Here is a 144179-nt window from a genome sequence, read left to right as displayed (position 1 = left end):
TGTTTTCTTTTCTGAAGTTTCGGCCAATAGTAATAATCTTGTGGATAAGATCTTCACTAAAGATTACTCCATATTTACCTAAAACCTATACAAGAAACAAGGTAGAAACAATAAGCACTCGAAAGGCATACTAACTAACACAAAAAGGGATCATGAACACAAGTACCTTTTCAATGACAGAGTTGTTAGTCAAAGGGATCCATTTCTTATCAACCATTCCATAACCTCTCTTGCAAATCAGCCCTCTTATGGTTTTTAAATTTGGATATGTACAAAGAATTAAGCAAGAGAATTTAAATAACAGTAGACACACATATATATGAAGTAAGAAAAATTGATCTGCATAATGCTTATAACTAACAAAGAACATACCCAAAGGTCACATATGGCTCAACCCAATGCAACATGTTCATTGTTCATTTGTTCACTTTTAGAAACATGTCATTGAAGTTCTAAAATTAAGTGTCATAGCAAGTCAATATCACTGGAATATTGTATATACATCCAAAATTGATCAGTAACCACTATTTTAGAAACAAAAAGTGAAAAAGAGAAAGATCAAGTTGAAAAAGGACCAACTTGCCTCAAACACAAAAGTCTCAAAATTCAAGAAAATTAAGAAACTCAATAAAAGAAAAAGAAAAACTACTTAAAAGCTATATTAGAAATTGAGGAAGACTAATAATTTTATGTTCCTCTTTATTTAGAATAGAAGAGATGTGAATATATTATAATAAAATCTAGAAAAGAAACACATTTGCTCTTTTTAATGAAAAATAGAATAAAGAGCTAATAGTCCTCCAAATATATCACTATACAGAGACCAAGAAAGTACAAGGTATATAAATACTACAAACTAGCTACTTACCTATAGATACAAATAATGAACAAGAGCTTAGCTTCTGGCTCAGCATAAAATTCTCCTTTCATTTTTGCTCTCTCTCTCTCTCTCTCTCTCTCTCTCTCTCTCTCTCTCTCTCTCTCTCTCTCTCTCTCTCTCTCTCTCTCTCTCTCTCTCTCTCTCTCTCTCTCTCTCTTCAATCTAATAACCTCATGTTCCTGATTTTTATCACAAAGTACATAGGAAACTTACTAAGGTACATTATTCAACCCTATATGGCATAATGACACATCAATAAAAAACTCGATAATTTATTAAAGGATCCACATACTCCTTGGCAACTCATAGATTGATATAAAATTTGACAAAAAGAAACTAAGGTACACACTTAACGCTAGATGTTATGGTGACACATCACTCAGAAATCAAGCAATTTATTACCTACTCTATATACTCCTTTGAATATTCCTCAGCTTTCTTAAATACCAATTTATGGTTTGTGACATTTTTATTGCAACTTCAAACTGTCACTTCTTGTCATTCTCCCATTCTTCATTTCTTTTATTCTTCTTGAGAATTGACTTAGGCACAAGCTTTGCCTCCTCCAAACTCATATATGAAATAATAGAAAAAATTAAATGATTTGAAAAAATTAAACATTGAACAAGAAAATTCTTTCTAGAAGCAGTAAGCAGTTCAAAATTTCTATGACAAATTACCATAGTATGTTATATAATTTTTTTTAAAAAAGACAATTATAGTTGTTAATTATACACTAGATTTGTTGATATGGGTCTTTATGGGAGTTGGATATTTCTTTAAAATGACAATTAACTCTCATAAATCTAACAAGTGAAATAATCTCTTTGGTCTCTCTATGGAAAACACTACTACAAAAAAAGCGCTTCTTACCATAAATATTTATTAAAGAGTTTTAACTGTTCTAGATTTTGAATGCAGAAATAAGTGCTTGGGTGTGTGTGAGGGGAAGCAAAGGCATTTTCATTTTAATTTTAAAAATATTTTCAAATTACTTAACTATTTTATAGCTTCCTTTAGAGACAATTCATCCTGAGGATTGATTTATTTGAAGAGAGTTATATAATTTTGTGATTTGAACAAGTAGGGGTGAAAGTAGGGCAATTACATTTTCACTTCATTGTGAAGAGGCCTTGTTCTCACTAAACATAATTGTCACACTCCATCATGTACAACTTCACACATACAATCTTCTCCTAAACTAGACTGTAGTCCAAGTAGATTGGAAGGCTTTTTATTAACTGAAACTGACTGACTTAATTGCAACTAATTAGAGAGCTCAAAGCCTCTTTAGCAGTAGAAGTAGCCTAGGTGTTACAAGCAACATTTTTTTTAATAATTCGATTAGCTGTCGCAATTTCTAACAACTAGTCATGACTTGCATAACACAACTATTGAAAGAGCATCACAATTATAATGGCTAGTCCTGACAAATATATGTCACTTGAACTACAATATAGTTATCAGATGGACATCGCATTTGCGATGGTGGACTGGATGCTTAAGACGTCATTATTATGATGGTATTTTTTCACAATTGCAACATCGCCAATATGAACTCTTGCCCCTTCCTTCTTCCAAGTTACAAAATTTTTATCCATCACAATTGTAACTGATGCGCTTACTATCACAATTTGCAATAGAAAAATTATGACACTTGTCCAATGGGAGCCAATTCATGGTTCCAATTCGAATTCAAATGTAGTAGTATGAAATTGTATGATTTTGGAAATGCCTATGAATTGGAGTTGCTTGCTAAATTAAATATTTCACTAGTATTCAACATTTTAGATTTGATAGATTATTATGAAGGAGGTAATGGGGATGAAGTGGTAGAAGCACAATGGAGTATTCTAGCAACTAGTTTAGATACAAAGGAGATTGAGGAGATACTAGATAGTCATGTTCAAAAAAGTACAAGGAAAAAAACTTATAAAGAATACTTGGTCAAATGAAAATAGAGGCCAGTAGAGGATTCATCATGGATAACAAGGGAGGAGGTTAATCATCTTGGGTTGCCTCTAAACACCTGAGACATGACAGGGTGACTTCTCAAATTACCTTGGATGTCTGATGCAAGAGCATCTTGGTTATAAGAGAAACCTTGCATTAACCAAAAATATTTCATTTTATTTGTTTGAATAAAGGTTGTCTTAATGAAGAGTTATTATCTATAGAGGCTAGCTACTAGTAGGTCAGTTATATGAGCTCAATGTATCCTAATTTTAGAGGTGGATATTCATCTTAGAGATATCAGCCTACCAGTTAAGGCTAAGTGACATATCATGAGTATTCATGGATTTATCGTAGATTTTTTGTTTGTAATTGGTATAAAATCTTTAGGCTCATCATTGGAGGCCTAAATCTTCCTAGATGAGGATCAAAAACTGAATGGATGGGAATTTGCACAAATTCTAGCCTATAGATCAGGAGTTGATGATTCCAAAAAGTGGTTATAATAGCCAATCGGAGCAACGATTCAAGAGTTATGGCCTTTCTAAGTTGGGCTGACCAAAACTTTCAAAATAAATGTTTAAAATATATTTGGTCAACTCTATATATATTTTTAGGGTTTTTCGGCCCTAGGTATTAAGTTTGAGTTAATAGAACCTTCTTGGGTGGCATAAAATTGCCTATTTAAGAATTGCCCAAACATTGTCTAGGATAGCTCTGGGTGATACTTCACAGCTTTGTCTTGCAGATTACTATAATGAAGGTGCCCATGTGGGTTAGCATATTGTAATCTTGATTTTTTAATTCTGCATTTGTGGTGATAATAAGAAGACCATTTTTTTTCTTGCAAAATTGATCTATTATTTCTTTATTTCTATTATGTGTTTAAGGTATTAAGGAGAGAACTCATCACCATAGTCATTTTGATAATTCAGCCTGAAAGGTGACACAACTTTGTACTTTTACCTATTAATATAACTTTAATTGGCTTTAATAATTCTAAAACATATAATCACAATATATAGCTACCATACCATAATAACCATACAATGTGACACACAATATGTTAACTAGGGAAACCCTTGATAAGAGAGAAAACCCCAATAGGAATGATGCCTAAAAGATGATGTACTAATTTAATAATTCCTTCTAAAATGATGTGACCTTGTTAGGAGATAAATGAATACAAGTAGTATATATGAGTCTTTATTAGGAGACTTTGAATCACTGTAAGAAGATTCCAACCCTACTAGGAGTTGTGCCAACCCTACTAGGAGTTGAAAGGAAGACAACTAAACCCACTATTCAAATTGATTCAGAATGGGATTGAGACAAATAAACCCACTATCTAGATTTCCTCAAATAAATATCCATAAAAATCAAACAAATAAAATAACCAAACAATAAGTTCTTCACTAATACAATTCCTTTGAAGATCACAACTTATCCTTAGCATCAAAATCTATCTTTCACAAGTTCACATACAAAGCTCACAAAACATAACATCAATAACATATGATCTTACTGATGATTACAACCAAAGAAATCAAGTCCTTATAACTAATTAAGTTAGCCTTAAGGCTTTCCTAATGTCTAATGAATAATATAGGACCATCATAATATTTTACAATTAGGTTTCACACACTCAAATACAAATTATGTCAATTACAAAACTCAGTCAACCTCCAAAGAATATTCTACATAATATACTTGACAATTCTGGACGTAATAATCATCTCAATCCACCATGTTAAACATAGCATCATGAACATGTCTTCAACCAACATTGAAACCTATTGACCAAAGTTTAACCTCTCCAAAAATATTCAAGCCAATTACTAGTGCTAAATGTTTCCTACGACCACCTCTAAAAGTTGTCACCATAAAACTTTGCATAACTCTATTTATTCTTCATAACACTTTCTATGGTATTAGCCACATCATTACAACACATTCCTAAATTGTAATATAACTCTACATAACACAAATGTCAATCCTCTAACCATACAAAGAAAATATTCCTCTACAACTTTGACACTACTCATGAGAAGGTTGATGTGTTGACATTAATGAAAAACTAAGTCATCAATGAAACACATAAGGACTCAATCATCTCCAAAACATTACATACAATATACCATAAGTATTCATGCCAATAGTGTGTATATTTTAAAATTTTATATGAAAAAATATTTTATTAGGAGGGGGTTGACCCCCCACTTCTTTGTGCATGTCGTGGGTGCATGCAACTACCTAAAGGAAAGACACAACTACCAAGGCAACATGTGACCATGTAAGGGAAGTGCATGACTACAAAGGCAACATGTGGATACATTTCACAATGCATGGCTTCCTCGGGAAATGCTCCATAAAATGGGTACACAATTTTTTTTCTAGAATTTATTTATTAAAATTTGGGCTTCTAAAAGTTTTTCAAAATAAATTTTATTTGTTTAAATTTTAAATATTTAAATTTTATCTTAGGTTTAATATATTTTTTAAAATTAATCACTATAGTTTAAATTTTATTAAATTCTAGTTCATTTAAAATTTAAAGATGTGTTTAAAATTAGTTTATAATCACTATTAAATTAATAATTATGGTTGAATAATTACTATGGGTGTGTGTACCAAGATGGTGTGCAAAAATGGGGGTCTAAGTAGACGCCATTTTTTTGAAATTAGGTAAACCTTAGTTTGGAAGACCCATTTGAGGGTCACTCAAAATTAGAGACTACTTAAAACATAAATAAATTATAGTACTCTAAATCTAGTTTCTAAACAACTAAGGTTTTTTTTTAAATGGACAAGATAAAGAGGGTCAAACTCCATGCACACAAAAAGTTGTTCCTAGTTTTTTGCTGAAAAGCATAACATATTTGTTTCTATGCGCTCAACAAAACATATAGTTATATTTACTATTTTGAAAAACTTTTTGGTACAATGATAGGTAAGAGAGAGATCTAGATTTGTAGTTTTCCATAGTTTTCTTATGACTAGTTTCTTCTCTATGATTTTTTGAAGTGATTCCAACCTCAAATTTTGGTAACTCTTTATCCATTAAGCATAACTTGTATCAAAATAATCTAAAATCAAGTGTAAAAAAATAATATATAATTGATTTTCTATTTGGTTAAGTAGATAAAAAGTTATTAAAAAATAGTAGACATATGTCTAAGAGGACTATCAAAACACTGGTATAGAAAAATTAACTTCACAATACTAATCTTGTCCAAAAATTTAAAAACATTATATGGTTAGAAAAGTAAGAAAATGTGTGAGATTACATGGTGGTAATTCTGGAGATACCCACTTCACCATTTCCAAACCTAATGAAGTCAAAGTCAAGAATTGATCTTAGAAGATGAAAAAATGTCTAAAGAAATGAAAAATGGGGGAAATACATCAACCCAAGCCTTTGGGTACAGTTTATCAGGCATGCGATCAAGCCTAAATGCAATCATGTATTTTTGTTAACAAAACACAAACACATTATGCTTCGTATGACTCAACTGTCATACTAGACATAACACAATCATGTTATGTCTAGTATGAATATAATAGCAATAAACAAATTGTGTTATGTCTATGTAAAAGTATAGTCAATTGTTTAGAGGCCTAGTGGGCCTAAATAGGCTCAGTAAATGAAGCAACTACCCAAAAATGGATTGATTTCATCAAATATATGATTGGGTCAACTAGGGCACTACAAAAAAAAAATCTAAATGCTGAATTTCACACTTTGAATGAGCCATGCATGGGACACATCAAAGCTATCACATTTTTCAATAGCTTCATTGTCTGGTCCTAAATATTATGAGGCAAATAAAAAAACATTGTAAGGAAAACATGTGTATTACCAAAGATTGCCCCAATCCCACCACATAAAGAGTTTGTTGGAGGGATAGTGCAGGTGTCATGTCCCCTATTCAAATAATTAAAAATAAAAAATAAACTTTGTTAAGGCAGGCAGGCTCCAAAAAGGTGAAATTTTGGAAAAAGGGGCTAATCTTTGAAAACCAATGGACTAATAAATAAAAATTATTATTAAATTATATTTTATTAACCCCTCTTGGACGTGAGTTAGGGTTATGCCCTCTTTAAAAGGGGTTTGGAGGCATTTTGGGCTCATTCTACATCTTGATTCTTGCTAATTTTCTTGTTGTTCTTCAGAGGCTGCCAAACCTGTGGAGAAGGAGACCCAAGAACGGGAGTTTGCAAGTTTTCAGGAAGGCTAAAGATGGGAGTTTGAAGCCATTCTATGTGCATGCTCATACAGAGTTTGCCTTTGTGCTGAATTGTGCCGGTTTGGGTGTTTTCGGGGTTGTTTTTGGTTTGAGTTTGGATTTTCAGTTGAGTGTTTCATATCAGTTTGTTTTGCTGCTGTATTTCAGACTTTATGATGCTAAAATAGAGCTGAATATATGTATTGGGTCGTGATTAAACTTCTGAGATAGTTTATGAGTGTTTTGTGGTGTTTTCGGGCATTTTTGTGTTAATTTCGGGAGCCCAATTGAGCATAGTTTTGCCCTACATTTGTGAGTTGTTGTGTAAAGGCTATACAAATCTAAAAATGTCATTTTTTAGGCTTTTATGCTGCTGAAATTTCTGTAAAAATGTCCATTTTCAGATTTATTAATAATTTGTGAAGTTGTGAAGTTTTTGGCACTAATTTGGACATACCCGATTTGGGTTTAATTGGGAAATTGGCAGATCTTTGTAATATTGGTTGTTTGATTTTAAAGTTCTAATTTGAGGCTGGAAATATCATAAAAAATCAGTAAAGGGACATTACAGTGGTATTAGAGCCGTGATCTTGCCAGCCTGAGGGTTTGTAGAAGTTGCATTTCAGTTTTAACAACTACCCAGATCTTGCATGTCAAGTTTTGATAACTACCCAGATCTTGCATGTCATATTTTATGATTGCATGCAACTAAGTGAAAGAGAAAAAAAATATTTGCAGCGAGAAAAGAATAAAGAAATTTTGATCAAACCCCCAGTTGAAAGCAAAAGTACAAAATCCAAGGAAGAAAAAAGTATGGCTGATCCAGATGAGATGGCAAAGAAATTCTTCCAAGACATCCAAAATACTCAGAAGCAAACAGTGGATGGTTTGGCGGAAACTAGAGAGGCTTTACGAATATTGACAGAAAAATTACAAGGAATTGCATCTATTAATGAGAAAGGGAGCACTTCAGAGGAGCCAAGAAATGGGAGATCCACACCATCTAAATCAACCAAATCTATTTTCTTGCCTGCAGATGAGCCACCAGTACCAAATCCAGCCATTAATCCAGTGGAAGAGGTTACAGGTAATTTGATTACATTAAGAGCTACTTACAATGGCTTAGATGATGACTTTCGTAGTTCAGTTCCTTTTAGAGAATATGTGGATATGATGAATGCTTTGATGCCCAAGAAAGAGAACAGGAGGGAGCATGACACAAGTGGAAGAGAGCTCAAAAATAAAATAAGAAAGTTTACAGCACCTACTTTTGATGGAACAAATAAAATTTCAGCTAGAGCATGGCTACAAAAATTACAAACTTTCTTCACACTTAACCCCATGAAAGAGAGTGATGCTATTCAATTTTCAAGTCTACACTTGGAAGATGCAGCCTATGATTGGTGGTATCATGGAATGACTACTCAAGGTCACGATCAGGTAACTACATTTGAAGATTTCAGTCAAAGGGTGATAGATAGATTTGACCTCAAGGATGATGAAGAGTACTTTAAAGAATTGTCAAAGTTGAAGCAAACCAAATCAGTTAATGAGTATATAGAAGAATTTCAAAAGGTGGCTGTTATGGTACCTGATATGAGTGAAAAGAGGACCGTTTATCTTTTTCTTGATGGTTTAGAAAATTCTGTTAAGGGTTTGGTTAAGGCTTTCTCACCCTCAACCTTACAGGAAGCTATCAAAAGAAGCTTGCAACTTGAAACTTGCGTGCCTATGAAATCAATCACTAATCAAAAACCCCCAAATCTTTGGCAACATAAGGGAAATTTTCAGAAAAAGACTTTCCCAACACTACCACCAAAAGATGTGACAAATGTGGCAAAAAAGAAGGTAGATGAAGAGACTAGGAGTGAATTACGAAGGAAAAAGCTTTGTTTTACTTGTAGAGAACCATGGGTTCCAGGACACAGATGTTTGGGGAAAGGTCAAGTGCACTATATTGAAGTTGTTTCAGAATCTAATTCAGATGAGCATGAGGAATTTCATGATACTAAGGAGGAGGTAGAAGAAGAGAAAGTAAAAGAAATCAGCTAGGATGGCACTTTAGTAGCATTATCAGGAGTCCCAAGATACCATCCCTTTCGAATTCGAGGGGTACTAGTAGGGCAAAGGTTGACTATTCTTCTTGATAGTGGGGCAACTCACAATTTTATTGATGAGGGATTTGTCATGAAAAGAGGGCTTAAAGCAGAAGATTTTGAGGGATTCAATGTTACTGTAGCTGATGGATTCACTATTCCTTGCACACGGGTGGTGAAACAACTCAAGATGACCTTAGGAGATTATGAGTTATGTGATGGCTTCTATGTGGTTGGTATTGGGGAGATAGATCTTGTATTGGGTGTTCAATGGTTGCACTCTATCGGAGGCTATTATATGAACCATCAAACTATGGAGTTTAAATTTCATTCCAATGGGAAAGAAGTCATATTGAGAGGGTTATCGAATGGAGCACCTAAGGCGGTCTCTGCAAAGAGGATGGAGAGGACTTTTCGAAGAGGACAAGTAACATGGGCAGCAGAAGTCATAATCCAACCAACAAGCTCTCCAAAGAATCAAGGTAATTTCCATTTTGAAATTCAAAATATTCTTGATAAGCATAGTATAGTTTTCAATGATTTGCCTCCAGGATTATCACCAGATAGAGGTTTTGAGCATGTTATAGAGTTAGAACAGGGTGCCAAACCAGTTATAACAACCCCATACCGCCATCCAAGAGGTTATAAGGAAGAAATTGAACAAACTATTAAAGAACTCCTGGACATGGGATTCATAAGGCCTAGCTCTAGTCCATTTGCATCATCTGTGGTACTTGTCAAGAAAAAGGATGGTACAATGAGAATGTGTATAGACTACAGGGCTCTAAACAAGAAGACCATAAAAAATAGGTATCCCATACCACGCATAGATGAACTCATTGATGAGTTACATGGTGCTGTATACTTCTCAAAAATTGACTTAAGATCAGGCTACCATCAAATCCGAATGAGGAGTGAAGATGTGGAAAAGATTGCTTTCAGATGTCACTATGGGCACTTTGAATTTCTTGTTATGCCATTTGGACTCATTAATGCACCTGCAACATTCCAATCTTGTATGAATAAGGTATTCAGTCAGCATCTTCGAAAATTTGTTTTGGTATTTTTTGATGATATCTTGATATACAGTAAAACATGGGAAGAGCATCTAAAGCACATAGACACTGTTTTGGGAATCTTGGAGCAGCAATCCTTCTATGCTAAGCTATCTAAATGTGAGTTTGGTTTGACAGAGATCCTATATTTGGGACATATTATAAGCTCTAAAGGAGTACAGGTTGATCAACAAAAAATCCAGGCAATTTTGGATTGGCCTCCACCCACTAATCTTACACAGTTGAGAGGTTTCTTCGGGTTGTGTAGCTACTATAGGAGATTTTCCAAGGGATTTTCTCAGCTTGCTGCCCCCTTGACTGATTTGACAAAGAAAGGAGCTTTTGTTTGGACAGAAGAGGCACAAAAAACATTTGATAAGCTTAAGGAGGTAATGAGTTCATGCCCTGTGCTTGCAATTCCAGATTTCTCTTTACCTTTTGTTGTTGAATGTGATGCTTCGGGAGAAGGTATAGGGGCTGTCCTAACTCAAAGGGGACATCCAATAGCATTTGAGAGTCAAAAATTAAATCAATCAGAGAAAGGGTACTCCGTCTATGATAAGGAAATGTTGGCAATCATGCATGCACTTCATAAGTTTAGACAATATTTGGTATGTGGGAGATTCATTGTAAAGACAGACCATAATAGCCTCAGGTTCTTCTTGAACCAAAGGGATTTGAATGATCGTCAACAAAAATGGGTAAGCGAATTGCAAGCTTATGATTTTGATATTGAATACATGAAAGGAAAGAATAATGTGGTTGTTGATGCTCTCTCAAGAAAGCCCACTTTGTGTTCCTTATCATCTATCTCTGCTGATTGGAAGGTCTCCATAATTTTAGAGTATGCTAAAGATTCATTTGCCACCAAGATTTTGGATAAGTTAGTGGATGATAACAGGTACAAGGTTATTGATGAATTGATTTATTACAAGAACAGGATCTTCTTAGTGCCAGGGTCAAAATCTAAGGAGAGGATATTGAGGGCCTTTCATGACACACCTTTGGCTAGTCACCAGGGATACTTCAAGACATACAAGAAAATTCGAGAGTGGTTTTCATGGAAGGGTATGAAGGAGGATGTCCTTAAACACATTAAGGAATGTATGGTATGCCAACAAAGCAAGAGTGAGCAAAAAAATTTTGCAGGGTTGTTGCAGCCACTTCCTATTCCCGAACAAAAATGGGAAAGTATTTCCATGGATTTCATCACTGGGTTGCCCAAGGTTCAAGGTAAGGATTGCATATATGTGGTGGTAGATAGACTAACTAAGTATGCACATTTCTTTCCTATCACATCTGATTTCAAGGCATCACAAGTGGCCGAATTGTTCTTCAAGGAAATTTTTAGATTACATGGTTTGCCTAGAAACATTGTTAGTGACCGAGACAGTAGATTCCTCAGCTCCTTTTGGAAGGAGCTCTTTCATTTGGCAGGAACTGAACTCACTCTCAGTACTAGCTATCACCCTCAAACAGATGGACAAATAGAGATAGTTAATAAATGGATAGAAGGATATTTGAGGAACTATGTTTTAAATCAACAACATGCTTGGGTGAAATGGTTACACCTAGGGGAGTATTGTTACAATACATCTCATCACATGTCTATTGGTATGCCTCCTTTTCGTGCTCTTTATGGTTATGATGCCCTTTCCTTTGTTGATCTAATACTTTCTGATAGCAGAGCACCCGCAGCAAGTGATTTCATCAAGCAAAGCCAAGACATAATAAGGTCCCTCAAGGATAATCTACAACATGCACAAAACCAAAAAAAGATATATGCTGACAGGAAAAGGATTGAAAGATCTTTTGAGGTGGGAGATTTGGTATTTGTTAGGTTGCAGCCATATAAGCAAAGCACCTTGAAGAGAAGCGGGGTAGAGAAACTCAAGCCAAGGTTCTATGGGCCTTATAAAATCATCAAGAAGGTAGGAGAGGTAGCTTATGAATTGGAGCTCCCACCAAACAGCAAAATACATAATATTTTTCATGTATCTTGCTTAAAGAAGGTTCTAGGCCAGCAAACCATAGTATCTACAGAATTACCACCTCTTGATGATGAAGGGAAATTAGTTTTGATACCAGAAGAGATTTTGGATACAAGAGAGAAAAGGTTGAGAAATAGGAGCATCATAGAGCATTTGGTCAAATGGAAATGATTACCACTAGAGGATGCAACTTGGGAAGGAGCACATATTCTTGAGAATTCCAACCTTCATTGCTTGAGGATAAGCAATATTTGGGAGGGGAGGACTTGTCATGTCCCCTATTCAAATAATTTTAAAAAAAAATAAACTTTGTTAAGGCAGGTAGGCTCCAAAAAGGTGAAATTTCGAAAAAAGGGGCTAATCTTTGGAAACCAATGGACTAATAAATAAAAATTATTATTAAATTATATTTTATTAACCCCTCTTGGACGTGAGTTAGGGTTATGTCCTCTTTAAAAGGGGTTTGGAGGCATTTTGGGCTCATTCTACATCTTGATTCTTGCTAATTTTCTTGTTGTTCTTCAAAGGCTGCCAAACCTGTGGAGAAGGAGACCCAAGAATGGGAGTTTGCAGGTTTCCAGGAAGGCTAAGGATGGGAGTTTGAAGCCATTCCATGTGCATGCTCATACAGAGTTTTCTTTTGTGCTGAATTGTGCCGGTTTGGGTGTTTTCGGGGTTGTTTTTGGTTTGAGTTTGGATTTTCAGTTGAGTGTTTCATATCAGTTTGGTTTGCTGCTGTATTTTAGACTTTATGATGTTAAAATAGAGCTGAATATATGTATTGGGTCGTGATTAAACTTCTGAGATAGTTTATGAGTGTTTTGTGGTGTTTTCGGGCATTTTTGTGTTAATTTTGGGAGCCCGATTGAGCATAGTTTTGCCCTACATTTGTGAGTTGTTGTGTAAAGGCTATACAAATCTGGAAATGTCATTTTTTAGGCTGTTATGCTACTGAAATTTCTGTAAAAATATCCATTTTCAGATTTATTAATAATTTGTGAAGTTGTGAAGTTTTTGGCACTAATTTGGACATACCCGATTTGGGTTTAATTGGGAAATTGGCAGATCTTTGTAATATTGGTTGTTTGATTTTAAAGTTCTAATTTGAGGCTGGAAATATCATAAAAAATCAGTAAAGGGACATTACAGTAGGAGCACCTAGTCATAAAGATATTTGAGATGATCCCAAGAAATATTTTAATTATTTAATGTAATTTTATATATTTTTATGTTTTGTTTCATGTAATGGAATCAATGGTAATCCCTAAAGGCAATAAATGTAAAGGTGTCAAGAAAGTGCAAAAAATATTGCAAAAAGTGCAAAAAGGGTTAAAAACATGTAATAGGGCGGTTAAGAAGTTATAAACCACCAAAAAATACTATAAAAGCATTGTAATGATCATTCCAAATCAATTAATTAGAAGAAGGAGAATAAGAAAACACTTTGGATTTATTTTGGAGGTTTTTCTGTATCGATGTTTTGATTGGGTTTTTCAATTTTTGTGTTGGTTCTAGGTCTTGTATAGAAATTTATGGCTTGGAAACCATATAAACTCTATATATTTGGATAGTAGGATGAATAAACTTCCTTTTGGTTATGGTTTGAAATGATCATGTGGAGAAATGAATAAGTTATGAGTATTTCCATAAAAAGTGGTTGTTTGTAGATATTTGATTCCCTGACAGTAGTCATGTTGCAACACTTGGTATTGACACATATGAAAGAGTTATAATCTCTAAATGGATTAATTTGAAAGATATGTAAATCTAATATCATTTCCTTTTTTTCTTTAGTCATTTTTAATCAGATTTATGGAAGTTGTGGATGTCTTAGTGAAAACTGGTTTTTAAATATCTTCAAAGGAGTTATAGCCATAGATTTGCATGCATGTAATGATTTATGGATTGGAATAATGAATGGATTACATATTTGGAAACTAGACTCAAGAAAACTTAATGTGGAATTAGTTTGGGATCATTTGGTTTTGTATTGTGAAAGATATTGGATGCCCTAAGAAGATTTACAGATTTTGTTTCTAGTTTCTGATAGACAAAATGGGTCTTGGTAGAGAGACCATAACTTGTAATTTGTTTATTTTATTCGGCTCAGATTTGGATATGTTTGAGAAAGACTGATTTTAAAGAATTCTTTTAAAGGGTTTGGAAATTAAATGTCAGAAACAAAAGTTATGTTTTATATTCTACTTAATATAAATCAGACAATGTAAATGGTGAATTACTAGTAAACTTGTGTTGAAAAGTGTTATGTTTTGCATCATGAGATGCCTCTAAGAATGGAATTTATTTCATAGATTTTGAAGCAATCAATATGTATCTCACTTATTGGTTGATTTGTAAGATTCTCTCCATCAGATTGGTATCAAAGCTCAGAGGATTTTGAGTGTGTATATAGAAGGAAATCTACACCAAGTAGTGGTTGGGTTTGTTTTTATTCTTGTTATGCAAGTTTGCGATTTCAGATTGGTGTTGGTTCATTTAGCTGTAGTAGGTGGATAGGAAGATCTACCAAAGACCATAGGAAATGGTCATGTGTGTTGCCAATAGTCTTGGGGAGAGAGGCATGAACAGACTCCCGAGTGAGGGACAAAAGTTGTGTAGCAACATGGACAAGTCTATTGGGCAATGGTGGAAGCACCATTGAAAGAAACCAATATAAACTCCATTAATATGAAGCATTTGAAAGAAATAAAGGAAGCAGCAGAGGCATCAATCAAGTGATGAAGACAACGAGGCAAAATATTTGTTTTTAGATTCTCACCTGAGCATTTCCATGGGACATGAAAAATTTCCAACCTCAGGAGTATGGTGCAGGAGTACCTAGTCATAAAGATATTGGAGATGATCCCAAGAAATATTTTAATTATTTAATGTAATTCCATATGTTTTTATGTTATATTCCATGTAATGGAATCAATGGTAATGCCTAAAGGTAATAAATGTAAAGTTGTCAAGAAAGTACAAAACTATAAGTTGTAATATTACAAAGAGTGCAAAAAGGGTTAAAACCATGTAATAGGGTGGTTGAGAAGTTATAAACCACCAAAAACCATTAAATAATAATTGTAATGGTCATTCCAAATCAATTAATTAGAAGGAGAATAAGAAAACACTTTGGATCTATTTTGTCGGCTTTTCTATATTGTTTTGATTGGCTTTTTAGTTTTTGTATTGGTTCCAGGTCTTGTATGGAAATGTATGACCTAGAAACCATATAAAATCTATATATTTGGATATTAGGATGTATAAAATTCCTTTTAGTTTTGGTTTGGAATGATTATGTGGAGAAATAAATAAGTTATGAGCATTTCTATAAAAGTGGTTGTTTGCATATTTCAGTTTCCCTGACACCATTCATGTTATAGCACTTGGTACTAATACATATGGAAGAATTACAATATTTAAATGGATTCATTCGAAAGATATGTAAATATAATCTCATTTACTTTTTGTTTAAATCATTATCAATTAGACTTATGGAAGTTGTGGATGTTTTAGTGAAAACTTATTTTTAAATATCTTCAAAGGAGTTGTAGGCATAGATTTGCATGCATGTAATGGATTGGAATAATTAATGGAGTACCTATTTGAAACTAGACTCAAGAAAACTTATTATGAAATTAGTTTGGGATAATTTGGTTTTATATTGTGAAAGATATTGGATGCCCTAAGCAGGTTTACAATTTTTGTTTCTAGTTTATTGCAGAGAAAATGGATCTTGGTAAAGAGACCATAACTTGTAATTTGTTTATTTTATTGGGCTCATATTTGGATGTGTTTGAGAAAGACTAATTTTAAATTATTTTCTTATTTGAAAATTAAATGCGAGAACAAAAGTTATTTATTATATTCTATGGAATATAAATCAAACAATGTAAATGGTGAATTACTCATAAACTTATGTTGAAAAGTGTTATGTTTTGCCTCATGAGATGCCTCTAAGAATGGAATTTATTTCATAGATTTTGAAGGGATCATCATGTATCCCAATTTTTGGTTGATTTGTAAGATACTATGCATCAAGGAACAGTGCACAATGAGTTTTATAAAAAGATTCAAATACCAATTCTATCAAGGAAAGTTTAGCTTGTGAAATTTAGACTATTGATCTTGGAATCATTCATTTTGTTGTTCATCCAAATGGCAACCCTTACAGGGAAGACTTAATTGAAATGCAACAATACAATGTAAGGACAGGATATAAGAGAGATTCTTGTGGTTGAACCCGAAGATAAATCATCTTTTGAAGAAATGACAAAGACTTCCTATGAAGACTCTTGGGTGCATCAATTCATTTTAGTTAACTTTCTCCTTTATTTTTATCATGTAGGAAAATTTAGTGATGGGTTTTTGTATGTATGTGAAGAATGGGGGAAGAAGGGTTTGAAAGTGAGCCAAGGGTGCATTACCATGACAAACAAGGAAATCTACAACAATATTCTTCTTGAATGGCCAAAAAAATTATTGGAGCTCTTGTGGAGATGAAAAAAAATTGATGCTCGACATTGATAGCCAATTTAGTGTAGATCTTGAAACTAATTCGATGATGTGGCATTGTTAAAAATTGATCGAAATGATGAAATTTTATAAAATGGAGCGGAACACACTAAGACTAAGGAATTATTAAGCCATTTTTCATAGTTCTTCATAACTTGTGTCATGGGTTATGAAGAACTTTCAATATTTTCACCATGTCATTTGATTTCAAAATTTAAATAACACTAAGGAGTTTTGTTAAAATTAATGTTTTTTTCATTATGTGACCACTTTTTGTGTTGGCAACTTGGTGCACTTGCCCCCTTGCAAAGTTGAATTGAAAGGAACTCGACTTAGCAGAATGTTGTTTGGTATAAAAGACAAAGAATAAATTGGGATGTTGTTTGGGGAAGAGGTGGGACAAAATCTTTTGATCTCTGTAAGTGCCCAAACCCTATAATTTAAACCATGAGCTCTAGTAGATTTTCTCTAAAACCTTCTTTTGAATATTGAAATCCAATTATTGTACAATTTCTTTTAGATGCAAAAGCTCAATACCATTATCACTTGCTTCCTCTATATATGAAAACTTCTTAGATGAACATCTTATTAAATGTAAATAAGAAAATTTTATAGAATTATAATCTTTGGTATATAAAAAAAAATATTATTTCAATTATTAATCAATACATTTACTCTTCTTCCATACAAGTTTTACAAATTCCTATGTATTTAAAGAGGGGTCTATTTGGATCTGATAGAATAAATAGGTGGAAAAGCTGAATAATATAACACTCCCTACAACTACTGACCATTTGTGTCTTAGTATCTTGTCATTAGGTATATCAAGCCTTGATGCACCTTTAAGTGGTATTTCCTGTATTCGTATTTGTATACCGATAAACCGTATAAGTGATCTATGTGGTAATTCCTCTTCCTCTTCAATTCCCTTTTCTTCGATTTGCAAGTCTTTATGAGCGTTAGCAAACTCCCGCCTTAATTCTGGACAGTCCTGGATATTCAAATATCTGAGTGCTGTGAGCTTCTTAAATCCGGGTATCTCTTCTAAGTGAACACATTTCTTCATATTCAGACCCTCCAGAGACCTAAGTTCCCCAAAAGTTGAAGGCAACTTCTTCAAAGAAGTACACCTCTTCAGATTTAAATACTCGAGAGCTTTCAGATTTCCCAAGCTGGAAGGCAGTTCTTCCAATTTGTCACAACATTCTAGTGACAAATTCACTAAACCTGTAAGGTTGCCAAACGAATGTGGAAGATCTTTGAAGCTACATTTCACCAGACTGAGTGTACTCAACCAATGTAGTCCACATATCACCTCTGGCAACTCCTCCATTTCATACCAATTCTCTAATCTCAAAGTTCTCAATGCACTGAAACCATGGAGTCCCTTTGGTAACGTCTTCATTGAAAATGAGGTTAACGTTAGGTATTGTAGAGAAGAATTCGGAGTGACCTGCGTTGGCTTTGATTCATCCCAATCTCTGCATTTCCCTTCGGACTGGAATGTGCTGATATGGATTAAACTTTGGGGTAACTGCATGTGCATTTTCAGTCAATGACAAACCAAATTCTAGTGAGTAGATAAAACAGGACACGGCTATCCTTCTACAAAATGTATTGTTATCAAATTGTAAAAAATCGAAAAAGCAATGAGCATTTTCAGTCAATGACAAATTAAATTTTAGTAAGTAGATTTCTATAATTCATTGAATGCTCCCATATTTTTTTAATCAATGTTTCAGATTATATTTAGTAATTTACTCTCACTATAAAGAGAGAAAGCATCATTCTGTAAATGGTATTTTTCTTTCTTGTATTTTCTCTCTTCATCCTGATAATAGATCATAGAATGTAATTAAAAATATTTATAAAACAATACCCACGCAATCGGATTCAGATTAGAAAGATAAGCAAAATTCTACATTGCTCCTTCTAAGTGCAAAGTGATAGAAAATAAAAATGGCTTACCTTATAAATGCTAAGACCACCTCTGAAGAGAGGACCAACGTATACAGCCAATTTGGGTAGGGCCTTTGAATGGAATGGTACAAAAGGAATATTGTGATCTAAATAAACATATCTCAGTTCTGGAAATGTCATTTTGCTCTCATTGCTGACGCTGATGTTCGGTCCCAACTTCAAAACTCGTAATGATTTGCTCATTGAATTTAAGTGCTGCCTTTTCAACACGTAAGAAGAATGGCCTTTGTCGCACCAGAGTTCAATCCCTCTGATACTCTCGAGACGCTGCAAAACTTATTAACCATTAAAAATTCGTTGGAGCAAAGACGATAGTGTGAATGTATCAAAGAGAAATGGATGTAGCCAAGTTTCAGATAAAATGTATCGTTAATCAAAATTTAAAAAATCGAAAATATCATGAATTTTTCTGAAATTTTTAGCATTTGATGTTGTTCACGATTAGCATAGTTCATAATCGAAAAGAACAAAAATTTTGAGAGAAACATCATTCTGTTTTTGTGAATCTGAAAACAAATTAAGTTTATCCTCTCTTTTTCATTTTTGTCTTTAGTACGTTTTGTAATATTGCTATCAGAATTTAACTGTGTGATTTTGGTAAGTTTTGTCTAGAACTTAGCCAGCGCCAAGAGAAATAGACATACCTTTTCTTCTACGGCTGTTTGAAAAGACTCAATATCTCTAATTCTGGTGGATTGTGTCATGTTCTGCCCTTTTGCTTTGATCACATCATGAACAACCACTATCTCCTCATTCTCCTGCATTGGGGCATAGTACTCTGGTTCCAGTTTAACTGTGATCAAGGCTGCATCTTGAAGTGCTCTAAGCGCCCCGGATCCAACCGAGGACTCCACAAGTGTACGATTAATACCATTAAAGAAGCAACATATGTCTAGAAATGCTTCTTGGATAAATTCTTCAAACTCCCTGAATACAAAATCCACCATGCGTTCACTGAGACGTTCTCCTTTGATTTCCTTTCCTGTCTGCAGAGCATTGAGTATCTCACTACACTTGTCCGCCTTGTATTCCTGGTTTTCCAATTCAGCGCCAACAATCTTGAGGACAAGTGGTATACCATTGCAAATATCCAGGATGCTGTCCACATCTTTGATATGAATATGATTATCTGTTTCGTTGCAAAGAAATCTTATGGCATCGCTGTTCGGGAGGGATTCGACGAGATATCCATGGCGGAACCTTTTCTTAAACATATTTGCAGCTTTCAAGTTTCTTGCTGTTAAAAGAAGTCTATTATGCTTGCCAAGGCGTTCCAAGTCTTGTGGCAAAAGTTCTTTGAGGTCTTCTGCCCGAAGAACATTGTCAATAAACAGAAACACTGGCTTACTTGCTTCCTGAAAAGCTCTTCTTAAATGGTCCCTGCCTTCTTCTTTGTCTCTTAAATCTATTCCTCTTCCACAGTTGTAGTTGGGGAAGGCATCCTTCAAAATCTGCTCCTGTTGCTTTTTTATTTCATTTTTTAGAGGATCACTATCCATCACAACTCTGCAGCAGTTGTAGCCGCTCAAATTTAATTTTGAATATACGGCGTTGGCAAGATATGTTTTCCCAATCCCACCAATGCCATAAATGACCACAGCTCTAAATTGATCGTCCTGCTTGCTCATCTCCAGCATGTCCTCTACTTCTCCTTCTCGAACTTCAAGACCAACTAAATACAAACAATACCATTTGTAAGACGGTATAAAGCGATGGTGAAACAGAGAATTTTGAGAGTTAACTAAATTTTGGTCACTTCTATTCTTATATTTGGCTATTTTTAAAAATCAATACTTGTATTTGTTAGTAGGCTATTTATAAAAATCATACATTAAAGAAATACTTAAGTTTGAATGAAGCAAGTTAATTTTAACTGTTTAAGTGTGATCTTTAAAACCTCCGTTTTATGTATAATATCTAGACTCTTATATCATTAGAGTCTAATTTTTTTTTTACAAGTTCATACTTTCCTTTCACAATGGTTTTAGTCTTCTTGATTATATAACTGTAATGTTAAAACTCTTCACAAAATTGATTTTTCCACCATAAGAACCATGATTTCACTTATAAATATTCTCATTTAGATTGTGTAAAGGTTCTTTATTATAAAAATTCTTACACAACAATTATTAAACAAAATTTCAATATGAATTGTAATAATCTAATAGCATTACTCATAATTTATTCATGAATTAAAGGTAACTTGAAAACTTGATTATATCACATTAGAACAAGTATATTTAACAATTATTTATCACTTGAAATAATACAATTGAAATAAATCATATTAAAACCAAAGGAATCAATAAACAAATAATTAAACATGATAGTTTCAACCAAAGGATAACGAACAAAGAGTTTTAGAAAGAAAGAAGATGATTGGAAAGTTCACAAGATATAATTTTAGAAACTAAATTATCATGATTTATAATTGTGGAAAAGGGAGAGATAAAATGATTAATATGTTTAGAAATGAAACATATAAGAACAACTATGTTATCTTCTTCTAGATTTGGGTCTTTTCATGTACTTTAGGTATTTTGGAGCCATAATTATGAGTATTAATAGTATTAAACACTAAAAATTAATAAAAATTTGATATTATAATTTTTTTCATAGTTACACGATAAATAATTTTTTTGTCCAAAAAAATGCATGATAATTTAAAAGAGATTTAAACCTAAGTTAATTCTATGTGATCAAAAGATGCTTACTTAGAGTCTAAAAGGATGTTCTTAACATGAAATGTTTGTGAATCATATCACTTGAACTTGTTGCATCCAACCTTAGGTTCAAAATGATTCCATAATTATACAAAAGAAATTAAAATATCATATAGGAATTAAAATAATAATAAATATTTTATAATACAAAATTAGAAATAATATAAATAATAAAACATACTAGTTGATAGAATAAAATATGTTTTATAGAATAATGTATGAAGAGATGCAAGAAAAAATAGATTTAGAAGAGAAAAATTGAATTTCTTAAGATTTATTACTAATAATCATCAAAGAAAGGTTGTAAAAGTTTCAAAATCTATATTATCTCTAGATCACTTTAATAAAGAAATAGATAGCTCATGGACTCTATTTTTTAGATAATGACTTGAACAAATCACAATCTATATGCATTTCCATAACCACAATGGTTTTTAAAATAATTATAAGTAAATAAATAAATATGTTAAGAATTTTTCAACTTGGTGTAATGCCTTGAATAAGTATGCATAACTCAAATTTGTTAGAATTTTAGAAAGTGGGATGAGTGGGAATGAAAGCAATGCACATCTAGATAGGGCTTGAGGGAATACAAAGCAAGATGTTGAATTGGATGATGATGAGAATTATCTATCGTGTTTTTCAAAGGCTTTCGTGATTTGGGATTCTAGGATTGATGTTGAATGCTTCCAAATGGCTACAAAGAAGTTGGTACTTTCACATGGGGAACACTTCTTGATTTTTTGTTAGTAGGGAAAATGACCTAGTAGCTACTCAGGCTAACTTCGCGCACTTATAGTTCCTAATATGTATATCAAAATTTTCTATTTTTCGGGTGAACCTTCATAGGTGAGTGAAGATTTTAAGGCTAACCTTTCATCTTTCCCACATTTAAGAAGCTCTTTTTAGAACTCATAGAGTGCAAGGTGGTCAAAAAGTGTCATTTTAAAATGTTCACCCAATAGCCACTATAGTACTTTTTGCACAAATGGACCAATCGGCAACAAAAAAAACTAAAAAAATAATCAACTATTAGTACATGTGTGATCAGCTATTAGTACCTTCTTATGGGGGTGAGGGGGGAAGGGTAGCGGTAATTGGGGGTTTGGGGTTTGGATGTGGTGGCAATGAGTAGATGGGCATCAACTAGCTCATTTCTCCTAGTTTGTTGAGCTTGTTTTGTTGTATGTGAAACTTAAAAGTCACTTATGTGATCCTTTTAAATCTTATGTTTCGTCACATTCTACATAGTGTGATGTAATTACTTATAAAATGAGATATTTTTAGTGTATGTAGCCATTTTGGTGAAATATGATAAATATGTATTGTCTTGAATATTAATCTCTATTTTTTTATTTGGTTGTATTAATCTAATGTTTATTATTTTCCCATATCTTTGGTGCAATTGTTTATATTATATTTAGTTACATGGACTTTTATATCCTCCTCCTCTTATTTTTTTGACACTCTAACACTCTCAATTCAAACTCTATTTTATTATTTGTTTTTAGTAATCTAATGTTCATTATTTTCACATATCTATGGTGCAAGTGTTTAAATTAGATTTAGTTACATGAACTTTTCTATTCTTCAATTCTTTTCTCTTGACAATCTTCTTGTGCTATTGATGATTTTTATGGGAGCTTGTTGTCACTTTTGTACCAAATGTATATCTGGGTAATCTACACATTTTTGGTCTTTTTGTTCTGGTTATCACTAGGACGGGTGCAAATATTTCTGCAATCTTCTAGTTTGGATCTAGAGGTTCATAACTACTACATTTTGGGCATATTATCTAGTTTGTGGGTATTTTAAAATCCATAGGTAGATTGAAACATAAAAATAGTCTCACACAAATCTTGTATTAGGTTAAAAAAAGAGCATTGATAAAACACACACAAACCTTGTATTAATTGAGCTACAATTGCATTATACCTCTGATAAGAGTTCTTTTACTTCTACTCTTATAAATTTCTATTCTATCTTACTTGCAAATTAGTGACCACCCATTATATAGAATTGTCATCTAAAAATAGATTGCCATGCAAATCCTTGAACTACTATTTGACATGGATAGACTCTATTTTTGAATGACGATTAAACTTTAGTTAACCATATCTTGACAATTTATGAGTGTTCTACATGAAAAAATTTATTGACTAAACAGTGCTTGCCAAACCCAACTATATAAAGGAATTTTAATGGCAAGTCTTGGTCAGCAAGAATTAAATTATGCAAAAGACAAATATTAGTTTTCTTAAGTGTATGTTATTGTTGATACTCACAATTTGATCTCAAACCAGTAAATAATTAGATTTTTGCAACTTACTCTTATGGACTCACATAGTATATGTCTAGTAGAAGTCAACTATTTGTTTACGTATTTCTCTCTTTCATGAGAGATCACGAGGCTCAAATTTTTCCTCTTTTCTCCAGATATAGAGAAGACTCATAACACTTCCATGTGCCAATCTAAACTAGTAGTCCTTCACTACTTCACTCAAGTATCTAAACCTTGGCCCACAACTATTGCTTTTCAACATGCAAACTTCTAGGTTTGTACAACATTTTCAATATCTCCGTCACCTTTTTCCAACAAGACAAAATAATCTAGGTGTAGAGTGGCTAACACTTTATCTATTGCAATGTGACTTTTGATGCTAATTCTTCAACCCACAAATTCTACAAGGGTGAGGACCCCAACATTTATTATCTTTATGTCCTTCCCTATGGCAATGATAACATTGCACTCTTTTATCTTATTTCTCTTAACTTCTCATACTAACAACATTAGATTAATCTCTCTTACCAAATCTTAGGCCTTCAAAGTTTAGCCTCTAAAAGGGCTCAATGTGATTTCTTATCTATTTTCCATGTTTTCTTTGTTTTTTTCTTTTAATTCTTATTTTTCACATAATCTTCAAACCAATATTATTTTTAAGACAACCTTTCTTATCATTATGATAAGTTGTATCCATAGCTACAAACATGTGCTTGTTTTCGTCTTCAATCTCTTTCTCTAAAGAAACATTAGCTGCATCATCTATATCAAATGGATACAAATAATGTGTATCATACGCAACATCAAAGACTAATTTTTTAGTCTTCAAAAGTAAATTTTACTTTTCAAAGAGTTTCCTTGTAATTCTTGATTATTTTCACAAATTTTCTCATATATGCATCCTTTCTCAACTCTTAATAGTTTCTTCAATTTTAAATTTACTCTTTCAATTTCATAAATTTATCTTTCAAAGAGTTCTAAAAATAATAAAATGTCATTTTCTTGCTTCACCTTTTTACCTATTTTTCTATTATTAAAAAAATTCTCAACTTCATAAGTATACCTTCACAATTTGTTAATAAGAAAAAAAAATAGCAGATATCTTGTTTGGGAAGACTCGACAACCATGCAACAACTTATCTCAAACTAGGAAATCTCTTTCAGCAGACAACAATTCTTCACATTTAGAGTTGGTGATTTATATCCAACCAAACAGGTGTGACTTAACAACTTGATTTCTTTCTTTGGCTAGAACAATTAAGTATTTGATTTCAGTTATTAACAAAGATCTTCTAGTTAGGCAAGTACCTATAACAGAACAGCAAATTGTGAGCCTCTAATCTAAGAGATTGTGTTTTCTAATTTGCTTAAAGTTAACATGTAATAATAATTAATTTAAAAAATAAATAGCAAAGATCTCCTGATTAAACAAGAGTATATAACACAAAAGTAAGTTGTGTAGCTCTCATCTAGACTCTAATGGCATCAACTTTCAGCCTAGGCTTCTTCGATTTTGCCTTCAAAATAATTTGCACTTCAAAAATGTGGTTCCGAAACAAGTGGAAACACAGAATAAATTACCTTCCCTAGATGGTGGTGATTTATCTATTATAAATCAGAGATGTTGGACTCAAGACAGTTTTTCTTTTTCCCCGATCAACCTGAACCAATTTGTCCTGATCTTCTTCTCTAACAATCTAATGTTCAGCATCTTTTCCTCACTCCTCTGCTGCCATTTGTAGATTTCAAAAAACACAGGCAGACTGACAAGAACAGAGTCTCTCAACACATTTGGAAACAGGGCAGAAACAAAGCACGGATAAAACACACCCAAAAGTAAATCTTCATTGATTCAGCTCCAATTACATTATGCCACTGATAAGAGGTCTTTTCCTTGCGCCCTTACGAACGTTGCAAGTACAAATCAGTGACTAACAATTATACAGAATTGACATCGAAAAATAGATCGTCAGTGACATTCAGATCCTTGTACTACTACTCGAGATGAAAACACTCTGTTTTGAACAATGCTTGAACTTCAGTTAAACATATCTAGAGATTATGTAGCTCTTCCACACGGCAAAATTAATTGTCTAAACGCTGTATGAGAAACTAAACTGGTGGATGAAAATTTGCACGCCAAGACTTTGCCAGTGAGAACTGAACGATGCATACATGTCAGCTTTATTCTTTCTGAAACTCGTAATTTGATGTCAAAGTATTGAGGGTTGGTATGGGAGAGTGTGTTTTAGGTCATTGTCTACTAAGAAAAATATTAAGATTGCACAAAATAAGTTAATTTTAACTATTTAACACTTTTTAACTTAAGGATCAAACATTAGTATGTTATTTTTGAGTCATTCTACTTTTTACTTTTTAGTTATTGTTCTATTCGTGAAAACTGTCTCCCACTCCGTCAAAGATGATTTGAGTCGTTATTACCTTCCCTGTTGTGTGGAGCGAGGTTTAGAGTGAGCCTTTTCATGGTTTGTTCCTTGAAAGCTTAACTTTTTCTTTAGAATGATTCAACTGGGCTCCCATAAAACATGCAATAAAATTACTAATTTTTAAAAAGAACGTACAGTAAGATAAAAAAACATAATGGAAAGAACAGTCTGAGAGTGAGCCTTTTCATGGTTTGTTCCTTGAAAGCTTAACTTATTCTTTAGAATGATTCAACTGGGCTCCCATAAAACAGGCAATAAAATTACTAATTTTTAAAAAGAACGTACAGTAAGATAAAAAAACATAATGGAAAGAACAGTCTGAAAGTGGACGCTTAAACATCACACTCTAAGGCTTGATTCCTAGACTAAAAGTATTAAATAGTCAAAATTGACTTATTTATCAAGCTTAACTTCATTCTTAGTATGTGATATTTAAGATTGGAGTACTGAAAGCCAAAAGTTGTAAGATAGTGTAATATAAATACAAATCTTGAGAAGCAAATATAAGTAAACAAAGTTAGACTTATAAATACCTGCTTGAGTCGGACGATCTGGCTGCCTTACAGGTAGTCTTTGGGGCTGCTGCTGCAATGTTGCTCTTACAGCTGTCAATGTAAGGTCTGGATAGAGAACGTTTATTTCTGCGCGGAGGCTGCTCAAATTATTCGCGTCCAGTGAACTCTTCAGGAACCTGCAGTCCAAACTTCTCACATGAGACCAAACATATTTTAACGATAAAGACCACCGTATGAAATTCAACCATGACAAATAGGTGAATATTATCTGAATGAATGAATGAGAAGAGATTTTTCTGAATTTGATTGTGTTTAGTTTTTTTTAATGCTCTTTTGTACATTATTTCATATATCACAGATTTCAATGATAGATCACAGTATGATTGAAAATCTTGAAATAAAAATTAAACATAATGAAATTTAAAAATTCTAGCAAATAAATAAACAGTGTGATAGATGTGGACTTGTTGTGGAAATATCTCTTATTTATCACTTGATGAGCTTAAGGGACTTTCTAATGAATGGTTCATAAGGCACAACATGAAGGTTTTGCAAATGGGGTTGCAAGCAGAGTGAGTTTAACCATCCCAGGTTAAGTGTGCTCAAGCTGGAGTGGGTAACCTCCGGAGATGTGCGGGTGCTTCACCTCTGCAAATATCACCTAGATCCAATGAGTGCTAAGTGTTCCATTTATTTATATGAGAGATACTCATGAAACATGGATCAATGAGTTTGACTCAAGAACTACACAGTTAAATCCTGATAACAATATCACAAATTTTATTTTAACCTGAAGAGCTTTTTATCAGAACAGAGCTGTTTAGCGCAGAGCATGGATCCCTTAACAATTATTGCTAGTGCATTTGCTAGCTTCTCCTTTTCCTTTTCGTGTAGGAGTAGGCGTTCTAAATTGTTGATGTGGCTGGCAAGGTCAAGCATATATTGCAATAGCTGCAAACATTCTTCCCGATTGTCTGACATTTCGCTCACTTTCGTGAGCAAATGCCCTATTATGCATAGCCCTGCCAGTGCCCAGTGAGCTTTTCCCACTTGATCAAGTATACCCGATGTAACGCCTAGCACTTGGCCATCAGATCTGATCAGATCTACCTGTAAACAAGACGAAAAAACTACATTGAAAATCGGTATTTCTAAAATATCAGATCTGAGTATTCTGTGAACAGGGTATAAAACTTAACATTTAGTTTACCGTTTTGCCAAATTTCTCTTCCTGTTGATTGACATAACACAAAAATTTGTCACCGCTCTCGATGAAAGAAATCCACTCGGGCGGCATCTTTGTGTTGGATGGCAATTCAGAACAATAAATGAAATAGAAAGTTGTATCAGTGCCCATGAAGCAGAGAAGGAGATCTCTAAGAAATTCTTAGAATTTAAAATCCCTCCATTAATAACCCCAATTTTTGGACTGAAATTGTTATATAGCCCATCTTTGCGAATCAAAATTTCTCATTGTTGACCACTAAGTAAAAGAGAGAGTATACACATCCGTTGCAAGATTGAAACAGGCGAAATAAATATACAGTATACAAAAATACAAGAGACAGTACTGAAATGGAATCGAAATACCTTTCCAGGCTTGTCTCTTTTCAAGAGGGTTTTAATGGTTCTGATTAACTCATCAACGTTTGCAGTGTTCACAGCTTCAAAGCAGATCTTTAAATCCTTCAGAAATGCCATCATGAGTGGAGAGATACAATCCTTACAATTCTTTCCTCACAAGACTTTAATCCTTCCTTACAGGGCCTTAGCTGCGCACAAAATATTCTCAATGGAAACCTAGTTTCACACGATTCTCAGACACGTTCTCCCCTGTTTCCTTCAGATTCCGCCATTGTCCATTTTAATGTCTACGACTGTTTCATGGCGGTCTTCCGCTGACCGAGCTAATTAATTAGGTAACTAAAACCAATAAAATATAGAGGATTGAGAAAAACAATAACTGTACCCCTTGGTAAGATGAGCAAAGCTCATCTTCTCACTCAAAACACTCTTCAATTTGAGCTGTGAAGATGCAGTCCAAGCTGTCCGGATTATATCTGCACCCTCCACGCTTGCTATTGTCCACATTCCATGAAAGGCCGAGAAGACGATATAATAATAGTCCCAGTCAGTGTTATCTCAGGAGTCGCAATCAGTATGGCTGTAATTACATCGTTTCTCTGTAACTACAACAGAAACAATTGATTTTCTTATTTTGTTGAAAATATTTAAAAATTGATTTTGTGATTTTGTTGAAAATATTGCAAGTGGGTCTGTTCGATGAAGACCACAGAATATGTGTGGGTCTATATTATTGGAGCGCCTTCAGCGAAGGAAGACCACAGAATATGTGTTAGTCATGGTCCCACAAATTTATTACGGGTTTAACTGTAGGTAGTAGGCGGTACCTGTCGAAAACTCTTATAAATAAAAATAATAATAGTGGGGTTCTAATTTGTTGCACTATTTTCCTATCTCTTTTCTATTTTTTTATTTTCTCTGTCTTTGAAACTAGACTAGCTTATATATATATATATATATATATATATATAAAAGATAAGTCGAGAGATATCCTTTTCAGGTATTGTTATACAGTGATAATTTATGACAATAGGTGCCTTGAGGAGAATACCTTTGTACAAAATACACAATGAAATCTGTTGCAGAGTTGAATAATACTCTTCAGTCATCTTTTTCAGAGGCAGTGGTTATGAATAAACTTAATCTACTACTCCATCCACTCTCCTCCATTCTCATTAAATATTAGTAAAAATTCTTAAAGCACGAGGGATTATTGTTTGCAGTAGGTGACTTTAATCCTTGCTATTACATTTTGATTGCATGCATTATAATGAGTTACATTTGCAACAAACAAATGTAAAAATAATTATAAAATATATGACTCTTAAATAAACATCAATTTTTTTTTAAAGTAGCAAAAGTTTACATTGATGAATGCTTCTACTGTAAAAAGCCTCTCCGCTTAATTATATCCACTAACATACATTAATATTTATCAAATTGATAGGTTTGTGAAGGTTAAGGTTCATAAAATTAAGTGTCTTGAGAAGGATTACTCTTAGTCTCATCATAATAGTTGGACACAATATGAAAGACATTTTTTTTCAAAAAGTAGATGACATAAGATTTACAAGTATGGTTAGTTCCGCTATTGTGCTAAAGTTAGTGATAGGGTGGTAAGGGTTAGTTCTTGGTAACAATTAAACTCGTCAATGAAAATAAGGTTAGTGTTAACAATTAGTGTTATAATTATGGTTAGAATTGGGGTTAATGTAAGCATTAATTGTAGCATTAAACCTAAGGTCAATGGTACGGTTATGGTTACGATATGTTGATTGGTTTAAACTTAGGAGTAGTGATAGGGTTAGGATCAAGGTTAGAGTTACAATATCAATTATGTCCAATCATGTATGTTAGCCCCAATTGATGTTGTAATTGATAGTAAGAGATTGTTTGTTGATGATGCTACATGAATGTTTGTCATAGAGTCATATCAATTACATTGTCATTGATGTCAAGACATTATGCTAAATTAGTTAAGTACCATATATTAGATTGATAAAAAGGATTTGATTGATGAAGATGATTTGAAGAAATTATGATGAAGAAAAAGTTGATATGTAAGATAATCAATGGCTACTTGAATGAGTTGGACAATGATAATATATTATTGTTTTGGTTGTTTTACAATCATGTATTTTTGTAATGTATTGAAGAACACAAGGTTAACTGAGTTACAAGGTTAATGAAGGGAGATTATATTCACCGAGTGACTGTAGTATTGCCCGAGCAAGTCACTATTAACTGAGTGTTATGTTTCCTAAGTAAATGTTATGTTTATTGAGTGACAACTGGATGAACAAGTTTAGAAAATTGGAGTTTAAGGTTGACTTTTAATGGAGATTTGGATAGTTTGAGAAGGTCTAAGGTATGAGTCAAAGTTTTTTACAAGATTTATGGTTGAGGAAATTCAAGAAGGCTCTGATGAAGGAAATTGAATGAAGGATAACGATTGACAAAAAGTTAAATGCAAGTTATATTTTCTAAGTGTCTAAATTCATTGTATGAAGGAATTATGTTATGAACCTAAGATTGGCGATGGTGATTAAGTGTCAAAAGATGGAACGGTCTGGAAGCATTGAGAAAACTATTTAAGGAGGAGACTGAGACAATTTTAGGTTGTTGGCTCAGACCTAATGTTAGTTGATGTTATTGTTGACCATATTGCTGAGAAGTGATCATAGTGTGAAGTTGAAGAAGGTGAAAAAAGGTTGTTGAGCTATATAAACTAAGTAAAGAAGAGAAAAGATAAGAAGCATAATTGAAATAAGAGAGAATCAACCAAGTGAATGAAAGATAGAGAAAGAGAAAGAACAAAGATCTAAACAAGAGAATGAAATTTCTATTCTAATAGATAATTTGTACATATTGTTATTATTTAACCATTGCAGTAGAAAATCTTGAAAGAAGCGAGTGGACCTGACACTTGTTTCTAAAATACTATATGGCAACATCGATTAGTGATGTTTGTAAGTCCTTTAAATCAGGCCACACCTTTTTGTCAAGAAAAAGGAGTGATAAGGTCTAGATGATCTTTTAGTATAATCCTCTAACAAGGTCACATTAACAATGTGTATGCCACCTTTAACAAAGTTTGGTCTTAACAGAGATCACTTTAGAATAGTGAAAGTTTTGGGTTGCCGGTCCCAAGTGTTTTTTATTACCTTCACAAGGTTTCCACATTAAAATCAAGGTTTTAATTGTGTGAATGTTATTTGTGTTGTGAGTTGTCTTACATATTTTTACAATTTACTGTAACTAGGTAACAACTAAAATATCACTAGATAATAACTAAAAGTTTACTGATGCTCAATAATGCAAAGAACAATTTCTTAATAGTTTGCATCAAAGTATTTGAAAGAGTTGATTAATGTTTACACAAAGTGACTTATGTCAATGTTTATGATGTTTGTTTGGTATTGAAATGTTGGAAAGGGATTGCATAATTACTAGACATAACTGATTCACCCCTCTCTCAGTTATCTAACAATGTAATAAGGGTTTGTATTATGGTTAGTATTATAATTATGGTTACATTCATGGTGAGTATTAACAGTTATATTGTTGGTGTTTGAAAGTGTTACCCATTTCTAATTACCCTGATGAGAACAAAACACATCTAGGGGCAGCTAAATCCCATTTTCAACATTCCCATTCAGACAATAGGCCAACTATAAGGCTAGACCCTTCTTCTTCTTCAGGCTCTACAAAAACCTAGGCGGGTGGACCTGAGATTCAAATGATATCATACCAGTGCAAAAACATATCCCTGAATCTATTAAGCAGATTTAACCCTTCTTTCTCCTAAAGACTTATGAAATAACATGGACCTACAGTAGCTAGGTGCAGATCTATGAGGGTTCAATTTTTATAGCTCTTTCAACATGAAAGGGAAAAGCATTTAATTAATAATGTTGATATCAACAAGACCCAAATATAAGCAACAAAATATAGTGATCCTATCTCTGATCAGTGCCTTATCTATTGGGCAATTAAATGAATTATAACCATACATCTTCTGGAAATCTTAGACATATTACTACATCTAGATCCCTGATCTATCCTTCACCTTATGAACAGACATTTGCTTCAGATTTGAATCTCATACTCAAATTATCCCATCATGAAATCTACAAACCCTGTGATAAACACCAAGCAATTACATGGCACTTTGTTCCATCTGCAAGACATTTTAACTACATTCCAAAATGAAATGCAACCTAATTCATGCTCTTGGTTCACAAATTAGGAGAAATTACATATCCATGAATAGGAGGGAGACAAGATTCAGACTGAATTTGAAACCCTTTGCTGCACTTTATTTGTTTTTTTTGAAATCAAATACATGAAAGACGTATAGAAAATAACTCATAGATCACCTAACAGAATAGAACTATCTGCATAAAATATACATGCTGCTCAATACAACAGAAAAATGCTGAAGAATGGTGTTTCAGTAGTGAGTCCTTTTTTCTCAAAACTGGAACCAATTGGTTTCTCAGTAACAAAAATTGGAACCCTTATAGATTTGCACCTAGCTACTATAGGTCCATGTTATTTCATAAGTCTTTAGGAGAAAGAAGGGTTAAATCTGCTTAATAGATTTAGGGATATGTTTTTGCACTTGTATGATATCATTTGAATCTCAAGTCCACCCACCTAGGTTTTGCAGAGCCTGAAGAAGAAGAAGGGTCTAGCCTTATAGTTAGCCTGGTGTCTGAATGGGCATGTTGAAAATGGGAGTTAGCTGTCCCTAGATGTGTTTTGTTCTCATCAGGGTAATTGGAAATGGGTAATGCTTTCAAACACCAACAAAATGGTGACTCTACTGGGGACTGTATTGAATCAGATGTAAGACAAACCTTGAGAATTTAAAAGAGGAGATTCAATACAGCAAAAGAAGTGCATAAAAAAGTTGCAGCAGTAGGTTATCTGATGTGTTTTCCAGGTCTCTTACTCAAATATCATGCACCTTAGTTGAGCTTTATTCATGGAAAATAGTATGTTGTAAAACTGGATGCAAATTATGTGCTATGACTGTTATAGGTCTATCTTCAAATAATATCAGTTTGCAAGTGTTGTTGAGAAAGTCCAGAGTCAAGAATTGATTTATAAAGTGTATTTTCTTTTTAAGATGTTAGTGATCTGCAAGTATCTCCTACATTGAAGGTCTGGTTCAAATTTTTCAAGCAACAAATTATGTTTTATTTCTCACATAAGTGAGTGGCGACTCTATCTAAAGGATCTCTGAACCATTGTAGATCGGTGATGTATAAATTATTTTCAAGAGTTTTCAATTGAATCAGACAGATCTAAAAGTTGTGTTGAAAATTTTAAATAGAAGAGAGAGTATATAAGTTTCTAACTAGTAAGTTTTGAAGTGTTGTTTGATTTGCTGTTATAAGAATTTGTAATGATAAAGATGAATCACAGCAGTGATGTCATTTAATTCTCCTCAAGGAGATGGCGACTCTATAAGGTTATGATCAATGGTGTAAAGAATTCAGATTAGCACTAGACCAATCAGTAGATCAGTGGTTTCATGTAGCAACACTTGAGGTATTTTATGCTTTCATATGTTTTTTTTATAATGAAAGTGAAGTTCGACATATGTGTTCTCTGTCAAGTGAAGTTTTAGCACTAAGAAGAGGAGAGTGATTTGATAAGTTGTATGCACTTCATTAGAATGATTTTCAATTGGTTATATTTAAAGTTTGTGAAGTGTGTTTGAAGTGTTCATTTGGTAGAGGGTTGTAAAGATATGCTGCAAGTTATAAATTTAAAAGTTATTATAGGTGAATGAGGTTAAATTTTTTAAATAATGTCAAGATTCAATTCACCTAGGATGCAACCAGTTAATGAAATGCCTAGATCCATTTCTACCAAGCGATATATGTCATTGAATTTTAATGACATTCATGGTTTCCCGAATAATGTGCCTTATGATCTCAAAAAGTATTTGCCTAAGTTTGGTGGAAAAGAAAACCATGAAAATTCAGCCAGTCATCATGTTCAGTTGTTTAGTGACTTGGTTGGCGATTTTGAAATTGCTCATGAAGATGTTTGTATGAAGTTGTTTGTTCAGACTTTGGAAAGGGATGCTAGGGATTGGTTTTCATTTTTACCTACATGTTCAATTTCATCTTGGGATGAATTACTGTCAACCTTCATGATGCAGTTTGGGGAAAGAGTAAGCATCTCTGATTATTTTGATAAAGTTTTGAATATCCAAGTCACGAATGGTGAGTTAGTTCCTGAATTTAATATCAGATTTGCAAAGGTTTTAAATGAAATTCCTGAAAGTTACAAGCCAGATGATCAAATGTGTTTAGTGGTTTATCTCGGTGCATTTGACAAGAAGATGAGCTATCTATTGAGAGATAACGAACCTAAGACTTCGCATCAAGCATTCATGACAATGATAGAGATTGAGAATAACATAAAATATGGCTTAACCAAGAATCACTTCTCTAGAAATATTTGCCAACAAGAAGGTGCAAAGCACAAGTCAATGTCATAAGGAGTGTTTGATTTTAGATCAGCAAATAGGCACCCCTACTGTTGTAAATAGTTTTGTTGAAGATTCAGAAATAAAAACATGTGAACATGAAATCTCTTTGTTGCAAAAAAGAAATGGTTCCATTCGTGCTGAATTGAATGCACATGTTTATGGTATTACAATAGTGAATGATAGAGTTGATTCACTTGATGAGTTATGCATGCAAGATATAAATCTGGTCATTCATTTTCCCATTGATGATTTGCATTGTGTTGAAAACATAATGAATTAGGAAGAGGAAAGGTATTTATCTTAGTATGAGGATGAAGAACCTAGAAGTGATGTATCAAGTGATAAAGATGAAAATGTTGATCTGACATATTGTTAAGAAGCATCATGTGAAGACAATGGCGGGACTTGTTGCTCAAGTCAAGAAGAGGATTGTGATAGTACATATGCATCTTCATGTGAATCAGATGCTGATTGGGAAGAAGAAAGTAATGACGGAAGTAGTTTCTCTTTTTCTAGTAAAGGTATGAGTACTATTTCTAAATCTAAAAGTGAGCTTCCATTTCAAAATTGTGTAAATTGGTTTGAGATTGAAAGTTATGAAAAAAAATGTGTCTACACAATATGAAGACAAAGAGGTTATCCATAGAGACGTATTACCTAATTGTGTAGAAGAGTGTCTTGAGGATGAGTGCAATAATGATCAGTACATGATTGATCCTGAGATTAATGCATCAACACCTATTGGTAAGATAAATGATGATTTTCTTGCAAGACATTTGAATCACCTATATGGAGACAATGAAAGTAACTTTGATTTGTATTCTACATGCTTCGTTGACGGAGTGGATGTTGAGTCTTCATATGATTCTATTTTTTCTTCTTCATATGTTGAAAGTGTCCATGACAGTGATGTTAGAAATGATTTTAAAGTTTTCACTAATCTGTTATATGGTGAGGAGTTTGGTGTTGATCAGCACATCACTTGGTCTATGAAGACGCTTTGCATGGAATTGTCAATCCTCTTTTTGAAGAGCACATGGACAGTTCAGATTTAGCAAAGAATAAGTTTAATGATGATACTTTGTCTTACTTCTGTAAGAGGTCAGACTATTCTTCTTCCAAATATGACAGTGAATATGATCATGATATTGCATTTGATTATGATAACAAGGTATTTGATGAGACGGTGATTGAAAATCTGCCTATACCTTGCAATGATTTTTATGATGAATATTTTAATGTGATGACTAATCCACTTGTTGATTTCAGAGAATCATTTGAAGATCCTAGATTAGTTTCAGATTCTGATGCGGATGACATATGTGAGTATCAGTCAGATTGTTCATTTGATTCCTATCTGGTTATACAAAAGGATACACATTTTGAAGGTATGAGTGGTTTTTTTCCCCAAGTTGAATATGAAGCCTTCATATTCGAGAATGGTAGCATGCTGAAGAGAGTTTTCAATTTCAGTCTGATATGTTTAAGCATGCCGATCAGTATTGTCATAATGAGCTAACGGTTGAAGATGAAGCAAATTTTTATATGCATTATGAAAGTAAGAGTGATGATTTTGTTTTGCCAAGTGATTTGTTATATGATGATAATATGATTGGTGAAACTGATAGGAGAAGAAATTTTAGTTTACCTCATGAAAGTTCATATGAAAATCACGTTTATGATAGAGGTAAAAAATTTTGTTGAAGTTCGATGGCCCAGGGCCATCGTGTGTACATAATCTTGGTAGTTGTAGTTGTTTCCCTATTTTTAGTAAAGCTTTTCGAGGGGAATTTTTTGCTGTCAGGTGTGTGGTTTGCTTCTCCCAGAGATTTGAAATCTTGCCATGCCCACAAGGGGCATGCATCCCCAGACAAAGCCACTATTGGGACTGAAAATTGCATGGTCTATTTTCAATCACATTTTGAAAATTTTGAGTCAAACCAAGCCCTATGAATGCCCTTTTGATGAGATTGTACCTGGCTATCAGTATGAGGCCTAAAAGGTGTTCAATGTTTCTAACACCTTCCATTCAGCCCGTCTACCTATTCCATTAAGATAAATTGACATTCCGAGTCATTTGGCAAAGTCTTGTTTTGAGCTAGTTCCAAATTTGCATTTTAACCCAAGTGTCAAACAGTGACAGGAGGTTGTGTTTGCCAATGAATATCTCATACCCAGAAATGTTTTAGGAATCACCTCTTTGAGAGTATCTAATGTCCATACCCGAGAACCTATGTTTTAGATTTCGAGTCATTTTGAGTTCGTTTGACTATGTTTTGAATCCCTCAAAGTTGGTCAGTTACTATTCTTATGGTTGACACACTTTGCACCTAATTTTGGGAGGCCCTGTTTGATGTGCTATAACTTTGACCCAGTTGACCAAAATCTTGAATTTCTTTTTATGTTGCACTGTACACGTCAAAGACTTATTAAGTTTCAAGTTTCAGCTCATGACAAACTCATTTGATATGTTTTCAAATGCGATTCCAAACAAGATTTCTAAAGTCTTACTGGTGTCAGCACTTGCAAATTTGTCAGTACCCTTGTTCATGGCGTTATAACTTGAAATTCATGATTGGAAAGATCGAATGGATTGTACCATTGTGTTGTCCATTGAAAATACTTTAAGTGCGCCCGTTTTTAAGTCATGACGAATCCGTATGCACACTTTTCTAGGTCAATTTCGTTTGCCAAAATCACTTTTCTGCCATTGTTCCAATCTGCAAAATCTGAGTGGCCTACTTTGAGCATCTACCATTTGCGTCTAGTTACTCGTCATGAGCCCAAATCATAGATTCATAATGTCCTCATGACAAAGAATCAATGCTCCAGCTTTCATTTCCACATGTGCTCATTTGCCCAGTTTTCAAAACCAAATCCGAACCTAGTTTATATTTTTCTAACATGTTTTCTTGCAGGTAATTCTGAGAGGTCAACTTTAACAATGAATATCTTTTGACCCTGAATTCGTCATGAGACGAGATTCGATGGGGTAGAAGTCTGCGGAATAGAAAATCAATTCCTCAGTTTTTAGAGCTTGGTTAGAGGTCTGGATCGATTTTTAAGGCCAGTGAACAGACCTCCTGGCACAAATTTGACAGTTTGCAGATAAGTGGTAAAATGAACTCTAATTGATCAATCAACGGTCAAAATTTGTTTTCAGTCAATATCAGGTAGTGAATTGACCAACTTGTCAGTTCAGTCGTTTGGAAATGAAATTTTTTTTAGCTGAGCCCACTTTGGGGCCTGACTAATTATACTAAATTGATAAAATTGTTGAGATGTGAAGTTGAATATATTCAGAGATTAACATGATACTCCAAAATATTCATTACAATCTGTTGTTGATTCTGGGGATGGGATCAAATCAGATAATGTCAATGGTAACATTATTAATGTGTCGAATCCAACCATTGTTGATCTTGACTGTCCTACAAATTTGCAAATGGAGAAAATTAATTATGCAACTATGATTGAAGAAATATGTGTTGCCAATGCTAGGAATATTAATGAAAATTCAAAAGAAGCCCTGAAGTTGGAGAGTGTTCTAAATATCAAAGCTAAGGAAACCAACTGTACAAATGCGATTGAAGAAGATTGTACTACAAATAATGATAATGGATTTAGGGTAGATAATTTTGACCATGATTTGAAAAATGTGTTGAAACTAGATAACATTGGTTTTGAAATGCTTTGAATATTAAAACAAGATATGTTGACTTCCTCGATGTTGTTGAAGTAAAGAGTAGTGTCAATGCTGAGAATGATTTGCAAGATGTTACTAATCATCTAGAAAAGGTGTTGAAGTTGGATACTATTTTTGATAGTGGTGTATTTATGAGAGCAAGGGGTTCTGAGTTGTAGGATTATGATAGGAACAGGCGAGTGAAAAAATCCTCAAGGGAGAAAATTCATAGGAATGCTTCTCATGACAAGAATTTCAAAGAGAGTTCCATGGGCAAGAAGGGCACTAAGAGGGATAGGAAATTTTTTGAGGAAACATTTAAGCGTAGAGTGAGCACTGATGAATTGGATGTCTCTAAGCAACCTAGAGATGCTGGAAAGGAGAGAAAAGATTCTTATGGAAGGCATGCTAGTCATGAGAAATTTGACTAGATAAGGATTGCGATCAAAATGTAAGGAGGGTCACGCCAAACAAAAGGAAAGGCACCAGTTTTAAACAAAGCAAGAAAGCCACCTTGCAAGGTGAGGATGCAAGGATGCCAATGGAGTGAGAGCAGGAAAAGGCAATGTTGGGGAGCCAATGATACAAATAGAAAAAGAAGCCAGTCCACGTCCATCAGTAAGAAAGCTTCCATCAAAAGAAAACTCTGTCCACACAAATCACACACAACAACAAATAAAAGCTGTAGGCAAAGAAGTTAGAAGGTAGATGCCTTGCAAAGATGAAACTGCAGTGATAAAGAGGAAACCTGAGCAGATCACGCATAACAAAGAAGATGCAGTTAGTAAAAGGAAATTTGCAACCTTATGAGAGAGCCACCTAACGTGACATGGCCTGTATATGTGAAAGTGAAGGCAGCTGATAGTAAACATGGAGTTCTCCACATACATCCAACAGTTAGAAAAAAAATATGAAAAGTGCAACCAGCTACAAGGAATGCGCCATGTAGAGATTAGTAGTCAACATCCAATCAAGAAGCATCCCACATTTAGAGCAGAGTGCGACATCAATGGTAGCATCCACAACGTCCATGATGGAAAGAAAAAGTAGCAGGGGTGGTGTAGAACAAAGGAACTGAAGGAGTTTACAGTCCACATGATAAATGAAGCCCACACACAGGATGGAGTTGTGGCTAAGAGAGAAACACCATGAGAGGAGTCAGCTAAGCCTTTAGAAGGCAGCAATAGGACATGGACCCCACATGTATAAGAAAAGACATATCCTATTCATTGAAGCCCACAGTAAAAGGGGAGTTACAGATCAGTAACATAATAACTAAAATGAGCATCCACATCTATAGGAAACACGATGAGCCAGGTTCAGAGATCCCCATGCAATGGAGAATCCACCAAATGTCAAATTTCAATGTGCTGGGGTAGTTGAGCACAAAGAGATCACGCCAAAACATTGAAAGCAGCGTTATAGGAGCAACATGTTTAAAAGGGGGAGATGCTACTGATGAGGAAGTTTGAAAGCCGCAGGCATGAAAATGAGCAAAAACCCAGAGCATCCAAAATACAGAAAGGAAGCATTTCGCAGTCAAAGTGCAAGGGCAAGAGTGGTATTAAAACCATTATCCCACATTGATGGGAAAATGGGAGTTATAAGTGTTTTAATACAACTCTTCACATGCTGCAATATGAATTGAAGCAAGCATCTTCTATGGAGGTCGTGAGCAATGAGGTGGGCCCCTTGCGTGCTACATTTTGTAGTCTGTTGTATGATGACATCACCTAGTGTGACAAGATCAAAATTTTAAACGAATTAACGAGCACGCTAATGTGGTGATGGAGGCTATGATGTCGACACGTGGCTTGATCCAATGAATGACGCTTCCTCGTAATATGAAGTTGTGGGGTAGATAAAAAATGCGGGAATGTGCCTAGGTGCAACATGGCAGTGGGCCCAGGTCACAGTTGAATAGTGGCAGCTCAAGAATGGGACCGTCATATTTTGCCACATGGCGAGATTTGACGGTTAGCGCTAAACCGCAAAAGGAAGTTGCAAGGTCGATAAAAAATATGAGAAAGTAGATAAATGACATGTGGCGATGAGTCCCATAGATGATGACATGGCATCTAAGAGAAATGGTTGGCCAATCAAATGTGGACACGTGGCAAAAGGACAGTCAAAGCTTGTTGACCCAGATTGGAAGGATAAGGAAAGAATGAGAGTAATAAAAGATAATAATATTTTATTATTTCCTAAAAAGCATGGGGCCACGTTAATTTTAGTTTTAAAAGGTTTTAATGCTAAAGTTAAACTTTAGAACCTTTAATTTTTTCAAAATTTAAAATCTTAGAAATGCAGACATGAGTTTCTATCAAAGGGGGCATTTTTCAAATTAAGATTTTGGGGGCTTTCGATGTCGAAAATGGGCACTTCAATATACTACCAGAACCAGAACGAGACGAACTTTCTGATTCCATAGTCAAATTTTCCACAGAGTGCCATTGGTTCTTGCTTTAGGGGGTTTTGTCCCAAGTTTCCAGATTGTAACCGATTTCAGGTATCAGAGTTCAAAATTGATTTCTAACATGGAAATGACCTAGATATGCATCTAAGATAGTAAAATGCAGTTGGGGTCGAATGGAACTAATTTAAAATCAATTAAAGTTTGATTCCTTCAGCATTTCATGAAGATATCAGATATTTTGGTGATTCAAAGAATTTCATCATTAAATAGAGATATTTTCCAATTAGTTACAATGTAATGATGAAACAAAAAATCAGATTAGATGGGTAAAAGGATGAAAGAGGTTTTCAGTTCCACAAGATGGGATTCCAAATGGACACTTGTCATCTTCACTTTTAATTTGGGAATTCATCTCCTTGCTATATTATTCTTTCTTTCTTCCATTTGAAGGGTTCTAGTTTTTGTTACTGAGAAACCAGTTGGTTCCAGTTTTGAGAAAAAAGGACTCACTACTAAGACACCATTCTTTAGCATTTCTTTGTTGTATTGAGTAGCATGTATCTTTTATGCAGATAGTTCTATTCTATTAGGTGATCTATGAGTTATTTTCTGTACGTCTTTCATGTATTTGATTTCAAAGAAAACAAATAAAGTGCAGCAAATGGTTTCAAATTCAGTCTGAATCTTGTCTCCTATTCATGGATATGTAATTTCTTCTAATTTGTGAACCAAGAGCATGAATTAGGTTGCATTTCATTTTGGAATGTATGTGGTTAAAATGTCTTGCAGATGGAACAAAGAGCCATGTAATTGCTTGGTGTTTATCACAGGGTTTGCAGATTTCATGATGGGATAATTTGAGAATGAGATTCAAATCTGAAGCAAATGTCTATGCATAAGGTGAAGGATAGATCAGGGATCTGGATGTAGTAATATGTCTAAGATTTCCAGAAGATGTATTGTTATAATTCATTTAATTGCCCAATAGATAAGGCACTGATAAGAGATAGGATCACTATATTTTGTTGCTTATATTTGGGTCTTGTTGATATCAACATTATTAATTAAATGCTTTTCCCTTTCATGATGAAAGAGCTATAAAAGTTGAACCCTCATAGATCTGCACCTAGCTACTGTAGGTCCATGTTATTTCATAATTCTTTAGGAGAAAAAAGGGTTAAATCTGCTTAATAGATTTAGGGATATGTTTTTGCACTGGTATGATATCATTTGAATCTCAGGTCCACCCGCCTAGGTTTTTGTAGAGCCTGAAGAAGAAGAAGGGTCTAGCCTTATAGTTGGCCTAGTGTCTGAATGGGCATGTTGAAAATGGGAGTTAGCTACCCCTAGATGTGTTTTGTTTTCATTAGGGTAATTGGAAATGGGTAACACTTTCAAACATATATGATCAACATTTAACTTAGAAGAAATGGTATAGTTATGGTTAAGATTAGGGTTAGTTTTTAACCTTGGTAGTATTATTATGTGAATAATTGCAATTATAGTTACATTAGATTATTGTTAAGGTTAGTTCTACTATTATGGGTTAAGGTAAGTATGAAAAATATGTGAAGTGGTCAGATTAGGCTTGGTGTCTTGGTGTAATATTTAGAGTTACAAATTGTAATATGCTAAGATCTTTAATGGGAGACAAATTGTGAGGGAATGGTTAGGGACAAGATTAGAGAGAATGTTGTGTTAAGGTGTTTGGTGTGGTTATGGGTATTTTGTAGCTTTTAATTGTTAGCCCCAACTAATATTATAATTGATAGTGGGAGATTGTTAGGTGATGATGTCATGAATGTACATGTAATTTGAGTCATATTAGTTGTTATATTTTCATTAATGTCAAATTCTTAGTTCACTAGACAATATGCTAACTCGGGAAAGTACCCTATCATTTAGATTAAAGAAGAGGATTTGATTGCTGAAGAGGATTTGAAGAAAGTGTGATGAAGGTAGAGGTTATATTTAAGGTATTCAATGGGTACTTGAATGAGATGGCCAATGATTATGTAATATTAGTTTGATTATTTTACAATCATGTATTATTGCAATGTATTGAAGAACACAAACTTAACTGAGTCGCAAGGTTAATGAAGGTAGATTGTATTGACTAAGTGACTACACTAGTGCTCAAGTGATTGAAAAGGAAGAAGAACACAATGTTGCCTAAGCGAGTCATTATTAAGCAAGTTATATTTTCCTGAGTAAATGTTATGTTATGTTTACTGAGTGACAGCTGGATGAACAAGTTTGGAAAATTTGAATCTGAGGCCAACTTTAATGGAAATATGGAAAGTTTGAGAAGGTATAAGTCAAGAGATAAAGTTTTTTACGAGATTTATGACTAGGAAAATTCAAGAAGAATCTGATGATGGATATTAAAAGAAGATAAGTATGAATACAAAATTCGATGCAAGATGTATTCTCTATGTCTCCAAGTTTATTGTATGAAGGAGTTCTATTATAAACCTAAGATTGATGATGTTGATTAAGCTACAAAAGATAGAAGATTCTTGAAATTTTGAGAAAACTATTTAAGGAGGAGAATGATATAGTTTCAAGTTGCTAGTTCAAAAGTTTGTTATTTTTGTTGCCATTGTTGCCTGATGTTATTGAATTTTCTACTTAGTATATTGCAAAGAGGAGATAAAAGTGTGAAGAAGAAGGTAAAAGGAGACTATTGAGCTAGGTGAACTAAGTAGAGGAAGTAGAAAGAGGATTTATATAGCCAATTCAAGTACATAGTGAAAGAAGATCCAAGAGAGAGATCAAATGAATGAGCAAGAATATAGATCTGAACAAGAAAAGATAGTTTCTAATATTAACAAATAACTTGATATTATTACTCTTTAACCATTGTAGTTAAAAATCTCATAAGCACCGAGTAGATCTAATAAGTTTATGAAATCATATATGGAAACTTTAATTAGTGGTGTTGTAAGTCCTCAAAATTAGGCCACTCTTTCTAGTTAAGGAGATGGAGTGATAAGGTCTTGATGGTCTTTTGGTGAAATCCTCTAATAAGGCCACTTTAACAAAGTGTATGTAACCTTTAACAAGGTTGTCTCTTAGCAAAGATCACTTTAGATGACTGAAATTTTTGGGTTATCGGTCCTAGGTGATTTTTCCCTTAACAAGGTTTCTATATTAAAATAGTAGTGTCAATTTGTGTGGTTTTTATTTGTGTTTCAAGTTGTTTTACATGTTTTATAGTTTATTACAACTTGGAAATAACTAAAATATCACTACGTAATTACTAGAAATTTATTTTTAGTTGATAATGCAAGGAACCATTTGATAACAATTTGCGAAGAAGTGGATGAATGGATTAAGTATTGAGTTGGATCACTACAACATTTGGGGTCAAATTGCAATGACAATTTGTGATGACAATGTAATTTGCAGTGATTTTCATATTTTTTTCTTTTTTGCAATTGTCCCCAATGTCATTGCAATACTAACATTGGCATCATAATTGCAACACCATCATGATTATAAACAAAAAAACAAAAACTCAACATCATTCCCCATTTTTTTGATCGATTATGAAGTTGTGCATGAAAGAGGTGGAGAGTTCTGAATAAGGGTGGAGAGCTATGAATGTTGACATGCCCTTGTGATAAGTAATTTTGTTGTCGTGCCCTTGTGATCTTGTTGTCATACCCTTGTGATCTTCATACCCTTGCACCTCTGTGATTTTCTTCAAGGCCAGAAGAGGTATGTAAATGTTCTTTCCTTTTCCTTCTAAAAGAGTTAATCTTTGGTCCATTCAAAGCAATGCCCAATGGTGTATTTTCTTTGAGTGTTGAAATTTCTAGAATGGTGTTAGCATTTGATATGTTACTTGGTGTTGCCTATGAAATGAAGCAAAGTTGAAACCATCCACTTATTTCTTTGTGCTTGTGCGTAAACTAAAAATGATGGCCTACAACTTTAGAATTAAAAAACACTTATTGGAGTATTAGATGGCACTCCCTCCTACAATTAATCCCCTCCACCTTCATTTGACTAGTCTAGCAATAAGATTCACCCACATTTTATTTGATATATGCATCTCTATGAATGCCACTTCTTATAGGCATTGATTTCCATATTAATAATCTATAGGTCACACTAGAATCATTCCAAAATAATTTCAAGTAGTGACCAACTTGGCATTTCATATCAGGTGAAAGATATACCATAATATGCAATCACTCTTTACAAGAAGAGGTACCGACCAAGTCAAAACAAACATATGCCCAATTTGATCAATTAGTGATAACCCTCTTCATTTAGTGTGTACCAATGTAGACTGGTAATAAGATTTAAAGCATACTTAACAAGTTCCATTTATGGACATCTTACAATCTTTGATTCATTAGCTAAAATCTATTTGAGACATTCTACTAGGAAAAAATAGGGCTCTTTATGTTTAAATGTGTAAAAGTGAACTCTATGAGGGCTGATCAAGTGTAAAACTAGCCATTTAGCGCAATACTAGTATTGAAAGGCTTCTTTCCACTTCTTAGTTGTTTGAGGGCTTCTCTTTATATATATAGAGAGAGATCTTTTTTAAGGTGCTTATTACATATTATCACAATAGAAAAATTGATCGACTTCCATACATATTTTAGAATCCAAATAATAAAACAAAAAAACTCATTAAACCTATCCTAAGTGACTTACCTCAAGATGCCACACAAAAATAATGCAGGCCGAAAAAAATGGGTAGAGTTCGCAAGAAATTTTACAAAAACATATCATAGCATATATTTTTAGAAAGAAACAAGCCATAATCTATGTAAACTATTCTAGTTGCTGATTAGCTGGGTTGATTACAAATTCCTATAGAATTGTCATCAGAATAGGTAACAATAAAATGAATAATTAGTTGTTCCTAGCTACCAGGATCAAATACAGTTTTCCAAGGTGACAAAGTTGCATATGCAGATGCATCACTTGCATGCTATGCATGAATTGCATTACCCAACTTATAATGAATGGTTGGATATAAAGGCTTTATAAGCTAGCCTAATAATGGAAGCCAAGGATTAACTATTCATGTATTGACATAGTCTCCCTACAAGGATCTTAAGTATCTATTGTTGTTGTTAATTTAGGCATCACTATATGATCCAAAAATTCATGAAGTATTGAAGCATGTAGTAACTTCTCCCATGTCTCTAGAAAATGTAGCATAGGCTTAGGTCCCTCAGCTCCCAGGAATTTGTCGCAGCTATTCTCACTATTGGAAGAATAACTTTAGTGAAGAGTTGAGTGTAAGGAGTTGAAGAAGCAAGTTTTTCTTTTACGTAAATGCCATAATCACGAGGCTCATTCCCTTGCAAAAGCCTCTACCACAATGACATTACCTCTAAACCATGCAAAAGATGTTGAAGTGATTCTCAACCTTGAAACACTCTTATAAGCAATCACAAAGCTGAACATTGTACATAATAGAGAACATCTTATCTAGTGTAGTACAAGATTCAGTAATTGTACCTACAAATTTTTATCTTCTATGAGGTACAACATTGGCCAATTGTGCATATAAGGCAATATATGCATTAGAATACATGTGAATTCCCATTACAATTGATTTTCTATTATGGTATATCTAACATATGGTAGATCTCTCTCTTGATATGCTTCAATCTTTTCTCCATTAATGTTTCATTCATCTAGTCCTATAATTTATGTTGCTCAAGCGAGTGAGTTTTTTTTTTTTTTCATATTATTTAATATTTTCTTTATCAATATTTCATATTCCTTAATCTTCACTTCATGGATATTTTTTTGCACACATTATCTGGGGTCTGATTTGGTTTCAGAGCAAGCTAGAATGTTATTTGGGGTCCCAAAACCCTTCTTAACAAGGGTTTGGATGAAGTTTGATTGATATCTCATTTTGTCACCATCCAAAAATTATGAATCTTTAAAGTCTAGTAGTGTTTTGAATATTTTTTCAAATGGACTAATTCTCATACCTAGGAGTTGTGTCCATGAATAATAAATGGAGGCTCTAGCATGATTGTCATATCAATTTTTATTAAATACAATAGTAAATTGCACTCTGTTGTTAATTGCAAATATATGGGAAAAGTTCCAATAAAATTTGAAGTTAATAAAGGTTTTAGAGGATGTGATTCTTTATTTCCTAGTGCATGAAAAAGATTTTATTTCGTTTTAAACCTCTTATTCTGAGAATATTGTCTAATTGTGATTAAAGAGTGATTGTTATAGCTAGAAAGTTTTCATTTGCTATTGAAGACATCTCTCAAATTGTAATCATTTTAAAAGACATGTAATTTATGTCTGAAATGTTCATTTCTACCCTTTAATGGATATGGATTCTTCAAATATTTTAATAATTATCAGTAAAATAGATCTTACAAAACTGATTTTTTATAGTAAATCATGAAAATCCAATTTATCTTTAACAAATTCTTGTTCAAAACTTATTCTTTTCAATGTTTTGGGTGTCTATTACTTGTAAGGGATTTTGTAACTATTATCTATAATATATATTTTCATCCAATAAGATTCTTAAGAGTCCTATTGTAATCAATGTTGTAGACAACCAAAGAAAAGTTAACCTATAAGTATTTGCAAGTTCAATCATTATAGTGACTTGAAATTTGATTTTGTAGGGTGTTGTTACCAAATAGAAGTCTAATAAAGAAATATGCAATTAAGAATCAATTCAAAGGATTGGATATCTTTTTACTTGTTTTGGTTCCCATGATAAAATTGGTCACCCAGGCCAAGGAACATGAAGCTTTTTTATGCCCATGTGTTAGCCATGTCATATGTATGTGTTAGATTGCTAATTTAAAAAATAGTTGGAATATTCCCTACTGATCCAAAGTAGATTGACCTTTTGAGATTGTCACTTCCTTGGTCAAGCCTTTTGAACAATAATGCAAACATGAAACTGGCTAGTACGATGTATTAAGCCTTGATAAAACATTGTGCCTATAAGGTCAATTGAGTGGATTGTTTATTTGATCTTCAAAGCTCTACATCACAGTTAAACCTTTAAAATTCTATTACAGACACTCTATTTTGCAAAGTGCTAAGATCAACATAAGTGCAATTTTGGGGTGGAAGTTGGGGAATCTTATGAGAGAATGTTTGTCGAATTCTCATCAAAATTTGTGATGTCATCTTTTCCACTCACATTAAGCCTAAAGTTGGGTTGTATTTAGCATAGGCAAAATACCAAGATAATCTAGATTCAAATAACCAGTAACTAGTTGCATCATAATTGTCTCAACAAGATGCCATAAAAGTTCTTCTCCTCCTTAACTACCACAAGTCTGAGTCCATAACTTATTATGGGATGGATCATATTGTTGTCTCTAGGATAATATTTTGATATGCCCAAATGTAATGAATCAATGATAATAGCTCTTTGTGTTTAGATAGGAAATTAGTAGTTGAATTTCTCTACCTTGTCTTTAAGTAGTTTGAAATTGATTTCATTTATTTCTATTTATTTTGCAACACATCTAAACTATGATTAACTTTTTTAAAGGTGAGTATTACCCTTTGGAAAACTATTGATGACTATACCTACAATGCTTCAAAAAATGATGGACAACTATTGATGACTAGACCTACCATATAAATTTTATATATTAGTTTGTTAACAATAGGGAAATATTTTCTTTAATGTTTCAGCCTAAGAAGTTTTAGAAACCACATACTATTGAATTGCTTGCTTTATTATTTTTTTTAGTGGCAATAATGTACAAAAGTTAGTAGTAGTACTAAATAGCATGAAATAAATCAAATACTTGGGTATAATTTCAATCATTTTATTATCATAAGAAGGTATTAGGTACTTATATATATTTAGTTGGTCAAATTCATTTGGATTGGTTAATAGATTCATGTCGAGCTTCCAACTGCTAACAAACAACCATTAGATGAGACCTGGCTAGTTTAAAGTTTGTTGGGATACTTTTGGAGGATTAAATTATGACATTCTTGACACTCCCATATCCAACTTATAAATGAGGAAAAATATGGAAAACAGGACATGTTGTTAGGTTGAAGTAAAATCTCAAGGAATGATGCACTTAATGAGTGTAGTACATAAGAAACCTACATGTACTACTAGCATGCCAGACAGCCACATTAGCATGAAAAGTTGAATCTAGATCCATTTCCATGTCAAACATACAAATAATATAAACTTCTATTTTCAAGAGTTTGCATATACAAGCATTTCATATCAAATGACTATCAACCAACTATAGTTGGTTGGGTTTAGTAGAAACAATATTAAGATGGGTCAATCATTTGGTGAGAAATGTGATCAACCTACATGTACTGCTAGCATACCAGACTGCCACATTGGCATGTAAAGTTGAATCTAGATCCATTTCCATGTCAAACATACAAATAATATAAACTTATATTTTCTAGAGTTTGCATATACAATCATTTCATATCAAATGATGATCAACCAACTACAACTAGCTAGGTTTGGTAGAAACAATATTAAGATGGTTCAATCATTTGGTGAGAAATGTGATGAGTAGGAATGAAATGCAAAGGTGGGATGTTGAAAAGGAATCATAGCAAATTTGAGTGAGATAACTAAATTTTTCTTTCAAAACCATATCTGTAGTTATAAACATTAAGTACAACATGTCCAATATTTTTGCATATATACACATTAATTAGACCTTATTTTTCTTTCAAAACCATCTATGCAGATATATTAAGTACAACATGTCTAATATTTTTGCAAATATACACATTAATTAGATAAAAAAAATTCTTTCAAAACCACGTGTGCATATATAAACATTAAGTACAAAATGTCCAATATTTTTGTAGATATATGCATTAATTACACAAAAAATTTCTTTCAAAACCATATGTGTAGATATAAACATTAAGTACAACATGTCCAAAATTTTTATAGATATACACGTTAATTACACCAAACTTATCTTTACAACCAACTCAATAAGGGTACAATAATAAGTTATTCCCATGAAGAAGGATCATGTTAGATAATACAAGGGAATTTGATCAAAATAGGGAGACAATCACTAGATTGTTGTCTAACTTTCAAAGAGAAGGCGATGATAAATATTATTGTCCTTGCAAGAATTGTAATGGCTTAAAGACAAGAAGAATCAAAATCAAAATAACTAAGAGACATTGTAGGCAGAATGGTTACACTGAAGGGGGGTTTGATTATCATCCATTGGTAAGTTATTTTTTATATTGTTCTCACAATAATATACATATGAATCATAGAATGGGGATTTGATTATCATAATTTTAATATAGGTCAATCTCCCTAGGGTAGTATGTGATATAGACCACCACATCTTGGAGGAACATGGAGGTGTGAATATGGAGGAACATGGAGGTGTGAGTATTGAAGGAGAAGATCATGATCCCATGGAAGATGATGATCATGTGCCAAAAAACACATTTGAAGATGATGGTAGGAATCTATTGATGCATGTCACATTTGGTACTGGTGGTGTTGGTGGTAGTGTTGCTGATGATGATTATGATGATGATGAAATTGAGGTCATCTGACATATATCTCTACTTGAGAAGGCAAATATGACCCTTTACAAAGGATCCCGATCAACTTTTCTCTCTATTGTATTATTGTTGGTGAATTTGAAGGTTATGAGTGGTTTATCCAACATAACAATGTCACGTATGCTAACATTTTTCATAACCCTCATTATAGTCTATAAAAGGTGAAACATGTACCATTAAGATTATTTATACTAATTAATTATATTTTTTGTTGTAGATTGATAGGTGACTATTTGTTACCACCATCAAATGGTCTCCATCACTCGTACGAAGAATTGCGTGCCACTATGAAACATATTGGAATGGAGTATCAAGCAATATATTCTTGTCTTGAAGATCATGTTATTTATCACAAAGAACAAAAAAATGAAACATAATGCCATATGAGAAGATATTGAAATGATCAAGTGACAAAAAAGGTGGTGCACAAGGTTATTCATCACATCTCCATTATTTTATGTCTTAAATGATTATTTATGTACAATAACTTGGCATAATTTATGGATTACCATACTTGCAATAGAAATTGAGATGACATTATTTGAATACCTATGAATGGTTCAATATTTATGGACATAGAGGAAAAGTGACCACACTTTAAAGAAGAACCTTGAAATCTCAGGCTTTCTCTAGCAACTGATGGTATCAATCCATTTGGAGAGATGAGATCTGTTTACTCAGTGTGGCCTATTTTTGTTATCAACAAAAGCTTTTCTTCATGGATTTCAATAAAGAGAGGACACATTATGTTGGTAATGATTATTCTAGATATTTTATTATTTTATTGTTATCTACATGTAATTATAAGTATTGGAGACATGAAATGACCACAATAATTATCTAATCTTGTTCATTCAACTAGGTAAGTATGAAGTGAAAGATATGAATATATATATTGCACCTCTTATCAACGAGTTGCTAGTGTTATAGAATGGTTTCACTATGTATGATATCTCTAGACCAAATGAATAAAAAAAAGTTCAATTCCATGCAATGCTTATGTGGTAAATTCATGATGCCCCAAGGTGGACACATTTTTGTAGTATGTTGTGCTGAAATCTAGTTGTACGTGATAATATTGATTCAAAAAATGAACATATTTCATCCAATTGTATTGTTATCTCATAGATATTCAAACAAAGGGAAAATTTGCATGTCCAATGTGTTGTCCAAAGATAAAATCTCATCATTCCAAAAATTTAAGAAAGTAGGTGTTTGATGAGAATAAACACTTCCTCCACAAAAATCATAAGTTTCAAATTGCCAAAAAATATATTTTCAATGGAAAAGAAGAGATTACATCAAAGCCACAAAGAATGAAACCTCACATATGGCAGTTAAAATATAATGGAATTCAAGGTAGTATCATTCAACCTAATAGTATATATTTGGAAATTATATATTTTGATTGTATTTTTTTGGCTAATTTTGTAATTGATGATTGCAAAGGTTGTCAAGGCATCATTCATCACCTTCCAAAGGGACTAAAATGTTATCCCAGAGAATTTAATAGGCTGCCCTACTACGACAGCTACAAATTGTGCATTTGTTTGATACTATGCATATTGAAAAGAATGTAACAGAGATACTATGGAAAATATTAGCTGGAAGGCGTGACAGTGAAAAACTTTCAAAAATTTATAGTGACATTCATGATTCCAATCATGTAATGGAAAATATCATTGAATCAATAGCAATGGAGACCATGTTAATGCAAGTGCCCTTCCTTGGTTATTGATAGAGTAACAAAGTAATGTCATAAAAGAAGTCAACAAAAAATTCAATTTGATGCAAAAATAAACAATCTTGAATCAAATAAAAGTGAATTTGGGTCAGGCCTAAAAATGCATGATTGACATACCTTCATCAAGGTAAGTCATGGTATTTTGTATTTACAATATATTTGTGAAACTAGATTCACATTTCATTGCATTATGTTAGAAAAGAAAGAAATGATCAGTTCATAATTATTGCAGTATGTGCTATGCCTATCACTCCCAAACAACTTTGACAATAATATCAAACAAGTGATATATGATCTTGGAAAATACATGACTTAAGAAGTGATATTTTTTCAATATATCAAACAAGTAATATATTGTAAAGTCTTGTATTTATATGTTTTTGTGTCTTGAATCCCTTGTAGGTGGTTGTCATTTAAATAAATCCATAAAGAAGATATAAAATGTTTGAAGAAAAGAATTCGTCTGCTAATGTGTGAAATGCAAAAGTGTTTACCTTAAAAAAAAATTCAATGCACAAGAACACTACCTCATACACCAACTTGAGGAGATTGAATTGTGTGGACCTATACAACCTAGGTCAATGTGGATGGTTGAGAGACACTTGAAATTTTTGAAGGGTTTGGTTCAACAAAGAGCATGTCCTAAGGGCTCTATGATTGAAGGATATATATATATATATATAGTATACTAGATGATGGTGTACGCTACTCAATATCTTCCTAATCTCATAGCAAAGACCCATACAGATTGCATTTGGGATCTCAATTTCATTAAAAAAATTTAAGGGGAGTACTTGGTGGGGAATGGTAGATTGAGGAAAGTGAAAGGTAATACATTATGATATGTTATTGTAGTTAATTCATTCTTAATCTTCAAAATAAATATGTTCTAAGTCATCTATTTACTTTTATATAGTTGCTAAAGAGTGGGATGCAATACATTTATTATTGCAAATAATCAAGATTGGATGATGTTATGGATTGAATGATGTCAACATTTTGGTCATAGATTAAAATGAGAATATGTGTCTTCATTGGTTAAACAAGCTCATTGTAATAGAGATTCCAATGTTACACAAAAAGGAAATAGATTTAGCATATGGTTTAAGAGATCTCCAAGTACTTATAAGTTTGTTAATCAATCATATATTTTTGAACTTGTGATGCAATAACTTATACATGTTTGACATTTTTGTAGGTGAAACATGACAAGGCTATGTTATACAATTGCTATAAATTTTACATCAAATATTTTGATGACATAAAGTGGCGAATGCACCAAGTTGTGGTGCCAAAAAGATAACACACAACTCAAATTTCTAAATTTCTAAAAGCACACAAGCACTTTGTCTTGGGCTCCCAACCCAAAGTGTGTACACACTTTTTAAGAACTCTATGAATGGGCTGAAAACCTATAACCCACTCCATTTTCGTTTTTTTCTTTGTGCTAGTTTTTCCCTCAATAGCACGCACAAAGTTTATGGAATTTGAAGAAATTTCTCATTCTCGTTCTCAAAATGGCTCCTTGTTGCTAGAGATCAAGATCGAGATCGTCAAGTATGTTTTCTATTCTTCTTTTTGCATTGTTTTGTATGCTTTTGCAATTTTACTATAGATTTGTTTATTTATTTAAAATGTAATTGGTTTCTTATCAAGAAATGTGAATAATCAACAACCAAATCCCTAGCCTGATCAACAAAATGAAACTAAAAAACCTCCACAAGATGAAAATCAAAATCCTCCACAAGAAGAGCAAGAAATTCCACAACCTTCACCAATTGAAAGACTTTCTCTTGGTATCCAAGACAATATAATGAATGAAATAGAAAGAGGGAAAAATGAATTATATGAAATCATTGGTAGGTTGAAAGCTTGTGGGAAAACTAATCCTATGAGAGCACAATTTGCATCCTCCCTTGAGTCTATTATGAGAAATATAGCTTATGTTAGTGGTTAGTTGGATATTTGGTGTGTTAAGAGAGAAGAACAAAGAACATATTATGCAAATAAATTATCCTATAAAGATGTAAGAAAAAAAAATACAGAAAAAGGTAGCATATGTCTTTTTCGTAAAAAGAGTGGAGAACAATACACTGTTAAACATAAAACTAAAAGGTTCCCCATCCATTGGTGCATACATGATCATATTAGAAATAAATTTTGGAATAGATGGTGGATGGTATTTGATGCCCCTCCCTGCAACAATCATGAGGTTCCAATGTATTTCTTAAATAAATTGTATTGTAAATTTGTCCTTGGGGAGATCCCAAATTATTTTGATATGTTAGATTTTTAAGGTAGTGGTGGCGGGGTGTTGATCTCAAATTGGTTTTGACAATTGAGTGTCAACACATTTAAGCTATTTGCTAAGTTCATGTCAAGCTAGCAACATATGCCAAGTATAATATATACAAGTGCCAAGTTGCAATATGTGTCGAGCTAGAAATTCAATAAGTGCCAAATCACTCAGGTGCTGAGCAAATAGACAATATCAAGTTAGTATATGCATTGAGTGAACAATAGAGGAAAAGCATGTTTAGGTGTTGTGTAAGATAGAATTTTAGTAAGTGTCAATAATTAGTAATCAATAAGTGTCGAGTAACACAGAATTGATCTAGTTTTTTGTAATGGCACAAAAAACTATGTAGACCATTTTTAACCTAACACATAGATAGATCTCAAAGCTTTGAAGATGAGATCAAATCTATTTGTATTCTCTATGCGATCAACATGCAACCAATCAGAAAATGGAAGGAATTGAGTTGCAAAATTGGATGAATCTCAATTTGTAGATTCATACCTAACCCTAAGCCACCAAAGTCTTTTTAAAGAGAGACGAAGACCCATATTCCATAGAGTGTGAGAAAGAATGCATGCAAGAAGGTAATGCTAGAAAAGTTTTGAAGAAAGTAAAAGGGGTGAATTGATCAAGTTGAAGGTGACTTAGAAGAAGGATAGAATTGGATAATCAATTAGCAGAATAGATGATCAAGGTTACAATAATTCCATATCATACTAGAGAGGATCAAGATGAACTAAATTGGGATATGAAATTAGCAATATTAGATTGGTAGGATCTAAAAATCCTTTATAAGCCTTTAATAAGGCGGGCCTTTCATAGGCCAAATCATGAGAATGGTCAAAACATGTAACCTTAACAAGTGACCTTTATTGCAGTAGTAGTGAAAAATTGTGGGTGTCATCCCCACCCTAGTTTTACCTTCTCATTGGAGGGTTTCTAGGTAATCATATCTGGTGTCAAGTGTTTATGTGGACTCACTTGCTTTACATGTTATTTCTATATGTTTATGCATGAAATGTTTTAAAGTTGAAAGTGTTATTGGTTAGAGTTTACTACTTCTAATTCACTCCCCCTCAAAAGTATACATTTCCATTTTTATTTCCAACAATTGGTATCAGAGTTGATTTATCATTAGGAGAAACCTTACATCTTCGAGAAAAGATCTTTAGATGGAAGTCTACAAGCTGGGAGAGACCATTGAGAATCATGAGATTGAGATACATCTCTTACTACAACAACTAGATGAAGCCAAAAATTCCTTGAGAAGTTTGCTAAAGAGAAGGAAAGAGATTGCCATAGTTGGAAATGACACTCAATACAAGGAGATTGACACCAAAAAATTATTTATAGATGGAAAATCTTGTGAATTTGATGTAGCAATTGTAGATCTCATGGACAAGGATAGAGAACAAGCTGAAGAGAACAAAAATCTCAAGTTGGACCAAGAATCAAAAGCAATACTACTATGTGAGGTAACTGAAAAAAAAGAAGAAAGCTATAAAGGATAAGGCCATGATTGAAGAAGATAAAAAGAATCTTTTCAAACAAATTGGAAGAAAAATCTATAGAGTTGTTTAGAATCTCAAACATGCAACTAGATACCCTAAGTCAACTGATGAATGTGGCCCATCATGAGTTGAATGTCAAGGACATTGAGATAACTACTTGAAGTTACAGAATGAGCAACTACAAAATGAACTAAAAAGAGGGAATTTAGAGTTTTCTAAAAGTTTCTACAAGCCAAATGAAGCTATCAAGTACTTTGGGCAACTACTGAAATCCCCTAGATCCAATAAAGACACATCAAGTTTGGGCTACACAAGCACTGAAGAAGGAGAATCATCCAAAGCTACTAAGGAAAGAAGTAATAAAGGTAATAATTCTAAACCTATTTGTCATCATTGTGGAAAGAAAGGACATAAAACTAGTGTTTTTAGGAGCAAGAATGCTAGTCAGAATGCCAAGCTAAAGAAAATGATCCATTGTAACAAGTGCAACAAACAAAGTCATCATACACATGAATGCAGAACAAGGACCATGCATGCACCAAGATTTGAAGGATGCTACTACAATTGTCAAAATTTTGGATGCAAAGCCTTTGGTTGCAGATCCAAGACCACATGGTCATCAAACAAGGGAAGAAGACATGAAAATTCCTACAATTGGGACTACAATACAAGACATAGCTCTCACCACTAGCAAGAATATGGACACATTCTAAAGAACTACATAAGAACACATTTCAATGTAAGCTACAACAGATGATTGAGTCAAACCACAAGCTTTAGTTGTTTGAATGTTGGTCATATTAGCAATCACTACCCAACAAGGACAAAGGCACCCAACTCAGAGTCAAACAAGGGAAAAGGAAAGGTAGATGTTGAGCACATTAGAGGAGAAATGAATAAGATATGGAAGAAGAAAGATGGATGCAACACATCATATGAAGGGATCACTTCACTTGAATGGTCAAGTGGTCACACTTCATCAAACTAAGCAAGAAGGTATGTGGGACAGATATTTAAATGCTTCATTACACATTACTTCCAAGATGAGTTAGTACTATAAAGGATAAAAATTAGCATGAATAAAGATGCAAGTTTATGAGAAAAATCCAAAGTTAAATCTCTAAGTTTTTTCACATTACTGTCGAGTAAGGAAAGTTTCCTTTAGATGCTGAGTAAAATCCTAGTGTGTGTCAAGTTGTTAGCCAAGACTAGTTGTAGCGAAGTAAGGGAAATTCCTATAGTTGTCGAGTGAAGTGGAATTTGCATTGATGCCAAGTAAAGTAGAAAAGGCATAAGGAGTTGAGTGTATAGTTGTATATACACTAAGCATTAATTGCTATGCATTGAAGGGTATAAGATCAATTTTTTGATCATTATTCATCATTACAAACACAGAGCAAGGACGAGGAAGAGCACAAAAGTGATTGGTTACTAGAGATTGAAGCTTTTGCATAGATTCCAACAGAGATCAAGCACTGTTTCATCAATTTAAATGTATTTCTCATGAGTCAAGCTAAACTGTTACACAATTTTATATTTTGAAACCCTAGCTTGCAAAATAGCCTCTAATTCTAGGAATCCTAAGGACAAGGAACCCTTTGAAGTTTAGCTAGTTAGCAATGAAGTTAAGCAACCAGATTATAGGCCAATACTTGAAGCTGCATATAAAAACAACCCTACTGGTGCACTATCCATTATTCCTCCAAAATTTGTAATGGTACAAGATGTTAGAAAGTTCTACAATTGTAAGGTTGGAGGGATTGGTGACATGGAGATTTGCCAAGCCTATGCCAAACTATGTGAGAATGGGTTATTGAAAGAAGAATTCAACATTATTGAGAGAAAGGGCTCAACCCATGCCCTATATTTCCCCACTGTCTTTAAGAATAAATGGATTACAATAGTTTTGAGTACAATTCATGATGGATGTTTATGGTTAGAAGGAAGACCCATCAAGTTGCCAAACGAGAATCATACATAGGTTATAAGATATCCAACCCTAGAACAACCAAAGACCCTTAGGAGTGACTCAGAAGAAGCCATTGAGAAGAACACTGGGCCAAAGTGGAATAAAAGAGGTATGACTATTGAAAAAATTAAAGATTTACTTCTAGAATTTGTAGTGAGGGTCATATCACACAAATTTTACTAGTCAAGCTGACTAAACAATGTGCCATGCATTGTAGTGGATGTGTACAAAATTGTTAAGAAAGATAATACATATGATTTGGTAAAACTACAACTGCAACAAATTATGGAGAATTTGGGAGCGATAAGGAGATCCAAAAGTGCTTAGTGTAAGTTTGGCTCAATTTTGATATGTATCTTCTTCTATGTTAAGATTGAATTTCCCTCTTTTGGTAAGATACGTTGGAAGACCAATAGGTCTATAGCTATAGAAATAAATGAATACATAGAGTAGATGGGAGCCAATTTTGAAACCATCATGACAAGCTATTTTGAGGACTTCAAGAAGTCCATGAAGCAAAGACTAAGGATTCCAATCTCTCTAGTAGAGCAACACATCAATGATATTTGTTTCTTAGTTGATATTGATTATACTTATTGTAGAAACCCAAAAATTGGAAAAAGTATTAAATCACACAATCTTGATCAATTAGGTCCAAATTAAAGAGAAAATTAGAAGAAACACAACAGACTTTTAAATCAAAAATTGCATCAGGTCATTAATCACCTTTTAAATCGACAAGACCTAAATCAACTTTAAAAGAGGAAGAAAACAATTCAAATTCATAAAATAAGATGCAAAAAGGGAGAAAGAAAAAGACAAGGTGTTGAAAAGAAATCATTTAGTAAATCAATAAAATTACTTTATCCTCACAAGATGAAAATATCTCTTTTACCATTTAAAAGAATTTGAAAAATCCTCATATTATCCCCAAAACCAAGTCTGTTGGACTCTTCCTCCTAGCCTTTTATGAGATATTTTGAGTTTCACTTTCACCCCCAATCAAAAGTGAAAATCCTAGTTATTACCCCAACCCCTTTTGAAATCCTATAAATAGGAGGGAAATCTAAGAGACAACGGACCCAAATTTTTATGCATCTACACTATAGGCACATTTAGACTCATTGTTTTAACATTGTCATTATAGTGATTTCATAGCATTGTTAGTATCATTTTATGTCATTTAGCTTCATTTATTGCATATTTAGCTCATGGCATGATCATTTCAAAAGTATTTCTAAGAGTTGCATTTCACACATATTCTGCATTATAGTCATAGATCTTGCATTTTTCATCATAGATTTGCATTTTTAGCAATATCCCATTCTAGAACTATCACTAAAAGGCTAGTCTAAGAGTTGTTTTAGTGGTTGTAGTTAGGGAGACATGAGACATTTGTAGAGGTTACTTGTTGTTGATTATTTCTTGGGTCTACAATAGTTTGTCATTAGTTCATTTTCTTTTTTTGTTAAAGTGTCATGAATACACATTTTTTTACCGTGTACAAAATGGTGCCCACCATGGGGTTGAACTAAAAGCCTCTCTACTTTCAAGTTTTTCAATCTAATCCTTCTTTTTTAGTATAGATCTATGTTTTTCTTGCTGTCTTTTGTGTAGATCTAATCAAATATAGGTTCTACTACATTTGGGAGGCCACATATCAGTAAGAACAACATTCCAAAGTCTTTCCCATACATAGAAGAGCTGGATCCAGATTTTTTGATGATTCTACACATTGTTTCAACACTTTCAAGCAATATTCTAATGCTTATGAACTCTATTTCTGCACATTTAGTCTCATTATAGTGCTTATACATCATTCTATAATGCATTTACCCTATACTATAACACATCTACATATTATTATAGTGCTCTTAAGAGGACTATGACACATTTAATCATTTTTTCAAAGCATTTGAAGCATCTCATACTGCATTTTAATAGCACATCTACACAATAGAATAGCACATTTGAGGTGTCATGTGATGCATTTAACCATTTCTGCATAGCATCTGAAGTATCCCATAGCACTTTTGACTTTCTTTTAGCGCATTTGCATGATAAAATAGGGCATCTATGGTTTCCTACGATGCATATGAGCATTTCTATAGCACATTTGATGGAAGTTGCAATTTTATAAATCTAACTCCTAGATCTGAACATTTTTTGCGTATAGGTCCCTTTTGCATCAACAAATAAGCCTTCAAACTGTGGATAGTGTGCAACAAGAATGAAGACCCTCATAAATGTGCCTAGCCCTTGCTAGCTTCAAATTAGGTAGGTGGACCACTACTCTTGTCAATTAAAAGTGTAGCATTTCTGGGCTTTCAAACATAGTTTAATTAGATCATTCAAGCTTGCTGATCTAATAAAGAAGTAGGCCTATTCTCTTAACTCTTTTGAGTTGATCAAAATTCCTAAGCTTCTATAAAGATCGGTCATAGTTGAATGAGGAAAAATAACCCACACATAGTCTAATTAGGAGCCCCCCTATTTTCCATAGTATAAGGGCTAGAAATAAATCCTTTGTGTTTGACATGTTTGGGGAGCCAAAGCAACAAGGATATGCTCTCACTCTCTTGAGTGGTCAGATTCCTAGACCTATCTATTGACTTCCACTTCTCACTTTTCACTACGTAGAATAATCTTGCCATAGAAGGGCTACCTGTTGAGTTGCCCTAGTAGGGCCAGTGAGAGGGATTGCCCCCAATCTTGCATTCTTAATCAAATACAAGCCACTTTTGTTTGGTGCATAGCCTTCCTCTATTAGTCTCACAAGCGATTGTTCCAAACCTCTTAGGTGTTGGTGGGAAGCTCTCTGTTACAGGAGAGTTAAATCCAAACAAAGTTGGAACACTAGGACCTACTAGTCACTGACCTTACATAACCTTGCTAGGAAGCCTTTTCTTTTTGTTTTCTAGGTACGTGTGATTTTTCATTTTGTTTTTATCTCACTACCATTGTGGTTGAGTTCTTTAAAACTTAATAATAAACACCAGTGTGAATCACAAATTTTCTAGAAAGACAAACCTCAAACTGGTATTGAGAAATCAATTGTAAAACAAAGACATTTTTGAACAATCCTTGAAACAGTGCATTTGATTACTAAAATAGCGCTTTTTAATATTCTTGTAATGCTTTTGACTGCTGTTATGATGTGTATACCTATGAAACAGTGCATTTGAGACTTAAAACCACACATCTGATTCAAAAAATAATACATCTGAGCATTGAAATAGCACATATGAGTAACAAATCAGTGCATTTGATTACTAAAATAGTACATCTGAACATTCCTGTAACGCATCTGAGCAAAAATACAAAACAAAGGCTATTTGCAAACAAACTGTAAATTTGGATAACCTTTTCTGTGCTAGCATTTTACAAAGACTAATTTTTTTTGTATCTGATGAAAAGCATCTTTTGAAAACAAGCAAAGCAACATCATCATCAACCCAACAATCACCATTACCTCACTTTATACATCAAGCTAGGAACATTCAAAAATTCACATCTGTACCTAACTTCACAAAGGTGGACTTCATCCTATCAACATTGGCAAACACCTTATGCAAATTAGCTTATTGCTATGAACAAGTCATGATCAACAAAAAATTTCACTTCTTGAAAAATGCTGAAAAACTAAAAGGATCCCACTCACTTTTCTTGCCACCATGCAAAACAAGTGTGCCAACAAAACCAAAATGGTGGCCCATATGAGTAAGTTCCAGAGTAGCAAGTAAAACTACCAAATGCACAAAACCTTTAAACCTCTCAAAATCTACTACAACAATAGATTGCACGCAAAATGAAGTTACTCTCAAGTCACCCTTGTTTGGTCAAAATTTAGAATCCCTAGCCACAATGGGCTCAGTTCATGCATGGGATGATAGAAGCGTTGAATCTAAGAACGAGGATTTTCAAAAAATCCTGAACTTGTCGAGATCATGGACAAGATTTTGGAAAAGCAGAAAGAACTATACATACTCGCATTAGCACAATAAGGTGCAAAACTACCATCTGATTTTGATGCAGACCAATTTGAAATGAGATCAAGAAGAATCACTCTTAGATGTAGTCACAAAAAAATTGCAAGAGCTACACTTAGAAATGGAAAAAATGAAAAGAGGAAAAATACAACCCATAGAGTTTAGCCTTGAAAAGGTGTGTCCCCTACCATTTGACAAAAACATTACCTTCAAACCTTTTCCTCCAAATGTGAAAATACCAAAGTATGACAAATATTTTGGTATATTAGATCCACAAGATCATTTGAGGCAATTGTACATGCTAAGCATGGAGTTTGTCCATGAGACAACATACTTGATGCGTCTATTTCCTAGGAGCCTTGGAGGGCAAGCCATGGAGTAGTTTTCCAAATTACCCTCCAATATTAAAACTTTCGACCAATTGGCCTCCATTTTCATCACCCAATATTCTTACAACATTGAAAGAGAGGTTATGATGATCGATCTATGCAACACAAAACAACTCCCAAGAGAATCATTCAAGACCTTCTTATAATGGTGGAGGCACATGTTTGCTAAATACCATAGAGACATACTAGATAAGGAGAAGATAGATATCTTCATCAATAGTCTCTCAAAACTTATGAATTATTGGCTCCAACTCCAAGGGCCTTAAGACTTTAAGAATACTTTAGAAAACACAACCAAGGTGGAAGAAACCTTGGTAAACAATGACATAATCAAATTATCTAAAGATGGTAAAGGTTTTTCTAACAACTCCACACAAACACACAATCCCTCTAATCGGTCCACGAATAAACAAAAATTATGGTGGAGAAATAATAATAAAAACTTCACGAATGAGGGGGTAGTTGAAGCTAATCATGTCAAAACTCACACTCAACCCCCTTTAAATCAACTAGGCACCAATTTTGTAGCTCAACAATACAATACTAGTCTATTTTACCAACATAACACAAAGATTCCCTCAACATCCAACCAGCAAGTTGCTTAGAATCAAGCTCCTCCACCACAAAGATATCAGTCTTCGGGTATACCTAAGGAGTACACACCCATATGGCTGTCCTATGAGAGTTCTTTACAAACACTCTTGGCTGATGAGCTCATCATATTACTTGTGGCTAAACCATATGAACCCCAAGTCAAGACAAAATGGTGGAACAAGAAACACACTTGTGCCTATCATCGCAATCGGGGGCACCTAATGAACAATTGCCTCGCCCTTAAGGGAATCATCTAAAAATTAATAAATGATGGAGCCATTGAAGTAAATAATCTCAGTAATAATGAAGATCATATAGCCTTTAAGAACCCCTTCATGAGTCATGAAAAGGGGGAGTCCTCCAAGGCTAATCAAAATGCACCTCCACAAACTAAGGTTAATTATGCACACCACTACAACAATACCATCAGCATTATTTTTGGATTTGATGACAGCATAAATGTCATCATAATCAAAGATAAAAATTAAAAATAGTCCTCAAATTCCATCACTTCAGGTCAAGCCTCCAAGATTATCCTACTAGGTCCAGTGACAAATCTTGACCGAGCAACCCCAGATTCCTCCATGCCCAAATATAATTTGGTTAACCAATTGCTCAAGACTCCGGTACACATCTCCATTTTTGAACTACTACAAATCTCCCTGGAGCATAAAGAGATACTCACTAAAGCCTTAGTGTTGAATGACCTAGATGTGAGTAGATTCCAAAACATGGTCAACAATTTAGTTACTCCCCATTGCGTGTCATTTTCAGTGCAAGATGAGATGTCTATCATATAGCCACAAAACTCTCCATTTAACATAGAAGTATTCATCCATAGGAACCAAGTTAAAAGGGCATTGGTCAATGGTGGGGCTGGTCTAAATATCTGCACACTCAGTTTAGTGAAAACCCTTGGGTACACAAAGGATGTTGTTGACCCAAGAAAAAACATTATGATCAAGGCCTATGATGATGAAGAAAGGTCCTCCAAAGGCATGGTCATATTACCAATTAGAGTAGGGCTAGTCATGAAGGAAACTATCTATCAGGTCTTAGATTTGCAATCAACTTACAACATTCTACTAGGAAGACCATGGATCCATGACGTGCAAGTCATTCCCTCCACCTATCACCGGTGCCTCAAATTTCCATACATGGGGCAAGAGATAACCATACCCAGAGATAAACACTTTGCACAATAATGTAACTCACTTGTGCCTCATAATAGAGAAGAAGCTAGTACACCAATAGATGCCAACAATTAGTCCACAATTATAGGCACTACACACTCAACTAACCTAAAAAGAAACCAATTATCAACATTAACTAAGGGTAAAGAGAAAGTGGCTTGTTCAGGTCCTTCTACTCCTTCATCGCCATCATCATCAAGAGATCCCAAACAACTACACTATGAAGAAATGGATAAATTGATGAAGGAATTTGATAGAAAATGTAAGTTGCACTGTAAAGGGGTAGGTGAGTACTTAGTCTCCCTATTTGATCCCCCACTTTCTCCGAGGTCTCATGGAAAACTTACTTCCACCAAACCATATCATGCACATTTTGTCAAAGCAAGTGGTGCACCTCCAAACTTAGTGGAAGACATCAGTCAACAAAACATTGAGATCTACTCCCACCTACATAGGAAAGGCTTTGACCTACTGAAAAAGATGAGATATAGAGGAGATGGTCCTTTAGGGAAAGGGAAAGGAATCATATAACCTTTGGTGGCATAGTTCAGGTCCAATAAATCTAAAATAGGGGTAGGGTATGATGGACAAGGCACAAACCTCTTCTACCTTGATGTGGGTACCCAAACCAAAGGAAAGTTATACCTCGGTAACAATTGATGACATAAACAAGAATTTTTTCCTCTCCAATCCACATTTTGTAGAAGAACCACCCATAAATACCTCCAATAAAAGAGATGATGATGATTCGACCAAGTGGGAATTTGAGTCACTATCTGAGGAATCTCTCCATGACAAAGAATGTGATGTTGTCCACATACCCACCCTTGATAGTTTGGCTACACAAAGAACAATTCAAAGTCCATGAATCACTTCCCCAATAAAAAAAACATATCATGGCAGCTTAGAAGATGACAAACACATTGAAGGGTTTCACTTTCAAACTTTATTCCCTAACTTCTTTCCAGTGGAAGTCGAAAATGATTATTACGAGCATCTCACAAGCTATATTTTCCCTAACACTCTAGAAGAAGCCCATGTCATAGATCTGACAAATACAATGTATGAGCCATCTAACAAAGTTATGTCTTTAAACCTCATTGAACCCTTCCCATACTACGAATCACTTTCCCTAGTCCATCTCAAGCTCATTAACTAGGATACAACTGAACCCTATGACCTCCCTCATTTTGACACCGAATGTGAATCTTTCATTTATCTTAACATGGTTGAACCATCTCGTCGACAAAGAACATAAGAAGAAAATATGGTTGGGTTAGGTATCAATCACCTTGGTCACACTAAAGTAGGGCAAGCATCCACAATCTTATTGACCACCACCAAGTTGTGGCTAATCTTGATAAAAAAATGGAAATAAATAGAAGTGATGTATCTCAAGGTGAAAACCCAACTATGGCACCAATAGATGGGGTAATTAATACCTTACCTAAACATTCCAAGGAGTAATCTTCTATTTTGATTGAACCTATAGAACTGGTCAACATTGGCATAGAACAAGAACCAAAGGTCATTTATTTAAAACAAATCTTTGAGTCTAGAAGAAAGGAGGGCATTCATTGAATTCTTTGAAGAAAGACAAATCAACTTTGCATGATCTTATGCAGACATGCTCAACTTATACTTGACCTTAATCCTCCACCACCTTAACATCTCTTCAGAGGTTAAGCTAGCTAAACCAAAACTTAGAAAGATGCATCCACATGTAGCCTTATTAGTGAAAGTAGAATAGGAGAAATTAATTAGTACCAATTTCATCCGGCCTCTAGCATATGCATCATGGATCTCCAACATTGTCCCAATATCAAAGAAAAATGGTAGCATACCCATTTGTATCAACTTCCAAGATTTTAAAAAAGCATGCCCTAAAGATGACTTTCCTCTTCCTAATATTGACACCATAGTCAATCTCACAACAAGCCATTCCATGTTTTCACTTATGGATGGATTTTCAGGATACAATTAAATCTAAATAGCACTAGAAGATAAAGAGAAAAAAACTTTTACCTGTGCATGGGGCACACTTTGTTGGAATGTAATGCCCTTTGGGTTAAAGAACACTGGGACAACCTATCAATGGGCCATGACCACTATTTTCCATGATATGATGCATATCTTCATGGAAGATTATGTAGATGACATTCTTGCCAAATCCCATAGTCAGGAAGAGCATCTTCCCATATTGGCCAAAATATTCACCTTCCTAGAAGCATTTAAGGTCAAGCTCAATCCTAAGAAATGTGCTTTTGGCATCAAATTAGGCAAGCTCCTAGGATATATTGTCTCAGCTAAAGGGATAGAAGTTGACCCTGAGAAGGTACAAGCCATAGTTAGTATGCAACCTCCAAAGAACCTAAATTAGTTATGCTCTCTTCAAGGTAGGCTTCAAGTAGTGGGCTGGTTCATTTCTTAGTTGGTAGAAAAGTGCATACCTTTCACACACCTGTTACATAAGGACATAAATTTGAAGTGGGATGATCAATGTCAGAAGGCCTTTGAAACACTTAAAATCTATTTGATGAATCTGCCTATGTTGGTACCTCCAATATCACACAAACCATTGCTATTGCATATTTATATAACGGATAAGTCAATTAGAGCCCTCCTGGAACAAGAAAATGACCAAGGAAAATAATGAGCCATTTACTACATCAATTGCACCTTAGTCAACTATGAGCTTAATTATTCTTTCATTGAAAGGGCTTGCTTGGCTGTAGTTTTTTCTTCCCAAAAACTACATCATTATCTCCTAAAGCACAAAGTCAAGCTCATATCCAAGATTTATCCTCTCAAATACCTTCACAAAAAGATACCATTAACAAGTAGACTGGTTAAATTTGTAATGATCCTAAGCAAGTTTGACATTGAGTATGTGGATAGGAAGGCAATAAAAGGATAGGTCATTACTGATCAATTGGTAGATGTGCCTATAGAAAGTTCCAATCCTATCTTAGTTGACTTCCCTAATATGCACATCCTTCAAGTAGAGCCAATCACATGGAAATTTTATTTTGATGGTTCCTACACACACCATGGGTTGTGTGTTGGTATTTTGTTCATCATGCCACTCAGTGTTACCATCCCCAAATCATACAAATTGCTCTTCCCTTGTACCAACAACATGGCCAAATATGAAGCTTTAGTCTTGGGTCTCAAGTTGGCTTTGGAATGGAAACTGATAGCTTTAGAAGTTTATGGAGACTCCCAGTTAATCATCAACCAAGTTAATGATACTTATTAGACAAAAGATGAAAAATTGTTGCCTTATAAACATATAGTCGATGCATTTAAGGCGTCTTTTGTTCACATCACTTTTGAACAAATTCCTAGAAACAAGAATAGAGTAGCAGATGCTATGGCAACCTTGGCCTCCTTACTTTAGCTCCCAAAATAGCATGAGCAGTATGAATTCCCAGTGGAAGAGGTGGTTCAACCCACATTTACTCAACCTAATTCCCTTATCGTTTGCCATCTAAATACTCCTGAGTCCCTTTGGTATGATCTTATTATCACTTACCTCCATGAAAACACCCTCTCATTTAACCTCTCACATAACCAAAAATGAAACTTCATTTTCCAAGCCTCCTATTACACGTTGGTGGATGATACGCTGTATAGGAAAGGTCTTGACAATACTTTATTTAGGTGTCTCGAAAAGGATGACTCTAGAGTTGCTTTGCAAGAAGTCCATGCAAAGATTTGCGAGTCACACTCCAGTGGGTTCACATTAGCTAAGAAGATTCTAAGAATGGGCTACTTTTAGCCAACCATGGAAAAGGATTCTATTGATTTTGTCAAAACCTGTAAAAATACCAAATCCATGGCAACCTTGTTCACACACTAGCCTAAGAGCTAAATCCTTTAGCCATGCCATGGCCTTTTTATCAGTGGGGTTTTCATTTGATTAGAGCCATACATCCACCCTCTTCCAATGGGCATAAGTGGATTATCACCACCACTAAATACTTCACCAAGTGGGTTGAAGCAACACCACTTGCAGACTCTATGGGAAAATAAATCTCCTCTTTCATTCTCAACCATATCATTTGTCAGTTTGGCATACCTCATGCAATTCTCATAGATAATGCCTTATATTTTGAAAACCATATAATTGATGAATTATGTGAGAAAATTCACATTATACACCATTCTTCATCTATTTATTATCCCTAGGGTAATGGCCAAGTAGAAGCTACCAACAAAACTATCATCAACATCCTTAAGAAAATGGTCAATGATACTGGAAGGGATTGGCACTTATAGTTAAACCCCACCCTTTCGGCCTACAAGATGAATGTTAGGATGCCTACTAGTGCGACACCCTTCTCTCTAGTTTATGGCCGTGAGGCTATTCTCCTTTAGAAGTTGAGATCCCATCCTTAAGAGTTACACTTCAAGATGTCCTATCAAATGAGGATTATAGAGTGGCCTATCTAGAATAGCTAGAATTGTTAGAGGAACATCAGTGTATGACTCATGACCACCTCAAAGTGTATCAGAATAGATTATCAAGACATTATAACAAAAAGGTCAAACCTCATGTTTTTCAAACTGGTGACCTAGTTCTTAGAGAGAAGCCCAAGAACCAAGAAGCAAGAGAAAAGAAAGGGAAATGAGAGGCCAATTGGATTGGTCCTTACCTTATCAAAAAATTGTTTGGGAGTGGTACCTACCAAATTTTAGATTGTGATGGTATTGAATTAGCAGAACCTATCAACAGCATCCATCTTAAGCAGTTTTATGTCTAAAAGCTTTGAAAAACATAAAAAATACCAAAAAATTTGAAAAACATTAAAAACAATTTTTTTTTAAAAAAAAGGTAGAAGTAAGTGAGAATGTCACTTTTGGTTTGAAAAGGGAAAAAATATAGCACTTTTAGGCTTCCCTAAGCAACACAAGGCCTTCCATACTGAAAAAGGGCTACAATTGAATGGTTGATTTACTATCTCCGAGATACATTTTGGCTCTTTACGACTTCCCATTGCAATTAATAGAAGATGGGAATAAGAGAAAGAGGTAGCATTTATAGTTGACTTATTTGGAGGTATTTGGCAAAAAATTATTTGTTTATCTTGGGTTGAGAACTTAGCATAATCTATTAGGCTGGTATTTGATATAGAATTAATTTCACACATACCCCCTTAAGAAACATTTGTGGGTTATAGTTCTAAGTTCTTTTGGCATCAAGAGTGGATTCATAGTAGCAAAAGTAACTAGTATGGCAGCAATAGTAAGGCAAGGGAAATAGAGCTCATAATGGCAATAATAATAATAATAACAAGAGTGAATCAAAGCCCTTTTCCTTGAGTGAATGTACACAACAGTGGAAATAGCTAGTATGATAGCCACAATGGGGAGCACCACAAATTCTACAACATAGAGAGCCTGATTATGTATTGAGATACCATAGATGTGAGTTGTAGGAAAATCAATGCACATCTCTACCATCCACCTTGCTCAATGATTCCCCATACTTGTCATAGCCCTTAATCAACCCATTCGACATCATAAAATCCTTCATTTCCTCTTGAGGTACCTCACATGGTCTTGGTCACCCCCATATTCAACAAATCTCACTCATATCCTCCATTTCACCCCTACAAAACCCACAAATACTCAAAAATACCAAAAAAATCCAAAATTGTCCAAAAATGTCAAAAAAATCCAAAAATCATTCAAAAATGTCAAAAAAATCCAAAAATAGCTTACAAATACAAAAAAATCCAAATATCATCCAAAAATGTCAAATTTTTTTAAAAAATTGCCCAAAATGTCAAAAAAATTGAGAAATATATCAAAAATGTCCAAAAAAGTTCAAAAATCATCTAAAAATTCACAACTAGCTCGAAGCATTCAAAATGGGGTCAATTGGTGTCAACAACACCCCAAAATTCTATTAGAGTAAATAATTAATTGATTGATTAATTATTTATTCTAGTGCTTAAGCTTACTTAGGATAATGCATGTAGTTGAGGTTAGTTGTTGACAACACGAGAGTTTGTTCCCTTTAGCATACTTATCTTTTCCACCTTTTGTGGATGTGTGTTGAGTTGTCATCCTTATCTTCTACCACATTCCAGCGTGTTCTACAAGCTTCCATGAGGCCTTCTTAATCAGTCTCTCTCTCATTGTAAATTCATTCCATTTTCACATAGCAATTCTAATTTCCTATTGTGAATTATTCTTGTGCGGCTTTTGCGTCAAGCTCTTTGCTCTCTAGGTTTCTCTTTAGCAAGCTATTTGCATTGCAGGTGATCTTGGCACATTATCGGAGTTGAATTCTCAACTCCTACATGGTATCAGAGCCTCCCTACTATTTCTTGATCGAAGAATTTTTGAAGCCGTAATTTGGAGTCACAAATCCTAGTTTGTTTGTGCAATTTTTCTTCAAATCGGGGGTAGAGCGAATTTTTGGAGCATTTTCAGCCCAAATGGACCCTGCCATTAGATTCGAAATACCGTTTACAGTTAAGATTAATTTCAAATTTTTCATTTTTGGCTTCTGGCATTTTTCAAGAAAATTTTTTTTGGCCTCCCAAGTAGTCGTACGGATGAACAGAGCGAAAAATAAATTAAAGAACTCATTTTTCAGGCACCGCCGTGCCACCACGGGGCCACCCGAGCACCGCTAGTGCATCGTTGAAGTGCAGCTTTGTCGACGGCTCTCGCCAAAGTGCAACCAACTATCCCCTCCACCGAGGCACAACCTGCGTGCCACCCACGCTCTGCTAGAGGGCCACTTCAGCCAACAGTGCTGTCGGGTTTTCCTCCCGAGCACCATCACTGCCGATAGTCTCTGCTTCAACCGTGATCCAATCACCTACCGACATGTGGCACCTGCAAACTGGTGCTGACATCATCAAATCGAGAAGTGACATCATCTTTTTGCATGTTGATGTCATCATTTTGACTGATTACGTCACTATTGCGGGCAGTTTTCTAACGTCATTTTTTGTTAGGTTGTGTCATCTTTTCATTAGTCGATGTCATCTTTCTAGCAGCTAACATCATCATTTCGGCGATGGTCCCGTGACATTCGTACGATCGTCAAATTTAAGCCCGTGTCTGTAATTTTCTAGCAAGGTACATTTTTTGAGCAGCGGTCATGTTTTTGGCTATAACTTTAGCATACAGAGGTCTTTTTCCAATCCAAAAGAAGTGTCGAAAAGTTGACTAAGAGACAGAGACATTGGTGGTGGTTTCATTAGATTTTGAGTTTGTTTGAGCTCCCATTTTTGGCATCAATGTAGAGGCTTCTATTTCCTCTTATTCTACATCAACAAATCTAGGTTCTTTTTTAGTTTTTTGCTTTCTATAGTTGTTTTTGTGGTATTTGGGAGATATTCTTGTATGTTTGTGGGGGGGGGGGGGGGGGGGGGTGTCTTTTTTTTCTGTAATTTACTTCAGTTAAGACCCTTCTATTTTCGATGGTGGATCCATCTATGACCCGTCTCATGCCACACAACTACCACACCTAGAAACCACAAATGACTAGACTTCTCATGTCAAGAGGTCTATGGTCTTGTCTGGATGTGAATCAACCTACTCTTACATGACCTTATGAGGTTCTACAGCATAGGAACAAAATGGATGAAGCCATAGGACTGATTGCACTCAACATTTCAGATAGTTTGCTATTTCACTTGGATGGTTTGACTACTCCATGTGCTTATTGGTAGAAATTTCAGAGTTTGTTTGGAAAGGTGAATGAGTTCTGAGCACTTCAGTTGGATGTAAAACTGACTTCTTTTTCACCAAGCACCTTTCCCACCATCGAGGACTTTTTGATGAAGCTCAAATCCCTACAAGTAGTTTTACAAGGATGTGGGAAGAACAAAACTGATGATGAGTGTATTTTTTTGATACTCTCAAAGATGAAGGGGTAGTATTAGGTCTTTTCTTCTACTTTCTACTCCACCATGCATGCCCTTGGAGATAGACATAGGATGCCTACATTTGAGACATTTTGTGACTGGTTGACTCAGGAATGGGAAAAGATCCAATAGGTGGATGTCTTTGGCTCTTCTAGCTGAGCCTTGGTTGCTCAAAATTCTAAGGAGAAATCAAAGAAGAAAGGAAAATCAAAGAAAGACACATAAAAATCTGATCCTCTAGCTAATCCTCTAGCAAACCATCCCAAGGGTAAAGATTCTTCAAAGTCAGGTGAGTCTACCTCCAAGACCAAGAAGAAATTGAGTGGAAACTATAGCTTTTGTGGGAAAGATGGACATTTAGTTTCTAGGTGTTGGAAATGATTAGAGTCTTTAGAGGAAGCCATGAAGGAGCATCACATTATAACTCCTCAACCTTCATCTTCACCTACAGGGAAAGCTCATGCTCTTTCTACATGAGCTATGACTTCAACGCCTTTGTGGATTCTTGATTATGGGGCTTCTCACCATTTAACAAACACTCCTAAGTTGCTCACTTCACTTGCTCCTTGCGCCACCACACAGATTACAGTTGGGAACTCTTCACAACTTTTAGTTTTGGGTTTTGGCACTATTACTTTGGTCGGGGGCTCTCTTTAGTATGTACTTTGTGTTCCTAATATTTCGATGAACCTTTTGTCTGTCTATCAGATTTGCCAGTTTGGCTCTGGGAAGATAGTCAAGTTCTCCCCACATGATGTGGTTATTTAGGACTTGCATGATCTGGAGATGATCGTGGCCACTGGGAGTGTTGACTCTACATCTCACCTCTACAGATTTGATGGATTTGAGTCTTCTAATGACACAAGTTCATGTTTAGTTGCACATGCAGATTCAGTAAGAAAACTTTGGCTTGAACATTTTGGGAATGTCAATTATAGATATCTTCAACAGATGAGCACATAGGCACTTGTTCTTGGGCTTCCCCAAGTTTCCTGCCTAGATGGTGTTTGTCAGGGATGTGCACTTGGAAAGAAACATAGGGATTCTTTTCCACATGGACAAGCCACTTGTGCTTTAGCACCTTTGGAGTTGATACATAGTGACCTTATGTTATTTCCTACCCCTTCCTTTTTAGGTGCTAGATATGTGCTTACATTCATTGATGACTTCTCCAGATGCACATGGGTGTACTTTCTTAAGTACAAGTTTGATGCCTTCAATTCATTTTGAGTTTTTAAGGCATTTGTAGAGAAGCAGTCTGGACTTTCTATTTGGCGAATACACACGAAAAATGGGGGGGAGTATGTGAACCAGAAATTTTGAGATTTCTATTCTAAGCATGGTCTTAAGCATCAACTTTCAGTGCCCTACACTCCTTAGCAAAATGGTGTCATAGAGAGAAAGAACAGAACCCTTCGGGAGATGGCAAAGTGTATGATTCAATCTAGGTCCATGGATTCATGTTTTTGGGTAGAGGCAGTCAATTGTGCTAACTACATTCAGAATTAGATGCCTCACAAGGCACTTCGACATATGACTCCTAAGGAGGCTTTGTCCCATGTCAAGCCTGATGTTTCATCATTCAAAGTTTTTGGGAGTACAACATATGCATTTGTACCTGATGCTTAGAGGAAAGCAATGGAACCGAAGAGCTGACCATTGATTTTTGTTGGCTACTGCAAGGATGTTAAGGCTTACAGGTTATTTGATCTTGATTTCAGAGAGGTCCTATTTCAACAGGATGTCCAATTTAATGAGAGCCTTCCTGCAGTACATTCCTCACCTCTAGTGCCTCCTCCAGCTCCCACTACTCCCTCTTCATCTCCACTTTGTTTCATGGATGATGAGGATGATGATCATGGTGATCTCGATATACCTCCACCGTAGGATCCTTCCTAGATACCTAAATGGGCTCAGGCTACTATTGAGACTGTAGGATCTCTAGTTGGTGACCCATCCACATCCCGTCACACCCCTTCTCACACTGAAGGTTCAAGTCTACTTAGTCATGCTATTAGTACGAATCCTCAAACTTTTGTGGAGGCGAAAAGACAATCAAAATGGGATAGTGTGATGGAGGAGGAATATTCTTCTTTGATGAAGAACCACACATGGGATCTTTGTTCTCTTCCTAAGGGTAGAAAACTAGTGTATTGTAAGTGGATTTATCACACTAAGTATGTCGTTGATGGTTCCATTGATAAGTTTAAGGCTCATCTTATTGTGAAGGGTTTTTTGCAAGCCGAGGGTGTTGATTACTCTAAGACATTTGCCCCTATCACCAAGATGAATTCTATTCACCTTGTCTTATCCCTCGCAACTTCACAGGGATGGTCAGTTTATCAGATGGATGTGAAGAGTGCCTTCTTGTAGGGTGATATTATAGAGGAGATTTATATCGAGCAACCTCTAGGTTTTGTGCAGGATCCCACCTTGGTTTGCAGGCTTTGACATTCATTTTATGTTCTCAAGAAAGCCCCTCGAGCTTGGTATGAGAAGATGGACTCATTTCTGCTATCTACAAGATTCACATGCTACTTTTCTATCCCACAGTGTACATTCAGCATCTTGGTGATGAGATTCTGATTCTTGTCTTGTATGTTGATGATCTTATCCTTACAGGTAGTTTTTCATCCATGCTCCAGGATGTTAAGTGTGCACTAATGGACTAGTTTGAGATGACTGATCTTGGTTTGCTACACTTCATTCTTGGTCTTTAGATTCATCAGTCTCCTACTGGCATTTTTGTGTATCGGTAGAAGTATGCTCTTAACATGCTTCATCACTTTCACATGCTTGATTGTAAGGCTGCTCCTACACCATTTCAGTCGGGTGTCACTTTGTCTACCTCCTAATCCTCACCTTTAGTGGATGCTACTTTGTATCAGCAGTTGGTTGGCAGCCTTTTGTACCTAACACACACCCACCCTAATCTTTCTTTTGTGGTTGGCCTAGTCTCTCAATTTTCTTAGAACCCTCATGAGAGTCATTATCAAGCTACCAGGGGTATTCTGCACTACGTATAGGGCACACTTTTGTATGGCATTCACTACACTATAGGGACTCTACATATTGTTGGCTACACTGACTCAGATTGGGCTGATGATGTTGATGATCAGAAGTCTACTTCTAGCTTTGTCGTTTGTCTTGGTTCCGGTCCCATCACATGGTCATGCAAGAAGCAGCATGCTCGAGCACTTTCATCTCTAGAGGCTGAGTATAGGGCCACAGTTCTTGCTAGTTAGGAGGCTTTATGGCTTTGTTAGTTGATGACTGAGTTTTGATTTCCTCCTGATCACCCTACTATTTTGTGGTGCAATAATTAGAGAGCCATCCACATTTTACGCAACCCAGTGGAACATCAGTGTACCAAGCACATTGAGTTGCATATGTATTTCATCCATCAGTTGATCCAGGATGGTGTTATTACATTGGAGTACATTCCTACCACCGGTTAGGTTGTAGACATCTTCACTAAACCTTTTGCATCACCACACTTTCTTTAGCTATGGTTAATGCTTGGGGTTACAGAAGTTGTCCTTGGGGGAATTGGTTGAGGCCTTCCTTCCTTCACTTCATGTTTTTTTCAGCATGTTGTTTTACCTCTTTTTGGGGGAGAGTTTTTTACATAGGGTTTTCTCTCTTTCCCTGTTTTACAGAGGTTGCATTGTACTTGGGTACCTAAAATGGCCTCATTGCCGAGACCCATTTTTTTCATTTTTTTCCTTGTTTGTGAGCTTAAGCCATTCCCCTAAGTTACACTTAAGGGGGGGTGTTAGAGTAAATAAATAATTAATTGATTAATTATTTATTCTATTGCTTAAGCTTACTTAGGTTAATGCATGTAGTTGAGGTTAGTTGTTGACAACACGAGAGTTTGTTCCCTTTAGCATACTTATCTTTTCCACCTTTTGTGGATGTGTGCTGAGTTGTCATCCTTATCTTCTACCACATTCTAGCTTGTTCTACAAGCTTCCATGAGGCCTTTATAATCAGTCTCTCTCTCATTGTAAATTCATTCTATTTTCACATAGCAATTCTAATTTCCTATTGTGAATTATTCTTGTGCGGCTTTTGCTTCAAGCTCTTTGCTCTCTAGGTTTCTCTTCAGCAAGCTATTTGCATTGCAGGTGATCTTGGTGCATTATCAGAGTCAAATTCTCAACTCCTACATATTCCTCTCAATTTCTCAATTTGGCTATATAATAAGACATCAACTCCTACGATGCCCCATTAATATTAAGAAGCAACATCGTAATGTCCTGAAACATTTTGTTAGAGTTTGGAAAATTTGGCACAATGTGGATAGTGCAAGAGGTGCCCTTGCTTCCCTCCTCTTGTCGAGAGAAACAATTCCCCACAAATTATTAGTCTTATTTAAGTTACAGTGCCCACGATTGGTCTACCCTCCTTCAATAAATATGTCAATGCTAACTTGAAAGCCCAGATATCCATCAGACTCTTTTGTCCTTAGTCAACCAAAGATATAGAATAAGTAGGCATAAGCATGTGAGCTTGGCCTTCCCTCTAGTGCCTTTTTCAAGGCCCATGCATCCTTCTTGGACCCCTCCAGTGCCTCTTTAGGCCCAAAATGCCTTTTTTAGGTCCCTCTAGTGCCTTTTTGAAGGCCCATGCATCCTTCTTGGACCCCTCTAGTGCCTCTTTAGGCCCATAGTGCCTTTTTAAGGCCCCTCTAGCACATTTTTCAAGGTCCATGCATCCCTTTTGTACCTATCGTGTGCCTTTTTAGGCCCAAAGCACTTTTTTTAGGCCCCTCTAGCACCTCTTTCAAGGAACATGCATCCTTTTGGACCCCTCCAGTGCCTTTTTAGGCCCAAAGCACTTTTTTTAGGCCCCTCTAGCACCTTTTTCAATGCCCTAGTGTCCTTTTGGACCCCTCTAGTACCTTTTTAGGCCCAAAATGCCTTTTTAGGCCCTTCAAATGCCTTTTTCAGCCCAAATGCCTTTTTATAGGCTCGATTTCATCATTTTTCAAGGCCCTCAATGTCCTTTGGGCCCCCAACATGCCTTTCTCAAGTTAACAACATCTTTTCAAGGCTCTATTTTGCATACTTAAGACCAACGTATCCTCTTTTGGGCCCCATACACCTTTTCATAGGCCTCAAGAATGCCCATCTCGTGAAACCCCTAGAGAAACGTCCTCCTGTTAGCATTATTATTGTCTATACTAGTTCTCCATATGCACATAGACATTATTACTAGCCTATCACAGTTATCCTCACTCTATGGATGGTATTGTCCCTATTTTTACAAGGGTTAAACCATTCCAACATTTATCCAAAAAATGCAAAAAAAATCAAAATATTTGACAAACAAATCACAAAAACATTTACATATTCAAGAAAATCACAAAACCATCCCAATATATTTCAAAAATACCAAAAATACACATGACAATGCATTACAATCAACATCAATTGTCACAACAACAAACATCAACTTTTTTATTCCCATATTACAACATTAACTATGTTACATCCCAAAAATGTCTAATGGATTATTTATTCTAGCTTCTCGGAGGAGGTGGCATAATAGGATGTCCAATTAACAATGTCTCTTTTGGCCTAGCTCCAGATGAAGAGGATCCTAGTGTCAACCGCTGACATGTCCATACCGCTTCTATAGGAATTGGAAACCTTCTACCATGTAATTGCATGTTTAACAGAGCTATAAATTATTTATCTATAAATTGCATCTCTCATCGGACCTCATGTGGGAACACTTGATAATAACATACCATCCAATAAATAGCTTCCCAGTGTACCTTGGCCATCTGGTGCATTTCCACAAACACATTCTCCACCAACTTTCTTATCGCCTATACAATGATCACTTGTTGGGTTATATCTCACTCCTATTGCATTTGATCAGTAATCATTCACCAATGCTCCATGTTTTCTTTTGCCTCACCCAAATGTTGCTATAGTTGCCTTAGCTTCCCCTCACTTAATGCTAACCATTCCTACAACTTCAATGCCAAGGTCTTTGCCTTCACAATATCTTGCCTAAATGCCTTAGACTATGACTGCAGTAACACTAGCTCATTCTTGTGCTCTCCAAATGTACTTGCACCATCTTCATTGATTCTTGCAAACACTTTGACTTTGATCCTTTGGCCCACATTCCTTCATATCTACCTTCCACTCATGCATGTTCCACACACAACTCTATCTCTAGTGATTGAACCCATACCCACTCTACGTCTATCATTGCCTATAGTTACTTTGCTTCCATTTGTGCTCCATCCTCTTGTGTCTTCTCCATCAATCCTAGAAAAAATGTGACCTCTTATTTTGCATTCTCCGCTTGTACTCTAAATAATGTCATTTCATTTCATTTCATAGCATTTTCATTACTCATGTCATTGCATTACATGTCATGTTATCACATCTCATTTAATTTCATATTTCATTTCATTTTATTACATTCATGTTACCACATCACATTTTCATTACATCATCAGTAACCTACCATCTACTCTAAATAATGATTCATCTACATTAATCATTCACATATATATACACATCTACATCCACTGTCAACATAATCATCACATCAAACAATCACAAGACAACATAAGTCCATGACATCATAAGTGCACACATCTAAAACATCAATGAATCTCAAATATCTCATAAAGCCACATGACAATCAAATGGTCCTATAGAATGATACAATCACATGAATAATATATAACATACACCAACATGAAAAGAACATGATCATATAACATGCAAATACATCAATCAAGGATCAAATAAGTACATGAGCATAAATATCCAATAAACATCCTGAGAATAATCATACATAATGAAAAATGAGGCCATAGTACAATCATATAAACTCATGCCTGTGAGGGTGCTTGATCTGATGGTTCCTGCTCACTAGAGGCACTTGTATCCTCTTGCTATGTCTACTTTGTCACATCTGTCAATGGTGCAATAGGTGCAACCACAACTATTTGACTCAATGATGGCCCATTTATCCTCAATGGTGGTGGTGGTCCTAGTGTAATCACTGCTATGAGTGTCTGCAAGGTACTCAGTGCCTCACCCATCCAAGCCTTTATGGTGCTCACCTAAGTCTCTAAATCAGTCGATCCCCAAGACCTCTCTAGTGGTAGTGCCTCTGGTGGTACCTACTGCTGCCCCTACGGCTGTGCACCTAGTAGATCTCTGATAGGCCCCTACACTTGTGGTCTCTATTAGTGGACAAACTGAACATCCTCTTGTAATATTTCCCTCATTTGCTCTGCTCCATCATGCTACCCAACCATCCCTCCTCTCACCCATGCAACACCTCAGCCATGGACATCCCTCGCTCTCCCTACACCCACTGGTCCCTACATTGGGCCTCTTTCCACTCCCCTCTATGGTAACACCATAGCTACCTGGCCTCATCTCCCCCATACTCTACCCACTCTAACCCTAGCTTGTCACCTCCCTTTGCCTCTTCTTGAACCACCCTCATCATCATCATTCTCTCCCCCACTTGATGGCTCATCAATACTAGGCATCATCTTTGTTGGATCCATGTACCTCGAGAAGGAATGATCTCAAAACCACTGTGCATAATCTCCCTCCATCTCAACATTTTCTACTCCATCTCACAATGCCCACAGTTGTGGTGTGTCTATCATAAGTAAAAAGGCCTCTAAACAAGCCTCATACTCCAAGTTTGGCCCCCACACTGTTCTCTCTGACTGAACCTGAGCATAATGTATAGTCCCCTATGGCATGCCATGTTGTTGACCAAATTACCTCACAATTCACCTAAAGAAAAACTGCTCTAGTACTAAAGGAATTTGACCAAGAAAAACCTCAAACTGAAGAAATAAACCATCTCATCATCATCCTTTTCCCATAGCTCTATAAACCTATAAGGTCTCCATTTGAACTCATCAATACCATCTAGTATCCAGTGCCAGTACTCTATCTTTCCCAAATGGGGCTGCATAATAGAACTTGAATAAGTATACATATAGGGCATGCCCTATGGCTGTTGTCGCACACACACTAGATGTGTAATGGGTTGATGCTCCCATGTCCATACCTATAGCAAAATGACCCCTACTTGTAATGATGAGGCCCTCAAATATACAACCTAGTGTAAATCATGATACAAATGAGCCAAAATATAGCTACCCCATGAAAATCTCCATGGCTCATCAATCATCTCCTGAATCAACCACCGCCATCCAACTAGACACCCTCACCCTCGATGATTTGGCAATAGAAATCCACCTATTAGTTCTACCAATACTATTGGTAATGCATCATATTGCAACATCTAAAACCAAGACACACTTTCATCACCAATACTGTCATCTCTAAACAAGTCTTAGAATGTGGCCCCACCAGAAGTCTAATCATAGTACACCAAATCTCCTACGATTAGGATTCGAAGAATCTTGTACACATCCTCGTGAGTCATTGTCATCTCCCCCATCGAGAAATGGAATGTGTTGTGATCCGAGTGCCACCGCTCAGCCAAAGCTATCAATAATCCCCTGTTCACTTGGCACTGGGGCATTTGCAATAAATATGTGAAGCCACACCTATCAATCACCTACCTATCTACATAAGACAATCAACCCATTGACTCTAAAGTCCAAGGATAGAGCCCTCACACCATGAGCTTAAGCCCACACACTTATTATTCATCAAGAAAATACAACACATCAGTCTTCATCACAAAGTGACCATCAAAAATAAATCTCAAAATTACATCTAGCCACCTAGCTAATGGTTCTATCTTGGACCTATTTCTCATCTTTCTCTATCCTAAGTTGGACTAGTTTGGCTTCCCTACTCTATCTTCTGAGTTGGGACATCACCTATCTATCATTAAATCGATCCTATGCACATCACTACATGACTCCCTAATTTCTAATGTTTTCTTGTTATGCCCATCCCTGGTTGACCAACAAGGACTCTAATCTTTAGCATTGTCTTATGCTCGACCAATCATCTATACTGTATTAAATGAGTCACAGATTTCAATTGCCCTAATCCACCATGCAAAAGTGGCATTATATACATCACATGCACTAATCCATTTAATAAACACTATTACAAAATGTGAATGTACTATTCTATGTAAATGTGCTATAGGATTCCCCATATACATTGAAATATCTCTTGAATTTGCTATTACATTGTTCGTGCTGCAACTAGGCTTATATGCACTATTCTATTTTTGGGATGCGCTATTATTTTAAATGCGCTCAAAAGATTTGTGTTTGCATTGTGAAACTCTTTGAATGCACTATTTGGTGCAAATGTGCTATTATATTTCTCATAAGTGCTGAAATTTTAACCTGTGCACTAATCTACGCAATAACTAGGGTTTTTGTATGTGCTAAATCACCCTACGTATGCGCCAAACTTTACTCAAATGTGTTAAACTAATTCAAATGCACTAATAGGATATTCAAATGCATTAAAGTATTAAAATAAACACATCTACCATATAAATCTATGCAAAACTCACAAAATATAGATAAAACAAGCTAAATCTCAAATAAAGAGGATCTTGATGACATACTAGGGCACCGTAGTCTGTTGGATGCTCATACAAATGGCCCTTTCCAAATCTATGCTTGCATAATGGCACCACCATCTTCATTGGATCAAAGCTCCAAAATCACCAAATGCAAAAGCCAAAAGTAAAAATGACAAGAGTAAAAGGTCTTTTTGACCTATTTAACCCCCTCAAGTGGCATTTATATCAACTTTTCAAATTATTTACCCCATTTTTGGCACCTTTTTGATCACCAAAGCTGACTTGGGTATTGTATCCAACCTTCCTACCAATCTCCCATCATGTCAAAAATAAAATTGGAACATACTCCACTTTCACATTTTCTTATTTTTGTCCAATTCTATTTTCGAGGGGGTAGTATACCAAATCAAGACATCCAAGGTGGGGCATTAAAATTCTCTGAAACATCAAAAGAATCTATCCCAGTCATTCTCTCAAACATCAAAATGATCTACACCAACCAAAAATTTTCAAACATCAAAACCAAGGTATCCAAATAAAACCATTGCAATCAAATCATCGAATCAACATTGCAATCCAACCATCAAATCAACGACAATCAAAACATCATCAATGATGAAACATCAAATCATCAATAATAATATATCAATCCATCAATAGACAGAGACCACAACAATGACAAAATGATAAAATATCGCCAAATAGGCATCCAATCATCAAAATTTGACCTAAAATCAAAAAATCAAGATAGTCTTTGAACTAATATGCTTCACATATTAGCTCAAAGAGGGGCATTTGTAGACACCCAAAAAATTGGAAAAAGTCTTAAATCACACAATCCTAATCAATCAGGACCAAATTAAAGAGAAAATAAGAAGAAACACGATAGACTTTTAAATCAAAAATTGCATCAGGTCATTAATCACCTTTTAAATCAACAAGACCTAAGTCAACTTTAAAAGAGGAAGAAAACAATTCAAATTTATAAAATAATATGCAAAAAGGGAGAAAGTAAAAGACAAAGTGTTGAAAATAAATCATTTAGTAAATCAATAAAATCACTTTATCCTCACAAGACGAAAATCTCCCTTTTACCATTTAAAAGAATTTGAAAAATCCTCATATTATGCCCAAAACCAAGTCTGTTAAACTCTTCCTCCTAGCCTTTTATTATATATTTTGAGTTTCACTTTCACCTCCAGTCAAAAGCAAAAATCCTAGTTATTGCCCCAACCCCTTCTAAAATTGTATAAATAGGAGAGAAATCTAAGAGACAAGGGACCCAAATTTTTATGTATCTACACTATAGGCATATTTAGACTCATTGTTTTAGTGTTGTTATTATAGTGATATCATAGCATTGTTAGTATCATTTAATGTCATTTAGTTTCATTTATTGCATATTTAGCTCATGACATGATCATTTCAAGAGCATTTCTAGGAGTTTCATTTAACACATATTCTGCATTATAGTCATAGATCTTGCATTTTTCATCATAGATTTTAATTTTTAGCAATATCCCATTCTAGAACTATCACTAAAAGGCTGGTTTGAGAGTTGTTTTAGCAGTTGTAGTTAGGGAGACATGAGACGTTTGTAGAGGTTACTTACTATTGATGATGTCTTGGGTCTAGTATAGTTTGTCATCAGTCCATTTGCTTTTTGCGTTAAAGTTTCAAGAATAGATGTTCTTTTACCATGTACACTTATATCCAAGAAACATTACCAAGAGTTAGATGGCTAAGGCCATTAGGGTATGAGATAAGCATTGATGAGGCATCGAAAACAATCACAACATTTCTTGCAAAGGAAATTGACAAAGTAGAAAAACCTTTTGTTACCTATGATGTTGTGAAGTCTAAGGTGAAAATGGAGTTGAAAACTGCCTCTACTCTAAAGAAAAAGGATAATTTGGTCAAGAAACTTAAGGCCAAATTTAGAGAAGAAACTATAGAAAGAGAAGAGGAATATAATGAAGATGATGAAGAAGAAGAATAGGACCAATAACCACTTGCCTTGACACAAGGCATGGGTGAAGATGAAGAGGAAGAAGGTGTTGAGAAAGAGCAAGCTAGGAAGCACCATCTAAACTAGAGCCTAATAAGATAAAAGCTCAGAAACAACCTGCAGCTTAGCCCAAGGCCAAAATGACTACAAAGCTAAGACCAACCAAGCCTACTACCCCAGTAATAAGAGCAACTACAAGGGCTACCACTCAAAAGGAAAAAGAGTAGACAATAGAGAATAAGAAGGTTGCTAAGTAGCAAGGTCCAACAAAGAAGAAACTAAGAATAAACTATGTTGCTCAACCTAACTCTAATGAAGAAAGGACTGAGTTAGAAGACACAAGGAAATTTAGAGTGGTAAGTCATGCCACCAAGTTTGATTTAGAAAATATTTGTGATAATATTAAAGATAATGCAGACTTAACTAGCTTGAAGAACATTGATTTCAGTAAGTTAAGTAGGGAAGAACAAAACATGGTTGAGGAATTAGTCTATACCATGATGGCTAAGTTTAAGAACACCCCACTTGAACTTGATAATTCAACTCCTAAAGATTTTTATTCTATTGTTGAAAATAAATGACATTATTGACTTAACATGGAAAAGTAAATAAGAGAGTCTATATTGGCTCAAGTAATGCTAGAGCTTACAAAAGGGAAAATTACTAAGGCTAAAAAGAAGCATGGGAGAAAATTTACACCCAAATATAGAGCCTTCAACATTCTTCAAACTAAGATTGAAGATGTTGTCAAGAAGTCCACTCAAATGCGGAGGCTAATATATGGGCTAACTACTATTAAAGAAGGAGAGGAAGATCCATTTGAGGGAAGAAATAATGAAGAAGAGGAAGAGAATGCTAAGGAAGGAGAGGTTTAAAAAGAAAATGAAGGCAACACAGTGGAGGAGGAAACATAAAAGGGAGATGAAATGTCAACTACTAAATAGTAGCAAACAAATTAGAGTGTGCAAGACACACAATTGCCCCCACCAAGCCCTCCACATGATAGCAACACACCTATAGAGATGATCAAAGTGAAGGATGTTCCTAACAACATAGTTCAAAACATCAACCCACTTATTTTAGAGGATCTAAAGAAGATCCTTGACCAATCAATTCTACAAGACAAGTTGTGTGACACCCCAGTATTGGTTAGTGTAGATGAGTTATAGAAATTAGTAGCTAACCTAACTAGGGACAAGGTGGCCATAGAAGAAACATCCTCTACCATCCTTATAGCTACAAGTGGAAAACCTCAAGAGAAAGCTTCAAAAGATTCATCAGCTAAGGTTGATTCCACAGTTAAAGTTGCTATAACTATTGAGGAGCCAATAAGGGAACAAACATGATAGATGGATACTTTTGTTCCTGCTGTACAAGTACAAGGTGCACCACCACAAATAATTATTATTGATAAAGAAAAATTAGAGGAGGAGAAGGAGATTCCAAAGGAAAAGGAGCAAGAATCAATTCAAACTTTGGTAAATCTACCAACTACTAGGACTTCTACAAGAATGCCTCAGAAGCTGAGCATTGATGTTATGTCACTCCAAATCTTAGCACTAGGCTCAAACTTCACAAAAATTGAAAGGGTACTTCATTATGGAGACGTACATTAGATGAGGAAATGGTCATTCCAAAATATGGCTACAAAAACATTACACTTGAACAAATAAACATCATGTAGGAGGCATTGGAAAGGAGGAAGAAGTAGGAGATACTTAGAAATGAGTATAAACAAAAGCAAGCATTACATGAGATTAAGGATATCTTCTTAGATGCCTTCAGCTTGCAACCACTTGATGAAGAAAAGAACATATTAGAATAATGGTTAGATATTGTTGAGCAAGTGACAAACGAGGACCAGGATGCTAATGTTAAACTTATGGAATGGTCAGAGAAGAAATTTCAAGCAAAGGTTAATGAAAGGATATCTAGTGAAATAGCACTATCATAGGTAGCACTGGAAAAGAAAATTGAGAAGGTGAAGATAGTACTTGAGAATATATTCTCACTATACACAAAATTATGTGATCCTTCAATCTTTACATAAGAAACTAGCAAAAGAATAATGAGCTTGGAAAGAAATCTGAAAGTATCAAGCATGCAATTGCCAAAATATCTAGCTCAAAGTGAGAAGAACTTTTAGACAATGCTTCATGCACAAAAGGAACTAGCTATATTTATAGAAAAAGAGGCTAATACTAGAGCCAAATTAGTTCAAATACAAGCCACAGTAACCCCTCACATGGAGATTCTAGAAAAGGAACTAGCCTATGTAGAAAATGTATAGAAGAAAGATCCTAATATTTCAACATTAGATGGCTTATTCACCTTGTAGCAAAGACAATAATACAAATCAAATCCCTAGAAGTTGCAATACAAAACTGGGATGCTACTCTAAGAATTGTGATGGAAGTAAACAAGACCTTCTTGGAAAAATACTTAGTTAGTGTATAGACACTTTGACATAAGTGTCAAAAAGGAGGAGAAATTGTAAAAAGGGGGAGCTAAAGAGATAAATCAAAAGGACAAAAGGAGACTTAATTTGCAACGGGAGCCAAAATGAAAGGGGGAGCCAAAATATACAGAGTACACAAAGGGGCAATACAATGCAAAAAAAGAAAAATAGGGTATATTAGACCATATCAAAGAAAGAGTATCAGCATAATGAAAATCCACTCAAATTATTAAAATTTTGGTTACAAGAAAAAAGCACATCAACTCAGGGGGAGACACAAACTTTTGAGGTATATAATCCTTCACAAAATTGTGAACAATTTTGAAGTTTTGTATATATGTTGAACTGTAATTATATTATACTTAAGGAAGATAGACTTATCATGCAAAGTTAAGTTTTTTTGACACTCATGTCAAAGGGGAGATTGTTGATCTCAGATTGGTTTTGACAATTGAGTGTCAACACACTTAAGCTATTTGCTAATTTCATGCAAAGCTAGCAACATATGCTAAGTATAATATATACAAGTGCTGAGTTGCAATATGTGCTGAGCCAAAAATTCAGCAAGTGCTGAATCACTCAGGTGCTGAGAAAATAGATAGTGCCAAGTGAGTACATGTGCCAAGTGAACAATAGATTCCAAGCATGTTCAAGTCTTGAACAAGAAAATTTTTTAGTAAGTGCCAAGAGTCAATAATCAACAAGTGGTAAGTAACATAGAATTGATCTAGTTGTTTGTGATGGAACAAACAACTATATAGACTATTTTAAAGCTAACATATAGATATATCTCAAAGCTTTGAAGATAAGATAAAATCTATTTGGATTCCCCATGCGATCAAAATGAAACCAATCAGAAAAATGGAAGGAATTGAGTAGGAAAATTGGATGAATCTTAATCATAGATTCATACCTAAACCTAAGCCACCAAAGTCTTTTTAAAGAGAGATAAAGCTCATATTTCATAGAGTGTGAGAAAGAATGCATGAAAGAAGGTAATGCTAGAAAAGTTTTGAAGAAAGTGAAAGGGGTGAATTGATCAAGTTGAAGATGACTTAGAAGAAGGACAAAATTGTAGAATCAGTTAGTAGAATAGAGGATCAAGGTATCAACAATTCCATATCAGTTTAGAGAGGATCAAGATGCAGTGAATTGGGATCTAAAATCAGCAATATCAGATTGGTAGGATCTAACAATCCTTTGTAAGCCTTTAACATGGTAGGCCTTTCATTGGGTGGATGATGAGAATGGTCAAAACATGTAACATTAATAAGTGAACTTTATTGCTGTAGTAGTGAAGAATTGTGGGTGTCATCCCCACCCTAGTTTTACCTTCCCATTAGAGGGTTTCTGGGTAGTCATATCTGGTGTCAAGTGTTTATGTGGATGCACTTTCTTTACATGTTATTTCTATATGTTTATGCATGTAATGTTTTAAAGTTGAAAGTTTTATTGGTTATAGTTTAGTACTTCTAATTCACCCCTCCCCCCAAAAGAAGTATACATTTCCCATTTGTATTTCCAATAGGGGTCCATCATTTGAGATACTAGGGGTACATCACGGCCCTAATGTAGTTAGGGTGCCTACTATCAAGTCACAGGGTGAGCATGTGATTATTCCTGTAGTTGTGAAGGAACATATAGAGAGTAGTACTCTAGTAACTATCAATGCTTTGACACAAACACTCACTCATTACACTAGTTCATTAGTTGAGAAGGAGCCTTCTTTGCATTGCAGTCACATGTGCACATCATGTGGATCCTTATGCAGGTTTGATAGTCATGTTGGAGACACTATGGATGATGGGCTGGTCATTGATGAGTTCATGAGTGACACATTTGGCATTGACACACAAGCAAATTATAATTATAATAAACTAATTTGATCACATTTTGTATGTATAGTGGATGACTAATTAATTAGCATGTCTTGGCATTGTTCAAAATTTAAGGTAAGAGTGTTGATGGCTCTAATATAGATTCCTTGAACCCATTTTATGTCTCGTCAATGAGTCAAGAGGTATGTATCGATTTAATCATTTAAATTAATACATATATTTATTAAGTGATCATATTAAGGATTGAAAAACTAAATTTATCCATGTGCATTAGTTCTCTACTATACCATTGACATTCACAAGGGACTCTAAGCCTAGGAATGATATGAGCTTTATAGAGGTACATTTGTTTCATTTTAATTTAATTAATTTGATTATATTTGTTTCATGTTTCATGTTACATGTAAATTGTATTATATGATTTGTAGCTGTTGATGTGTGAGACTCCTCCTCATCTTTTCTAGTGCATTGATCATGGAGTTCTTGGCACAATGGGTAGTTTAGATCCATTTTATGAAAGAGTTTTCATAGTTTTAGTTGTTATTTATAATAGTTAATATTGAAATTTAAAATGGCATTTATAAACTTCTAATTGAGTGATTATATTGATTGAATTGTTGTAGGGCATTGTTACTCCCAATCGTCTATCAACCTTTGAGGTGAATGTATAGAGTGACTATTTGATGGCGATAAGAAAATAATTAGTTTTGTGTGTACATATATTTAATTTCAATGTATAATAATTATTGATTCATATCTACCTTTTTTGTATTAGCTCAAGTTAGAGAGGAGCCTAAACAAGAGGATGGGTGAGTGTGTGAGGAAGACCCCATCATCCCCATCATCTCCCTCCACACAATGACTAAAGACCTCTAGGGATTTGTTTCCTTCTCCTCGTGGGAAGGAGAAGATACAGGGATAGACACACATGTATAGGCATTAGTGGACATATATCTTGAATTTTATGGACATATTCAACATACATTTGATGTATATATGACAATTTATATTTGATGTATGACATATATTTGATGCATGACATTTTTAGATTTATGAAATTATTGGTTATCATAATATATGATATTCTTTTTCATGTATGACATTACTGGTTATAATAATATATGATATGTTTTTTCATGTAAGACATTATTTGTTATTATAATATATTATACATTTTTTCGTGTATGAAATTATTGGTTATCTTAATATATATCTTGTTTTTCTTGTTTATGTTTTAAGTATATTTCATGTATTTTATTTTAATTTAATTTTCATCTAAAATGATGTAGAGTGCTCACACCAAAAGCTAGTGGATTTCCAACAAGAACACTTTTAAGAAAAACTACCTTTCCCACCTTCTTAAGTGTCTTCAAAGACTCTTTCCAACTTGGTTATAGCACTAAACAAAATTCTACCCAATTTCACAAAACTACTTGATCACTTTCCCTATTCAAGACTTGGGAAGCAATAAGGGGAAAATGATCAAATTTGACAAATGGATCCTAATCAACTTCTTGCTTCAAAATAACACCTTATACACTTCAAGGAACACCTAATGATGAGGTTTCCAAAAATTGGTTTACTATCCTAACATGTATTTTGAAAAATTTCTCTCAATAGGCCTAATTGCCCTTGTAGCTCTTTTTATGGTTTTTGAAGAACAACTTTGTTTTTCTCCACTGTACTTGGCAAAAGAAATAGGTATTTGGATATTGATGCAAGAAGGAGGTGGTGATACTAGAGTTTTATTACAAAAATCTCATCTTTGAAGCCTACCAAACATATTACCAACAGTCCTTCAAGACTATTCTAAGGCTAGGGACTAGGTGGTTGACCTATTCCTTATGTCACCCTTACCTATTCCAAATGTCTCTACCCAACCCTTCATAAACTAAACTAACTACCTCTCATAATACCCAACACCTCCACTACCTAACACCCTCCAAGATCATTCACAACACCATACTCGAATAAGCTTGCAAAAGGCTTAACTTGTTGCCATTTAAGTGGTTTCAACATTCATAAGGTGCTATATGCCTTAGTGGGCTTCAAAACATCAATTCTCAAAAACAAACCTAAAGAGGCTCTTTCTTGTAGCCCTACGTTTTGGGTTCTATGATAGGAAATCAAAATCTCTCCAAATAACTACTAAAACTAATGAGGGATTATGATACCCAATACAAATCTTGACTAAACTCCCAAAACATAGACTCCCAACTATTCAATAAAGCATATAACTTGCAAGCCCGAGTCTGGACAAATACACCTAAAACATACCTTCTAACTCCCAACTCATTAAAATTTCAAATAAAAATAACAAATCAACTTGTTTATACTTTTACCATATCAAGACCTTACAAACTTCTGACTTTCAAAGTCCTAACTATTGAAGAGATACACAAACCTCCAAACCCTTGTTATAATGAGGGTTTCCTTGTTAAATAAGAAAACTATCTCACAAAATCTAGTCTCTCATCTATTCTATCCTTCCAATAGATTCTTCAACATCCTATGAGTGAAAAAAATCTTCCAACATGCATGCAAATCATACACCAACCTATGCCACATTCTTATTTGTTGATTCACTGTATTATCTTTGCAACAACATGTAATTTGCTCATTTTTGACCAACTCTTCACAAAGGATAGTGATTATGTTTCAAACCTATGGGATGGCTATTAAGACAAGCAAGAAGATCCTTAAAATCTTTTGCTAACTCCATTTAGTGATAACATGAAGCTAAAGTGGTGTTTCATTTTGATAAAGTATGAGTTTTCTATTCTAAAAGAGGGACTACTGATATTTGACAATAACTCAATGATTCTATATACAATCTTAACATTAGAAGTGATTCTTTTCCATATAAAAAGAACTTAATAATCATCAACACCTCGAGATAGAGGAGAAGATACTAAGACTATAACTCAAATACTAGTTTATGCTATTTTAACAAAAACAAAACAAACTTGTATTATAAAAAGTTATACATCATAATCTTGACATTCAATCAAGTTTGTTATTAGTGACAACACTTATTCAAATTTTGTATGGCTACCAAGCTCATAAAAGATTCTATAGTGTTTGCCATGTAATTTAGTATCCACTGAGCTTTACAATTCCTACCGAGTATTTTAGTGGCTACTAAGTGAATACAGTTAGTGTGAAGTGCAATAGTTCAAACCATGCAGAATTATTCAGTGTGAAGTCTAGCAGTTCAACCTGAGCAGTTTAGTGATTACCAAGCTTTGTAGTTTCTAACAAGCTAGAAATTCATGTGAAGTGAAGTTAGTGTTAATCAAGCTATGTGATGATTAGTGTTTATTGGGTGTAGTCATGGTAAACGAGTAATTCAGTTTCTACCAAGTTACACAGTATCTATCGAGTCACCAAGACAAACTGAGTTCGAGACTATTCTAAGATGATTAGTATGGATTGAGCTTCTACTTCTACCAAATGCATGACAATTACGAGTAGTGATAGTGGATGTCGAGTACTAGAACTTCACCAAGTCAGTCTTTAGAACCCAATGTCTTCATTTGGGCCAACTTTGTAATATTGGTGTTAACTTGTATATTGGAAAACTTTGTAATTATGTAAATTGGATTTATATATATGTAATGTATTGTATCATATCTAAAGTAAATATGAATAAGGAAGTAATAATGAATGTGTGAAATTAATGTGAAAAGGAAGCATGCGAATTGAATCAACAACAGAAAAAGTGTATTATAAGGCCATATTAGCAAAGGAGCAGTAGAGTCATATCTATCACATAAAGGTGATCAACACTTCAAAGAATCTCTATCAAAAAATTATTTTCAAGTCAAAAATCTACTATTTCATCCTAATAGGTGAACCAGTCTAAATCCTTTAACAAGGTATATTAATAGTCTTTTGTCAAATCTCTTTACCGAGTGCATACTTCATTGTGTATGTTTGTAAATCCTCTAACAAGGTTGACCTAGTAGTCCTAATTTCTCCTAATAGGGTAGATCATTAGAAGTGATCATTGTAAGCCTTAATAGGCCAACTTTATGCTATACTACTAAATTTTTTTGGGTATCATCCCCAACCTAGTTTTACTTTGTATTTGGAAGGTTTCTGCATCACCAAATTATTGTGTTCAAGTGTTATGAATGTCTTATTCTTTTAGTTTCTCATGCATGTAGTTAAATATGATTTAATGAATTAAATGGTAATTGGATTATTGCAATTAAGATCTAAATTTTGTAAAGTTTTTAAGGTTACTGATTCACCCCTCCCCTCTCAATAACCTAGCATAATCTTTAATATTTCCAAAAATTGGTATCAGAGCTTTGTGGTTCTTAGGATAAAGTTTGATAGCTTGATCAAAGATCAAGGATAATGAAGATATTCAGACTTGATAAGGCATTTGAGAATGAAATGATAGATCTAGAAATGGCCATTACACAACTCAATAAAGCTAAGGAGCAACTTTCCTAATCCCTAAAAAGAAGGAAGGAACTTGCAAATCAAATGAATGGTCATCAGTACATTGAAGAAAAGATTGAAGACTTTTTCTTGTCAAGTGGTTCAGATGAAGCAAATAATTCAATCAAAGAACTCTTAGAGAAGAATGGTTCCCTGCAAGAAGAAGTAAGAAAGCACAAAAGAGAACAAGAAATTTAGTCAGTAAGGCTATGTGAAATCTTAGAATAGAGGAACAAGATGAAAGAAGAATTGGATGGAAGGAACAATGAGATCTAGAACCAATACCTTTAGCATGCAAATCTTATGGATCAAATCTTGAATGCAAATGAGGAAATCATGAGCCAAAGATAGATCAATGAAAGATTAAGAAATGATCTAAATTTGGAAAGATAAATCAATCAAAGAATATGAAGTGAGCTAAGATCTAAAAAGAAAATTAGTGAAAAATTGAAAAATTACATAAATAGCAAAAAGAAAATCAATGAAAGAATGATGAAATCTCGAGCAGACATGAATTAATTGAATCAACTGAATGAGAAGAATATCTATAGACAAAAAGGAAAAGTAGGAATTGGATACAAAGAAGAAGGTGAATCCTCCAAACAAGGTGCTCAAAGGAATCAAAGACCTACTTGCAATCACTATGGTAAGATAGGTCATACATCAAACAGATGTTGGAGTAATGGTAAAGAAAAATTCAATGGTACATGCTAAAATTTCAATCAACATGGTCACAAGGCTAAAAAATGCAAAGAGAAACCAAAATTTGAAGGCAAGTGTCATAAATACAAGGTCAGAAGGCATTAGACTATAGAACCAAGTCATTCAATCTAGGAGAACAAATTGTGAAAGTAATATTCGATTGAGACTATTATTAACTTAAAAATACTAAATTGGTAGCATAATTTTTATATTTTACACATCTCAGGTTGGGGAAGCCTTTCAGAGTATTTTTTAAATTTTGGTAGGACAAAGGTCAAACTAAAACCCTAGCTTAGGTGGAGTTAGAAAAGAAAACCCTAACCAAGTGGGATGGTAGAGGTATGAAGATTAGTAGTGTAACTAATGCAAAACTGAAATTCAGCATACATGTGATAGCTCACAAGATCTATAGTTCTAGTAATCTAAATAGCATGTCATGTGAAGTAGTAGACTTGGCATACAAAGTTGTGAAGAATAATCTGTCATATGATCTTGTAGATTTGTTGTTGAAGTAGTTTAAAAAAAATATGAAAAGCATAAGGACATCCAAGAACAATCCTTACAAATTTGGTTCTCTATTGACATGTTTATTATTCTATGTTCAAAAGTTTTTCCCTTCAAAAGGCTCAATAGTATGGAGAAAGTATGTGCCAGTGCTATATTAGATTAATGAGTATATCACAAAACTGGGTGAGAATTTTGTTAGTATAATGGATAATTATTTTGATGTCTTCAAGGAGAAAATGAATAAAAAATTTAGGATTCCCAAGAAATTGGTTGAAGATTACAAAGATGATGTTTGTTTCTTGGTAGATAGTGACAAAGTCTACATTCCAAAAATGAAACCCAAAGTTGTATGGGTAAAACTTCTTCCCTATAAAGTAAATATAGATGAAGTAAAGGACATTATTGAAGCCTTGATAAATGAACTTTTTGATCCAAAGGTGCCACACTTTGGAATGTATGATGAGGCAAAGGCAAGAATAGAGCTTGAAATCAAGCTTCCATAGGTAGTTAACAAAGGAAAGAGGAGAATAGAAAATCTCAAAACCAACACACCTCTTATGTTAACTAAGGGTAAAGGAGAAGATGTGGAAGAAGTAGAGGATGAAGAGGATTCTAAAAAGGAAGAAGAGCCAGTGCAGAAGAAAGGTAAGGTGATCATCACCAAGTTATACACTACAGTATTCACAAGAAGATCCAGGAAGAAAGGTAGTGAAGTTGTCTTTAGCAAACCTCCTCCCAACTTCCAAGAAAGATTGAAACAATTGGAAGAAGGTGCTAGAATAACTAACTTCAAATCATTAAAGTATGAAACTAGGACTGAGGCTAAGAAGAAATAGGTTGAAGAACTAGTGTTGACTAAGATGGGAAAATGGAAATACTTGCAAGACCAGATAGCCTCCCAAATCTTTAATGAATTATTAGAGAAAATAAAGCCAAGATGGGACTTTTCTATGAAAACAAGTAAAGATATATATGTACAAACCCTATGGTAGTTTCTACTGAGTATCATGGATGCTGAGGTGAAAGAGTGTATAAAGAAAATTGAAGATAAGATGACTCTTATATTGAATACTTGTTTAATTTTTCTAAAGGATATAGAGCATGTGGTCAAGAATGCCACAAATATGTGGAAGAATGTTTATCACTTACATAAAAAAAGTGACTTCCTAGTAGAAGTCAAGGATGATGACAATGATGATGAGGAAGAAGAAGTACAATCTGAGCCTACACATTTTGACAATGAAGAAGTTGAAGAAGATAAAGAGGAATAAGCTTGCAAGGAAGAAAATGAAGATGATGATGAGATTGATCCTATGAAGATAGTAGCTACAATTATTACCTCAATTCCTCACTCTCCAAGCATACCAATAGTCACATCAAGTTCAGAGATAGCTTCAACAAGTTTGATTGTGACCGCAACAGATATATCAAATGTCCAATCACTCTTTGCTCCCTCATAACTTAGCACATCACTAATAGAAGTGTCTACCACTTCATCTACCGAGCTGTAGCCTCCTTCTTCTTCAACTCCTGAATTAACATCATCAACTATGAGTATAGTATGTTCTACAATTTTATGTTCTTTAGCAATAAGTACTTTAGTTTTGAGTTCTACAATTTATATTCTATAGTTTTGGATACTTCTGTAAGTACTTCAATTTTGGATTCAGTAAGCATACTAGTCAGTATTCCATATTTGGTACTATATCAATTCTCACTACTAGTCCTACTATCTCTACAATTGTTTCCATTCCAAATTTAAAAGGAATTAAGTACAAGTACAGTTGAACCTAAGGCTCAACCAAGTATAAGATTTTTGAGTAGTGGAAAAGAGATAGAGGAGAATATAGACTTAGATGAGGAGATTGAGATTCCCAAATGGGATTTTGATAATATCACTGCAGATCAAATGCATATAGATGGTCAAGTCCTCCAAAAGAAGGACAAATAGAAGAAATTGATAGAGGAGAGAGATAGAAAGTACAAAATAATTAAAGATGCCAAAAATATTTTGCCTAAGGTGATAGGTGTTGAATTTGATACTTCTCTGCATATTCTATTTCAATTAGAAGAGGTAGTCTAGAAGTTTAATGAGGACTCCAATGGTCAAGACAAATTTATTGAGAAAGCAAAAAAGAAATTTGATAACAAAGTGCTTGAGCACATTTCTCAACAAATTTTCATTCAACAAGTGGAGTTTTCCTCAATTTTGACCAGTCTTGAAGCCTCTGGCACAAGTGTAACATCACTTTTTGGAAAGTTATGTAATGTTATTGAGTTCACAAAGGAAATAAAGTGCAAACTGACAAAGATTTATGAAGATCTAATGTCTAGTGCACAACAGTTGCAACTTGACCCTAGTTCAAGCTTTGCACACCATATGAAAATCAAATTCTTATCAGATATGCAGGCAGAGTTGTTGAGACAAAAAGAAAGGAACTAGTCTACACTGATAGATATTCAAAATATGATCCTTGCCATCATGGATACAATGCAAAATCATATTGTTTATTCCAAAATATTGATCCATGACAACTTCTCCATTGTAGATCACATGAAAAAACTCTTTATAGAAGTGAAAATTGCTATACACATGTGCAATATTTTGCAAGAGAATTGGGATAAAACTCTAGAACTTATTCTCAAGGTACATTATGATTTTCTTTCTTATATTTCTATCTCTATGTAAATAAGTTTTGAATAAATCTTTGGCATTATTGTCAAAAAGGGGGAGAGAAACTTAGTATGCTATATAAGGGGAGAGACACTTATTATGTATAGTGAGATACTATGTATATTGTATAGGGGAGAATCATGCAAAGGAAAAAAAAGTGTATATAGCAAAGAGTTTATAGATATAGTATACTGTATATACTTACAAAGATAAATTTTGAAAAATCTCAAAAAAAATAGTATACCATACCCAGCCTATATCACACTGTGATGTATATAAGTTTTGGCTTATAAGTGTTTTTGTCACCAATGCTAAAGGGGGATATTATTGACATTCAGTCAAGTTTGTTATTAGTGACAACACTTATTTAGATTCTATATGGCTACTAAGCTCATTGAATAGTCTACAATGTTTTAGTAGCCACTGAGCTTTACAATTCCTACCAAGCATTTTAGTGGTTACCAAGTGAATTCAGTTAGTCTAAAGTGCAACAGTTCAAACTGAGAAGAATCAAGTAGTGTGAAGTCTAGCAATTTAGTGGTTACCAAGCTTTGTAGTTTCTACCAAGCAAGTAGTTTATGTGGAACAAATTTAGTATTAATTGAGCTATGTGATGATTAGTGTTTACAAAGTGAAGTCACTAGTGCTAACTAAGTTCTAGACTACTCTTAGATTATTAGTATGAACTGAGCTTCTACTTCTACCGCATGCATGATGATGTCGAGTAGTGATAGTGGACATCGAGTATCAAAAATTCACCAAGTTACTCTTCAGAACCCCAGTGTCTTCATTTGGGTCAACTTTGTTATATTGGTGTTAATTTGTATATTGGCCAACTTTGAAATTATGTGAATTGGATTGATATATATGTAATGTATTGTATCATATCCTAAGTAAGTATGAAGAAGCAAGTTATATCAATCACATAAAGGTGATAAAGAATTCAAAGAATATCTATTAGAAAATCAGTTGTAAGTTAGAGATCTATAATTTCATCCTAACAGGTGAACTAGTCTAAATCCTTTAACAAGGTAGACTTAACAATCTTTTGTGAAATCTCTTTACCAAGTGCATACTTCATTATGTGTTTGTAAATCCTCTAACAAGGTGGACCTAGTAGTCCTAATTGCTCTTACTAGGGTAGATCATTAGAAGTGATCATTGTAAGCCTTAAAAATCCAACTTTATGCTGTAGTATTGAGGTCTTGTGGGCATCATCCCCACCCCAATTTTACTTTCTATTTGGAAGGTTTCTGGGTCAAAAAATTATTGTGTTCAAGCATTATGAATGTCTTATGCTTTTTGTTTCTCATGCATGCAATTATATATGATTTAATGAATTAAATTGTAATTAGATTATTGCAATTAAGATTTGGATTTGGTAAAGTTTTTAAGGTTACTGATTCACCCATCCCCTCTTAGTAATCTAGCATAGTCTTGAATGTTTCCAACACATAATCTGAACATTTCTACTCCACCTCTCTTCTTCTCTATCTTCTACATGAAAATGTATTACTCTTATACAAACACATGACTTTTCACCTACTCTAAGAGGTCGACCAAGATGGATGACTTTTCACCTTCCAAAACTTATCATTTTTTTGCAAAAAATTGCTAACCACAACTTTTGACAATTTTACATGTTTTTGCAAATATTTTTATTTTATGATTTCTCATGCTTTCTAGACACCCTAAATAGGTCCAAAATCTCAAATGAAATTTTAACACTTCATTACACTCCATTTATGGCCTTGTATGGCTTTTTTCCACTTTTGATTTACTTTGACGCTCATTGCTTAACATGTGAACTTGGTCAACATGACCTTAATTGAACACTAAATAAATGAATTGAAAAAATAATTCCCTAACCTATCATGACACAAAAACCTATTAATTATGACTCCAAAATCCATAAAGAAGGTTAGGGTACTCATGCACCATAATCCACTTGTTGAAAAAAAATCAAGTCGCTTCAATTTTTTGTTGGGACTTTGTTTGGTGTTGATGTTGCCTTCTTGTTCACTTTCTTACTACCTTGTTCAACCATTTTCCTTCATCTTCTTCATCTTGTTACAAATGATTATGATCTATGATATCTTTCTTGGAGGCCTACTGGTGATCTCCAAATCTTTAACTCTATCTTGAACTAAATGAATGATCAACATTGTGGCAATCTCTAGTGGCTTGCTTATTTGAGGTACCTTGGCTCCACATGAACCAATCAATTTCATCTTCACCCAAGGTTTTTCTTGGCTTGGTGACAAAAACACACTATATTGATTACTCATCATGCTATTTCCAAAAAATGATGGCTTCATCAACAACTTTACCGTTACTATTTTCACAATTTCAGTCCTCTAATTACCAAGAGAGCATGTGAAACTATAAAATGTAGAATGTGCAAAAAATGTAAAATTTTCAAAAAAAGTTGTTGTCAACATTTTTTTGCAAAAATAAAAAATTGTGTAAGTGTATGTATAATCTATTAGAGGGCCAAGGGTACATCCACTAATGAAGGACTATACCAACCTTTGCCTATTCCTACAAGGCCTTCGGAGAGTTGCAACATGGACATTGTGATGGGATTGCCTAGATCATAAAATGGAAATGATAGCATATATGTTTTAGTAGATAGAGTTAGTAAAATGGCCCACTTCATCCCTTGTGAAAGCACCAATGATACATCAGCAATTGAAAATTTGTTCTTCGAGGAGATTGTAAGGATTCATGGTTTACCTTTAACTATACTATTAGATAGAGATGTGAAGTTTATTGGTCACTTTTGGAGGACCTTGTGGAAGAAATTGGAAATTAATCTAAGATTTAGCTCTACCTACCATTCACAAATAGATGGATAGATATATGTGGTCAACAAGTCTCTTGGAAACCTACTTAGATGCGTAATAAAGTAGTATGGAGACAGGAAGGAGTCAATCCAACCACAACCAGAGTTTTCATTTAATGACTCAGTCAATATGAGCATAGGGAAGAGGCCTTTTCAAATAGAATATGGGAAGAATCCAAGATGTATCCTTGAACTCAAAGAACTACCTTCCAACACTCTAGTCAGTGCTCATGGAGAGGAGTTTGTAGAAAGCATGAAGGAGATTCATGATTCAATAAGGTTGGAACTTGAGAAGAGTATAGAGAAATATAAGTAGGGTAAAGACAAACATAGAAGAGATGTTCAGTTGTAGGTTGGAGACTTGGTCTGGGTATACTTGAGGAAGGAGAGGTTCCAAAGGGAAAGCATACCAAACTATTGATTAAGAAAGTAGGACCTTGTTAGATATTGAAGAAGCATGGAATGAATGATTATTTACCTCACACTTTGGTATCTCTCCTATATTTAATATTTTTGATCTAACTGCATATAAAGGTGATGTGAATGTAGGTTCATAAGTATAGCTTGAAGAAGTGGAAGAAATATTATAGGCATTCTAGCCCATGAAACAAGAAAAATTGACAAGATCTTGGACACCAAGATCATCAAAAAATATAGAAAAAATGCATATATGAAGTATTTGGTTCCATGGTAGGTAATTCTTGAGAAGGAGTCTATATTGATGGATGAACAAGAGATCTAGAAGCATGGCCTAAGTTTGCAACAACTTATTTCAAGAGGACTTGAGATTAGTTCACCTTGGGAGTATGGTGTAGGAGCACTTGCAATACCTACCATTGCAAAAACATCAAAAGGATCAAGAAAATAGGCTCCAAGTTGTGATTTGAACTAAAATCCAATGCTAGAAATAATGTCCAAGTTGTAAGGCAAGGAAACATTAGGTGTGTTATAAACATGATTATCTACCTCGGTCATTCATGGGAAATTTCTAGGTAGAAATAAAATAAAGTAGTCTATAAGGTTAGATAATGGTTATTTATTGATTAAAACCTTCTTAGGGTCCTAGATAGGGTCTAGGGTTCAATTTTTTTAGAGTTTAGAGACATTTGATAACTTTTGCAAAAAGTTGTCAAAGTTGCATAATGCAACTTTTGTGCAAAAAAGAAACTTTTGAATCCCAACATTCACAACCACCTTTATTGGTTTGAACTATTTGGGAGTGAAATAGATAAGGTTAATAAACCTTTCTCATGATAGAAGAAAAAAATCTATTGTAATCATTGCTTCAAATCAATAAAAATATGTTGTTTTCCTATCAAAACTACTCAAGAAACTGCTTGTATAGAATCGTATAGATTTACATGAAACTCTAAAGGATTGGAAAAGTTGAATAATTTTCTTATGAAGTTTTTTAAATTTTTTTGAGGTCTTCAAGTAATACTAGTTAGGAGAAATATAATTTTGATTGCTTGTTGGTTGTAGGGATGCCCTAACGAGGGTTTGAGAGAAAATTTCTCTTTCCTAGAGATTCCACCATGGGAAAAAGATAAACCTTAGTGGAAAGAAGGGGGAGAGGATGCATATTAAGAATATTTGGGTCTCATAACAAGTGTTAGGATATTTGGGGAGAAAACACTTAACCCTCTAGTTAGGCATCTAAATGTGACTGTCCAATTTTGTGTTTTTGAGGCATACCTTGGCCCAGATGTGGAATAGAACCATACAAAATTTGACTTAGATATTTTGGCATGTCCCTAAAGTATTCCAATAGGTTTGGTTTGTATATGTGTTGGAATTCTTATACTTTCTTTGGAAAAGAGACCTAATTAGCCCTATTAGGCCTAGGAGAGTTTTACAAACAACATTAGTTAGAGATTGGTCAAGTTTCCTAACTAGTTAGGGGTTGTTGATTAAGGGATTGGAGTGTCTAAAGGTGTTTAAGAATTTATATGGTGGAGTTCCATGAAGTTTTCCTTCACAAATCCTTAGTTTCTCCTTGTAGACCTATTTGGAGTTTTAGGTGTGTAAGTTGATTTCTTAAGAAAATATTGTGAAACTTGTGTATCAAAATATTGAGGAATTTCATCTAAGGTTTAAAGAAGCCATATTTCATCACCAAAACCTTTTTCTTAATTTTGTGTATTATTAGACCTCAAGGAGGTGTCTTAGACTTTGAATTTGATCTAGTCTAAGGAGAGTAGGTATTGGGAATCACATAGAGGACTCCTACATTGTATGGTTGTGAATCATTTGTGCACCTATAAGTGACACATCCTAGGTATATATATGGGAACTTTGCTACTCTCTCTCTCACTCACACACACACACACACACACACACTCTCTCTCTCTCTCTCTCTCTCACACACACACACACACACACACACACACACACACACACACACACACACACATAGAGTCTCCCTCTCTCATTCCCTACTCACCCTCTCTCTCACTCTCTCCCTATCCCATCACCTACTCTCCCTCTCTATCTCACTCTCTCCCTCTCCCATCCCCTACTCTCTCTCTCTCTCTCTCTCTCTCTCTCTCTCTCTCTCTCTCTGCCTCCCCATTTCTCTATCCCTCTGTCCCTATCCCACCTTCTCCCATCCCCTACTATCTCTCTATTTCCCCCCTCCCTCTCTCCCTATCCCTCCCTCTACCATCTCCTACTCTCTCCCTATCCTCTACTATTTTCCATTCTCTACCCTCTCTCCTTCCCTTTCTATTGAAAGTCATGATTATAGAGTGCAAGCATACTATAGCACATACACACTATGTAAGGCTTAATTTTAAAATACTTTAAATAGAATGTACATGTTATTTAAACATTTGGATTCTACCAAGCCTAAGGGCTGGTTTTTCCTTGGGGATCTAACCCAAAGGTTTAGAGTCTCTAAACTTGTTTGAGATGTGTTTTCTAACAAAAATATAAAAAATGATATATTTTTCTTGTGTGTTCTCCTTCAAGTTTCCTCATGGTTGAGAATAAATAAAATAAAATTACATGACAATATAGATCTTTGTATTAGCTATATAACCATATTATTTATTTTAAAATTGAACTATTTGAAGCCTTTCAACTATAATTTCTTTTGTATGTATGTCCATTTTCTGTCAAAAACCAACATGTACTAATCAGGGTGTAGATTTTAGCTCATTCATTAAATTTCACAAAAACTTAGTTTTTTAGAAACTAGACTCCATTATACCCACTTTAAAAAAAAAGAAGTTTTGGTTTTAGATTAGTTTTCAATCATTTCTAGGGGAAGCACACAGATATTTCACATTTTTGGGATGTGTCCAATTAAAAAATCAATTAAAAAAATATGCATTATAAAATTACCTAAGAAATCTACGATAAACTACATGGCATTAGGTAACTTTTGACTAGAGAAATTAAAGAATTAAAAAATAAAATTCAAAATTTTACAGAGGCACAATTTGCACTATGTTATGTTTTTTTCTAAGAAAATAGTACCACATTTTGTGGCCCCCTTTTTTGAGGACCTAAAACTAAACTATTTTGAAAAAAAATAGTAATTTAAAAACTAGATTCAAAGACTACTACTTTTGTTTTTGTCATATCTAAATTTTTTGAGCATAACTATCTTCAAATTCTTGTCAAATTTAGAAAAAGTGGCCACTTATACCCCCCTTTTGGCACCACAAATTGTTGCACTTACCCGAAGAGAACTTGTGATTATGGGATAAGTGTAGTCTTCCAAGTGACCAAAATTTCATCTAGAAATGACTTACACTCTTGAGATTCTCAAAAGCAATACTATGGAATTTTGGTTTATATACTTGATTGTGACTTTAATTCCTTAAAACTAGTTCTCTTTGTCCTCAAATGTTATAGAGCATGACTCAATCAAAATGATCCTAATAGAGTTGTTATTAAGCATGCGAATGGATTTCCAATGATTAATAAAAGGTTGTTTGAGCAAGTTGGAAATGAGCCCTATGTTCTTCCAAGTCAATGTGAGAAGGTATTTTACTTAGAGGTTCCACATAAATTGGGTTGGTCATTTATTGTTAAACATGATCCAAGATGAAGGTTGATAAAGTATAATGTGATGGAAGAAGAAGATATCAAGGAAGAGGAAGAAGTGGATCATAATTGAGAGTTAGCTGATGATGCTCCTAATTCAAATGATGCATCTACTTATCAAGATGATGATACTTCTACTAATCACAATGGTGATGATGAGGATGATTATGATGATGATGATGATGATGATGATGTTGACAATGATGACAACCATTATAGTGGTGGCAATGATGTCGACAACAATGATGATCCCAAAGATGAGATGGATGAAGAATAATATCAATGATGGGGCAATTTATTATCTAACATTTAAGGGAGGTTTGATTATCAATGAAAAGAATGAAATGTATAGTTATATAATCAATGCCTATGCTATTCAATATTGAGTTCTTGATAGATCAATGAATAATTTGATTAACTTTTCATCTACCTTTTATTGTTTATAATTCATATGTGATGCTAATGTTAGAATTCTTTTAGAATAACTGAGAGGGGGGGGGCTGAATCATTTATCCAAGGTCCAAATGCCCTAATAACACTTTTTCACTACTTTTAATGAATCCATACCCTTTTCATTCATCTAAACTTAAATAAACCATATTAGCAAGTTATAGTAAATCAACATGCAGAGATAAAACATGCAAGATCAACACATGACACAATGATTTATGTGGAAACTCAATTTGGGAAAAACCACTAGTAACATGCTACTTGATTTTCAATATTCTAAAGTGATGCCCTGTTAAAGGCTTAAACAGACTATTAAATGTGACCTTGTTAGAGGATTTCACCAAACTGTTAGGAATGGGCCTGGTCAAAGGACTTCTGAACATTCACTTGGAATGTCACCTTGTTAAAGGATTTACCTCATGGCTATTAAACCAACCTAAGTCCATAGGATTTAGACTATCTATTACAATAGCTAGAGAGTAACAATAATGGATTTTTGATCTGATACAACTTACAACATACTTTGTAGATTTTAGATCACTTCTTCAGTTCAGTCCTATTGCTTGGCTTTAATCATTTTAGCTTTGACACCTTGTCTTCCTCTCAAGCTTCATCTCCTTGAGTCTTCTTACTCATCATGCCAATGCAATCATCCTTGTGGTCATCTATCCAAACAATATTTTTGTGCTTTCTTCTCCTTAGCACCTTCTTCAGTAATTATGCTTTCATGCTTGATCACCTCTCTCTCTTTGCTTCGTGACCTTATGACTCCTTAAATAGAAATCTAATTTTCCTTTTCCACTCAATTCTCCCTCTCCAATTTGTAGCATTTCAAATGGATTAGGTAGGATACAATGTATCTACCTCATATCGTTTTCTTATCTAGAGACTTCATCTAGGTTCTAGTTGTAACCTCAAAAACATTCTACATGGTGTTTTGTGCCACCAACTCATCATTCATATCTTCCATTTAATTCATAGACTTCTAGATAACAACCTTTTCAGCTTAGATCTGGCAAATCTTTGATTATCAAAATAATGCAGCAACTTAACATTATTGGTTTACTGATGCTCGACATCTTTGTGTTACTCGATACTATTGGTTTTTTGATGCTCGACATCTATTTCCTAGATAGCTCGACACCTAAATAAAACTGTATCACTCAGCACCTAATTACTCTGGATCACTCAACACTTGATATCACTTGGCACTTGATATCACTCGACATCTGAAGTTCACTCGTCACTTGAAGTTGAATTTGCTCGGCTTCAAATAGGAATCTATTCAGCACCTACTAGCTTGCTCGACTCCTTCTCTCTAATAAACTTTAGTTAAGCTTTGCAGATGTCTTAGCTAAAACCTTATATCTTTGATATGTTTTAGTGTGCCCATTCTCTGTGTCTTAGAGTATGTCATCAGTACATTATTTCATCAATGGCTTGACTGATCCTTCTACTTCATTCCATCATCATAACTTCAACCTTTCTCTAGGTGTTCTAGTTACATCTTATTGATTTCCTCCTTCTTGTTAATCAACTAATTGATAGTATTTGGATCACTAAAGCAATTGTCATTCCTACAAGTAGCAAGTTTGACATCAATGACAAAATAATGATTGAGAACATTCTTTACTAGTTCCATATGGTCATTCCAAAAATCTTCCTTATGATCTTTTCAATCATTTCCAACAGCTAATATTTGATCTAATTGCGAGTATATGTATATTGAAATTTTTAGCTAACATAAAACAATTGATTTACATATACAAAAACCCAAAACCCTTTCATGACCATCCTACACAATCTCATGGATCATTAGGTATAAGTTAGTACACCCCATAGAGATTAATGTCTTTTACTATTTGTAAAATACATCTCTCATTTTCACCTATATCTCTTATTTTGTGGAGTACAAGTACCATCGAATATATATTTGTCATATTTGTTTTCCTAGAGTGAGGAAAATATAGGACTGAAAGAAGAAAGTGAGACATTTAGTATGCCCAAATCAAGGAGATTGACTCAAGGTCAAAATATCAAAAATAAATTCAATAAGCACATGAAATTTTTCCTTGCTTAAGGGAGGTCATGTTCTTATGATGATGAGAGTGAAGGTGACTCTGATGTGCCCTTTAGGTATAAATATCTATAGAAACAATGTGTCCCCAATGAACTTCCTCCAATAAACACTGATTTTTGTTTTGGATAGAGGATATATCGCATAACACAATCCTCATTACATGGTTTGAGCCTATTTTCCATGGATGACATAAAGGTCTCTTACAACAAGGTTGTTGAATCTTCTACTTGCACTGGAAACTTTGTGATGATTTAAATCAAATTCTAATTAACAACTACTGCCATAACTGGATGTGAATAAGTTACATACTTCTCCTACATTGGTTTGTAATAGTTCATTGCTAATATCAACCATGGTTACATGTTCCCATTGTAATGCATGAAGAATCCACCATCTGTCAGCTACATATCAATACTTGAGTAATAGGTTTATCTTAGTAGATGCCACTAAGGATCAATTGGTTCAACTAAAATGTAAGAAAACCTAAAGGAAAAATGTCTAACCTCCATAGAATTTGATCAACTTTTCCATGCTTTTGATAATGATATTAGATTGTCAATTAAGATTTATTCCATATAAAATAGGCCCACACACAAATATCTGCATTAAAGTGAATGAATTTCAATGTCAAATAATTTGAGATATTTATGGTACCAATGAAATGCCTCATAAAAGGTTTCAATCACACCAGTCCCACTTTGATTCATATATTTAGAGGAAAAGTCTCATGAAGTCTTTTTGACTGATAAGATCGTCATCTAGGAAGACTGCTTCCAACTGCAGGGTATGGCTAAGGAATATGGAAATGTAATTGTTTCAGTATTAAGTGGTACTTTGGGTTCTAACTCTTAATAACACTCTTCATATGCTAAGAACCTTCAAAGTAATAGCTATGTGATTGCACATCTTGTAGTTGCTTCATAGTAGAGCATATGATGCATTGTGCCAAGTAAATTCCTCTGCATTCTACACTTTTGTTGTTTCTCCCTTGTAGCTATTCATAGCAAACCAAGTCTTCATAGAACCATGATTGACATCATTGGTGTGTATGGAAGACAAGATTATGATGATATTCAAAATTCTCAATTGTTGAACTCACCACCATAGATATTGTAGGCATATTATTAAATAACACATTGATATGCTAGGATTGTGATTTTGCCCATCTATCTACTTCTAAAGTTTATGATTTTTGGACCATTCCTTAATCTTGTGCCCAAACACTATGTACTCTTGGAATTACCTTCATATCTAACTATTCTAATGTTTTACTCTATAAAATGGCCACTTTTACATGTTCTACCAAAGATTGGGTGCCTCTTGTAGCTACTTTATCTAGAAATCTTAATTGAGAGTATGAGAATTGGGGATAGAATTAAAAAAAATTCATAGTCAAATTAGTGAACAAAAAATGGATTTTATGGGAGTTGCATTATTTCAAAAAATTTAAAGGACTTTAGAAACTTTAGCTAAGACTAATGCCTGTCCATAGGGCCAGAGTCATCTCCTATTACCTGATTTATCATTGCCCTTTAAATCATTGCACAACTAAAATGCATCCCCTTCAAAGAATATTTAGCCAATCCTCTCTCTCTTTTTTTTGGATTGGTAAAAGGCCAAGGAACTATTGATTCTATATATTAAAAGGATGAAAAAATCAATCCTTCTCTTCTAAGTTCTTATTTTAGACTAGAAAGCTTTAAAAAAATCCCACTAGGTGGAAATGAATTTGCATTTGTTTCTAATTACCCCTATTCTTTTTGGGAACTCTTAAGTGTGTTTTACTATCAAAATCTTCCAAAGATGCTACTATGGAGATGAACATTTTCATGAATGCATCTTCAAATTTTTCATTCATCTTCAAAATCTCTTGAATATTATTTTACATGAATAACTCTAAATTATCGAAGAGTTGCACTAAAACACCACATAGATCCAAATATGGGGCTCAAAAATACTACTAGCAACATTTCTTATTTATTAGAAGAGACACCACCAATTCTTCTATTGAATGGGGATCCTTTTACCATTATTTAATTGGGCTCTACTTTTCTTCAAACTATCCCTTATTTGACACAATTCTTGGATAAGTGCATTTAAGTAAACATGTCAAGAGATATCCCATTATTCAACATCTTGTCACAAAGTTTCCAGGCATTATCCATAATTGCATAATAATAGTAAAAACTAATAAGATTACTACATGTGAAATAATTTAATTGAAATACTATGTCTACTTTTTAGTTCAAGAGGTCATTTGCTTCTTGTTGTTTCCCTTCCTCATTCAACATATAGTCTTATAAATAAATATTGTACATAAATAAATGAATATAGTTTTATAAATAAATATTGTCAAAAAATTCACATGTCTTGTCTATCCTTCCATTTTTCAAACATGTCTACCATGGCAATTGTGACTACAACATTTGACAAAAATTCTTTATGCTTTAATGCATGTCCATAGCTTATTCCAAAGCTCTTGTTTTGGCATAGACATCAATAATGCTGGCAAAGGTTGTGTGATTTAGCTTTATACTTTCTAATTACATTTTCTTGAATATAAACACACATGTTATATATGTGTTTAAACATATATAAACACACAGTTTTCTTGGCAAATTGAGTAGCTTTCTTTCTTAGTTTCAATGGTGTGAGCTCTTTCTTTGCCTCTTGGTCTATGGACTACAGAACTTTGAGCTCAATGGGTAGCCCATGGAAATCCCAACTAGGTACATAGTGCACCTTATACCCTTCAAGCAACATATATCTATTCATTAAATCTTTTAGTATCTTGTTCAAGGCATGTCCAATATGCAAATCTCTTGGCATAGATCCTACTCATGATTATGAAGGCACATATCCTACACATGACAAAGGCCCTAATGTGAATCACAATGATAGAGGTACGTATTCAATTTTTATTGAAAATTATTTATGTAATTATTAATAAAATTTGACATCTTAAATTGCAATTGGTGTAACCTTTATGTGATAATTTTTTAGTATGGAGAATGTCAAGCTAATGGAGTCAAGCGTGATGTTAGTGTTGAGCATGTTGAGGTTGGGGCTGAACAAAATGTAGTAGATGATGTTACACTATCAAGTAAAGAAAAATCCCTATTATGTTCTTTAGATTAATGAAATACTTATAACATTAAAAAAAATGTTTAGAATTAAACCCATTTACTTCTTACACACACACACACACACACACACACACAATTGTATTTATGTAGATATATATGTTTAAATGTATATTTCCATATATGTATATATGCATGTATATCTATATATATGAAAACTATCTCCCATAAGTATATATACCTATATATGTATACATGTGCAGATCTGAATCATTCATATGCTCTCCTATATATATGTATATTCCTATTTGTGACCAAAGCTAGAAGTGTAAGGTGCTAAATAGTTTTACAAATTCCTATTTTGAGAATAGGTGACTTGTCAAATATTAGTTTTAGGGGGGTAAGACTTATTAACCCCTTACCCCCCTTCTTTTCATTGCCATGGAATATTTTTTTTTATTACAAGTTATTCAAGGATTGCAACATTTACCTCCAGTGTCCACCATTTCTTTCACTAGACCATAGATCTCAAAATTTTGTCACTCCAATTTCCCCCAACATTAATATTTGTATCCCTCTCAACCCTTGTTATTTATAATCCCCAATATGTTGGGAAGGGAATCTGGTTGAGACATATTTTGATCCAACCTTGTATTTCTTTTTTGAGGTTCTTCTATTAGAAATCCTCCCCTTGTTTAAAAGGAGGTATGCCTTCTTAAATACCCTTATAAAGGGCATCTATAATGTATATAGGACTCTAGTCCTGAGCTATACTAAGGGTTTTCTTTGCCCTGTTCTTTTTCCTTCAATGCTTGCAGTTGAACAGGGAATTTTTTTTGTAAAATCTTCTGATAATATAATATAAAGTCTTGATTACTATTGCATATTAATGAATTTAATATCATATTTATGAATGTTATGTGATTATATTGATTGAATGTTATAGTTCATAAATGGATGAATGAAAGGAATGAAGTATGTAATTAGATGTTAATGGGAAATTTAGATTGATGTTAGGGGGAGGGGAGTAAGGCCAAATGAGTTTCCACCTTCACATGGTTGGCCTTTTTAAATAGAGAATATTATAGTATTCTTTAAATCAAGTGAAGCTCAAACTAACATACCAAGGAATCACAAAACCCAAATCCATCTACCTCTCATCTTCTCATCCCAATAAGTCATCTTTTATGCCATTTTTATTTGGAAGGGTCTAAAGCCTAATCAATTCATCATCTGCATATCCTAAAATCATAACACTCTAAAGAAAAGAATGATGTGCTTGAATAATGCACACTATTTCTTTCACCCACTTTATTTGGATGCCAATTGCTTGCATCACCAAGTTGAGGTAGTGTAACTTGTAAGCTGCCCCAAATATGTGCTTATATCTCACCTCAATTGATGCAGAGTCTATAACCTTAATCCACCAATATCTTCTTAAGTGCCTAGTAGCACCCAACCCACTGCAAGATGTCATTGAACTCTTCAACTCAAATGCTATATGAAATAATTTAGGGGGAGAAATAGAAAGAAGATTGGATGAGCCCATGTGGAAGAAACCAATCTTGAAGCACTTGAGATGGTTCAAAATACTCCTGATCTACTTCCATCAATGCATGTCATTTATAATATGTACTTGTTTGAATATTGTCTCCCACTGGGGTAGTCTCTGCAACTTTATGCACTTTTTTATTGGTTTGACCCTATGAGAGTGGCCTCATTTTGCCACCCACCTAATGGTATTCTATTAGGGTCTGTGGTAGGAGGTAGAAAAACATGTATCCCACCTTCTAAAGTATGGTGCACTTTATTTTGAAACATTCTAGACATGACTGCCTTCAACACTCGTGAGAGAGAATTCCCAATTGAGAAATTCCATCAACTATCATTTAGTGATAACCTTTGAGGCTGCCATGGCTACTACATTCCATCAAAGTGCATGCTACTGCTAGAAATTTTTTCTCTATCGTTCATTCCTAACCCCCATCTGACTTCTACCTTCTCTAACCAAAGTCAAGGTGAATAGAATATTGTCAAAGTAAAAAGATTTTGTTTGAAGAAAATATTTATAATAATTAGTCTGCATTTAATCTATAGGTTGGAGATCTTAAAGGAATATTTGGACTTTTAATGGTCTAGATACATGTGTTATGTACAAAATTTGGTGTCTTGGACATGTCATATGGAGGTGGAATAGGCAAGTTCTTTAACTTAGGAACCATGCTGTTGGTGGCATTTCCTTAATGCATGGTGATATTCTTTCTTTTAATATTTTATAAGTGCATCATTAGTTATATATTTATTTTTGTGAGAGAAATTTGTTATGTTGGTAAGAGCTAATATTTTGGCATCTACAATCTTGCTCTTCTATATATTTCTTTACTCAACTAGTCTAAGTTTTTCATATTATGCAGCTAACACAACAATTATATATCATCATCGAAAGCTACTTGCACTTTTAGAGGCAGATAAGCCTTGTAATACTTTCTCTTTCTTTCCTCTATGATTACAATATTTCTAATTGGCTAAGCTAGGGAATATAACCTATTCGATCTGGTGATCCTCTGAATTTAATAAAAGTGATTGAATAAAATTTTAATACCTAGTGCAATGTCTTATTACCATATAATAGTGCATAAAACAAACAATGGTGAAATATTAAAAATTTAAAAGCATATATGGATATAGCTTGAAATCTATTTTTAATTCCTTAATCTCCACGACTGATGCCATTCACAACTGCACAAAAATTTATAGCAGTATGTGACAATATTTCTATTTTGTTCCTATCTTTATACTAATTTAACCAAAAATCAAATATTTTAGAAAACCAGCTATACTTAAAAGCATCTTTATCATTTATAAGGATGAGATTGAAGATTAGGCCAACTGACTAGTGAAAAATTGTAGGTAAGACTTATTTGGCTAAATAAAAGATTTCTTTTAATCACTACAATGACATACAAGATAGATTAAGTCAAAGCACTTTGAACTTGAACACATTCACACTGAACCTATGCATAGGTTCCTATCTGACCTAAAACTTTAATAGTGAAGTACCAAGAAACTTCTAACATGAATGGAATTCTTCATCAATAGCTTGTCTATTAGCATATTTGCTACCTTGTTGATTTTTTTTCTTCTTCTCATTTCACAATAGGATACAATAGATAAGAAATTGTTTAGTGTTTCAAGGAATGAAAAGTAATCCTATATTGAACTTATTTCTTATTTTCTCCTTTACAGATGCTCTTTGAGTCTTTGAAGATGGAGATTTTCAAACTCTTGGATTGATGGATTATGATGAGAAATTAACTCATTCATTCACTGCACACCCAAAGATTGATCCAAATATAGGTAGCAAAACAAGTTCTATTTTGATAGTTAAAACTTAATGCAGTTAAGAATGTTCAAGTAAGCTATAGGCTATTTTAAAACAAAAAAGAAGAATCAAATAACTATAATGCATAGCCAAAGTTTGATCTGATCACAATAGTAGAACACGTTCAAATTTTATAGTTAATGTAATTACTCATAAAGGATGTTTGAGAAAGCTATAGATTGCTATAAAATATAGATTTATGTGCCTGATCACTTTTTCCATTATGTGTAGGAGAAACGTTTACATTTTACTACCAACATACTCCTTCCTATGCTACTTATCAAGTTGTCACAAAGGAGGGAATAATACTTGATCCAGTTCCTATAATGCTTTCAAAGCCTATCATGATGCATGACTTTGCAATAACTAATAACTATGCAATGTTCATCAATCTTCCTCTCTATTTTACCCCAAAAGTATTTTTATTTCAAAGTAGTCTTATATCATTGCCTTGCTATTTGATGATGGAGAAGTTATTGGAAACTATCTAAACTCAAATAATTTAGCTGTATGAATAATGTATTTAAAGCCTTAGAACTTTAGATCCTTTTTGTTCTTCATAAAGAAAATATAGCATAGAGGTTGTCTATACATCTCTCTAGAATAAATCAAATTGCTCAATTTTACTTACTACTATCTCAAAATATGGTGAAGGATGGAAAATTAATTATTTCTTATGATACTATAGTAAAAGAACATTTTGGTATACTACCTCAATATGCCAAAAATGATCTTTAGATGAGATGGTTTGAGCTACCAAATTGTTGCATCTTTCATAATGGTAATATTAAGACACAAGCATAATATTTTAGTATTGTCTTGATAACTTATAGACCATTTTTCCTTAAGTTTCCTTCAAGACTCATTTTTCCTCACATTTTTTAATGTTATATTTAATAAACTTACATTTTTATCTTTTACAACTAGTAGTGGATAAGTTCATATTACTATTGTTAGTTTTATGATTATCCTACATAGGCTAGTCAATCACTCTAAAAACAAGTTGAGATATCTTGTAGGAGTCTTATATATCTCTAATTTTGTCTCCATTTCTGGTCAATCTTATTGCCTTGGATACAAGGTTGATTGGGAAATATCTAATTCTACCTTATGATTAAAAATTCATGTAGAAAACAATGTTATGTGTATGCTACTACACTAGATTTAGTAGCTAAGGTCAAGGGACTTGTAAAGTTTGATCTTTAAGAAAAACCTGAGGTGGGAAAGTTTCAGATTGAAGTTGGAGGAAATGTGCTAGGGGTTTTTGACTTTGGACCTAGAAGATTTGGTTCTAAGGAAATATTTATACCCAGGGATTCCAGGTTAGATCTGGAGGAGGATGATGGTTACTTGATCTATTTTGTTCATGATGACAACACTAGGCATGGTTCTAGCTTACACTCAATTTTTTTGAGTCCTGAGTTGTCTTATATTTTTCTCTAGAGATGATAAGAAGAAAATTATATTTATATGAAGGCTATTGTCTCTCAAATACATGATGAATAGGTTGTCTAGTACATGCCACTATTTTGAGAAATATAGTCTTTAACAAAATGGCTCAAAATAATAACAATACCATAGCCAATACTAAAACTAGGATTAGGATAAATCATAGTATTTACTGTTAATCACTATATTAGCAAGTGACATGTCAGGAAAAAATTGATTATGTTAAAGATATCAGGAGTTACGAGATGATCAATTAAGAGGAAATAGTTGAAAGCTTAGAGTGACGCAATTTTCAGATGATTATTGAAATGAAATGGGCGTGCGAGTAGAAAGAAATGAGAAAGATATTTTGTACAAATGAAGGCATGAAATGGATGGTTTTGGAGCACTCAACACAGACACTCAAAATTTAGTACATATCATCATTTGAGATCAAATTGGTGTGTGGGATTATACACATAGTGAACAATAAAGGAGGGAATTGAACCCTTCTTGAGGCTCACACTTGTTGAGCTCCACTTTTGCAATGGCCCTTCCTATGGAATTTATGTCTAAAACCTTTCTAATGAGATAATTTTTTAGAAAACATTTTCATAGGAAGTGGCATTGCTGATGTGGACCTCAATAAGTGTGAGCCTTAGGAAGGGTTCAATTCCCTCCTTTATTGTTCACTATGCATATAATCCCACACATCCATTTGATCTCAAATGATGATATGTACTAAATGCTAAGTGCTCCAAAACAATCCATTTCATGCCTTCATCTATACAAAATGTCTTTCTATTTTCTTTCTACTTGTACGCAAATTTCATTTCATATTATCATTTGAAAATTGTGTCACTCTAAGCTCTCAATTGTTTCCTCTTGATTGATCATCACATAACTACTAATTTCTCAAAAAGAATTTTTGACCAATGCTTGGCAGAAAATTGTGTTAGCAATTTTCAAAGTTTTTGACCAATGTATTAGTGAAAATTTTGACCAACTAGTAAGTAGGTCAAAATTTCAACGAGAAAAATTTCAACCGATTGCTTGGTCCAAATTTTGACCAACCTCCAAATGTTGACCAACCTCAGTCAAAATTTTGACCAATAATGGTCAAAAAAGAAGCCCAAATGTACTAATGAAGATATAGGGGAATTAGGAGTTAAAACCTTGGAATGGAAAAACAAATATCTAGGAGCTAAACAAGTATGGTAGATGTACCAAGAAAAAGACAAAAAATGGGCCAAAATGATGTACAACAAATATCTAGATGCATCGGATATTACTTCTCTCCTCAGGACCAAAAATCCCCACAAAGGTTTTGTAATCTATAAATTCATTCAAAAATGTCATCCACTATTATATAAGTTTGTCACCTAGGACTTAGGAAGGGGGGATATAGTCCTATTCTAGGAAGACTCTTGGAATGAGCTCCCCCACCTTGAGTCCTATAGTTTTTCCATAAATAAAAACACCCTATCCACTACATGGAGAACCAAGGTAGCTAATTATATATATAATGGTCCCTCAAATGAAGAAACCCCATGGAAATAGAATTCCCTAGCCAACTTAGAACTATAAATAGAAGAACAAGAAAAGTTAGAGGCAATTCTTAGAGACCGTCCTATCAACTTCCATAATAGGGAAGACAAGATTATATGGGTGGCTTTGGAGGATGGATCATACAAGGTTAAGGAAGGATACACGATAATAATAAACTCTTAAAGATGGAAAGAAGTTAACCTACCCCTAAATATTTGCTAGGACCCTATAGGATTACCAAAGGTAGATATTTTTCTTTGGGTATTGGTTCAAAGCCATATTCTAATAGTAGATAGGATAAGGAAAATGGGTTTGAAAGGCCCCTCAAGATGATTTCTTTGCAAAGAAAATTCAAAAATAATAGGACATTTATTTCATCATTGTAAATATGCCAAGAAATTCTAGGACTGGCTTAAGAGGAAACTCAATTGGACCTCCCTACTACCTGGGAAATGGTAGGAACATCTCTCTAGCTAGCCCATAGATTCAAATAGGAAAGTGTATGGAAAATTATGGAATATCACCCCATCTATTCTAATATGGGAAATTTAGAAAGAAAGAAATAGGAAAATTTTCAATAATTCAGAGCTAAATATGACTTCTCTCCTTAATATGATTGAAGCAAGTGTAATAGAAGTCATGAATAACAATCTCAAAATAATAACTAAATAAGAAGGCTCATTCTTAGAATGAGATGTAGAAATAAAAATGAACTGGTAGCACTTAATCAACCCCCTGCTCTCCTATTAAAAAAATAACTATAAAGCAAGAAGTGAATACAACTGGGAACCTCCACCATCAAGATGGAAAAAAATCAATTTCGATAGAGCTTCAAGAAGAAACCTAGGCAAAGGAAGAATTGGATGTTTAATTAGGGAAGAATTTGGAAAATGGATTTTACAGAGAGCTAAACCCCTAGGCATAACCACCAACAACATTGTGGAACTAGAATCAGTGCATGAAGGACTAAAATTTAGCGCTAATTAAATATCAGGAAGATAATAATTGAAGGAGACCCAAATATTTCTAAACACTCTTCAAAAAAGAAGTACACCAAATTGAATATTAAACTCAAAATTAGAGATTATTCTCAGTCTAATGGATAAATTTGAAGAGATTAGATTTAAACATATATATATATACAGAAGGTAATTTTGATATAGATCGATTAGAAAATAAAGGGACTAATGGAGATGATATTCTCTAAATTATCTCTCACCCTCTTTTTTACTAGATCATCACAAGGACAAATAGCACATAATATTTTCTTAAGTTCCACTATTGTGTCATTATATTTTGACACCTCTTAATTTGTTATCATCATTTATGACCTTTTTAAAGCTCTCTTCTTGCTTCTATTGAATAATTAAATTAGTGGTTCTATCACTTCTAGATACTTCTTTTGTGATATGTTTCCTTATTTAACCTCAACTTTATTTTTCATTGCTCACTTTTGCCCTGACTCTTAGCATCTTCCTTAGCTCTATATTTATCATGGATACTAATATTTTCTTATTTCATGCCTCAGAGGTTCATACTATTGCCTTTAGAGGTAATGTAAAACCTGAGAGATGAAACTAGCTAATAAACCCTATAGATGAAATGACTAGGTTTATCATTAGTCATGCCCTTGGGGAAGGAGTCTTCAACTATGACTTCTCCTAGAGAACCAATAGCAACATTATAGGTACCTTTGTAGGGTGTCTGGCTAGAGCCAAATTGGATAAGTGAGCAATTGTCAGACTTTGTTACAATATTTTCAATCCAATTTGGATGGTAGGTCTTGAAAAAGTAGTAAATAACATTGATCAAAAGCTTAGATCCCTCTGCCTAAACTCTACATGGCATACCCACCTAGGAGCTTTGAGCTTACCATTTTCTTTAGATGCCCATTTTTGATTATCTGGGATAATGCCACCTTTTTTCTAGAGTGACCAAAAATGGAAGCCAACATCCATTTTATCATTCAGTGGAGAGACATTGAAGATCAAAACAAGGCATGGCTCAAGCTAGGAGTTGATCCCAACAACCTTGAAGCTTTGGAATTTTGCCTCCCTAATTTGGAAAAGTCGAGTGTGAAGAGGAGCACCTTTGAATTCCTACCAAGCTTCAAAAATGAGAACCCTAAGGATATAGTAGATATTATTATGGTATATTAGAAGAAGGTTAATTGATTTTTTTTTGGCTACTCCAATATTTGGTTTCCTTTAGAATGCCAATTTTCTCTCCCCTTGGCTACTAGCTGGTGATTTTTTCATCACCCCTTTTTTCTTATGGCTTCTCTATATTTTGGGTGGTCTTAGAATCTTTCTTTGAGTTTAGACCATCATTGATGTCTTGGCTATGGCTTCATCTTCTTGGGTCTTTCCTTTTCCCTTTCTCCTATTATTTTCTCTTGTCAATATCTAGTAAAGATATGATATTGTAAGCTTTGGGCACAAGATTAAGTGTAACCCTTCTTCATCTAATACTAAATATAAATATATTACTTAGTGGGTTTTGTATATTGATATGTCTTCATTAGTCTCTTGTTTAGTTTTTCTACACTTCTTATTGGTTTCTTTTATTTATGAGCATTGGCAGATTCTTGATGTTATAATTTAATGAGAATAGCATCGGAATACTCGACATCTACTACTTGTATTCACTCATTTTCAATTATGTATTTTGGTCTTCCAAATCCATGAAGGCACAATTATAATTAAATAGAGTTGTATAAGATTTGAATGAAATATAATAACCAACTATAGTAAGTAAAAACTAAGAGTTAATTGAAACATTTATTCAATCTTATTCCTCTCTAGAATAGTATGATCGCTTAATCTTCTAAATAGCCTAACTTGAGCTTATAATATAATCAAAAGGATACTAAAAATATAAATTTGGTAAACATAAATTAACTAGAAATTTTCTTACTCAGAATAATCCTCATAAAATTGATAAGAAGTTTATTTAAGAATGTAATAGAGTAGGGTTTTTTCGTCAATTCTTGTCTATGAATCTTTCATTTATTCTTTTGGGCTATTACTACTAACACCCTTTGGGAAGATAGGTTTTCTTTGGCATGCAAATAAGTATCTAAGAACTATCTTAGGAGATATATTAAATGTAAGGAGTTTGGATCTTCACCAAAATTCTAAATTTGGAAAGGCAAGCTTAAAGATCCAACAAGTAATGTTATTCATGTCAATGTAAGATCTAATAACAATTAGTCCAAATTGCATATATTGGGGTATTTCCCATTTTTAAATTTGTATAATATAGGACTTCGGTCCTAGGAAAGACTACAAGTTTTCTTACTCCATTCTTTCCTACTAATGCTCATTTGAAAGAATTCTGTAATTATCTTTTCAATATATAAATACAATATTTAAAGGCTTTGGTCATATATATATATAATTGTAATTATTTATAATAACTTATAGGGGTGGTGAATCAATTTTCCTTAGCTAAGTTAACCCATAAAATATTCATATCTATGCATCCATCCATGCAATCACTAAAACATATAGGTTGCTATTAAATCAACTTGTAGAAATCTAAACATGAAATGTAAAAAATTCATCAACACACTTGACACAATGCTTTAACATGGAAACCCAATTTGGGAAAAACCACTAGTAACATGCTACTCCTTTTCACTATTCTAAAGTGATGCCCTGTGAATGGCCAACCCTATTAAAGGTTACAATACACACTATTAAATGTAACCTAGTTAAGGGATTTCATTCACCCTATTAGAGGTGAGCCTTGTTAGAGGACTTTAGGCCATTCACTTTGAATGCCACCTAGTTAAAGGATTTTCAAATGACTATTAGGTCAACCTTAATCCAAAGGATTTACCCTAAACTGGTACAATTTTTAGAGACGAATAGTAGAGCTTTAATTTGATATACATTACAACTTCTCTTATAGATTACAAATCACTATTTAGTCCTAAAGTTTTCTTGAATTTCATACTTTGTTGTTCTGACAACTTTTTCACCATTCAAGCATATATCTCCTTAAGCCTTCTTGCTTAGCATGCCAATGCAATCACCTTTTAGGTCAGCTAATAAAGTAGAGTCCTTGACTTTCTATCTTCCTTTATTCTTTGTTCTTTCCTTGTCTTCTCTGACCCTCTTTACTTCTTTTCTTCATGATAAGACATTCCTATAAATAGGAAATTAAGATACTTTGCCATTTTCCATCATCCATTTTAGGGCTTGGATGAATTAGGTAGCATACAATGTATCTACCTCATATTCCATCTTTCTTTTAGACACTTCTCCTAAAACCCATTTGAATTCGCCTAAAAATAGTTTACATCAAATTTTGTGACACCAATTCATCAACCTTATCTTCCACCTAGTTCAAAAACTTGAAGAAAACAAACTTGTCAAATCAGATTTGATGAATCTTTGATATTTTAAATAATGCAGTAGCTCAGCATTATCAATCTTCTAATGCTTGACACATACTACATTGCTTAGCATCAACTATGTAATCACTCAGTATTAAATAAAGTTTACTAATGTGCGTCACATACTATGTTACTTAGCATCAACTATAAAGTCACTTAACATCAACTATTTTACTCAGTATACACTAGAATTTTCTTTTACTTGGCTCTAACTGATTTTCCGCTTGGCTTGCACTAACTTTTCTTAACACTTACTAACAACACAGTCAAGCTTGGCAGTTTGTGTAACTTGTTCTTCTAAAGTTTCTAAGTGTAACCAGCCCTTTTAACCTCAAGTAGATTACCAATACATCATTTCATAGTTTTCTTAAGTGATCCTTTTACTTCATTACATAATCATAACTCAACCTTTCCTCTAGGTGCTATTGTTACATCTCATTGATCAAATCCTCTTCATCAATCAACTAAGTGATAGTACTTGAATCTTACAAGCATTTGTCTTACTAGAAAATAGTAGGTTTGAAATTAGTGAAAAAAGAATGATTGTAACACATTTTCTGCTTCAACAATCTCCCTCTTTCAATAATCTCTTTTAGTAATGATCTTTTTAATCAGATCTCAATAGTCTCCCTCTTTGGCATTGATGGTGGACCAAACTGATCAACTGAGTCACCTAAATGGTAAAATACTTTGTTTAACCAAATTGACTAAGTTGAAATAGTAAGACAATAACAAAAAGAAAACTTGTATCAAAATTGCTCCCTCTATCAACAACTTTCATCTTTTGATTAGGTTATAAAATTCTTTCTTATGACTCCTTCTAAGTTTCTTCTTATAACTCCCTCTTACTAGGTAGATGAAGAGTTCTCCTTCTTCATTATTCTATATCTTCCTCATCATACATGTGTTTTCTTTTGATTAGCAACATCAACAATTAACTCCCTCTAAGATAACAATCTCTTGATATCTCTTGATATCCTCCTTTGATATACTTTCTCCCTTCTACTCAGTAGAATATCTCTTGTAACTCCCTCTAATGATGATCAATTTAATTCTCTTTCTCCCTCTTTGACAACAATTTTAAAGACATATCATATTTTCATCTAATCATGCAGATATAGACTTTTGTAGTTTCTCCAATTTCTCCCTCTATCACCTTGCTTGTGACTATTTTGGAGTTTCAACATTTTGATTACTTCAAGCAAATCCTAAAGTAAGATCCTCTGCATCAATTTGTAATGTTTGGCAATCATCTTGTTTGATGAAGGACAATCCTCTTGTTACTTAGATAGCCTTTGATAGGGGTATCACCCCTAATTTACCTCTTAGATATTCATGAGTATCCTTAGGTAATGGTTTTGTGAAAATAGCAACCATTTTCTCCTTTGTGTTAACATATTCTATCTTCACCTCTTTGTCCTGAACTATCTCTCTTAAGTAATGATACTTGATTGCAATGTGCTATGTCTTATTGTGCATCGCTAGATTCTTTGGTATATTGATCACACTTGTATTATCATAATAAAGTATCATAGGTTCTATGATCTTTTTCTTCATTCCTTTGAGTCGCTACTTGATCCATATATTGTTTGTGTAGTTTATAATAGCAACAACATATTCAACTTCAATAGTAAATTGTGAGGTACAACTTTGTTTCTTACTAGTCCATGTAACTAGTCTCTTGCCTAAGAAAAGTTTTCCTTCACTAGTGCTCTTTCTATTACCTATTTTGGTAGTCTAGTTAGCATCAGTGTAGGCTTTCAAGTCAAACTTTTCATTCTTCTTGTAGTATAGGCCAAACTCTTATGTTCCTTTCAAGTATCTCATTATTCTTTTCATAGCCATTAAAAGATTCTCCCTTGTATTTGTAGAGAATATTTTAACTATCCCTATAAATAGTGCAATATTAGGTTTTCTATGTACAACATATTACAACTTGCCAATCATTGACCTATACAGTGTTTGATTCACTTCAGTAGAATCATCATTCTTTGATAGTTTGCGTCTTGTCACCATAGGTGTACTTACTAGTTTTCAATCCTCCTATCCAAATGTTTTTAATATTTCTTTGATGTACTTTGAATGAGTGTTAAATATACCATACTTTAGCTGATATACTTGCAATCCCATAAAACAATTGATTTCTCCAAACATTGACATTTCAAATTCATGTTTCATCTAAGTTGCAAAATCCATACATAAAGCATCTTGACCTCCAAATATTATATCATCAAAATTTTTTTTAAATAATAGAATGCCTTTACTTTTTTTTGTCTTTATGTATAGATTACTACTATCACCAGTTCTTTCAAATCCAATATTCACAAGATACTTATGAAGTATTTCATACCATATTCTTGGTGCTTGTTTCAAACCATATAAAACTTTGTGTAGTCTACATACCATATTCTTATTGTTATCATCAACAAATCCTTCTAGCCGTTCTACATAAACTTCTTCTTCTAATATGCCATTCAAAAATGTAGATTTAACATCCATCTGATAGACTTTGAATCCTTTATATGTAGCATAAGCAAGTATAATTCTTACTCCTTCCAATCTTGCACCACGGGAAAATCTCTCTCAATAGTCAATTCCTTCTTTTCGTGCATATCCTTTGCAAACTAGTCTTTCTTTGTTCCTCGTGATTTCACCATTTTCATCTAGCTTGGTTCTAAGTTCCCACTTGGTGCCAATCACATTTTTGCCTTTTGGTCTAGGAACTAGACTGCATGTTTTATTCTTTTCTATTTATTCAATCTCTTCTTCCATGTCATTGCAGTAGTCAACATCTTCTAATGCATTTTTTACTATCATGGGTTCCTTCATTCTTAGAAAACATGATTCACTTCTCAATCTATTTTTTGTCATTTTCCTAGCATCTTTGTTTCCAATGATTTGATCAATAAGATGATGTCTTTTGACATATTTGGACAATCTTGGCTCAACTCTTGTTTCTTCATTTTGTCTTTTAGCTTCGAAGTCAGTATGCATATCTATTTCAAGTATTTCAGCATCTCTTTCATGTACACTAATTTTAGAATTAGAATGCACAATTCTTTCATTCTATAACTCAGCATCTGAATGTAGCTTAGTTTCTAAATTTAACTCGGCATTCATAGGATATGACTCAATAGTCACTAAAATTTGTTGTTGGTTTCCAACTTGATTTACAACATCTTCTTCAGTGGACATTCCTTCATAAAAGTATACAAATGATTCATATTCTTTTTGTATTTTTATAGGTTCAACATCATGTACTTTTGTATATTCATTAAAATTCACATTTACAATTTCCACAATTTTGTTAGTGTTAGTATTCAAAGACTTGTATGCTTTACTTCTTGTGGAGTAGCCAAGGAATATACTTTCTTCACTTTTTGCATCAATCTTACCATTCCTAACATTTTTAACAATGTAACATTTTCTTTCAAATACCTTAAAATATTTTACATTGGGTGAATATCCATACCACAGTTCAAAAAGTGTTGAATGCGTACCTTTGTTGATTTGCACATGGTTCAGGGTATAAACAACTATGCTTACAACTTCTCTCCAATATTTCAAAGTAACATTCTTTTCCATTATGAGTGTTAAGGCACAATCCATTATTGACCTATTTCTAATTTCAACAATTCCATTTTGCGGAGGGGTTCTAGGTGCAGATGTCTATCTTTTGATTCCTCTATCATTATAGAATATTTCAAACTCATTTGATGTGAATTCTCCTCTACCTGATCTTAAATGTTTCAAACTTTTACTTGTTTCTTTCTCAACTCTTGTAAAGAACAACTTAAACATTTGAAAAGCATCAACAAATAATCATCTACAAATAATATTATGTACTTGTCTCCCTTATAGATTTTCACTTCAATTGGTCCACACAAGCTAGTATGAACAATCTCTAGTATTTCTTTAGAAGTATAAGTCTTTCTCTTAAAACTTGACTTTGTCATTTTGCCTCATTGAGATTGTTTGCATATCATTTTATCAAGCTTTTTCAACTTAGGAAAACCTCTAACTTTCTTCATGTTACTGATACTAACCAAGTTATAAAAGTTGACATGACACACCCTTTTGTGTCATAGCCATACATCATCAAATTTTACAATGAGACAAGTAGCATCCTCTACATCAAGATAAAATAGATTGCTTCTAGTTTGATCACCTTTTCCAACCAGTTTCCCATTTGTACCATATATCTTAGCAATCTTATTTTTGAATTCAACCTTGCATCCCAAATTGTTCAATTGTGACACACTCAAGAGATTATAGTTTAGTCATTCAACATAGTAAGCATTGTCACATGAGATCTTATCTGCGAGTTTGATAGAACCTTTTCCTTTTATCAAACATGGTGCATCATTACCAAATCTTACACTATTTCCATCATAATAGTTTAAGGTAACAAACTTAATTTTGCCTCCTGTCATGTGATGTAAGCATCCACTGTTAATGATCCATCTATCATTTTTGTTCACACAAGTCACAAGTGTAGTTGCCTTATCTTCATCAGATTTATCCTTTTTTACAACATCAACCACTTCATCATCATGTTCATCAGAATCATCCTCTTCAAAAATGTAGCACTTCTTTCCTTTATCTTTGTAATCCTTGTTGTCTTCATTTCTTCTACATTTATACTTATCACTACCTCTATTTTTTTTCTTCTCTAGACATCTAGAAACAATATGACCAATCCCATTACAATTGAAACAAATGATACGTAAATTAACTTTGAACTTTCCTTTTTCTCTATGGAATCCTGCCAGTAGTGCTTCCATTTGTTCAACAACTTCATCTATATCACTCTCACTAGACATATTTTTTATCTTTCTTTTCTTCTACTACTTCCTCTAATCAAAATAATTTAATGACAACTTTTCCTTGAAAGTATATTCAAGACTCTCTAGTTTGTAATTATCAAAGTTAGATAGCTCAAAAGTAGTCAGCCTACCTATTAGACCTTCAAGAGTTAGATTATTGCCTAGAATACATCTCAATTCTTAGATTGCAAAAAATCTAATAGCATAAATAGGCAATAATGTTCTTAAGACTTTGCTTAAAATAGTATCATCATCTATATGACCAGTAGCTCCTCTTATTGCACTAACAAATTCTTTTATTGTAGCAACATATTCAGCAATATTCTAACATTCTTCCATTCTCATATCATCAAACTTACCTCTGAGACTCTCAGATGTGGCTCTTTGAACATTTTTGTATAGATAGTGTGCAGGGCATCCCTCATTTTCTTTATAGTGTCACAACCTTTCATATCATCAAATTCTACATAGCTTACGCAGAGGCAATCTCCAACATCATCGGATTGTGTTCTTTCTTCTTCATCATATCTTCAATAGTTAGAACTCTAGTAGGATCAATAGGTTTCACTGAGATGGTAGATTGTGTATGATCTCCTAGTCCTCCAAGTTGCAACTTCATCAAACTTTTCCATGTAGGAAATTTGTCTTTGTTAAGCTTGGGTACTTCTCTTTTTAACATCTAGATCTTTGTGCTTCTAGTACCTTCAAACTAGTCCTCTTTAGCAGACGGATTTGATACCATTTTTTTGGATTCTTTAGAATAACTAAGAGGGGAGGTGAATCAGTTATTCAAGGTCCAGATGTACAAATAAAACTTTTCCCTTAGCTTAATGAACCCATAAAACACTCATATCTTTGCATGCATCCATGTAATCACTAAAACTTGTAGATTACTATTAAATCCACTTGTAGAAATGTAAACATGAAACATAAAACACTCATCAACACACTTGACACAATGATTTAATGTGGAAACCCAATTTGGAAAAAACCACCAATAACATACTACTCATTTTTCACTCTTCTGAAGTGATGCCTTGTGAAAGGCCAACCTTGTTAAGGTTTACAACACACACTATTAAATGTGACTTAGTTAAGGGATTTCAATAAACCTATTAGAAGTGATCCTTGTTAGGGGACTTTAGGCCATTCACTTGGAATGCCACCCAATTAAAGAATTTTCAAGTGACTGTTAGCTCAACCTTAATCCTAAAGATTTACCCTAAATTGGTACAATTGTTAGAGAGTAACAATAGAGCTTTGATCTGATATAACTTACAACTCCTCTTGTAGATTACAATTCTCTATTTAATCCTCAATTTTTCTTGGCTTTCATACTTTTTTGTTCTAAAAAATTGTTCACCCTTCAATTATATATCTCCTTGAGCCTTCTTGCTTAGCATGCCAATGCAGTCACCATTTAGGTCACTTGATGAAGCAGAGTCCTTGACTTTCCATCTTCCCTTTTTTTTGTTCTATCCTTGTCTTCTCTGGCCCTGTCTACTTCTTTTCTTCATGACCATAAATTCTTATAAATAGGAAATTAAGATACTTTTTTGTCTTCAATCATCCATCTTAGGATTTGGATGGATTATATAGGATACAATATATCTACCTCATATTCCATCTTTCTTCTAGACACTTCTCCTAGAATCCATTTGAATTTTGTGCCACTAGCTCATCAACCTTATCTTCCATCTAGTTCACAAACTTCAAGAAAACAAACTTGTTAGCTCAAATTTGACAAATCTTTAATCTTTTAAATAATGTAGTAGGTCAACTTTAGCAATCTTCTGATGCTTGGTACATACTGCATTTCTTGGCATCAACTGTGTAATCACTCAATATTAACTAAAGTTTACTGATGTTTGACACATAATCTGTTGCTTGGTATCAACTATGGAATCACTCAACACCAACTATTTTACTTGACATACACTAGAATTTTCCTTTACTCAACTCCAACTAATTTTCTACTTAGCTTGCACTAACTTTTCTCGGCACCTACTAACAACTCAGTCATGCTTGGAAAATAGTCTTTGTGTAACTTGTTCTTCTAAAGTTTTTAAGTGTAACCAACCTTTGTAACCTCAAGTAGATTATCAATACATCATGTCATCATTGTCTTAACTAATCCTTGTACTTTATTACATAATTATAACTCAACCTTTCTTGTAAGTGTTGTTGTTATATCTTATTGATCAAATCCTCTCCATCAATCAACTAAGTGATAGTACTTGAACCTTATAAGCAATTGTCTTACTAGAAAATTGTAGGTTTGGAATTAGTGGAAAAACAATGATTGAAATACATTTTCTGCTTCAACAATCTCCCTCTTTCAATAATTTCTTTTAGCAATGATCTTTTTAATCAGATCTCAACACACACACACACACACACACACACACACACACACACACACACACACACACACACACACACACAAATACAATTATAATTTTATTAATCTTTATTATAAATTTTGTTCTATCTATACCGAGGTGCTAATTTATTTAGTTAAACTATTCTAAGTTAAGGAAAAACAAGCTAGTGTGTGTCACGTGTTTGTTATTAAATCTTTATGAAATATAAGAATTGATCATTCTTTCTTGACATCTAGTTATTCTAAGCACAATGCTTTACCTTATAAAAAATTGACAATTTTCTCATTTCATTCAATTTGGTGATGTAGATTCCTAATTTTTGTTTAATAGCAACAAATTGATAATTCTTTAGTAGAATATTTTTTTGACTAATGGAAGGGGGAAATGGCTATAAGTTTTATGAAATTTTTGTGACACAATTATGATGTTGGTTCAAATGAGGTTTTTAGTGATTAATAATGTTGTTTCTTATAATGTTGTTAGTTGGCTTATAGTATTATTATATGATATGAGTAAATTTCTAAATTAGATTTCTGAACTTACATTTTTTTCAAGGTAATATTTTGATTTTGTTTTTCATTCTCATTGTTTGACTTATAGATAATATACATATCTTTTTTGTTTAAAAAAAATTAGAAATAACATAATGCATTGAACTTAATTGGTGATTATGAATTAAATTAAAAAATTAATCACATTAAAGATTTTTCTATTAATCTAAATGAATTTTAGTTTTCTTTATACATATTATAATATTTTTAATAAAATATAATTATAAAATTACTTTTCTAATATTTGATTAGCTGAAAAATCACTTTGTATGAATTTTTTGGGGAAGTATGGTTTGTTGATTGCATAGTTTTGGAAGTTTTGGGATGGTAAGTTCCAAATAATACCTATTATTTTTTTAAAAAAAATTAAATATAAATTTTTAAATTAAAATTTGCTAAATTTATATTAAGAAGATAATAATTAAAATTAATGTTAAAATATAATATTTTCAATTTCTTAATTTCTAGAATGCAATTTAGAAAAGCATTAACTTTAGTTCTTATAGTAGGCTATTATTTCTTGTCTTATGTTGGAATCGTAGGCATAGGTTAAAACTTAACCAAGCTGGAGATAACATATATTTTTAATAATTCAAAAATATTGATTTTAACTAAAAGTTAAGTTGTATTAACAAAAACCATTTTAAACTAGTTTACTAGAATCTAATTAGTTTAAACATTTTAGGTGTAAGTACCATTTGGCTGAAGGAGATGCATTATTATTATTTCTTTTATTTAGTGAACCATACTTTTTAGTTGGTGTTCAAGTCACCTTCTAAGCTAGTTAGTAGACACTTTCCTAGTGACTCTTATCTTAGTTTTATTGTGGATAAAAAACAATATCTTAGTAGCTCTTCAATGCTTGATATTTTTTTCTCTTTCTTTTAATTTTTTCATTTAATTGTATTATATTTTGTGTTATGGATAATATTTTCTTCTAGCTCCACCTTAGATCCTCTAGTATGCCTTGAAATGGATTCAACATGTGGATATTTTCCAATTTTAGACATTCCTTTTACCTTCATGGTTCACTTGTTGATCTCTAGAATGCAATTCTCACCAAGATTGACAAACAATAGAACACTGGATTACTAGATCTTTCTTTCATTGAGAAATTTTAGAAACCTTGACTTCCACTATTGTATTATTTCTCATGTTGGACTCCTTCCAAGGACTCTTAGATGAAGTTAGAAAAACTCCATAGAGATTTCCTTTAGGCCTTTGGGGCAAACCAACACATGGGTTTCACAAAGATCCTTCAAAATTCTAATGTCTCCCTATGAATTCTCGAAGACTTGGCCTTAAATCCACCAAGAAATATATGATTTTCTTGCATGACAAATGGATTACATGTGCATCAACTAATCATGAGTCTTGGAAAATTATTCTGAGGTAGTGCATCTCCATAGGTTCTCATATTGATAGGCTATCTTGAAATAGGATTGTCTTTCAAACCCTTCTTGTGATAAGGCACCCAATTCAAATTCACAACACTTTTATTGCCAAGAGCATTTAGAAAATTTGGGAAGTTTTCAAGCCTTTTCTTCAATGAGCTAGAGATAGGTTTTTAGGCATACTATCTTGTTGGAAGTCTAATGGTAAGGTTAGATACTAAGAGGGGGCATGAATCAAGATCTATAAGATTTTTACTCTTTCAAACAAGTATCAAATCTGATAACTTCACCTCCAACCCTTATCTATATAATATCATAAATCACATAAACATCCACTACTATGATGTATTATATCTAACAACTAATCAAATCCATGAAACATATAAGTAAATGATGAACATATAACACAAATATTTTTTACCTAGAAACCCTCCAAGGTGAAGGTGAAAATGGGGTGGCGATGAAACCCACAAATCTTGATGTAGTGAGAATCTAAGGGTACCCATACTAAAGGTAATCTAGATCCCTACAAATAACCACACAATGCAAACACAACAACAATACAAGATCTAATAACAACTCTCAAGACTTTATTCATAAAATAATTATTTACATGCAATATTCCTGGCTATAAGGTCTTTTGGGTTAGGGCCAAATACAATAGCAATTATAAAATATTTTTTTTAAGATCCATCAAGATTTAACTCAGCACTAATCCTAGCTAGTCTAGATCTATAATTTGGTAGAAAACCTTAAGGAAATCTCAACTTGTTCTTGCAAACCCACCAAGAAATCTCCTAGTTTGCCAAGCCTCAGCTACTAACCCTTCTAATATTTTCTCTTACACTTCACCCCTTGTCCAAGCTAGATGACTATCCCCAATCCATAATCTACCTTAAGACTTCACGAGACACTCCTACTTATACCCAACTAAGCAACTATTACAAATTAATATAAACCATTATATTAATGGCCCATGCAAGCCATAGGTTGGCTGCAACACAAATTAAATACCTATACACAAATTAAATGCCAAAACCTAGCTCATAGACAACTTGGGCACCACATAGATCAAGACCAAACTGAGTGTTAGAAACCACCACCTATTATTAGTATTCCACCAAGCATAACCGAGCTCCATCATTGATCATTCCAACTCAAGCAACACTACTTTCAAGTCCTAGTGCAAACTAAGCCACAATATACACTGAGTTCCACCTTTATAGACTAAGTCCCTTTGCTAACTAAATAACTTGAGCAACACTACTATCAAGCTCCCAATGTAAACTAACCTTATAGTATCTTTCAATTTCCTCAAGCATCATCAAATTCATTCATTAATCGAGTCACTCGATTAACACAATGAAGAACAAGTTAGTATCAACTGAGTACCACCTTTGCACTAACTTATTCCTCCAACTCTAAATCCAAAATACCCAACATGTAGGATTTCTAGCCAATCAAGGATGATCCTACATCAAAAACCCTAGGTTCAAAAAGATGTTCTTAATAGCTAGAAGAATAGCCTCTAGGATCCAACACATAAATTCCAAAATGGTTCTTCACATACATATCCTCCAAGTCCTCAACTTGCACATTCTTTCGCTTGACCTTCTTTTGCTTCTTTACATCCATCCTCGATGTTCCATAGGTCTTCCTTCAACACTAATCTCTATCCCTCTCATAATACTTCAACTTAACTTAGTTTCCAATACATAGGTTCCTTCTACCAAGCTCTTCATTCTATAAAGGAATCAGGGAATGCTTCTTGCCACCTTTCACAATTGAAAACACATTCTTGACACAATAATGCACAACCCTATAATCATATAGCCAAGGTCTACCAAGAAACAAATTACAATCTTTCATGTCCACAATATCACAAAAAACTTGATTCTTATACTACCCAATTTGGACATTAACAAGGCAATTCTCCCTCACTTCCAAAGTATGCTCACCTTGCAACCAACCAATTCTAAAAGGATAAGGATGTCTCATTATTTTCAAACCAATAAATTGAACCATCTCCTTAGCAACAACATTGTTAGTACTACAACCATCCATAATCACCCTGCAAACTTTACCACTAGACTTACAACAAGTCTTGAACAAAGTAGTCCTCTAACAAGATTCCAATACCCTCTAACTAATTAGTACTCATCAAGCTAGAAAAATCTCTCCTTACTTAGGTTAACTATAATTGTCTTCAACCTCATTCATAACAAAATCTCTTCTATCACCATCCTTCTATAAACATCCATAAGATCTATGTCCTACTTCACCACATTTGTAGCAATTAGCCTTAAAGCCAACTCTACCTATCCTTCTCTTCTAATCACTGCACTCAATTTAGCTCTTACTGAGCTATCTTGCTTCTCCTCCCCTATGGAATTACCTCAACTTTTCCTCTTCACCTTATTTTATCCCTTCAGGGCATATTGATAAGCATCCTCAACTAAATCAATATTCAACATGCCAACCTCATTTTGGGTATTGAGTATCAAACCATTAATGTACTTAGTTACCTTCTGCTTTGAAAATTCTCTATGCCTAGACTAAATCGTCAACTTGTAGAAATCCTTGGTATAATCTTTCATAGTCATATCTTTGTATTTCAAATTCTACAACCTCTTGAACAACTCAATTTCATAATCAGTAAAAATGAACTTAGCCTTCAACTTAGTTAACATCAACCCCTATATAGTAATCTTCATTTCACCTTCCTCCTTTCTATCTCTTTATAGTTCCTTCCACCAAAGAGAAGCATGTTCTTTCAATTTAGTTTATGCCAACCTTCCTTTGAGTGGATCCTCAATATCTTCAAGCTCAAAGTAGTCTTCTAATTCATCAATCTGATCAATTAGGTCTTCAAAATTCAAAGTACTTGAGAAAATAGAAACTTCCATCTTATGCTTCAACTTCAACTAAGATCTAGGCCTAGCAAACTAACTAGCCCTATTTCCGATAGATCACTCTACATGATTAGCTATGTCATCACCACTTGATCTATCAACTTCAAAGGCTTTAGAAATTTCATCATAACCATCTTTAGTACCCACATGCCAAGGTACACCACCTATAGATCACTTACAATTTCAGCAATCATGTCACCCTTCATCAATGCCATGTCAGATTTGAATTATGCTTTAATCTTCTCTGAGATCCTTTCTTCAACAACATCACTAAGATCATTAATTACCCTAGGGTCCAATCCTTTTGAAGGAATCTTCCAAGATTCTTTCAAGCCAAATAAATAAATCCACAAATCTAGAAGATCAATTAGCTCCATAAGATTAACCTTCACTCAAGTCCAAGTACAAACTACCTCAATGTTAATGTTCGATCCACATAATCAACAATAATTGAGCTCTCATGCCAAGTAATCTAGCAAGAATTTGAGGGTATCCCTACTGGAGATAATCTAGATCCCTACAAATAACCATACAGTGAAAAAAAAAACAATACAATATGATCTGATACCAATTCTCAAGACTTTATTCATAAAATAATTGTTTACATGCAATATCCCTGGCTACAAGGCCTTTCAAGTTAGGGCCAAATACAACAAAAAATACAAAATAGTTCTACAAGATCCCTTAAGATCCAACTCAACACTAATCCTAGCTAGTTTAGATCCACACTCTGGTAGAAAACCCCAATGAAATGTCAACTTGTGGTCGAAAGCCCACCAAGTAATCTCCTGGTTTTCCAAGCCTTAGCTACTAACCCTTCTAAAATTTGTTCTTACATTTCATCCCCTTCTTCAAGTTGAATGGATGTCCCCAAAAAAAAATCTTCCTTAAGACTTCACAAGACACCCCTACTTATGCCCAACTAAGTCACAAGTAAGCCTATCCCATTACAAATTAAAATAAACCCTTACATTAAATTCCCATGCAAGCCACAATTTGGCTACAACCAAGAATAAATTTGTATCAACCAAGTACCACCTCTTCACTAACTGATTCCTCAACCTCTAAAGCTAGAATACCTAACATACAAGATTTCTAGGCAACCAAGGATGCTACTACATCAAATCTTCACTACTATGGAAATAAAGTTCACCTGTTAGGGCTATAAGTCAAATCTTGATAACTTATAATGATCTACCCTATTAAGGACCTTCCATATTAAGAGATTACGAGACCTATATAGTCTCCCTTTCTTAAAGGATTTAAAACTTACAACTAAGTAAGAGCTTTGTTAAAATATTTACAAAGGTTTATTAGAACCATTCTATTAAAAGATTTACCCTGATTACACCTATTAAAATGCATCAATATCTAATCCTTTAATTTGTACTTTAAATGCTGATAACAGATCTCCTCTTTGAAATCTCTGATCTAAACTCTAATATGATATATCAATATTCTACCCTTCACTTCTTTGCTCAGTTGCTCTTCCTGGTTCACCTTCAAACTTCACCTGTACCATCCAAATGTGTAACCTTTCTCACACACATTATAAAATTAGGGTTTGGATCCTCTTCTTATAACCAATTGTATATGTTTCTATATCAAAATCAATGATCTAGATCCATCTCTTTTTCGACTTAGTCCTTCCATTTTTGTGATTGACTAATCACCTTGCATAGGGATTAATAATCTTAACCAAATATGTAATCACCTCCATGATTTATTCCTAGATCAATAAAACATGCATTTAAATTGATAAAAATGGTTTACCTCAATTTTTGTGTCATTCCAAACAAATATAGAAAAACTAGTTTAACTCAGCACTTAAACATTTTGATGGTCAATAATGTATAATTTCCATCATGTCACTTGGTCTCTATCTCCTTGGCTATACTATGTGACTCTACATTTATACACTAAGCATGAACTATCTTCTAGATGAATCGACATGTATTGGAGTAGTCAACAACCATAGACTTGCTTCACAATAGTAACTACTCAACTTCAACTAAATTATATTTAAAATAATTATATATGTTTCTCAACCTTAGTAGGTTGGCTTGGTTGCAGTGATGACCAAATAGTCTCACCTTGTGAATGACTAACTATTTGACACTAATAGAAATTATATCTTAGGGATTAAGAATCTCCCCCTTTGACATTAGTGGCAAAAAAACTTTTTCATGATCAAAATCTATATAATACAAAATTGATGTAAAATTTAGTCCTTCTAGAATACAATGCATACCTTACTCAGTATCCACTATACATATATTAAGTCAACCACTTGATATATACATGTAGAACTTCAAAATTTGAAAATTATCATTCATCTCTACACAAATTTCTTCATTTTTTGTTTGATCATGTCCACTATCCATCATTAATAGATCATATGTCCACTATCCCCCTTATTTTTGTCACTCATATTTGGATGGAGTATTGGTAATGCGATATTTCTCCAAAAATTGCGTATGAATCTATCCAATCATGGCTAAATAATGATCCCAAGTCATATTTATAGACTCAAAATTTTGAATCAACTAGATCAACCAAACTATCAACAATAGAGATATTCAGATCTCTTTGTACTACCTTGTTTGCTGATATAGGCTCTATCTACATAAGCTCCAGGTGATGTGTCAATTTTGTTTGAATACAGATGAGCTTAGCCCTTATTCTTTTTTCATTAGCAATCAACTTGGCTAACCTAGCTTGGGCACTTATTAATCTATTAAAATGAAATGAACTTGAAGTTTCATCTATGTTTAGAGAATGTCATGTTGACCTTAAATCTTCTTGTAATCTATCTATGAGGTCTTGATTTTATTTTGTAAAGAATGTAGCATCAGATAACTATTTTTATAGAGAATGAATATGCTTAACAATTTTTTACAATATTATTTACAAGTTTTAATAAATGTACTTGCCTTATTGCAATTTTAGTAGACACTTTTTATTTCTTTCTTCTTAAACTTTATGGTTGTCCACTATGTCAACTTCTCATTTGACTCAAAAATAATATCATTTACTTTCTCCATAATTTGAACTAGTTGAGAAATGATAGGAGCCTTCTCATCAAGGTTTTGAACATCAAATGTCACTACAAAAAATGTTCTAGATCTCATGTAATACTAATCATTGTTGTTTCTCTCTTCTTTGCTCTTCTTGTCTACTTTTCCTTACCAATAGGTCTTACAAGGTTATCATCTTCTTATAAGTTAAGAACTATTAGTGTCCCAATTCTGGATCACAATGACTTCATTCAATGTCATTGACTTAACAGGTGACTGGATCTTCTTCTTCTTACTCCCCTTATCTTTTGAGTCTAGAGTGCTAGAGCTTGGCAATGATAATTGCATAGTTTGGTTTTGGAGATTTAGTCTCAGTCTCTAAGGAATTTTTAGCTTCACTTGTGTCTATGCTCAATAAAACTGACTCATCTTGAGTAGTAATCACATTATTCATAGGTGTTCCATCTTTTGTAGCTTTAGTCTATGTACGAAGCTCTACACTCAATTTTTGAATTATCATTGTGCTGATCTCTTCCTCCTTTGCCTCCCATCTATGCTCCTCAGTCCTTGTAGTTTCATTTTTTGGGATTGGTTGGATAATTTTATTACCCCATTCAATATGAGGTCCTCAAATGATTTTCCTTTCATTTCCTCTAGTAGATTACTCTACTTGTGCATTATGTCTTTCTGACTCCTTATTATCTAATTGTGTCAACCCACTCTACTACTCAAAAAATCCAACTTGTGTCTCATCTAAAATTTTCAAATTTGATTCAATAGTAATGTTAGATGTATTTATTAAGCTCATTTTTACCTCTTGAGGTGGTTGTTTATCATCAATATTTTGATATTCCTTTATCTGCATAATTATAGGATTGGTGTCCATCAAAGTGTCTTTGATAGATTTAGGAGTTTGATCCTCTTTTCTTGACTTAGTAGACACTAAATTTTCACACTCTTTAGTCACACTAGGCTATATATTATCAGGGGTTTCATCCTCAATGGTGATTGTATCTATCTGATTTACATTATCTTCTATCATCTTCTGAACTATTTCTACTAATTTCTTGGCATCACTATAGATATATATTTTATTGTTGAGTTCAAATCTTCCATCTTCCTTTTCATATTCCTCTACTATTGTAGATATTAATATAAAAAGATTCTTCTAAACTAGCTTACTCTCCTATGCAACATATTTAATTTTGTTCCTCAAAATTGTGTATGTCCTTATCTTTGGCACAAATTTCTTCACATACTCTTTCATTTCCATTTCCATGTGATGCTTCCCTAAATATAGCATGACTTGGGATAATGTAGCCTCTCTCATTTTCTTTTTAGTAGTTAATTCCCATTTCCACTTTGCATCAATCTTATTGAACAATTATTTTGGAAATTCTTTATCCAACTCTATTGGGGTATACTTAAAGTTTACCATCATATCTACAATAGACTATTCAACTTTCTCCTTATCAACTTTATCTAAAGTTTCATATTTTTACATGCTTAAAACCAATTAATTGAGCTGAAATTCTTATGTTTTCGCATACCTTGTCTACCTCCTGAGATGCTCTCCTTGGTATAATGATGAAGGTATGCTCTACTACCACTACCAAAGGTATGCTCTGATACCACTGATGAAGGGCCATACCACCCTTACCAATGCAACAACCAAGATCACAACAAGATGGAGACAAAGAGATGACAAAAATGCTTCATAAAGCATCCATTAATACTTGAAATTCATTACAATATTCTCCAAATGAAAGGACTCCAAATTCTTACAATATAAGAGAGATTGCTCACTAAGAGCTTCTACAAGAAGAGCTACACCTTGAGAGCTTCCTTACAAGAGATTACATTCGAAGAGTTTGATTACAAATGAACATAAGCCTTCCTTAAATAGGCACTTACCACCCAATGCATGATTTATCCATAACATTCTAGAATATCCACAACCTTCTAGAGTTTTGCCTACAACCTTCTACAATCTCTACAACTTTCTAGAATTTCCACATAAATAGAACTAAGCACCACCATGTGGCCCAATTAGAAAATTACATTTACTTTATGGATCACAACAAATATTAAATGCATGATTTAAGGAACACCTCAATTAATGGAATGACAACTATTTTTCTTTTTTTTCTATTTACCCCACCTATGCACCTTGAAAATAGAAATTCATTTTTTTATTATTATTTTCTCCTTTTTCTCTTATTTTATTTTTAAATTATTTTTCCTTCTATTTTTGTCACTTTCTCTCTCCTCCACAATTTTTTTATTTATTTTATTTTTTTAATTGTTTAATTTTCTCATGCAAGATGCTCCTGCATCATCCTCCCTTGGTAGATAGAAAAGTGTGTCACACACTTTGATGCCAAAAGAAAGATATACAACCATCTCCATCTTCACCACAAGCTGCCACCTCAACAAGGACAAGAAAACCAAAATGCAAAGCTTCCACATTTTAAAAAATTTTTTTTTCTGATGCATGATGCTCTTGCATCCAACTCCCATGGTAGGAAAAATTTTGTGAATATGGATTCACAAAATGAAGTAGCCACTTTTGACATATTTTTTTCTCTTCCTCCAACACATAGCTGGAACAACTATTTTCTACTAACAATACTCCTTCACAATGAACTCTATCCAAGTATAACTCTCATCCTCATTCAATCTTGTTAAATTAATCACACCTGTAGTAAACCCATCAATGCTATACCAATCTTCCTTTGCATACCACATATCACTAACAAGATTCACATGCAAACCATAATCAATATCTTTCAAACTCACCTTAAAGACAACATCCCATGATTCGTAAGAATTTACCTATTTGACATCGTCATCTTTTCTTGCCTCTTTCATGTCATGAACAATGCATGTAACTACTCCACTTGACTGATCTCCAACTAAGGCACTATACTCTTCCTCCATTGCTGAAATCTTCAAATCATCTTGATCTACTTTAGTTTCGTAAATCTTGTTATCTTCATGCTCTTCCTCTTCTCATTCATCTTCTTCAACTTTAGGTTCACAAATGATTTCCTCTTCATCTGCTTGCTCTTCCACTAGATCATCTTTATTTTTTGCATCCAAATAATTATCAACATTTCTTTTATGGTAATGTGCTCTTCTCTTCTGCAACTCAACTTCTAATTCATTCACTTGCTTATGCAAATCAACTAGCAATGCCTCTTGATTTCTTGCCCTAATTTTCTCTAGTCGAGGAATCCTCAGAATCCATCCAATCACAAAAGTCATCTTCTACTTTCTCTTCTTCATGCTCAAGTCTTTAGAAGACAAATCTTGTATAACATAAGAACCTTGTGCAAACTACCTCATAGTTGTCAATCTATCTACACAATCAAGAACTTCTTGACAAACTTCACCCAACTCAAGGTCCTGGTGCAAACTACCTCACGTTTGGCGATTTGTCCTCAATCTCAGGAACTCCTGCTCTGATACCACTGATGAAGGTATGCTTGGCTACCACTAAGAAATGTATGCTATGATACCACTGATGAAGGGCCACACCACCCTTACCAATGCAACAACCAAGATCACAACAAGATGGAGACAAAGAGATGAAAAAAATGCTTCATAAAGCACCCATTAATACTTGAAATTCATTACAATATTCTCCAAATGAAAGGACTCCAAATTATTACAATATAAGAGAGATTGCTCACTAAGAGCTTCTACAATAAGAGTTACACCTTGAGAGCTTCCTTATAGGAGATTACATTTGAAGATCTTGATTACAAATGAACATAAGCCTTCCTTAAATAGGCACTTACCACCCAATGCATGATTTATCCACAACATTCTAGAATATCCACAACCTTCTAGAATTTCACCTACAACCTTCTACAATATCTAAAACTTTCTAGAAATTCCACCTAAATAGAACTAAGCACCACCATGTGGCCCAATTAGAAAATTACATTTCCTTTATGGATCACAACAAATATTAAAAGCATGATTTAAGGAACACCTCGATTAATGGAATGACAACTATTTTTCTTATTTTTCTAATTATGCCACCTATGCACCTTGAAAATAGAAATTCATTTTTTTTCTTCTTTTCTCCTTTTTCCCTTATTTTATTTTATTATTATTTTTCCTTCTATTTTCGTCACTTTCTCTCTTCTCCACAATTTTTTTTGTTTTTGTTTTTTTTTATTAGTTTAATTTTCTCATGCAAGATGCTCCTACATCAGCATCATGCATCATATAATTTTAAACTGGCTCAAGTCATCTAACTTGGTCCTCTTAGCTTTATCATTTGGTTTGGCAAATAATTTTATTGTAGTCCTTTTTTTATCTTGGCCTTTCTCAGCCTTTTATGGTCTCTTTTTTGGACTCTTTTCCTTGACTAGTCTTGTGATATTTACTAGTCTCTTCCTTGTTGGTTTGGAAAGTGTAGGGCTTATTGCCTTGGATCCTTGTCTAGTGACTCTTCTATGTGTAGCAGTGAGTGGGGTTACCACTTTCTTTAAGCTCTTTTCACCTTAGGATATGTTGGAAATGTAAGAGTAAGTAAGAAGGGAGAGGTGAATTAGTTACCACAAAAAAAAAAAAAAAAATCCCTTAAATGTCAATATAGACTTTTACTAATCATGAAAATTTAGATAAATTAGTTAACACTAGAATATAATTGATGCTTGATTAATAAATTAATCTTAAGATTTGATAAATTATTTTATCATATAGTAACTTAGTTGTAGAAATAGAAATCATAAGTAAATATCATGAACATAGATGACACCAAGATTTAACATGGAAACCCAATTTTGGAAAAACCACCTTGCAACTAGTCACAATAATTTTCATTCTTTTGAAGTGAGCCCTGTTAGGAGCCAACCCTATTTAAGATTACAAAACATACAATTAAGAATGATTCTATTTAAGGATTTAGTTCACCATGTTAGGAGTGGTTTGGTTAGAGGTCTTCAAAAACTTCAATCTTGAAATGTCACCTTATTATAGAATTTACAAAATGATCATTAAGTCAACTCTATTAAGAGATTTCTTTACTACTGCAATGGTTAGAAAGTAAAAAAAACTTGATCTGATTTATGAAGCAACATTATTTGTAGATTCAAATCTTTGTTCTAGCTTGACCTTTGGATCCATCTTGATCAGATGTTTCTTTGCAGCTTATCTTCCATACTTTCTTGGTTTTATCCTTTTCATATTCTTCTTGATAGACCTTATCCTCACAAATTGAATTTTCTTATATATCATAAGCTAGGAAAAGTCATGTTGAATACCTATTTTAAATAATAATAAGCATCCAAATAGTTAGCTGCAATAAGTAAAATATTTGACAATTTCATTTTGTTGTTACCTAGTCAATACTAAGATTGAATGCTAGGTTGATACTATGAATTCTTCATTGTCCAACCACTTAGTCAATAATGCAAGAAAGAAGTTTTTCTTTAACTAACTACTTGATTAATGTAGGAGAGTCTTCATTACCTAAGTATTTGGTTAATACTAAGATATAAAAGGTTAATACTAAAAACTCTATATTGCTTGATTAATACTAATATTTGTGTAAACATCAATGATAATATACAATTGGATTATGTTTTCCAACAAGGATCAACTATTACTATTGTTTTGCCTTTCATTTCCTAAGGCTTAGCAACAAAAATTTATTTTCCTTTTCCTTCATCTTCTTCATTATCATCACCTTCACTGCTAAGGTCTCAACCTTTTTGTTCTATGATCTATAGTGATAACTCTCCAAGCTTTCCTTCCAAGTCTTAAATCATTTTCTTCCTTATTCTATCTAACTTAGGGACTTTTGTCTATATCATCATCTTACTCTTGGTAGATTCATATATGTTGAATGGCATGCAATTCTTGTCAATTTCTTCTACCAACAGTATTGTAATAGTAGGTAATACTTCATCTACATTCACTTCATATTGTATAGGCCTTAGTCATGCAACTCTTGGTATTATTTCCTATATAAATGTGTAGCTCGTATCAACTAGATTACATGTATGTGATCACAATAATGAATAACAACCAACTTAGGTATCCTTGACATATTCTTCATCTTTATCTTAAAGTCTTCAAAATAACCATTTGTAATGGTCTCAAAATTTTCACATATCTATTCAATAAACTCATTCATCTTCTTAGTCACAAGCCTTTATTTATCCTCGATAATATCTCCAATTATGCAAAAATAATTTTATACATAAAAAATATACAAATGATAAGGGAACCAAACTTACACAATTTGTTTTTGGATTTCCTTATTGCTCCAAGGTTCTTTGGAAGTTACATCCCTTGTAGCTCAGCCAAGTCATCATTGCGGTCCTTCTTGATCAATTTATATCCCATATCACCAGCTACACATGACACACTTTTCAAGTAGTTTGACTGATAGAACTTGTGTACAATCACATGAACTAAAAACTTAGTCACTGGGTCCTCAATTGAGTTGATTGACATACCTCATTCATTCCACTTTTCCTTCATTAGGTCTTCAATCACATCCCTCACCTGATAGAATAGTTTTCACTTAGTCCATAAAAGGGTAATGAGTTACATGATGTATGATGGACTTCATGATCTTAATTGGGTCATTCTATTGAAAATGCAATGAGTAACTAAGAGGGGAGGGGTGAATCATTTACCATAAAAACAACTTCAAGTCTCTTAGATACCAATACAAACTTTTCACTTATAAGAGCAAATCCTTTCTCTAATTGGTTAGAACTAGATGTTCACTATAACTCAGTTAACAAAGGAGTCCTAAGATATTAATGTGTATTAATCTTTAGTAACTTAGTTGCATAAAATAAAACATTAAGAAAATAACATGAGCACAAGACACTAAGATTTAACATGGAAACCCAATTTGGAAAAACCACCAATGCAACTATTTACAACTTTTCACTCTTTTGAAGTGAGCCCTATTAGGATCCTACTCTATTAAAGATTTAAAAACTTTGGGTTAAGTGTGACCCTATTAGAGGATTTGAATCACCCTATTAGGAGTGTCCTTGTTAGAGGTCTTTAGACACTTTAGGTAGAAACTCTACCTTGTTAGAGTATTTACAAAATGACTATTAAGCCAACTCCATTAAGAGATTTCTTCACTGCTACAATTGTTAGAGCATAATAATGATTGACTTGATTATTGAAGCAATTGAATTTTTAGATTCAAATCACTTTTTAGGTTTATCCTCTTCATCCTTCCTCATCAAAATATTCTTTGCAACTCCTAAGATATTCTAGCCTTAATATTATATCCTTCTCATTTTGCTTCTTTCACATTGTGCCCAATCACTTATTTCAATCCACAACTTGACCTTTCATATATATGAAACTCAATCTTAAGTCTTATTGAATACCCTTCCATACAAATATTTGACATCCATTCAGCTAGCTTGTATTAACTAGTTAATCAATAAAAGTAATATGTTAATAGTAGACTAACAATGGATAGAGTTAGTTAGTTAATATTGAATTCCTTTGATAATGACCAAATTTAGTTAATACTATCTCTCTTCATTGACTGACCAAACTTAGTTGACATTGACTTCCTTCATTGATTGACCAGGATTAGTTGATATTGTCTTCTACTTGGCTGATACCAGAATCTCCTTTGGTGCCCAATTGAGCTTGATTTATACTATGCTTGGTTAAAGCTTTGCATTTTTGTAACATCAATGATAATATACAATTGAATAATTGTTTTCAACAATCTTCCACTTTGGCATTGATAACATAACATGTCATTATGCAAAGAAAATTTAGAGAAAAAGAATGATTTATAAGATTTTATAATATCCTTAGTTTCATTTTGATTCTTCATCCATGAGATCTCCTTTTGAGATTATCCCTCTATCATCTATCTTTAAACTTTGGCTTATCAATCTCTCCCTCTTGCTCTTATACAAATCTCTCCCTCTAATTATTTTATTTGATATGAAATTAATCTCTCTCTCTCTCTTTGAGATCAAATTCCAAAGACTTTATACAATGAAATTGCAATGCACCTAATGTACTTATTCATATGCAATATGCTCTAAAAATATTGCATCAACTTTATAGTTATTCATTGAAGCTTTGTTGATGCATCACTAATTTGTACTCTAGAGAGCATCAGATAGCGAAATTAACCCTAAATTACCTCTTACATACAAAAATGCATCCTTAGGTAATAACTTGGTGAATATGTTTCCACCCTACTCCTTAGTGTTCACATGTTCCAATCTTACCTCTTTGTATTGAACTAATTCCCTCAGAAATTGATACTTGATTGCAATGTGTTTTGTCTTAGTGTGCATCACTAGGTTTTTGGATATATTGATTGCACTAGTGCTATCACAATAGATAACCATAGGTTCCTTGATTTCTTCCCTTATTCATGACAATAGTTGCTTGATGCATATTATGTTAGAATAATTAACTATTGTAGCAACATATTTTGCCTCTATTGTAAAATGAGATATACAATTCTACTTCTTGCTTGTCCATGACACTAACTTTTTTCTAAGAAAGAATGATCCTTCACTGGTACTTTTCCTATCATCAATTCTTATAACCCAATTTAAATCAATAAATAATTTCAACTCAAAGTTTTCTCCTTTCTTATACCATAAACCATAGTTTTGAATGCCTTTTAGATATTTAAAAATTATTCTAACTGCCATCATATGATTTTCCTTAGGATTTATAGAAAACCTTGAAACTATACCAACTACTAATACAATATTAGACCTTGTGTGAACCACATACTGAAGTTACCTAATCATTGATCTACAAGTAATCTTATTGACTTCCTTTGAACCATCATTCTTAGATAGTTTATGTCTGATAGATATATGTGTTCAAACTAGTTTGGAATCTTCCATTCCAAAGGTCTTCAATATTTCCTTCATGTACTTTGACTTAGTGATGTAGATGCCATCCTCCATTTGATTAACTTGTAAACCAAAATTTTTTTTATCTCTCCCAACATTGACATTTCAATTTATTTCCTCATTTCTTTAGAGAATGATTTACCTAAGTCATCATGTCCTATGAATAAAATATCATCTACAAATATTTATTCTAGTAATATCTTGTTTTTTGATCCTTCTTTAATATACAAACTACTATTATCATTTGTTCTTTGAAAACTAATCCTTAACAGATATCCATGTAGCCTTTCATACCATGCTCTAGGAACTTGTTTCAGACCATATAAAGCTTTGTGCATTTTGTAGACCATGTATCTTTTATTTAGATCAATGAAACCTTTAGGATGATCAATGTAGACTTCCTCTAGAATTTCATTCTAGAAATGTAATTTTATATCCAAATGATGCACTTTGATTTCTTTATGTGCAACATAAGCAAGTAGTTTTATGTCTTTTTGAAATCTTGCAATAGGAGAAAATGTTTCTCCATAGTCTATACCTTCTTCTTGAGCATACCCTTTATACACTGGTCTTGCCTTGTTCCTTGATAATTCACTCTTTTCATTCAATTTGTTTCTTAAAACCCATTTTGTACCAATTAAATTTTTGTCCTTGAGTATAGGAACAAGAGTCATGGTATTGTTCCTTTCAATTTTCTCAATTTCTTCATTCATTGCCTCTATCCAACTTTCATTATTCAAAGCATCTTTTATAGATCT

At 33.8% G+C, this 144179-nt stretch overlaps 1 protein-coding gene and 1 pseudogene across 2 annotated transcripts; one reads left to right on the top strand and one right to left on the bottom strand.

Annotated features, from left to right (window-relative positions):
* Positions 1 to 17341: 17341 nt before the first annotated feature.
* LOC149560197 (disease resistance protein Roq1-like) lies at positions 17342 to 28834 on the bottom strand. Of its 2 annotated transcripts, none has more exons than XM_089824544.1 (7): positions 28253 to 28834; positions 27873 to 27959; positions 27453 to 27772; positions 26681 to 26838; positions 19341 to 20368; positions 18685 to 18963; positions 17342 to 18250 (listed from the first exon to the last, which is right to left on the bottom strand). In XM_089824544.1, exons 1-7 carry the CDS (start codon positions 28364 to 28366, stop codon positions 17420 to 17422), a joined length of 2817 nt encoding a protein of 938 aa, XP_089680670.1. In that variant the 5' UTR covers positions 28367 to 28834; the 3' UTR covers positions 17342 to 17419. The 2 variants fall into 2 exon arrangements, with proteins under 2 accessions (XP_089680670.1, XP_089680671.1); XM_089824545.1 differs by having other exon boundaries at positions 27862 to 27959; positions 28253 to 28824.
* An 11091-nt stretch (positions 28835 to 39925) lies between these two features.
* LOC149560196 (carotenoid 9,10(9',10')-cleavage dioxygenase 1-like) lies at positions 39926 to 112866 on the top strand (annotated as a pseudogene).
* Positions 112867 to 144179: the final 31313 nt, after the last annotated feature.

The sequence above is a fragment of the Cupressus sempervirens genome, chromosome 4, assembly GCF_028749045.1.
Source record: "Cupressus sempervirens isolate cs-2001-9-10 chromosome 4, ASM2874904v1, whole genome shotgun sequence".
Classification (NCBI taxonomy): Eukaryota; Viridiplantae; Streptophyta; class Pinopsida; order Cupressales; family Cupressaceae; genus Cupressus; species Cupressus sempervirens.
The sequence above is the reverse complement of the archived record's forward strand: the minus strand, read 5'-3'. Positions and strand labels throughout refer to the sequence as shown.

Excerpts from the sequence above, each read along its gene's own strand:
- LOC149560197 (XM_089824544.1), bottom strand. The coding sequence starts at position 28,366 with ATGATGGCATTTCTGAAGGATTTAAAGATCTGCTTTGAAGCTGTGAAC. Across the intron at positions 27,960-28,252 it reads AAAGAGACAAGCCTGGAAAG|ATGCCGCCCGAGTGGATTTC; the intron begins GTATTTCGATTC and ends TCCAACACAAAG. Across the intron at positions 26,839-27,452 it reads TCTGATAAAAAGCTCTTCAG|GTTCCTGAAGAGTTCACTGG; the intron begins GTTAAAATAAAA and ends TTTGGACTGCAG.